The following is a 142520-nucleotide window of genomic DNA, read 5'->3' on the forward strand; positions in this document are numbered from 1 at the left end:
TACAAGAAGAGTTTTTGTTCTGTCGGCCCCTTGCTACCCGAATAACAGGACAGGAAATCTTCAATTTAATTGACGTTTTTATGAGGACCAATGGCATCGACTGGGAGCGCTGTGGGGGAATTTGCACAGACGGGGCAAAATCAATGACGGGGAAACACACGGGGCTTATAGCTCATATTAGGAGAGTCTGCCCATCCATCAGCTGCAGTATTCACAGAGAGGCCCTCGCAGCCAAAAACATGCCAGCTGATCTACTTGCAGCGCTGAACGACGCAGTCAAACTGGTGAACTTCCTTAAAGCTCATCCGCTAAATTCATGAATACATCTGTTATGTAACGAGATGGGCAGCGACCACAAATCACTGCTGCTGCAAACAGAGGTGCGTTGGCTGTCAGGCAGCAAAGTGCTGACAAGGCTTTTTGAACTCCGGCACGAATTGCAGCAGTTTTTTGAGGAGAAGTCGTTTCATTTGGCCTCCAGTATGCATGATGAAGATTTTCTGAAAAGGCTCGCCTATCTAGCGGACATCTTCTCAGCTCTGAATGAACTCAATCTAAGTCTGCAGGGAGTCAGTGTAATTGTGTTCAACACACAAGACAGGGTTGAGGCCATGATAAAGAAGCTACGGTTCTCGGCAAGTTGTGTGAGTGGGAACACACACCTGTTTCCCTACGCTCAGTGCTGTAGTGGTAAAATTAGAGGTGGGTAAACTCTGAATTTTGTGATCATACAGACCTCGACGCGATGCGAAGCGACGCGATGCGAAGCGTCGCGACTCTGTAAGGCTGTCCTGGCTATATTGCATTATGTTAAATGTTAAATTTAAGAAAACAGTAAAGAAAAGTATGTCAACACAACACAACAACACAATTGCAGATTAAGAACTATCTACATACGGAGTCTCCTTTTCACAGTAGTGCCCAGAGGGCCTCCTTGTCCTCCACGTCAGGTCCTGCCTTGCACAGAGGAGCCATGAACCCCAGAACACGCGTTCATGGCTCCTCTGTGCTTCTCCTCTCTCTATTCGACCTGGTGTTTCTCCTCTCCCTGTGCTCTCTGCATCATTGCCTGTTCTATCACTGCCTGAAAAAATATGTTGAATTAAGAGTTAACCACTTAAGCAGCCTGTCAATTACACTGACAACATATGTTAAAGGAACACTCATGTACTACCTATGTCATCATAAATAGCCTATACAGCATGTTTTTTTTCACATTGAGAACTGACTTGTTTTCTAATCTACGCGTCACCAGGCGTTTTTCTTGTCCTTTTACCGTGCACGACCAGCGAACACAGAGCGCGCGACTACTACCCCACCCCCCCCCCACCCCGTCGGTCGATCCGCCCGCAACGACCACTACACCCCCCCCCCCCCCGTCGGACCTTCTCGACCGGTCCATATATTGTCTGACATGAAACCGGTCCGTGAGGTAAGAAAGATTGGGGACCACTAGGCTGATCCACAGCATGTATGTGTTTACACACCTCCTGGATCCTGATTGACGTCGCTGCTGCAGCCGCAAGGCACTGATTGGATGCTCACAGACCGTAATACAGCGCAGATGAAAATGATTCAGACTACGGCGGACTACGGCGTTTATATGTTCAACAATAGGAAACGTAGTCTTAGCTGTTTTAAAATTACACCAATTTTATTTCGGATTATTCCAACGGAAGAATACAAGGCGCAGGGAACTTTGAGGTGCGTAAACGCTATTTATAGGTGCGTAAACGCTATTTCCAAAATTCTAGAGGTGCGTAAACGGCGTTTACCCTCCACTACAGCCCTGCCTACGCTTCACGAGTTCTTGGGGGAAAATGAAGTGCACCTGGGTGAGCATGTAAAAACTCTCATAATTGAACACCTCAACCATCTCGCCGAACAGCTACGGAAACACTTTCCACCTATGGACACATCTGGCGCTTGGATTCGCAATCCATTTGAAGTTTCCCTGCCCGTCCCACAGCTGTCATTACACGAGCAGGAGCAGCTGATCGAGCTGTCATCTGATGGAGCACTGCAGTTACAGTTCAAACGAAAGCCACTTGTGGATTTTTGGGCCGAGTCACTGACATCATACGCAGTCTTGGCAAAGCAAGCCTTGAGAGTTTTGATGCCCTTCGCCACAACTTATCTCTGCAAGGCTGGTTTCTCTGCTATGGCAGCAGTTAAAACTAAACATCGGCAAAGACTGGATGCTGTTAAGAAGGAATTGAGGCTTAAACTGTCTTCCATTGCGCCAAACTTTGAAGAGCTTTGTGCCAAGATGCAAGCCCACCCGTCGCATTAATATGGGTAAGTATTTGATATTATTGCTACACATATAGGCCTGTTGGGAATACTAACACATTCTCTCTCTCTCTGCAGGCTGAGCGACTTTTGCGCTAGACTTGAAAAGTTCCAGATGGATCCTCTTTTATCGTCTTTTAATTTATTTTATGTTTGACCGCTCTTTGTTACTTAATTATGTTGTGGATCGTGTGTAGGCAAATTTTATTGTCGCACTTGAAAAGTTTCCGTTTTTATTTATTTTAATCTATTTTGGAGCCTATTCTTTTTAATGTTGTGGATCGTTTGTAATTCATTGCAGTTTAATTCAGCCTGTGTTGATGTTGTTATTGTCATGCGTGTTGTGGTTATTTGCGCATGTTTAAACATGAGTCTATATGACGATAAAACAAAGTTTTGTTGCGTTTTTTTTTAAGTGTGAATTGGGGTGCGCCAACCCGGTTGGGACATGGAAGGGGGTGCGCAGGAAAAAAAGTTTGGGAACCGCTGTACTAGACTACTGAAATGAGATACTTAAGAACTTTGGGGGAGGGGGGGTAGAGCTGTTATATTGGTTGGGGAAAGATTGTATTCATAATGTAATTGGTAACCGTATTATAAAAGCAATAAGGTACTTAAAGCAGTACTTTATCTCCAATAATGTAACAGCCAAACAACACCCTGAACTGTTACATTAATAGTACTCCTCAGTCAAATGTGTAATGTTATGCCTGTTGTAGTTGTGCTACAATCACTTTACAGAGGGAGTAACTGTAACATTTAACATCACCATACCAGGTGATTGACCACTATGTGCATTTAACATTTCTTGGGGGGGTTTACGGTATCTGACTAAACCACATTCAAGTATGTTTTTTTGACCGGGAGACAGAATCATGCCAACAAGCTAACGTTACCCATTAGTAAGGTAAACAAGCTAATGTTACCTGCTAGTGAGGTAAATAAGCTAACGTTACCTGCTAGTGAGGTAAACAGGCTAACGTTACCTGCTAGTGAGATAAATAAGCTAACGTTACCTGTTCGTGAGGTAAATAAGCTAACGTTACCTGCTAGTGAGGTAAACAAGCTAACGTTACCTGTTAGTGAGGTAAACAGGCTAACGTTAGCTTGTTTACCTCACTAGCGTTAGCTAATGTTAGCCGAACTCTTCATACATATAATACAGGGCTCTCAATGCGTGACAGTAACTTATTTCGGTCTTTAGTCACGCGCTCCCGCCACACACAATTCCTCACGATAAAAAAAGAATCGGACTTCGGTCCGAGCGGTTCCACTTCAACCTCCCCGTCGACAGTATCGTCGCCCCGCGCTGTCGGACGTATGCTCCCCCAACAAAATCTCCCCCTCCAAGGTTTTTTAAAAGTTGAGAGCTCTGTATAGACAAGTTTCCCGGGCACTTACGGGTTACTTCCTGTTTCTGCCAAGAACTTGCGCAGGCTGAGTAGTGGTGTAAAAATGGCTTTGGAATGGCAACATTCGACCGAAAATCTTGTTAAAAATTGTGTTTTGACCATTCTGCATCCAAGTAAGGTAACATCATGGGCGGACAACATGTCAATATGGCCCAGCATCACAACATCAAATATCTTTTCTTAGTTTATTGATTCCATGGCGGTGGATGGGAATGCAATTAATAACCTGAAAAGCTCAGAGGCGTTTCAGTACCTCCATTCCGACAAAGTGGGCTGTGTACTTTTTCACGATATGGGCATATAAAGGCCGATGTTCAACCAAGCCAGTCCGTTAACTATTCATCCCAATTTGTTTACATATTTGTCTAAAATGAAATATTTTTTGACTGGGCTACATAAATTAAGGACATAAACACAAAACATAACATTACATTAGCTTGTTTCAGAAAATAAGGGTAAATGTTTTCTTACCTGATATCTTCAATATCTTTGCAAGGACATACATTCACTTTACTGAAGTGACCAGATCCCGTGAGTTGATATTCCAGTCTTTTGTTCTTCGTTGGCGTTCCACAACTCAAATTCGCCTCCATGTGTAACTTTAAAATACTCAGGTCATAATGCAGGTTACAGCAGGGACTAGCAGACCTGTGCTGCAGAGCCAAGGAGCAGCTTTCCGGCAGCAGCCTCCCGCTCAAATGTGAGCGCGCATGCTTCTCATTGGCCAGTTTTCTGAATGTCAGGCAGATTATCCGATCTTGTCCAAAGCAACGTGGTGAGACAGCCAATAGCAATTGTTTTAGCGTGGTAATTTAGCACAAATAAGAAAAGATGATTAGTTTTAAAATAAATGTGTGGATTTAGTTTTATTTGTAGGCTGTTAAATTTAATTGATTGGTTGAATGATGTTTTCATTGCAGTTTATGAATAAAAATGTAATGATATATGGTAAAGTTTTATTAATCCCTATAGGCTCACACAAACACATTGCCATTAGGTATCGGGATGAAATCTTTGAACCTACCCAGTGACCTACAAGACGTAATTTCAACATTGAAATATGGTTGAAATCGGGTTGAAATGAGGTCTGAACGTTTAAGACCTCATTTCAACGTCTTTTCAACCGGCTAAAAATGGGATAAAACATCAACGTGCCAGAAAACGTCAATTTGTTGACAAATGTGTCATGACGTAACGTTAGGTTGAAAGATAGATGATATTAACGTTAAGATTTTCATAATAATTAATGAACTGGTCGGCGAAATTTGGTCTACGCGAAGACGTAATTTCAACGTATTTAATATTTCACTTAAAACGTCATAAATATGAAACTACGGACTGCGTGCTGTTAATAAGATGCGTTTAAGACATAATAATGCGGGCAGGTTCAAGCATTACTTGTATACATGTAACTCCGCTGACATCTGTAACGCGCATGCGCGAGTTCTTAGAGCTGCAGAGCTCCGAGCGGACGCAGCACGAGGCAAAGTTACGGCAGCAGAGCAACATGAACGGGCTGATAGAACCACGACTACCGGCTCCACTACTCTGTAAGTACGGGAGTGTTTGAATGAAGCACACCTGGAACTATAACCGGGTGTTTTACTTCTGCTGCCCACCCGATACGGGAAAGACGGCCCTTTTTGTTAAGCTAGTTAGCGTTAGCGCAGGTAGTTTGCTAGTTATCATGCTAGCGTGCAGCATGATGACCTGGACCAAAAGTAAACATCCCAGAATATTTTTCGTGTGTTTGGTGTTACTAATGCGTAAGGTTGTTGCTGTATCCATAAATGTTATTGCATTCACATTGAAAATACGTTTTTAAAGCAATGGGGGCTAAATACAGATTGCTATGGAGGACTAAAAGTGCCACAATTAAATAAATAAATACACCATTAAATAATTACTTAAATGTGTCATTCATTAATTAAAATTGGAATTAAATAGATAAATGTGTCATTAAATGTGTCATTAATTAATTAAAATACCGATTCATTGTATGTAAAATGCATATATAACTATTTCACTATTTACATTTACATTTCATGATCCTGCGTTGCAGCGCTTCATGAATTACTTAAAACTGTCAAACTGACCCATCAAAGTCAGTGGGCGGGGCTAACGCGAATCTAGTCTGATCCATTGCTTTGGTCTGAAGTACCTGGATAGAAACATGGAGGATCTCCGTGAACTTTCCAGGGAGTTGGTGAGAGACATTTTAAACTTAGCAGGGGATGTAGAAGCAGGACCTGCTGAGTCCGAGCATGTAGCTAGTAAAGCAGAGGAACTTATTGAAGTTGTTGGAGTCATTTCCGCACTTTCTGACGAAGATATCGACCACAGAGTAATTACAAATCTAGAAGAAGTTGTCCACCGCTTCTCTGGTACCAGGGCGCATCAGGCCCAACACACACAGGGACCGGGGCGTTTGCCGTTTGACATACCGATTGCAGTTCTGGAGCATCAAGTTCTTTGTGGAGTTCCCGCAGTTCAAATCGCAGCGATGTTCGGAGTGTCAAAGAGGACCATCAGGAGGCGCATGCAACAACACAGTTTAAGGTATTTACACTAAATTCATGAGGTTTCTGTTTATGAATTGCTGCTCTCATACACTCTGAAAGAATATGGCGTTTAAGGTAACATTACTTGATGTTGTGTTTTTTTTGTTTCTACAGAAAAACAGATCTCTATTCAGCTGTGAATGATGAGGAGTTGGACCATATTGTAAGTGAAATTCACAGAAGTCATCCAAACACCGGCTACAAGCTAATGCGTGGTCACCTGAATGCAAGAGGTGTGCGTGTTCCAAGTGAGTATATTAATATGGGCATTATTTAAATGTATTTTTAATTCGGAGCTCTGCCCTTTTGAAAGGTGAAGGAAGCCCGCTTTTGGAAAGACATCGCCTCTGAGATGTAGAATGTGTATAATAGAAGAGAAACACACATTTCAGGACAGCTGACTTCTATCATCAGGATAGACATGTCCTGTGATTTTTAGCCTCCTGTTTAATAGAGGTGGAACAATATCTGACAGTAATATTCTCAGCTGTCCGGATGTTCCTCCCCTCAGTCTCAAGACTGCAAGAGTCTTTACGCAGAGTAGATGCAGAGGGAGTCTACATGAGACGTCTGAGGCTGCGTGTATTAAGGCGACGGCAGTATTTTGTGCCTGGCCCAAACTCTTTGTGGCATATAGATGGCCACCATAAGCTCATCAGGTCAGTGATATTAGCAGATAAACAATTCATCGTTCTAGATGTTTCATTACAATTGTTTTACAATAAAGTTGTATCTTTTCATGTGTTTGCAACAGGTGGAGATTTGTTGTCCACGGTGGGGTGGATGGATTCAGTCGTTTAGTGGTCTACCTGACTGTGGCTGGCAATAACAGAGCTCATACGGTCTTACAGAGCTTTATCGCCGCTGTTGAGCACTATGGGCTGCCATCAAGGGTACGGTCTGATAAAGGGGGGGAGAATGCAGATGTAGCAGAATTCATGATCAGAAGCAGAGGTACCGACAGGAATTCACACATCACAGGCAGAAGTGTCCACAATCAGCGGTAAAGAAATATGTTTGGCAACTAGGCTCACACAACTAAAATACCAGTTGAATGTACTTTAGCATATGTCACATAAATTAACAATTTGACAATTTTATCCTAAACACAGAATAGAGAGGATGTGGCGAGATGTTTATGAACATGCCCTGGACCTCTTCTATCAGATCTTTACTTCATTGGAAGATCAGGGAAAACTGAATCCAGACAATGAAGTCCATCTTTTCGCTCTGCACCGGATTTTCCTTCCACTGGTTCAGCAAAGCCTAGACTCTTTTCGAGATGCTTGGAACTTTCACGGTCTGAGAACTGAAAGGAATCAGTCACCACAGCAACTCAGGAGACGTTACAGAGAGCAAGGCCCTGAGGAGGATCCTACTGAGGTTAACAATCAACTTCAAACACGTTTCTAAAGTGTTTGCCCAAAAGGAATTATGGGAGGAAAAAAATTGTGCTAAATGTGGTACTTTAAATGGAACATTTACTATATTGTCTTTAAAATCTCCCAAGCTTTTAAAGATCAACCTGTGAGCTGTAGTTTCTACAGTGCATACTACAGCTGTATTATTTCACAAAACTTTAATAACTAACAATTTCTCACTGACTTGGTGACCAAAAATAACAATCTTGTGTTAGGACATGTCAAACTATTTTTAAGTACAAGTTTGATTATGCTTGTCATCTTTTCAGATTCCTGAAGAGTATGGGATCGACTGGAACGGACCTCACAGCCTTCATGGAGGCACTGTGTCAGTCCCCGAGGTTCAGCTGGCCCGTGAGCTCTCAGATGAAGAGGTTGCAATTTTGCCAGCTCCAGGAGTTTCTGTTACTGATGCGCTTAGACTATATGTAGAGACTGTGGAAGTGTTATCAAGAATCTTAGACTGATGTCCGACACGTTTTTATTTTTTGTGTTAGAACAAGCAGTCAAAAACTGAAAGTTTGCTTTCCTTTAAAAAAAAAAAAATATATATATATACATATATATATATATGCCGAATAAAAATAAAATAAAAAGTCAACTGCTGCAGTGTGTTAATCAGTTTTCAAAGACACTGAACTTGTGTCTGAAAATACTTAAACAAGCCCAAATCCAGTACTTTTTATAGCAGCGACAAGTGCTTTCTCAAAGTCCATGTAGATCTTGAAATGAGCTGGCAGCTTTAGTGTTTCAAAGCATGTGGAGGACGTAGGAAGGGTTCCCTCAGAAATCACCACTGTCAGTTCAGGAGGAAGCATCTCCCAGCCAACCCAGAATGTCAGCAGCTGGGCCAGGGTACCTGATGAAGCTAAAAGTCATACAATGGATTGAAGACATTTAGTTCAACTTTATTTGATCATATCTATCCATGAGACATAGAAGCATTTGTAAAGAGAAATTAGGTTTATACCCGTTTCAATGAACATCCTTAGAAAGCCAGTGATGCGGCAGGTGGTGTCCAAGTCAAAGTCTTCATCATCACTGTCCTCAACTGGCCATGTGATTTTTTCTAGGAGCATCTTAAAGAAAACAAATTGTAATTTTAAAAAGGGAGATGCAGATCACATCATTGGAAAATGGAAAAATAGCCAGCTCAGTCATGGAAAAAAGACGTAAAATTCATTAAGTTAAGTCACAAATATAACTAAATTACTGACTTACCTGGGGTGTGAACTGCATTTCAGCCATTTTGGGGAAAAGAAGTGGGACAACATCTGGCCTAGATGTCAGCAGGGGCCATACCATCACATCTTTCAGTCCCTTTCTCAACTGTTTAATTTGGCGCATGGTCCTCCCAACGACCTAAGAGACAGACAGACCCATATTACAGCAGAAATCCTTAACCCAAATTTGACAAAAGTTGGCACAGTAGAACAAAATGTTAATAAAAGCACAATAAAGTGTCTTATAAAAACCCATTAAAACTCGAGTACTTAAACTCTTGTGTTAACATCAACAAGCCAGGGTTCAGAATACATTCTATAATTTCAACAAGTACAGCAATGAGTTCTGTTACTTAACCAGCAGGAACTCACTGCATGGAGTAGAAGTTTATTATGTAGCCATCTCCGATTTGTTTTGGTGACTGCCGGAAGATCCCAAGACATGGAAAGATCTGAAACTGTGGCTTTCTGTTCCGGTGTAAGTTCTTCATGTTCAAGCTAGAATAAGGACCATACCATTTATTATATCTGCCCAAGCAATATTTTTTTACATGGCAAATTATCTTTTAGGTTACATACCAGTTCTATGATGCTCCTGATGTGCAGATCAGGACAGTCTTCAATAACAACAGTAGCCATTTCAGGGTCCCCATTGAACAGTACATGAATTACAGCAGGACTTAATCCTGTGACATGGGGACCGTCATGCAGAAAAGTGTGGGCCAACATCCTTCCTGCAACCCGGAAGAGGTTGCTTTCAATAAGTGCCTCTGATGCTGCTGGAACAAGATGGTCAGGTTCACCCTCAAATAGCAGTGTTCGGCCCATTCCTCCTGTAAAGTACCAAGAGAGCAGGGAATAAAGTCACAACAACTAACCTCTTAAATACATAAAATTACATCATACTAGTGCAGTGCCCGTTGAAAATGTGCCTGTTTGGAACAGGCGATTACTTGGCCTGTGGTATTGCCGCTTGTAGAATTCACTTAAACAAAATTGTAGCCTACTCCAAAATGACTTACAGACCCCAAACCACTTCAAATGCAACCCCCCTGTATATCCTACTACTGACTTACTGATTTACCTGACACAAAACATTGCCCACCGGCCCTCTGCTAAACAGCACATATCTGCGTTCATCAACCACCAGAACGTGTGCGAGTACTTACCAAGATCTAGACTGAATCCAAACTGGAGTTTGGATATGATTGTTGTCATAAAGTACCGCATCACTCCCTCTCCGATAGCAAGATCACCTGAAATAAAATACTGATAATAACACAGTGGAAAAAAGTGGCAGACAAATACGGGTAACTTGATTAGCTAACATTTAACAAGCAAGGGAGAAAAATAGTCAAAATTATATTGGCTGTAATTTAGAACAGCATCCTTAATATTGATTATTCCAGATAAGAGTATATTGTGCACAATATTCACATACATAACATTTTTTATCAATTATATAATTTTGTGCATTCCATTCTCCCATTTTCCAATGGGACAATTCCATATATGCTACTTGAGTGGTATAAACTGTACTGATGTATTTATATTATAAACTTTATATTACTTACCAACCAGAGTACAATGAAGTGGACATGCCCATTCTTGCTGCTGTTTATAGAATAAGAGAAGCTCCCGTTCCCGGTCCTCTTCAGACTCCCTTACATCCATCTTCATTCTAAGCGGTTTCCCAGTTGCATGTTCCCTTAGCAGATTTTCTTTGAAAACTTTGGCAGCTTGAGTGGGTTCCTCAATAATCTTCCATTCTAAACAAACAACAACAAAGTTATCTATTCCAGAGACATATTGTGAGTTGGCATGTTACCTGCATATACAGATACCCTCTCACTCTACACAACAGGAGGAAAATTATGTTATTTCACTGATAAAACGCGAGACCCAATAGCTTAAAAATCTGTCACAACGCCGAGTTGACATAAAAACGGCATTCAACAAAAACTAAATATTAGAAAAATAAAAAAAACAGGTGCATGTTATTAATTGCCTGTAACTATTATCTTATCCAATTCTATATTAAAAGTGTTCGCTTTCTATTGACTTTTCAGTTACACACAATCTTATAGCAACACTATTGTGATGACACATACCACTGTCTGTTTCTTTGCGATCCAACTCCTCGTTGACAATCACTGCTGGAACTACTGCACTCTCAGCTGATGTTTCAGACCTCACTGGAACACTGTCACTGACTAGGGCTGTCTCACTATCATTTTCTTCCCTTTGGCCTCCCTCTTGTTCTCTTTCCTCCATGGGTGTCCTTGAAGTGAACAGAATCGAAATGGTCATACTGGCTTATTTGTGTGCACAACACTCCAAGAGGACATATTCCTAAAGAAAATGAATATGCTACCCTCGCATTGCTTTAGGAAGTACATACCCATTGCAGCTCAATCTGTGCAGCTTCATCTCTGAAAAGGGAACTTCCATCTGACAAGTGATGCAGGGGATGACTGGACCAGAGGCAGGACGTGAGCTCTCCTAACAACAAATGGCTTTTAATTAATGATTAAAAGTCACCAGTAATCTTTGTTTTGATTATGTATTAAACTAGGTCTCTGTAAATTTATGTACACAATCTAAGGGTAGATCCTGTTGAAGTGGACGTATGTAGATTGTAGCCTGTCCATCATCGTCGATGGATCTTTCAGATAGGCAAGGGTGTATCCAGTGCTGGGACACTGAAGCAATGCAAGATTTCGACTGCGAGTAGATCCTACAAGTTTTAGAAGTTCAAAGCCTCCCCCTTGTTGGAGCTTCGGAAACACTTCAATCAGTTTATTTGTTATAACCATGGGATCGTGGTCATTCCCTGGAGAAAAATAAAACAAAATCATAACTCACCTCACCTTAAATTAAGCAAATAAGCCTGTGATAACTATTATTCACAGTATTAAAATGAATTACGTTTGAGTCACTATACAATTAAATGCAAATAATTTCAATGAACACAATTTGTTTTGTTTTGGTAAATGCCTAGTTTCGCACTGACCTGAAAATGTTACTTTTTGCTCTCCAAGTCCTGAAGTAAGAAGTTCAGCTTTAACCAGTACGCTTGGAATTTTATCCGCATTGTGGTCAGCCAAACAACAGACAGTATGTGTGTAGCTTCTTCGGCTAACTTGGACTTGTGCTGGTCGTCTCGTCATATTCCTTCTGGCTCCAATGTTGTATGGCGCAAAGAGCCTTGCTACCTCCGCTGCAACACAGAAAAACGTCACCGCTCAATGGTCACCAGTCAGCTAAAACAGTCTCTACTTCTATCTTGGGATGCTCAAACCAGCTAACACCATTAGCTAACTAGCGGGTTTTATGCTCCACCAATTAACAACGAACGTGTCGCGCACGAAACATCATAATACCACATACAAATACATTTTCGAGTCGATCTAATTTAACCCACACGTGTGTCCCGAATCATTAATGAGTAGCACACCTGGCTAACATGAAATTACTTAGCTTACCTTGGACAGGTGTACGTGATTGAGCGGCCGGTATCTGCTGTGACTGAGCCGCCGGAGCCGTTGGACTTCTGCTCAGAGCTTCCTCAATCAAATTCGCTGCTTCTCTCAGCAGCTCCGGGCAACTTTTTGACATTTTGTCCTGCACCTCGCACGGCGTCTGCGTCCTTGGTCATTGGGGCTAGCAGGACCGCGTCATCTCCTTGATTTTTAGCCGTTGCAATGAAAGTTCTGTTTAACAGCGTATCCAAACCAACGTAGAGGTGAATAGCGCCACCCAGTGTATTGGAATGTGTTCAGTAGCTCTGCAGCGATCCATTATCTGGAATTGATTTGTCTTGACTTGATGCACAGGGTAACCAATCAGGCGTTATGTTCCGCCTACCAACTTTTGATGGGTCAGTTTGACAGTTGTAAGTAATTCATGAAGCGCTGCAACGCAGGATCATGAAATGTAAATGTAAATAGTGAAATAGTTATATATGCATTTTACATACAATGAATCGGTATTTTAATTCATTAATGACACATGTATTTATTTAATTCCAATTTTAATTAATGAATGACACATTTAAGTAATTATTTAATGGTGTATTTATTTATTTAATTGTGGTACTTTTAGTCCTCCATAGATTGCAAGGGTGAAGGGCTGAATTCAACAGGTTGTGCTCTGTAAACAAGAGGGCCAACACATTGTAAGTTACTGCGTGCTTAAAACATGATACTGTGTAATATACCTGGAAATGTTACTCCAGAAATACCATAAGTTGCAGATGAATTGTTATCTTGTTGATAATGTAATAAGTAAACAATCTATAAATGAGGGTTCTAACAAACCTGCTGCTGTTATTATTACTAGTTTATTACTGTCATCATAAACCCAAATGACCAACTTTGCCTTTGTGCTTTCCCACCTCACAGGTTTCTGCGGGTGGTGGTTGCATCTGATGGAGGTTACGTCTGATGATGGTTGTCCCTGCACTGGTCCTGCCTTACCCCTGGCTTAGTAATCCACAATATTAGAATCATTTCTGTCGTAGGAATTAGATGTACTGTACATCTTTAAATTGTTCATACTCTACACACCTACTGCCTTGCTGTTTTCCCCTCAGGCTTCTCCCGGTTGAGGTTTTTTACATTTTGGGGGTTTTGGGACAGGATGTTGCATGTTTACAGATCGCAAAGCTGAACAAAATAAAATGATTTGAATTGAATAAACACGTTGACCAGAGAAATCTGCAATTGAGGGGTGTTCTCTGGCACTCTGACTCCCTTTACACAAAGAATCCTCAAGTGAGGATGAGGGAGATGCAGCTGATTTCAGGTATACTATCCCAACTCAAGTGACTCAGATCCACATCTTGTTACAGAATCTAAAAATGAAGTTCAAATAATTCAGAAAAATGGTCTACAAACACAGAATTGTTGTTGTTGAACACAGAAATGTTGTTTCTGCACTTTTAAATCCATAGTTCATTTCCCTGAAATATATATTTTATTTTTGTATTGTTTTTAATTAGGAAAAGTGTTATATGTATAGTGTTATATTTATAATAAATGCAAATTAATAAAATAATGTGTTTGTCCTTGTTAAGGGCTGTTAACATGACAACTGTGACTAAGTATGTAACTTGTAAGTTTCCAGCGTGCAATTTATCCGTTGAAACAACGTTTAAAAGACGTCTATGGCCCGACGTTGAAAAGACGTTGCAAATTGGTTCAAAAGTGAAAGTTGTTTCAACGTCTATTCGTAGACGTTGAAAAGACGTTCGCTTATAGACCCGTTTTCAACGTGATTTATAATATCAGTGGTAAACTTACAAATGTGGACGTAGTTTCTTTTTAAACCTCTAAAATAATGATATAGCACACAAGAGAAGACGAAATATTACCGTATTAAAAAATCACGTTGAAATGTGGTCTAAACATAGACGTCTTTTCAACGTCTACGAATAGACGTTGAAACAACTTTCACTTTTAAACCATTTTGCAACGTCTTTTCAACGTCGGGCATAGACGTCTTTTAAACGTCTTTTCAACCAAAAAATGCTCACTGGGTACAAATGTGGACGTAGTTTCCTTTTAAACCTCTAGAATAATGATATAGCACACAAGAGAGGACGAAATATTATTGATTTTTTAATACGGTAATATTTCGTCTTCTCTTGTGTGCTATATCATTATTTTAGAGGTTTAAAAAGAAACTACGTCCACATTTGTAAGTTTACCACCGATATTATAAATCACGTTGAAAACGGGTCTATACGCGAAAGTTGTTTCAACGTCTACGAATAGACGTTGAAACAACTTTCACTTTTAAACCAATTTGCAACCTCTTTTCAACGTCGGGCCATAGACGTCTTTTAATTTAAAATTAAAGGTATTAATTAAAGGTTATATACATCAAGCAGCACGTCTCTCACATATACATACATTAAATATATAATAATTATAATTCTTTTTGATTTGACCTTTTTCTGCTTCTGACTTCCTTCTTCTGGCCACCTGCCTGCTATCACTTTCTCTTTCTGGATTGGCAGCAGATGCTTTGTCTTTCTTTTTGTTTTTCTCTTGTTTTGGGACGGTGCATTAAATGTCGTCATATCTATGATATCATCTCCACAAGAGAGCGACGTCGGGGAAGTGAAGCATAACAAAATTCTTTCCCCGGAGGTGAAGAAGGACTTGGTGGGACAAAGCGGTCTGCCGTTTGAGCTTCGTAGCGAATTGAAATAAAGCTCTGGCTCCTAAGAAGTAAAGACAGTTGATAGTCGGCATGAATATGACACAATGACCCCTGCAGTCAGTCTGTGGGTTCTGTGAATTCGCCTGCTTCCCTTCTGGCAGTGGCCGGCTCTAAAAGCCTCATGCAAAGGTTCCTTATTGGAACCAATTTAGTCGGTACAGATTTATTTGTTTAGGCCTATTGTATTTAGCCCTTTTTGTCCCGTTCTTACTGTGAAAAATCTTTTTACGGTGAGTAAAGTGTGTTGGTGGAGATAATAATAATTGTTCATCTAATTGTGTCGTTGTCCCCTGTAATTCTGTATCACCTCGTTTTCTTCCTTTTGTAATCTTTTCTCCTAAATGAAGTAATACCCTTTTCCTCCCGTTTTATCTGCTGACGTCCAACATATGTTTCCCCTTGAGGTGGGACGGCGTCCCGTGTCATTGTTGTTCTGACCCAGAACACGTACAGCGTTGGCTGCAAATCCACGTGGAGTCAGAGACCAGAGGAGCGGGAGGGGGGGGCTCATTACTCTCAATCAGGAGACATCAGGGGTCGTGCTGTCGAGGTGCAGAGACGGTGCATTAGGCTCACACCGCGTGTACCAGGTAGTCGCCACTATAGTGCGCCGTAATTAGGATCAATTTAGCCAGTTGCGCAATTGTAGGCTTTACATTATCCACATTTCCCCTTTTAACAAACTGTTGTGTGACAGAAAAAATAACTCTGTTGGTTATTAGCGGTGATGACTCTAATTTGTTGATTTCTTAATTCGAAAATTTCCCTACCCAGTAGTTCCTTTCTCTGCAGGGAAATCTAAGCTAGCAGTTGTATAATTTTTTCCTTTTTGTAATTGCTGTAATTTTGTCATTATCATTAATGTTTTTGACAATGCTGCTTGATTATGGTAATTATGTGTGATTACTTGTGGTCAACGTGTACTGTAGGTTCTTTTTTCTTTCTCCCTGTTTTGCATAGCAGGGTAATTTTGTCCTCTTTCTATAGCCAGCCGTGTGGCAGCGGGGAAAGAAAATACATTAAAAAAAACAAAGTAAGATCATAGACATTGGTTTTTCAAGTACACCAATATTGGAATAAAATGGGATCCAACACAAAGGGTTTTCTAAAATGCAATTGATAAAAGTCATGGCTGGTTGAAGGGGACTAACCTTTTGCTTTGCTCTTAGCTTAACTACAAAGCTGCAATCTACTTTGCCGTGTTTTTTGACATGTGAAAAGAGTTGAACCTTCATAGACCACAAAGCAGACTTCCGATTGGAAAAAAAGCAACAGATAACCATTTGAAGATGAAAGGTCCACTCGACTTGGTATTGACAATAACAGTCCCCACTTCTTCTTGTGGTCTAGTGAGTCGGTGAAACCGAAACAAGAGGGTGAGGAAATAAAAGGAATAAAAAGGAAAAGAGTAAACGAAAAGCTCACAGATGACCCTTCACACTCCACTGCTTCACATTCGTGAGTCAGAACTTTGAGCTTGTGATTTCCCAGAAATGTAAGCCCATTTAACATTATTAGATAGATAGATAGATAGATAGATAGATAGATAGATAGATAGATAGATAGATAGATACTTTATTGATCCCTCAAGAGGGAAATTTTGGATACATTTTTTATAAGATAACATTTGTGTATGAATATTGACATTTGGTAATTGTACTCACTTTTAATTTTTTTCCTGTGTTGTTAGCTGTAACTATTCTGTCTGTGTTCTTGGAACCGGCCGGTCAAAGAAGGAAAGTGCAGAAAAAGAAGAAAAGGAGGTTGGGAAAAGGAGAATAAGGAGGACAAAACGTGCTATGACGGCGGCAAGACTGCTGGAGATCCAAAAGCAGGAGGAGGAGCAGCAGAGTTGCTGGAGATGGTTTGGAAATGCTGCTCTAGTATTTTGATTTATATTTTCCTGCAGACACTGACCTGGACGCGTGCACTAACTACACAGGGAAGGTGGGAGGAGAAGAAGTATGAAGATGGGGTGAAATGGAAGTTTCTGGAACACAACGGACCCTATTTCCCTCCCGACTACAGCCTCTGCTAGACAACGTTGACTTCTTTTATGATGGTCAGTTTAGCGGGGAAGTTGAACGTCAGTCTTTACTCATGACTATCATTTTAAATTCTTTCGGTACCTTTCAAACCAAAGTAAATTAATACATTTCAAGCTCTACATACTTTTTCTTGTCTGGTTTGCCTCATATCAAGTTAATGCTCCATGGATTACAAATAAAAGCTGAAAGTTGTACCACTAAAAATCCATATGGAAAACCGTCAAAATGACAGTAAAGATCACTAAATAAATTGGGGAGGCAGTAGTAGTCACACAAATAAATATATGTTGGCAAATAATCAAAGCGACAACTGCTCAATGCACCCAATATACAGACTTTAAGTTGAAAGACCGTTGAGACCTTTTAGAGTTAAATAATGGCAGACTATCGCCTTAATCCGTAATCAAATGTCTAAATCTGTAATATCCCAATTTATTTAATTTTCATTATACGCAAATACCCTCCAAATGTCATGTAATAATGTATTGTGCGCACCATGCATTAACATGAATGACTAGTTCTTCCCATTCACTGTTTGTGTGTAGAGACGCGCTCTTCAAGGCTGGGCCTTTATTTTATTAGTTTGCATAGGCTACGGTGTATTCAGGGTGTTTTTTTGGCCGATTTATTTAATAGGATTATAGCACAATTCAAATCCTTAAAGTTAGACTTCCTTTTCTTTTCTCATTACACACTAATAGCAAATTACAGAAAAATTAATTGCCGCAACGCAGACTGCTGTAAGCGGGGGAACAAATATTAGTTTTTATCTGCTATGTATCTAGGCAAGAATTGACTGACCGATAACGGTGTTCATTGGGTCCAACGCTGATTGACAACCAGTACAGCGTTTAACTGTCCTGCAGGGAGTCCGTTAGATCCATTAGTTCCATGTACTCGTTTGTGTCTCACTCTTCGTAGCGGGGCTGAATGTAGATCTTAGTCCTCGGCTGTCGATCCGTGCTTTACTCTGACGGGACGCCAGAGGAGCTCAGGTGGCTGTTCTGCCGCAGCGTGTGGCATTTAGATCTGGGATGTGTGTGTCTTTGTGTTTTTGTAGCATGTAAATTAGGACAGAGAGGTCTGCGTTGTATTGTGGTGTTGAACTTGAGCTTGTATTGTCTGGGTGCAGGTATGTGAAGCTGAGCCCGGCCGCTGAAGAGGTGGCGGTTTTCTTTGGCCGGATGTTGGACCATGAGTACACCTTCGAGGAGGTGTTCCAGGCTAACTTCTTTAACGATTGGAGGAAGGTAAAGCCAGAGTCTTGGATATTTTGTCAGTTTTGCGAGGAGGCTGATAAGGTTGTGTGGTATTGAAATGCCCCTACTGACAATATTGCTGTAAGAAAGAAAATAACTTTTCATTAAAAAGGCAACGCAAATTTAAGTGTTTACATAAAACTAATTAAAGCATCAAAACACAAGACAAAAGAAAAGGACATTTAAGAACTATTTAGAAAATAGATTGAAATGTTGAAAACGACATTAAAGCAATAAACAAGCTGATAATTTCCTAAACTGAAGTTCTAATCCATTTAGGGTATTCAATCCTCTAGTTCCCTGAACTAAACGTTTTGACTTTTTTAGGTTCCCAGAACGGACCATAACCTTTTTTAGACATATATCGATATATTGCATATCTATGGAAAGATATATATGTTGCAAAACCCATAAGTGGTACACAACCGCCCACGGACCGGTATTTGGGGCATTTGGTTCCCGGGCCGCACCACGGATAGAATTAATATTTGATTTTTTTTGGTCATTTGACTACTGAAAAATGTTTTTTATTTTGAAAATTGACTAATTACATGTGCCTGTCCCGCGTGACATATTTCCCAAGCAGATTTCTAGGATGTTTTTTGTTTGATCTGATGAAACACAGAGGAAGCAAAAGAAAACAATAAAAGAAAACAATAGTTTTTATTATAATCTAAAGCAAAAAATATCGTATTGAACAAAAATCTCACATCACTAAACACCTTTATCCCATAAGTTGACATTTGATTGAAAACAAGGCCTTTACAGTTAAATGCTTTGCAATGGTTTTGACAGATTCCTGAATGTCGACTCAGCTGTCGTTCTACTGATGCTATCACACCGATGACTCAACTCTAGTCTAGTTTTGTGCTGGTCATGGCTTAAACTACAGATGGCATCCAAGTGCTCTATGATTTGTTTAAATTCCAGCTTTGTGTTCTAAAGTGTAGACTGGTATCTGTGCCCTGCGTTCCGTCAGGATACTTACGTACAAAGAAATCCGTGTGTCATATGCAGAATTAATTTAGCGCTGCTTAGTGCTCAATGCACTTGAAAATTTTTGTGAAGGCATTGATATGCTAATCTCGACAAGTAGCTCCGTTGCTTACGAACAAATCCAATTAAAGTGTTATTATACCCGGAAAAACTCTTCCTCGCTCTACTGCCCCTCGGTGTCTGCCCACAGTGGTGTGTCAGTCATCCTCGGACACGGATACTGACTGCATGTCTGTTCTGTCATATTTGCATGGAGAGAGGTGTGTGTGTGTGTGCGCTTTGTGCGTTTGTCAGAACAAAGCCTCCACGGGATCGCTGTGTTAGTGATCTCTCCTTTTGGGAGAATGTTGCGCCCTTCAGCGTACCATAGTGTCTTTCCCTCTTCGGAGGGAAATGATCTACGCTGCGGCCTTTTATAACAAGACCGTTTCTCTTCTGTCTGTTCTTCCTCCACAAAGATGAGTAATTAAGCTCAGGGTTCCTAATCTGCTTCGATCGTGGTCGTCTCCTTTGAATTTGTTCTATTGTTCTACTTATTATATTTTCTTATTGTATCTATTTAATCCATTAAACCACCCGAAGAAATTTATTGTTAATAAAAATTGCTTGTGATTGATTTTCAGATTTTCTTTCATCTTTTAAAGCTACCCGTGCTTTAATGCAGATATAACTTAAGTAACTCTAGAAGGGAATAAACGTGAGCATCTGTTTTGTGTTTGCTCAGGAAATGGCCGATGAGGAGAGATTGCTGATTACAGATCTGGACAAATGTGACTTCCGGGAGATCCATGCCATGCACAAAGCCACGGTGGAGGCCAAGAAAAACTCCACCATAGCGGAGAAACTGGTAGTGTTTTTTTGCTTTTCTTTTTTCTGTGCCACAGCTTTCGTGTCATACGATTCTTCCCGTTAGTGCCTGTAGATGTTCAAGATGGATCATTTCTGCATTAGGCCTTGAAAGAGGCCAACCAGAAGATCTTGGAGGAATATGACTACTGTCTGCTGGACCACCACATAGAGCGCATTGGCAACTTCAAGATTGAGCCTCAGGGCTGTTCCGCGGTCGAGGCGGGCATCCCAAGAAGGGAATGCTGAAGAAGAAGATCCAACCAGAGGACGTCACCATCAACTGCAGCAGGTGAGAGGGAGGCAAGACGACCACAGTATCCACGGAAGGGTGTGTGACGGCGTAGCGATGCACGAAAAAGCTGGATTTGCTAATACTGCCATGAGCCATAGCTGCGAAAAACCTAGTGTTAAACCATGTGTTGCGAACTCCCAGTGTTTTTAAAAGCCTTCAATCCCGAGATCTTTGCAAAACGTCACCGTGTTTCTTGATATGAAGCAATGTGTCTCCATGTTGACAGCTGCACAGGCAATGGGAGCTCCTACGGTGCAATGTTTGGATTTTGAATGTGTGATTATTTGCTTTAGGGATCTTCAAAAATATGGAATGTTAAAGCAACACACAAAAAAAAAACCACGCACACACAGATTCCGTGTTGAGTTCTCCCCGTAATCGACAGCGAATCCCGAGTTCCCGCGCCGCCTGCTGGTCACAGCTGGAAGCAGGTTCGCCATGACAACACTGTAACATGGCTGGCGAGCTGGACCGAGAACATCCAGGGCGTCACTAAATACATCATGCTGAGTGCCAACTCCAAACTCAAGGTAACAAGATCAATCTTAACAAGATTAAAGCTTGTTTTTTTTGACAAATCGCTAAGCTTTATTTGCCCAGGCCCTATTCCTGTTCCACTATCAAACCACCATGGGTTAACAACACCAATAACCAGAGAAAAACAGGAAATGAAAATAGTTTTTGGGGGGTGATCATAGGAAATGCACTATTATATTCTAAATCCATGTTTTGTTGTTCAATGATAGAATACAGTTCTACTTACCAATGGATTAAGTAAAAACTTTGGATTAAAAATGTTTTTTATGCATGTCTGCTTACGACAAAACAACATTTTGTTTTATCATTTATGACAAATTAAATCCAGTTACCCCAAAATGTCTCAATTTATTCCCATATATTCCAATTAGTTTCCATGGAAAGTTTCCGACTTCTAATACTCCCGGAATTTTGCAAACCTACCTGTTTGGTTATTGGATAAACTGTCTGTCAATCAAACCAGCCGGGAGTTGAGATAGTGATTCTATTGCAGCGCTATCGTTTTTAACCACTAGTTGTCTTTTTTTCATTTTGTGAGACAGTATATATATATTAGTGTCTGACAAAAGTTTGTCAATCAACCAATAATCCTGCCAAAACCTTTAACCGCAAAGAAAGGCCATTTTGAACCCTTTTGGTTTTGAATCAGGGTCTTGCATTCCTATTCAGACCAGAACCATGAATCTGACATTAGATCTGTATCCTGCATCTTTGTCATGTCCATAAAGACCAAACTGTTGTGTATTAGATTAAGTCCAAATATTTCTTTTGTTTCTAAAATATTAAAATGCCATCACGGCTTTGTTTGGAGCGTAAATGGGAAATTTTACTCGTATGATGTGTGCGACATCTTGCCATTATTTTGCCCTCTCATTTTCACCCTCTTCCATGATTTCTCTTTTCCTTGTCTTTCATGTGTGAAGGTTAAGTTATTCCGCCGTTAGTCTCCATGACAATATGTGCGCCTATTCGGCAATGGTGGATTTAATTATGTCTTTAGTCCCATCTCCCGATGTACACGGCAGCCAGTGACACAGGCATGGACGATTTTGTCAATACAGTTGTGTCGATGTGTGATATGGCAGCATGCATTCATGTCACGATGCCATTTAAATGACTGATCAGAAGCTTTTTAAACCACTCGTCTTCCACCTTGTTTCCTTTCTTTCCGTCCTGCACAGGGAGAGAAGGACTGGGAGAAATACGAGATGGCCCGGAAGCTGAAGTTGTGTGTTGACGACATCCGTAACCAGTACCTCCAGGATCTCAAATCCGAAGATATGGTCACACGTCAAAGAGCAGTGGCCCTCTACTTCATAGACAAGGTCAGCTTCCGAGACTACCAGCGTGCCAGGTTTCTCACATGTTAAAACACCAGCGCTACAGAAAAACTGCTCTTGGGCTCACAAACTTGCCCCTTAGTGCGGAGGTCTGATGCCACGTGATGTTAAAGGCGATGTGTCTTGGTGGCCTTTTCGCCACCCCGCGCGCTAATGACATCGTCCTGCATTTAGTGAAGCAATAGATCAGTTTGTGACCGCTTCGGACTCGTGCCAAGACTTTTTTCCAACTCTGCCTCGGTGTGTTGACTTTGGGTTTCCATCTTGTGTCTTTTGTCTAACGAGTAAATGCTTGGCGCTCATTTGCTCTTGAGTGATGTACATTTATGCATTTTATCCCTGTGTTTTCGTCACCCCCCCCCCAAATAAAAAGCTGGCACTGAGAGCTGGAAATGAGAAGGAGGAGGGAGAGACGGCAGACACAGTCGGTTGCTGCTCGCTTCACAAGAAGTTGGAAGGCAACAAGTATGTGGTGGAGTTAGACTTCCTGGGTAAAGATAGCATCCGCTACTACAATAAGGTCTCCGTCATCAAGAAGGTACCAACACACTCATCCCTGCTCTCCTGCCTTGAAATCCAAACTGTTTATAACAAGCTGAGGTGACATAAGGAATATTTTCCCAAACCAAAGTATTTCATAATGATGATCTAGGTTTTATGCCCATTTGGTTTTGGCAGATGTCCATGCGGAGAAGGTCACTTCCACGCATACGTGACGTGCACCGAGCCTGCAGCAGAGAGGCACCGAGAGACGTGTCCTCTAGGCACAGCTGTGGGGTTCCTGCAGTGCTTTAATTTGCCCGTCCGTCCCTCTGCTGCAGGCTGCTTCTCTGGGGTTACATGTTGGTGAATTGTACATCATAGTGTGGTTTTAATAGGGTGGTGAAACTTAATAGTTGTACTACATGGGCGGTGCTTTGTAGCCTTTCGGAAGCATCAGTCTTCTGCTTTGTGTGAGACGGTCTCTCATTGCGCCACAATCCAAGATGGCGCCGTTGATGGCCGCCTCGGTGCTTCGGTGCGCTTCGTTTTTTGTTGTTTTTGTTGTTAATTACGTTTGCTGCTGCGATTCCCGGAGCTCTTTCACCAGAGATGAGCTCTTGAACATCCGTAGAACAACTCCAGCGGAGTTACTTCCAACTTTCCTGCTTTCTTCCGTGGAATTACTGGACATTCTAGTCAAAGGTGCGTTCACCTTTCGTCACGCGGTGAGACGCCGTAGGAGAGGAAAACGGGCCGGCTCGCTGGTGAGACTCCGCAGGCGTGGTTCTCGCACTCCGCTGCCAGGCATCTTTCTCTCCAACGTGCGTTCACTGTGCAACAAACTGGGCGAAATTCAGCTGCTGATGAGGAGAGACAGAGACTTCTCTACATCCTCCGTCTTGTGCTTCACGGAGACGTGGCTCTGCGGATCGATACCGGACTCCGCGCTCCAGCTGGCGGGCTTCCAGCTGCTCCGAGCGGACCGCGACACGGAGCTCTCCGGCAAGACAAAGGGTGGAGGAATCTGCTTCTACTTCAACAACAGCTGGTGCAACGACGTAACGGTGATCCTACAAGACTGTTCTCCTGATCTGGAAACTTTTTTCGTCAACTGCAAACCCTTTTATTCCCCCCGTGAGTTCGCTTCATTCATCCTGGTCGGTGTTTACATGCCGCCGGCGGGCAACGTGCACGAGGCTCAGCGGACACTCGCCGACCAGATACGGCGTGTGGAGCGGACCAACCCGGACTCTTTAGTTATTGTCCTCGGGGACTTTAACAAAGGAAATCTCACCCATGAACTCCCTAAATACAGACAGTTTATTAAATGCCCCACCAGAGAGGAGAACACTCTGGATCACTGCTACACCACAGTCAGCAGGGCTTATCACGCCGTCCCTCGTGCTGCACTGGGACACTCTGACCACGTCATGGTCCATCTGATTCCTGCATACAGGCAGAAACTAAAGCTCTGCAAACCTGTGGTGAGGGAATTCAAGAAGTGGACCAGTGAGGCGCTGGAGGATCTTCGGGCGTGCTTTGACTGCACTGCTTCTGACTGGGATGTTTTCAGGACTGCTACTGACAGTCTGGATGAGTTCACAGAGGCTGTAACTTCCTACATCGGCTTCTGTGAGGACAGCTGTGTACCATCATGCACCAGGGTGAGTTACAACAACGACAAACCCTGGTTCACAACGGAACTCAGAACACTACGCCTGCAGAAGGATCAGGCATTTAGGAGCGGGGACAAAGACTTGTACACAGAGGCAAAATACAAGTTTAGCAAGGCGGTGAGAGACGCTAAACGACTGTACTCTGAGAAACTCCAACAACAGTTCTCAGCAAGTGACTCTGCTTCGGTTTGGAGAGGCCTCAAACACCTCACCAACTACAAGCCAAAAACCCCCCACTCCATGAATGACCTCCGCCTGGCAGACGAGCTCAATGAGTTCTACTGCAGATTTGAAAGACAATGTCCTGATCCCATCCCCCACAGCTCCACCAACCTGCTGCAGTCCCCCTCCCCTCCCTCCCCCAGCCCATCAGGTGCTCACGCCTCTTCATCATTTATCACCTTCCCCTCCCCCACCAGCAACGACCCTGTCTATTCTGGAGAGAGATGTTAACCGGCTCTTTAGAAGACTAAATCCCCGTAAGGCAGCCGGTCCGGACTCCGTTTCCCCTCACTCCCTGAAGCATTGTGCTGACCAGCTGTCTCCGGTGTTCACTGACATCTTCAACACCTCCCTGGAGACATGCCACGTACCAGCCTGCTTCAAGGCCTCCACCATCATCCCTGTCCCCAAGAAGCCCAGGATCACAGGACTCAATGACTACAGGCCCGTCGCCCTGACCTCTGTAGTCATGAAGTCTTTTGAACGGCTAGTCCTGTCCCACCTGAAGTCCCTCACCGACCCCCTCCTGGACCCTCTGCAGTTCGCAGGTCTGTGGACGATGCTGTCAACATGGCCCTCCACTACATCCTCCAGCATCTGGACTCGCCAGGAACCTACGCCAGGATCCTGTTTGTGGACTTCAGCTCTGCTTTCAACACCATCATCCCGTCTCTGCTGCAGGACAAACTCTCCCAGCTGCACGTGCCCGACTCCACCTGCAAGTGGATCACAGACTTCCTGTCTGACAGGAAGCAGCACGTGAAGCTGGGGAAACATGTCTCAGCCTCTCGGACCATCAGCACCGGTTCCCCCCAAGGCTGCGTTCTTTCCCCTCTGCTCTTCTCCCTGTACACCAACAGCTGCAACTCCAGTCATCAGTCCGTCAAGCTCCTGAAGTTTGCGGATGACACCACCCTCATTGGACTAATCTCTGGTGGGGACGAGTCCGCCTACAGGTGGGAGTCTGACCATCTGGTGTCGTGGTGCAGCCAGAACAACCTGGAGCTCAACGCTCTAAAGACAGTGGAGATGGTTGTGGATTTCAGGTGGAACAGAGCCCCACCCTCCCCCATCACCCTGTGTGACTCCCCCGTCACTATTGTGGATTCCTTCCGTTTCCTGGGCTCCATCATCACCCAGGACCTCAAGTGGGAGCTGAACATCAGCTCCATCACCAAGAAGGCTCAGCAGAGGTTGTTCTTCCTGAGGCAGCTGAAGAAACTCAACCTGCCAAAGACGATGATGGTCCACTTCTACACGGCCATCATCGAGTCCATACTCTGCTCCTCCATCACCGTCTGGTACGCTGCAGCCACAGCCAAGGACAAGGGCAGGCTTCAGCGTGTCATCCGCTCTGCAGAGAGGGTGATCGGTTGCAATCTGCCGTCCCTGGAGGACTTGTTCGCTTCCAGGTCTCTGAAGCGAGCTAAAAAGATCGCGGCCGACCCCTCCCACCCCGGACATAAACTGTTTGTGCCCCTTCCATCTGGCAGGAGGCTGAGGTCCATCAGGACTACGACCTCCCGCCACACGAACAGTTTCTTCCCGTCGGCAGTCGGGCTCATCAACAGAGCCCGGTCCCCCACCGCCTGACTATAACACTCCACCGGTCACTCCCCCTCATACTGCACATGTCACTTTAACTGCAATTCATCACTTTGTCACTTTGTCTCTTGTCTGTTACTTGTTTGTTAGTGCACTTTATGCTTAATATTTTTCAACTTTTTAATATTTAAAATTTGTTTAACTTTATTCCCCTGTTTTATACTAACCCATAGCCTTAGCCTTATTCTTACTAACCCATTGCATTAGCATTTCATTCCACTTTATTTTATTACCTGTGCACTGTTGTCTTGTCTGTCTACTGTCGCGCACTAACCGCCAAGACAAATTCCTTGTATGTTTGACATATTCTGGCTAATAAATGTTTCCTGACAATGGCTGGGAACAGTTTGTTGAATCCGCTTTGATCCTTTTTCTTTCCTCATTAGCCCTGCTTGTTGTCTACGTTGTTACATAGCTTTTAGGTTTGGGCTCACATAACTTGTGATTGTCTTCATTCGTGATCCAAAGAATATAATGTTAACTAATTAACAGAGAAATTGATAATAATAGTGATTTTATTGCCGTCCTAGCGTCCCGGCACTGATGCCATCCAGTGTTTTCCCTAAAATTAAATTGGTTCCCTGCCCCCCGAAACCCTCTTCTGTTCTCAAGTAATTTATTTTCTTAATCTTTTTTTTTCTATCAGAAGCCATTTAAGGTTGCCGGTCGTATAGAACAGGTCTATCCCTTGTTCTTTTCTTAAACCACGGCTGTTTTTTCAATTTGAACTTTACAGTCTCGGTCAGCAAAACATGTCAACTTCAGTTCAGCTAATTGCCGTCGGCTTGTGTGTGTCACGTCCCCCTCCAGTAGTCTCAGTCTGGAGGATTGTTTGAGGGGGCAGAGCATCGTAGAAAAACACTTTGTCCCCTGCAGGGCTTCCGTGGGGGGAGACAGTGTGTGGACAAGGAACATTTTTTATCCATTTTTGTGTCTAGTTTTTGTATGTGTGACAAAGTGGGTGACAACTCACCTTTGTCCCCATGATGGTACGTGGGCTGAATGCTTGCCATGCTCTGCAGGTGTGCTGGAGGCTAGAGAGGGCAGGCAGTGAGGCCTAGTATTTGTGCAGGGGATGATGTCAGCAGTGACATCATCTGGTGGATTGTCATAATGGGTGTCACCTGTGCACATTGATTGACGGCGCTATAAAGGTGAAGGACATTGACTGTTGGGGAGAGATGGTGGAACATGTGTAGCTGAGGGCTGATGTCAGATGAGGTGATGATTAGGTTTCTTCAGTTTGGTTTGGTTTGTTTATCTGTTTTAATCAGACCTGTAAAGGAAACTTCCTTATTTTTTACAAATAAAGAAAACATATTTTTTACCTGGACCAAGTCTCGCTTGCCTGCCTCCTAATTCCAGGATTCCCTCGGTTGTGACATCCTCACAGTATGTAGTTGTAACTTTAACTGATATTCGGAGTTGTAAAGAACAGCCTAAACTCCTGGCCTTCCAAAACCTGGCCTGGCTTCATGCTGTCAGGTGTCTTCACTGCTTACACTAATGCCCCGGTGGAAATACTGCCACCAGGGTTCATTTTAAACCAGAACGTAATTAAATACTGTTTCCACGCTTGCCAGTTGTGGGTGATACAGTACACGTCGACGCGTACCGTAGTGAGCAGGTCAGCCAGGAAAACCAAATGTGTCTGGAAACTTTATTTTGTTATTTAATTTTATCGTGCTCAGTCGTTGCAATCTGTCCAACAGCTGTCACATTTGTGTGAGTGTATGTATGCATATGTAGATTTCCAGCCCCTCCTCTGGTCCCAGCCCATGCTATCTTCTGTTCCAGAGATGGGAAAAAGAAATGTTAGCACCTGACAGCCAGAGTGTTTTCTTTCTTGGCAGAATGTATAATTATTCAAATGAGTGCATTCAAAAGCAACACATTAGCTAGAAATAATTACTCCCTTGCATATTTTGGCATCGACTATTCCCAAGGAAATCAGTGAGATTGCCGCTAAATGTCACTTGGAATTTAATAATGGAACAAACGTGGAAGGAAGTGGATTTCCATTTCCAGCCATCATTAAATCTAATAATTTGTCTAATACATTTGCCTCACATGTACAGTTAGTACAATTTGTGGCTTCTGCAAACATTTTGCATGCAGAGAACGTAGGGTGCTACGGGGGACCCGGCCATACAGATGAGCAAAGCTTTTGCATAATCCGGAACGCCGAAGCCGAATGCTCCGTATGTAATTAAGTGGAAAGTCAAGTCATTGATTCTCAGCAGGAATAGGAAGTAGCCAAAAGGGTTACTAAGCCATTTCTAATGCACCTTTCACAATTACGCCACACAGTGACTAATTAGCACCCCGTGTGTGTCTCTATTGTTTGAAACAAATGCCTACTTATTTCTCAATTTGTAAACCAGCTGCACCGAATTACTTTATTAACTAGCCCCAGTGTGTGTACACCTGCAGATGCATACATGCATTGTGTGTAAATCACATCAATTATACAAGCTTTACTTTGGTTCCTCTCCTGCTCTGGGACTTATAGGCCGACACCGATTCCCATTTTCCATCCCAAAAGCGCTCCTTTTATATTCTTTTCAGATTGTATGCCGTGGGGAACGCCGTTCCGCCCCACAAATCGGTCTGTGTGTTTCTGTAAAGCAACACATCTGCTGTTAATTGGGGCCTTGCATATTTTACAAGGTTACAAGGGGACCGGTGCAGCTGCAGAAGCTGGAAATGTCACATGTAATGGATACAGTTTCCCAAGATGGACGAAAAAAGTCTGACTCAAGGCCCTTTTGTCTTTAACATTGCTAATTGAGATGCGTTTGTGTAAGAGTGTAGTTGTTGGTGTTTTTAGTTCTGACCAGTAAGCTCACCTTTTAAAGTCACCATCACTTTTTACAATGAATGTACTCAGACATTGGATGCAATTTTTAGCTCATACAAACAGGGTTTGAGATGGATGCACAAATTGCCTTAGTTGTAACACACTGTAATGTGGGTGATTTGATTTGTGGTAACTGACAGTTTTCTACGATACAAATTATGCAATTTGTATGTGCGTCTTTTCAGGTTTTTAAGAATCTTAATATGTTCCTGGAGGACAAAAATCCTGGGGATGAACTCTTTGACAGGCTGAACGTGAGTACCTCCAACTACTAACATTTATTTTTAATTCAATTTTAATACATTTTTTTATAACAGTGAGGCACTCTCCTAAGGTGTGTAATATTTGCTCTGCTCTTCTCCCTGTACACCAACAGCTGCACCTCCAGCCACCAGTCCGTCAAGCTCCTGAAGTTTGCGGATGACACCACCCTCATTGGACTAATCTCTGGTGGGGACGAGTCCGCCTACAGGTGGGAGTCTGACCATCTGGTGTCGTGGTGCAGCCAGAACAACCTGGACCCTGTGTGACTCCCCCGTCACTATTGTGGATTCCTTCCGTTTCCTGGGCTCCATCATCACCCAGGACCTCAAGTGGGAGCTGAACATCAGCTCCATCACAAAGAAGGCTCAGCAGAGGTTGTTCTGAGGCAGCTGAAGAAATTCAACCTGCCAAAGACGATCATGGTCCACTTCTACACGGCCATCATCGAGTCCATCCTCTGCTCCTCCATCACCGTCTGGTACGCTGCAGCCACAGCCAAGGACAAGGGCAGGCTTCAGCGGGTCATCCGCTCTGCAGAGAGGGTGATCGGCTGCAATCTGCCGTCCCTGCAGGACTTGTTCGCTTCCAGGTCTCTGAAGCGAGCTAAAAAGATCGCGGCTGCTTCGTTAGTGCACTTTATGCTTAATATTTTTCTTTTTAACTTTTTAATATTTAAATTTTTTTAACTTTATTCCCTTGTTTTATACTAACCCATAGCCTTAGCCTTATTCTACTAACCCATTGCATTAGCATTTCATTCCACTTTATTTTATTACTTGTGCACTGTTGTCTTGTCTGTCTACTGTCACGCACTAACCGCCTAGACAAATTCCTTGTATGTTTGACATATTTTGGCTAATAAATGTTTCCTGATTCCTGATTTCTGATTCCTGATTTGAGGAGAGAAGGTCTAAAAACACGGTGAAACATTATTTTCTTTCTTTTATGTGTCCTGGCTACAGCAGGCTGCTGTAAAGGACAGGCAGGGACTGAATTGTGAGGCGTAGGGGGATGAGATTGAATGAGCCTTTCATCAGTGTGAGAAGATGAAAGAGGTTAATTGAAGAAAAGGGGAAGAGTCTTTGAAACAGGAACAGAGTTTCTAAAGAGAAGGAATGGACCTCGGCAGATACAAATTAAATTAAAGTGGAAATTGAGAATGAACATGCCTGGCAGATGAATTTCAGCACTAGAAAATCTGCGGCAGCAGAACACATGGTTATTAGCTTATGGCAGGCGGCGCTCCGGCCCTTTTATACAAACAGCAGCATAAGCTGTCGACTTGAGACCGCGCCTCAGGCTAACCATCATCCCGCCTGGGGATCCCCTGATAAACGGGTTTCCTCAGAGTGGAAACCGGACGACGGCTTCAGCGCGTGGGCGGTCACTCTGCAGCAGAAACTGGGCAAGAAAGAGATGCAGATAAGAGCGGGTTAGTCTGGGAGACAGCCTTGTGTCTATATTTTAAGACTGACAGGTGGGGGGCGGGCAAGGAAGACGCCAGATGGGACAGAATTGAGAGGGGGAGATGAGGAGATGCAGCAACTGAGGGAAGGTGTGCGACGCCGCCGCTCTCTGCCCTCCAGTGTGTCAAGAAATGTCAGGGCCTGTTGGAGGTGAAATGTTAATGGCCACTGTGGGCAGGCCTGATTGGCACCCGCAAAGGCCAGGCCACTGAGAGAGTGAGGTGAGGTGTGTGTGTGGGGTGTGTATGTCTGGGATGTGTGTGTCTGGGTGTGTGGGTGTGTGAGTGTGTGTGAGTGTGTTAGGGAGTAGACGGAGCCATAGGAGTGTGACAGCTGCTTCAGGTGAGGAGAGAGAAGGTTGGAGAGAGAGGGAGGGAAGGAGAAAGCAAGTGATGGACTTGACAACCAGGCAGCAGCTGTAAAGGCCTTGAGGAGGAAGAGGAAGAGGAGGAAGAGAGTGGCCGTAGAGGAGGAGAAGGAGAAGGAGGAGGAGAGGGGCCATCTGGAAATGGAGAGTGACGCAGGATGAGAGGCGGAGCTGCAGAGTGGTTTAAGGGAAGTGAGTTGCAGAGTTCAACGACTTCGCAGCCTCTGGTGGTCGGAGCAAAACCAGCTTGAGGTGGTGTTTTGTACTGAGAGCTACTGAGGGGGGTTAATGCAAATTGAACAAACTAGAACGGTGTAACTCTAAAATGCAAAATAGATATATGTATCCTCACCTTTATTTTCACAGTGGAAAAGATATCTCTTTATTTTCAACAAAGTGGCGTATTTAGAGAGTGACACCGAATGTAGTGTGAGAAGAAACTGACAGACCTTGAAAAAAAATGTATTTCTGAGCGCATTTCTACAAATTGGCCCCCAGACGTCCACTGGGTCGGACTGGTTTAGAATTTGGTGGTCAAAGGTCACAGTGACCTCACCAAATGTTTTTAACTTATTCATGTCGTAATTATGACAATTACATCGAAATATTTCAACAGACAACACAATGGTCACCGCAAGGTGAACCTTTGACCTTTCAGTGACACCTTTCAGTGTCAAATCGGCTCTTTGTGTCCGCCCAACTGAAACGCTGAACACCGTTCAGTTTCTATTGTTCATTGGTGTACACAATGCACTAAAGTTTCAGTTTATGGTGCGTTTCCACCGAGCGGTACGGGTCGGTACCCTTTTATTTGTGTCTCCACTGCCAAAAGTTGAGAATAGTACCAAAAATCCGACCCGTACCGTACCACTTTTTGGGTACCCTTCCGTTGGGGTACCTGGCACAGTTGTTTGGTACTAAAGTATGGAATGCCATTTTAGTCAAAATTAAATAAATGATTAAATACGTAAATACATGAAATATGCATTTGAAATACATCATGAAATGAATAAATGAGGCAATAAATACATAAATATTAAATACATTTAATTATTTCATGGTACTTTTATTTCATAATGCAATAAATATTAAATACATTTAATTATTTCATGGTACTTTATTATTTCACAATGCCACTTTTCATTTCATGGTACTTTTATTTCATAATGCCACTTTTCATTTCCAGAGTCTTTTATTTCATAATGCCACTTTTCATTTCCAGAGTCTTTTATTTCATAATGTCACTTTTCATTTCCAGAGTCTTTTATTTCATAATGCCATTTTTCAGTTTTTCAGGTGCTGGATGCCCGCCTTTGGATATTCCTGGATATTGGATTTCTCGAATTGATAGACCGGACAACACAAAGTTAGCCAGCTTGTCGCCAGGAATACCCAGAGGCAGGCGTCCAGCACCTGTGCTTGTAGTACCAGCGCTAATGTTGACTTCTTCAACTTGGACCTCTTCCACACGCATGCGGTGCTCAATCAGTCTTAAACAATTTAAAACTTCGTTGTATATGTATACATCTTGAAGAGCACTTATCCGCCCTAGTATTTCCAAAAACCCCTCTATGTGTCAAAATCGTATCTGCAGAAAACCCATGTTGATCGATTTGATCTGCTAATGCTAGCATGCTACCTCGGAGCCCACCGATGTCTTCCATTATATCAACACTCACGTCCCTCACGAGGTCATTTTCACCAGATTGTCCATTTGATATAGCTACCCAAAATGAATTATACCTCATATTTCAACACCATCTACCTAAGATGCAGCGGCAAAAATATTTCACAAAATATGAAGAGGCAGGGTAAAAGTAAAAAGCATTTATTCATTTTCAATAAAATCAAAACTAAACATTTATACAGGTGTACAACAGATTTAACTATTCAAATAACGCATTAGACCCTCGCGTACATCCCTGCCCTCCTCCTCTGCGCCCTGTGCCTGTGGAACCACAGGCTCCGCCGCAATAGGTGTATCCAATTCGTGCTGGTAATCCTCTCCATGCCCTTCACAATGATTGTGCAGAGCACAACAAGTCAACACCATGGACTTCACCAATTTGATGTCGCTGTCATTCCTCTTCATAAGGCACCGCCACCTTCCTTTGAGTCTCCCAAAAGCATTTTCCACCACCACCCGAGCCCTGCACACTTTTTTGTTGTAGGTCAGTTGTTCTGCTGTCAGCCGGCCATTGTCAGGGAATGGTTTTAGGAGCCAATTCTGCAAATGGTAGGCAGAGTCTCCTAGCACATAAAAGCCAGCATTTACCCCACTGATGTTTCTTGTGTAAGCCGGGTAGAGGCTTCCACACTCGACTAACTCACACAATGTAGAGAGTCTCAGAACCCGTGCATCATGCAAACTTCCAGCCATTCCAGCAAATGCACTCCAAAATAGTCCTTTTCCGTCAACTACTTCTTGCAGGATGATGGAATGGAATGGAAGTGGTATTCCTTTGGGGCTATTATGGGTATGTGTGACCAACACACTGCGGAAGCCCCTACCGGTCCTCAAAGTAGGCTGCCATCTCTTTAAACTGCTGCTGGTCAGGAAAACGTATCTGTTCTGGAACTAACAAATTGCTAGCGGCCTTGCAGAATTCCTGGACGCACCGACACAAAAAGATGGGAAATATTTCTGTAGTCGCCGTTGGTTGCAAGCTTCCATAGTGCAATGGCAACTCTTTTCTTTACGGGAACACATATTCTGTAGTTTGTGTCCTGCTTTTCCATTGCTGGAAGCACCATGGCACAAAGGAATATAAATGTTTCTTCAGACATCCTGAAGTTGTGCACCCACTGTATGTGTGTGAATCCTGGAACGATCACATCCCACCAGTCATTTGAGCGGCTGAAAGTCCAAATGGTTGGTCTGCCGCGCTGATTTTGCAACAGATTTATTATCTAGAAAATACAAAGCAATGTTAAGGTTAAAACAATGTCACAGTGACGGTGGGTGTGTTCAAGTCATTTAATTATTAGGGCAACTATCATACGCCAGATGAAAAAATACATAAAGTATTATATAAAGTATTACAAACATTGTGTTGTGTTACCCTTGGACACGAAAGAATATATACATTTGTTAAAATATCTAATATACTGCACCAGAGAGGGAACTTTGGTGTCATTAAAGCACAAAGAAAAACTAGCTTAAAGATATAACTATTTTCTCAAAATAATCAATCATTAACCACAACTAGTATTGCACTTGAAATAATATCAGGAATCAACACATTCATGTGAGAGTTTAATAATCTTAATAAGTAACCTTCATAGTGCGTAAATAATGGACAGACTGTAGTTTACAGTTAGCACAGTTAAAATCTGGTTTCACAGGCAGGGCTTATTGTACTTTTCAGTTTAGGATTATTTAATTCATAAGAATATAGTTAGCACATAAGACGAAATACATTAATACATGACATAGCTCAAGCTTACCCTCTTGCGCCGTCGTGTTTGTCTTGCCTTGTCTTGACTCACGCGGTTGTCTATCTCATCCCAGCTCCTTAAAACTTCCCGAATTCGCCTGTATTTTTCCCCTGTGTTTTTCCTTGCAGCATGTAGCCTTTGCTCAAACAAAGATTATCGTCTCCTCGTGACAAACAGCCACATATCGAGAAGCAAGAACAGGATCGGCTGTATGTCCTCCATTGTTGTTTGCGGTTAGCTTTCAGTTTTCGCGCGATCGAATGACGTCAATCTACTTTCCGTCATATACCACGCCTATCAAGTGACGTTATCACTACTTTCTGGAATACACCACACCTATCAAGTGACATTATCACTACTTTCTGGAATACACCACGCCTATCAAGTAAGGGTACTGTTGGCGGTGGAAACGCTCGCCAAATCATGGTTAACAGACCCGACCCCTACCGACCCGACTCGTACCGTACCGCTCGGTGGAAACGCGCCATTAATGTGACCTGTATATGATACCTGCAAGCATTCATTGTTCACCGTAAGGCCCGATTTGTAGTGAATAACATCTTTGTGCACCTTTTTGTGTGCACACAAAACAGCAGGCAGAGGGAGGGGTTAGGGTGTAAGGTGCTCACCATTTCTCTAACAGGATCCTGCAGGGAAACACAAGTCTTCACACAAGTCTGTGTGCCCCCCCCACTCCCTCTCCCTCTCCCTTCCGTCCCCCAACAGCCGGTTCCTGACCCTGCTCTGATTAAACCAACCTCATCATTATTGTAATCCTCCCCAGAATCATCCGAATGATGATGATGATTCGGCTGCCACAGCTGAGCGCTCATCTGGATGTTCAATTCTCTGCGTCTGTGCTCTTTCGACTGTGTTTAGAAATGCACGCGCTCGCTTTCGAGTCTGTGTGTTTATGTGTGTGTGAGCTCTCTCACTGTTTACTCTGTATAATCTCTTCCCCATTCTGTTGAAGCTGCAACCATTTAACGGGAACTAATGGCTATCCGACCGTTGACTATGCAAGCTCTGTTTCTAATACCTACAGAAATGTCAGAGGAGAAATGGTACTTTGAGTTCTTTTAACTCTCCGCTCTAATGGCGGTCAGTGACGCTTGAAACACTGCAGAGGTGCAGTGCCACCCGGTGGCAGCGGCTCGGTTTGGTGGGGTTCGCTGCGCACTGATGTGAATAATGTGAATGTGTTGTCTCGGCCTTCCCTCGCTCCCCTCCCCATTAATCCGTTGCAGACTATCATGCTGAACAAGCACCTGAGCTCTCTAATGACCAGTCTGACCGCCAGGGTCTTCAGGACGTACAACGCTTCCATCACATTACAGGAGCAGCTCAAAGAGCAGTGAGTATCACACGCGAATAGCGGTTTAACATGACGCCACAAACGACACCGTCTCGTATTCCAAAGCAGCAGGAAAGTTTTTAATGTTTTGATGCTACAGCCTTCTGTCGTACGACCAGACCACTGTTCCGGGAGCACCTTATTACTGCGCGCTGTGACTCTCTGCCTCACTCTTATCGGGCTTCCTCTGACGGTTTCTCACACGCTCTCCTCATCTATGGATTGCCACTGTGTTGTGTGGACCCCAGGAACATTAGCTGACGCTTATAGTGATCTGAATAAATGAAATGAAATGTAAAAGTGACACAGAATTATTAAATATCTTTGTGTTGTTGTGAGATTTACCTCTTAAAAATATAAATAACTCTCCCCTCACAGAGTCTGACAATGAGCAGGAGAAGCTGCTGTGCTACAACAAGGCAAACAGAGCAGTTGCCATTCTGTGTAACCACAAGCGGGCGCTGCCAAAGACCTTCGAGCAGTCTATGGCTAACCTCCAGGCCAAGGTAAGAAGACGTCTACGTAATTTATCGGTCGTTCATCACATTCACGTTTCATCACAGTATGTCACCATAACAGTTTTCATAACATTTCCAGCGCAATCTGAAAGTGTTCCACATTTTAACCATATCCACGTGTGCTTCATCCAGATTGATGATCAGAAGAAATATCTGGCACTCTTAAAGACGGAGCTCAAACATGCCAAGAAGGAGGCGAAGACCAAAGGCAGCTCGGACCCCAAGCTGCAGACGTACGTGTCATCGTAGTGCTGTGGACAAAACCATTACAATAACGAGTACCAATGGAAAGTTAACGGGCAGGTTTAGGTGCCTCCAAACGGGGGAAACTGCTCCACGGTGAATAATGAGCCTCACTCAAGCTGTCAGGGAGTTGTGTTGGCGTCTCCGCTGCCGTCCTTTTTACTCTTTGTGTGTCCTTGTTCTTTTTGTTAGCGGTACGTTGCAGTGTGTGGCACAGGGTGGGAACGCTAGTTTCTGTGGCAGGCATGTCGAGGTCCTTCAGGGACAACTCTAAGCCATTTGTTACAACACAGGGTTGTTGTAACTGTCACTGTTCTGCCGTTTGTACATGCGTGGCCTTTTTTTGTTTTCGCCAGCACACAACACGTTCTGAACTGGCCTGCACACGGATGACAATGTGGAAAGAACTCCCATTAACAGAAGAAAAAAAACAAACGTGTGATTTCCATCAGTCAGGTCGTGGACAAGAAGGCAGCGGTGCGGTGCTGCAAGGAGAAGCTGCTGAAGTTGGATGTCCAGGCGATAAACAAAGAGGAAAACAAACAGATTGCACTTGGTACCTCAAAGGTCAGCTACCTGGACCCACGCATCAGCGTGGCCTGGTGAGTGACCATTACCACGCGGGCTCCTCAAGGCCTCGTCGAGAACACGGGCTTAACTGGGGTTTTGTGATGCAGTTTCTCTTTCACTTGGTGTTAAGCCTCGCAGTCACCCGCGTGCATCAGATCAAAATGTAAATACGTGACTCACATGACTTACCAGTCTGTCTGGAAAAACTACAGCACGTTCTGATGGAGAGCAGGATGCTTCTGCATGTTCCACAACACATATCTGCATTAGCAGAACTTCGTTTCCGGCTTAATATAAAATATTTCACTCTTGGGCATAAATACAGTTGTTTGAATCTATTAATTATTCATAACTGCTTGTTTATCCAACACACCAATGTCCATAGAAATAGATTATTTAAGTTGTCAACATATAGGGCTTTTATTATGATTAATTTTCTGGTTAGTTTGTATCGATTTTATCAGTATCCCCTTTTTTTTATTTTTTTTATTGCGAATATTTGGGACCGGTAACAAGATTAGCTCGTGGTTTTAACTTTGTTTTTCCATTTGTTCAGGTGCAAGAACATGGAGGTACGAATAGAAAATATATACAATAAGGGGTAAAGGGACCAATTTGCCTGGGCCATCAACATGACGGAGGACGACTTTGAGTTCTAACTTTGTAATTAATAATACATACAAAACTTTAATATTGCATTCATAAAATGTCCACTACCGATTTTCTACTTCCTTACATTGTATAACATGCTTTGCTTACTGCTAAATTATGTTTAAGGCTTTTGGCACTTAATTCTGTTGGTCATTTGCTCTGTAAATTTTGTTTGAAGTCATGTGACTCTTTTTTGAAGCCATTCTACCTAATTCAGTTCACATTAAATGGTTAACATATTATTCACAACAGCAAATTTCCCAGCCTAGTAACAAACTTCATTTCAATACATCTAAAACAATCTAGACTACCAACATGCAACACTGAAACATTTCAGATAGTTTGCAAGATCAAATTCAACTTTGGCTTAGGAAAACGATTAGCACCTAGGAGTTGTGTCTATCCTTAAACCCACCTGGCCAAATACTTGTGTGATACAAGACGGAAAGCATTGTATTAAATAGCTTTAATAGAAGAGAATCTGTGGAACTTGGGACGCATCCCACAGCTTGGTAGCAACAGTGCTGAAACAAACTTCAGATGATCACTGCGCCAAGTTGGTTGGGCTGGAGGTTCCTCTGGCCTGGTGTGCAACGCCAAGTGCAGGTTGAACCTCGGCACAGGTGCTTAACTGTCCCCATCAGCCCCCCGCTAATTAAGTGTATGAGGGCAGAGAGATGAGCTCTGGGTCGCTGCTGTAAGAATACGTGTTCAAGATTTGGAGCCTGGTCGGGGTTATCAAAAATTCAGCCGAATAACTTCTCTCGTTCTGGAAAATTTATTTGTCAGATCACAGGTCAAGTATCAGCGCTGCGTTTGCAAAGGCAGGAGCAGTTCAGGCAGCACACAGGCCGGAAGAACAACTAACTAACATCAGCAAGAACATCATGTTTTATAACCCTTGAAAGACAGAGAAGGAAAGATTTCTATTGGCCCTAAACTGGCGTAGAGGAGGACCTTCCACCTCCCGCATCTAAGATCCGGTCACATCCAATGTCCAGACTCCTGACTTAACGTAAACATCGTAAACAGAGTGTGTATGTTGAATAGTGTTGGTGTGTCCCTAACCCCCCTTTGGCTGGTAAATCTTCTAGTTGACCCGCAGACCTTACATTCCTCAGCCAGGACATAAACTGACTCCCCATCCTGTCAGACTCGTGTCTGCCTGCTTGGCAGATCCTGCTTACCCCCCTTTACCTAATTCTTAAATCAAGACTAGACAGCAAACCCCCAACTAAGCCCATGAAAATAACTTTTGATTATCACTGCATTCCACACTATTCTAACATACAATTGACGATCGACTTGTCAAGTCATTACACGACTAATCGTGTTATCACAATATCCAATATATAAAAAAAGCATTTCACACAACACTAAATCAAAAGTCGTTTGCTGCTCCTGAATGTGGGATCAACGTCACTCCGAGATGCTTGGGAACCTGCGAGAGACAAAACAACGGTCTGCGTTGGAGACGACAACCATGGAGCCCGAAGCAAAGCGTAAAGTGCGACCAAAGCGGATTATTATGGTGTGGGGCTACAGCTTACCTTCACTATGAGCCTGGACCCTCTTTAGCCTTTTCCGGTGCAGCCTCTATCTCTTCGACACCAGCCTGGGTCATCAGGTCGGTGATGTTCTTCTCCAAGTCATCGATGCGCGTGCTCATCTCATCGAGTGGGGAGTGGTCAAGGCACATAAAGAACAGGAGAACTAACGAAATGACTCTAAAATGGGGACAACTGTCCACTCTTGAGACATCGTTAAATATGATTAAACTTCACTACCCATGCATTTTAAATCAATGAACACTTGATTGGTTGCATTTGAAATGGTTAGGATATTCCTCCCGATGATCTGGTCTGACATGGTCTGGAACTTGTCCTGCATCTGTTGCAGCAGTGTCTGGACCTGTGAAACGCACCACAAACACAGGAAGCATGACTATGAAAGCCCCGATCAAATGCATGGACTGATGTTAGCAGGTGCACCAGCTTGGTTTGACACAAAAAAGATTTTACGAACGCTGCAGTCAGTGGACTGTAACATTAACGAATACCTCTGGTGTGGGAAAAATAGCACCCACACTAATGCAGCACGCGTGTGATCTATGAATGATTTCTTTTAAAGCAGCAGTACAATGATAACAGAAGTATCTAGTTTCCTTGACAACAATGTAAAAGCTCAGTTTCCATGGTAGACGTTTTCTTAATTCGCTGTGATAAGCATGTGTGCAGTGAACGCACAACAAACTCAGGGTATTCTGTATTGTGTGTTGCTGCCCATCAGTTTCCTAAAGTGGTGTCGGTGCTCAATGAGACCGTCAACAGTTTATAGATGCCAACCAATCACAAAAGGCTCTACAATACAATGTAGATTCATGAAAAACACAAATATGAACATGAAGTTCTCTTTGCAGACGCTTTACTCAGCAATGGCTGAAAATACAACAATGTATAGACAAAAACAAAAACCTATGGGGGGGGGGGGGGGGGGGGACAGAAAGTAATAATACCACAATGGAGTGTTGAAGGTCTACGAAGATAACAGATACAGATGTATTTAATGCTCATTTCCATGACAATACACCTAAACAGTAACCCAGCTATGAGTTCTGTGAGGGAAATGACACACTTCAACACATTAATGATAACGTAATGTTAACTAGAAAATGCATTTCCTGCTGAAAATGCGTTGCTGAAATGAACTTCAGAAAATTGCTGAAAATACAGAAAGTTGAAGGGAATTTTAATACATTTGCTAAAATTACAGATATTAGAAAAGCTGAAATTAATTTGAAATTGCTGAAAATACAGAAATGGGAGAAGCGGAAAAGAATTGCTGAAAATTCAGAAATGACAAAAGCTGAGTTGAGTCTTAAAACATTTATTTTTTGTAGTAATATTGGTAGTAGTTGTAATTTTGGCCGTAATAATATTAGCATTAGAATAAGTAGTAGTTTTAGTATCAATAGCAGTAGAAAAACTAGAAATAACAGTGTTAGTAGTACTACTAGTTTTATCATCTGTAGTACTAAACTGTTAGTCATTGTAGTATTTGTAGTAAAATGAGTAGTAGTTGTGGTATTAATAGCAGTATAAATACTGGTAGTATGTTTTCTAATAGTAGTAAGAGTAGTAATATCAGTTGCTGGGTCACTGCTACTGGTAGTATTTTTAGTACAACTACTATTAGTAGTAGTAGTAGTAAGAGTCATTTAGTATTAATACCAGTTGAAATACTAGTATTAGTATTAGTAATGGTAGTAGCAGTATTTGTCGAATAGCACTACTAGTTGTACTAGTGATATTAGTAGTTGGGGGGGGGGGGGGCAGAAGGTTTGTCCTTCAAACTATTAATCGATAGACCTCATCACAAACACTACAGTAAAATTCCCTCCATGGGGGTTATATTTTAAAATGTTGGCATTGGGGAAGGTAGAAGGAGAGAGCACACTAGAGAGAGCAAAGGTGAAAGTGAGGGAGGGAGGAAGAGAGAGAAAGTGAGGAAGGGAGAGGGGGAGGAATGGAAAGAGAAGAGGAGGAAGGGTGGAATGGTGAGAAAAGGAGAGGGGGGGATGGCAGGAGAGAAGAAAGAAAGAGGAGGGGGAAGAAAGAGTGTAAAAATGGAAAGAGGAGAACAAAAGAGAGGAGGGGGGGAGAAAGAAAGAGGCTGAGGAAGGGAGGGGGAAGAGAGGGGGGGGATGGGAGAGGGGGGAAGGGAGAGGGGGGAAGTAGAGGGAGGGAGGAAGGGAGAGGGGGGGAGAAAGAAAGAGGGGAGGAATAGAAAAAGAGGAGGAGGAAGGGAGAAGGAGGAGGAGTACTTTTATTTTATTTTGTAACTAGAGAGAGCAAAGGTGGAAGAGGGGGAGGAAGGAAGAGAAAGACAGTAAGCGTAGGAGGAAGAAAGAAGAATAAAAAAGAGAACGAAAGAGAGGAGGAGGAAGGTAGAGAGAGGGGGAGAAAGAAAGCGGAGGAGGAAGAAAAAGGGGAGGAATAGAAAAGAGGAGGAGAACGAAAGAGAGGAGGAGGAAGGGAGAAAGAAAGATAGGGGAAGGGAGGGGGAGGAATGGAAAGAGAGGGTGAGGAAGGGTGGATTGGTGAGAAAAGGAGAGGGGGAACAATGGAAGGAGAAGAGAAGAAAGAAAGATGAGGAAGAAAGAGGGGAGGAGGAAGGAAGAGAAAGTGGGTGAGAAAGAAAGACGCTGAGGAAGGGAGAAAAGGGAGAAAGAAAGGGGAAAGGAGGAGGAGGAGGAAGGATGGAATAGTGCGGAGGGAAGAGGGGGAAGAATGGAAAGAGTGGAGGAGAAAGAAAGAGAAGGAGGAAGAAAGAGGAGAGAAACAGAAAAGAGAGGAGGAGGAAGGGAGAGAGGGGGAGAATGAGGGGGGAAAGCATATCTGCGTCATGTGACTCCACTAATCAACTATTATGGATCAGCTGTGTGACACTAACTGACCAACTGACAAACTACAGCGTGTGTGCTGGTATCCACGGTAACGGAGCACCTGCTCAAAGGGCAGAGACAGGACAGCGAGTTACACAGAATCCACACCTTAAACAAGTGTCCTCTAGCGCAAAACTATCTGTCTAAAAAACTATCTAAAAAATAACGGTGGTGAGGAAGAGATAGAGAGGGAGAGAGGAGGATAATTAGACAGACTGACTGAGTGATTAACAGTGAGTAGAGGTCAGGGTGGAGGGGGCGAGTGTCTTTATCATATTGGTCTGTTGACAGAAAGCATAGCTGCGTCATGTGACTCCACTAATGAGGTCATAGGAGCAGCTGTGGGTCACAGACAGATACTGCAGCATGTGTGCGAATAACCACGGCACTTAATTCTGTTGGTCATTTGCTCTGGGTTCATTAATGAGCTGCTGCAAAGGGCAGACACAGGACAGTGAGTTACACAGAATCCACACTTCAAACAAGTGTCCACCAGCGCAAAACTATAACAGCTATATAAAAAATAGTAGTAGAAGTATCAGTTGTAGTATTACTAGAAGTACTAGTAACATGCTTAGAGGTTGTAGTAGTATTTGAAATAGCAATACGTATTTCAACGAAACCCCTTCATTCTGAGCTTCATGGTTAAGGTAGAGATAATCATTGAGGCTTTTATTTTGTAATGATGGAATTGGGTAAGGGGGGGTTGGGAGACAGAATGTTTTTAATTAATAGGCCTCATCACAAACATTACAGTAAAAATTCCCTCCATGGGGCTTTTATTTTGTAATTATTGGACTGGGTGGGGTGGGGGGGTGTAGATAGAGGGAGGGAGGGTGAGGAAGGGAGGGGTGGTGAGGAAGAGATAGAGGAAGAGAGAGAGGAGGAGAAATAGACAGACAGACTGACTGAGTGATTAACAGTGAGAATAGGTCAGGGTGGGGGGGGGGGCGAGTGTCTTCATCATGGTCTGTTGACAGAAAGCATAGCTGTGTCATGTGACTCCACTAATCAGGTAATAGGAGCATACTGCAGCGTGTGTGCGAGTATCCACGGCAACGGCGCACCTATTGGATTGGGTGGGGGGGTGTAGATAAAGGGAGGGAGGGTGTGGAGGGTGAGGAAGGGAGGGGTGGTGAGGAAGAGATAGAGAGGGAGAGGGGAGGAGAAATAGACAGACAGACTGACTGAGTGAGTGATTAAATGTGAGAAGAGGTAATGGTGGAGGGGGGAGGAGTGTCTTCATCATATTGGTCTGTTGACAGAAAGCATAGCTGCGTCATGTGACTCCACTAATCAGGTCATAGGAGCAGCTGTGAGTCACAGACAGAGATACTGCAGCGTGCGAGTAACCACGGCAACGGCGCACCTGGGCTCGTTAAGGAGCTGCTGCAAAGGGCAGACACAGGACAGCGAGTTACACAGAATCCACACCTCAAACAAGTGTTCACCAGCGCAAAACTATAACAGCTATCTAAAAAATACGGGACCCAAGACTCTACCGAACGCATGGATGCGTTTTTATGTCTGTCCGGTAATAAATGCGGCTCCTGTCGCAGTTTACAAAACGTGTACCTTCTGGATTTTTTGAGAAATATGTCGGCAGATTTGTATTGGAGCCTACGGGGCTTTTGGCAGAGGTTGTGTCACTCTAACACTCCTTAAACCAAAACTAAAGAACTCTGGGATTCTATGAACACATTAATCCAATCAGCACAACCATGCCCTCATTAATCTGAAGAAATTAAGCCTCAAAAGTGTATACTTTGGCTGCAAGGACAGAAGTTCCATATTTTTTTAACCAGATTCTGACGCTGCCCCACGCTCTAGCCCTCGAGGTCCCCCACTGGCAGACGCAATACACACTCATGTAAAAGTCAGAAACGGAGCGAAGAACTAGTGAAACATTAGCATGATTATGAAAAAAGTACAATAGATATAAATAAATAGATATTTATAAAATAGTTGAGACTTGTGTCAACATTTGAAAGTTTAGAGGATTTGAAATTGATCTCCTTTGGAAAACCATGTTAAAATATTGATGATTATTGATTTATATAAATTCAAGCATAAGAGGTAGAAAGCTGAAAAGTCATAGCAGGAAAGCCGGAAAGGAGTTGAATATTATAATATTTGAACAGTTTTAATAGCTGAAAGTGTGAAGGAGTTGAAAGGTGCCGCGGAAGAAATAGAAGAAGAAAAAGAAGAAGAAGCTGAAGAAATAAAGATTCGAAGAACAATACTTAGAATGCTTTATGCATTCCAACAACAAGCAGAGCTTACACGCCTGTTCTAATTGTAAAAACAAAACGTATAACTGCCACCGATGTGCTGTAGCCTTCGCTAGTAGCTTAGCGCCGTTAGCATTCGCGTTGCCGTGAGCGGAGTGGCCGTCGACACTAGCTAGGCTACCGCGGCTAATGCTAGTTCGCTATCTCTGCTTTCTCGCGACTTACCACGTTGGTGAGGTCCTGCACCGACTTGGGGTCCGTCTCGGCCATGTCGCGGCGTCGACTCTTATCAGCGGCTAAACAGCGCGGAAACGGTGAGCGCGGTCTGCCGATTATTTTGGCATTATCTGGCGTGGAACTGTTCGATACAGATAGTAGTCCCTCCCTGGCACCACCCACCGCAGTCAGTTGCTCCGTGACGCGGGCAGTCTCGCGATATTTATATCAGGCGTGCCGAGCATTGTGGGATATGGAGTTTTTAGCTCATCATAGTGATGTTTGATACCACAGATGTCCTTTCCGATCCGATACTGAGTAAAATTCAGGCTGTTATCGGTGATACCGATCCAATACCGATACTTTGTGCATGGTAGATCTAAAAAAAAGTAGTGTATTTTAAATACATAGCTTAAGAATACAAGACATCATAGTTACTTATTTAGTTATTTATTTTAAACTTTAAACTTTAAACGAGCGGACGTGACACGTTTAACGTTGGAATATGGTTTACATTTGAGTCTGAGAGACAAAGCAACGGCGCGCGTGTGCGTGCGTGCGTGTGCCTCAGTGCGAGCATTGAGAAAGTAGGGATTGAAAAGTTGGAGCTCGTGCCCGCGTGAGAGTGGGAGCTGTTTTGACAACGTGAAGCGTCTGGTGAGTGAAGCGGTGTGCGTGTGTGTGTGTGTGTGTGTGTGTGTGTGTGTGTGTGTGTGTGTGTGCGTGTGTGTGTGTGGGCGGGGGTCTCCGTTCACGGTTTACCCACAAAACTCTGAATGTTAAATAACGCCGAATAGACAAACACACACAAATCCACCATTGGTGCATTGACTGTGTTATGGGCGCCTGCGTCCTCATAGACTTTCTCAGAGCTCGTCTGTTTTGTGTCGCACGCACGCGCGCACACGCACAGAGCAGCTAACATGATTTGACAGGCCGGCCTGTGCGCTCTTTGTTAACTGATGCCCGTGTGATCAAACATGCCATTGACCCAACCCCGTGCAGCCCTTCTAGAGCCCTTCTATTTTGTAATACCATGATACCATTTACTTCCTTTTGCATTTCGGAAAGTGCTATTGAAGTCTTATTCATGTGTCTTTCCAGTACTGTTGAGAGTGCCATTATTTCCTCCTGGCTCCCGTAGGTGCCATACGATGGTATTAGTATGCTTAAAATCCTTGAACCTATTGAAATGGCATGTTTATGACGTACGTGGAACGGAGCAAGTTCTTTGGAGTCAGCCTGTAAGCCTATAAGGTATGCTGAATAGCATTTCCCAGTAACTGACTTTTTATGAAGGTTCCCTATGACTGGAACACAGCTATAAGCGATGTTGCCACGAACTAAATAAACCTGTTCTGGTAAGCGTGATCTTTAGATTCAGTGGTGAAGCTGATAATATCATTACTACAGTCACTCGTAACTAGATGAAATCATCCAGAGCATAGAAGTTAACACAGCGGCTGACGTTGGTTAAGGGATGGACCGGAATGGGAGGTGCTGGTTTGGTACAATCTCTACTCTGAGGTCTGGTTGGGATTAAAGGTTTACTACAATTATGTCTACTCCAAGTCGAATGTGTGACTTTAAAATCATTTTCCCAGGGAATGCCCTGTATGCCCATCTCCAATCGAATAGATGCTGTATTTGGTAAGAGAGCACATGCATCTTTTAACACTCCACTGTCAGCTGTGCAATTAGTCTCACCGAGAGTCATTTGCACTTGATATCTTAACCCCTGTTGGACATATCATTTGTAATAGGTTAATCTAAACAACATCACTTGATTAATACCTATAGGTCTATTTTCACCATTGAACCGCTTAACTGCAAAACGTACAACTTCCCCCTTTTCACCCTCATAGGCAACTGTGCTTTGCGCTGTTGTTGCCGTGTGCGGTGGAGGAGTGTAACAGTCTTCATCATTACTCACAAATCGATGAGATAGCTCAGGCCACCCCATGACAGCTCGGCTTCCGTGAATGGAACAGGAACCAGCATAGGTGCTCTAGATGAAATGGGCATATGCTGACATATCCAACAATTAGAGACATTCCTTTCGTTAGCAAAATCATTCATAATAGTCAACGCAATATTGTCATGCTCGTACGGTGGTGTACGGGTTGGAAGTTCTCTTAACTGTAGGCTTACTTTGCACGCATACTGCCAATCTAGCCGAGTGAAGTGGGCTGGCTCCGTCGTACAGTCCGCACCAGAACGGGTATTCCCAACTTGTGTCATATTTAGGACTTAGAGTCACTGTGCAAGTGTTGTTTGTCCTAAAGTCCTCTGAGTTCAGGACTGACCAGTGACCTAAGTGCGGCGTGCTCATCCGTAACAGGTAAGCTTTACAAGCCTCCTTCGCACACCCCCCTCTTGGACACTTGAAGGAGATCAAACCTCGCCGCCAAGTTGCTTTGGTGGGGAGCTGTTCTGGCCAGAGGCAGGTCAGGGCCTGTGGTTTAATGGCCTCGTAAATTATTTCAGGTGGTACTGTTTTAGGCTGGGTCTCACTGACAAGCTGATAGGTTCTTTTGCATTTTTCCCTCCAGTTGCTGGAGCCAGTGTAGGCTGGTATCTCCTGACACGATCGTGGTTTACTGCACCAGAATGGTGGATCTGCTAAATCAAATGTTCCGTACACCCACACAGTACATACTCTATCTCTTCTTACCCCGGGAACACACACAACTTCAATTACGTGACTTCCTATTTTAACCCATGCATCATGTTCGATAGTGTAGAGCAAACACTCAGTCTCGTTGCACTGTTTAGATGGACAGTGGAAACTTATTTTTCCTTCCTGAAATTCCTTATTGGAGAGATGGAGAAGGCTGGAATCTGTGATGTTCACATAAGGAGGTTGTAGTTCATTGATCGTGAGGGGACTTTGGCGCTGGAGATCTGTCTTTTATCGCTGTTCTCCGGGTGGCTGCCGTCCTTGCTTGCTCTGCCGTCTGTGCCATCTCTACCGGGCTCGTTGGTGTCTTGGAACACTGCAGTGGGGGAGGGCTCTCCACCCTGCAACCCCTTAACCGGAACCAGATGTAGGTGCTCCTTCGTCTCCTGGATCCGGGATGTGTTTGCAGTGGCTGGCTTGGACCCGCGTCACTTTCCCTTCCACCTTAACTGCTGTCTCCTTGGTCAGGAGTACTTGGAACGGCCCTGTGTAGCGTCTCTGCTTCCAGTGCTTTCTCCGGTGATCCTTAATGAGGACCCAGTCTCCTGGTTTCAGGTGGTGCTGGACTGCAGTAGCCGGGGATGGAAGCACCGCTTTTACCTGCCCGTGCAGTGCTGAGAGTGAGGGGGAGAGGTTAGCACAATATATCAGCATGCTCATTTATAGCAGTGCACATCCCCCCTTTGCCCACGTGATCTCTTCCGTGAGACAACTTAGCATAAATGTGGAAGAGAGCATGTGGCAAGCAAGGCCCACTGTCTGGTCCAGATTCCGCCCTCAAGAATGGCACCAGATCGTTTCCACAGGGAATGCTCCTCTGCACCGGAAAGAGACTGAAGTGTGGGAAGATCGGCATAAGGACTAGGATCGGTCGGTGTGGAAAGCATTTGAGTGAAGGGGAAAAGGCAGCCCTGTGAGGCTGCCTTCTTAGCCGCTCCCTCGTTTCCTGGCCGCTGCCTATTTCGGGTGAGCGAGAAGCGGAGCCGTCCTCAAACAGCTCAAGATCTGCATTGGGAAGAGCTGTGTCCAACAGATCAGGCCTTGGTATGCATGTCTGCTGCAAGACTTCGACACAATCATGAGGCTCTCCATCATCTGCAGTTAGAAGAAGTGTAGCTGGGTTAAGAACATCGCATCGTTTGACAATTACGTTAGGCAGTTCTAACAATGTCGTATGATACCTCAACCATCTCTGAGCAGAAATGTCTCTCTCGGCTGCCGCCACTGCTGGCAAACAGAGAGGAAGACCCGAAGCAACGGGGTCAAGTTTTGAGGAGAAGTAGGCAACAGGCCTAAGTTTTCCTCCATGAAGATGACACAAACTGATGTCATGTAGCAGTCCTTCTGGTCTACGAACTGAGTCTATGGTAAGTCAGGTCTCGGTAGGCCCAAAGTCGGAGCCTGTGATAAGGAAGTCTTTAAGTCCTGAAAAGCCTTTTCAGCTTCAGTAGTCCAAGTCAGTTTGTCATGCGCGCTGAGGCCTTTACCGTGGACCATGAACGAGAGAGGTGCCTCTCTTTCTATATACTTTGGGACCCACTACAGTATGAAATCATCCCTAAATAACTCATCATTCGGGGTTTTTTGTAATCGGTTTTGGTACCAATTGAATTGCCCCAATACATTTGGGAGAGAGGGATTTTGCCCTCAGCTGTGATCACATGTCCCAGATAAGTCACTTGTTCTAGAGCAAATGTAAGTTTTTTTTATTTTTTTATTTTTTTTTAGGCAAGCCTTATGTCTGTTCTCTGCCAAATGTTTAAGTAGCCAAATTGTGTCAATTTTACAAGCCTCCTTTGATGGGTTGCAAATCATCATATCAGCCACATAATTTAGATGGGCTGACCCTGCAGGGAGTTATACATTTTGAAGGTGTTTCTAAGTGGTTCTGTGGAATACACCTGACTTCCGTGGTAACCCACTGGACATCCTATCCGTTTATAGCCGCGCCCTATAAAGAAAAAAAACCCTCACAAACCACCTTATGTCTTCTTGTTTGGGTGGCTATACAAGTCTGCGTGTTGTGTGTATTCCTCAACGAGCTCTACTGTTCTGTGTACACTACTCGAATGATCTACGTTACCACGTTTTTCCCTTTTGGAAGGAGAGAGAGAAACAGACACCGCAGCAGCCTCCTCTGACCAATACACATGCTTCAACCATAATCTCTCTTTCTCCAACTTTTGGTCATGCCATACTTCCACATACCTTCTATCTCGCCCTGTGCTTACATGGGATGTGCAATGTAATGTTCATGCATGTAATCTTCTACTGTGTGTGTATGTGCAATTTGTACATGGTCATGAGTAATTAATGCATCAAGGTATGCTAGTAGTTTTCATCCATATACATACAGGAGGGTTTTTGGACTGTAGTTAAACATCTAAAATAATTGCAATTTAGTCTTTTTTCTTTTTTTTGTAAATGCCATCTGATGTTGAGCTCAAACACATGTTGCTGTCCACAATTGTAACACACGTTTGGATCATAATTCCCGTAAATCCGATCTGATCTGCCTCTGCCACAAGCTCTTCTATAACCTCTTCCTCTTCCACGTTGGCCTTGGGCAAATTGTTGGCACTGCAAGGACGTAAACATCGCATACTGAGCCTTTTCAAAACATTTTAGTTTGTCCTCTTTCTTGTGTAACTCATCTTCAGCGTGTTCAGCGTGCTGAAGGATGTCTGCAAGTGCACACGTTTTCCAGGTTACACATGATCTTTTCACCATCCGTTTAAGTTCAGGTCTCATTCTGCTTATAAAATGTTCTTTCAGATGGACTTCATATGGCATTAGGAGCTGTGCCCCCATCGGATCAGGTCGCTTAAGGCCACTGTGGATGTCAAAGGCTGTCGTCAGGCGTGCCAGAAATGAGCTGCATGTTTCTTGTGGCCCTTGTGTCATAGAGGTGATGGTGGGGAGGTTCAGTCTAAGAGGAAATTGTTCTTTTACCAACATAATGAGAGCATCTACAGCACTTCTAATGTCCACATCTGTGCCATGCTCACAATCAGGATCTTTAAGGCGAGCAGCCATTCTTGTGGTGATGAACACACTCTGAACTTTGTGATACTCATGTGTCAGAAGTATGCACATCAGACGCCGCAGCTCTGACATGCTAGTATGGTATTCTCTGACAAATTGCTGAAGATCAGTCTCCCACTTAGCAAGATTGTCCTTGGGACTGCAGACGTGGCTCATTGCCTTAGTCACATCAGTATCTGACCAGGGTCTGAGAACCAGCATCGGCCCTTGCGCCCCCTCGACTGGGAAAGAAGCTGCATGATCAAACAACGCCAAGCAACAAGCTTACGAGCGGGTCACAGTAGGTGAAAAGGTTGTCTGGCTGGTGTTGGAGGTTGAATCTGGCTTCCCTCCTGGTGGGCTGTTGTCAAGCCGAGGAAAGGTTGCTTGTGCTGCTTCCTGCCGAGGAGACTGCGACCTCACGAAGGCTGGAGGAGCAGTGAGGGGAGGGGGGGAGTCCAGATCCGTGTCCACCAATCTCCTCAGGAACTCATAAAAACAAGGATAAAGTGTTTTTGGGTTAGAAGGGGTACACATTTCAAAAACTTTTTGTAGGATCTTCGGTCTTTAATGAATTAAATGCTACCAACCTCTCCCTTCTCTCCAACTCATACTTCCACATCTTGAAAACTTCCCAATCTGCCTTACATACCACATTCTTTTTCTGCTTTCTTCCCGACAGGCCTGCATGCTGAGCTGCATAGTTCTTCTCCTTTTCCCTCAGTTGCAATTCCAACTGTTTCCAATCAACCAATTGATTCTCACTCAAACTCCCCTTTGAAGGAAACCACAATTCAACCCCTTTATATATTTGGTTCAAACTGCCAGGATAACGCTCTGACATAAATTTACACAATAGTGGCAGGATATTAGTCTCATGGTTATCACCCGTCTCCCCTTTACTCTGAACACTACCCATTTAGTTATCTGTATCTGTATACCCGGAGTGTGCGCGTCTATAAAGGTGCATACCAACAAAGAAATACCACATGCATAACTAAAGGCAAGTCAGTGACCGTTGCTTTCTCTGGTCACACAGTCTACTGCACTGATCCAAAGTTGGCCTGTGAATTTTCAGGAGACACAGGATATGCAACTCGAGAAAATACCACAGGTGACCCAGACACGTCTGTCTACAACACACTCGTTGTGAGATAGGCCTAAAATCCTTTTGTCATGACTCTGTCTGCCTTGAAAATTATTTTGATCTTACACCGCGTGTTCTTCGTTTCTTTTTCTTAAACTGGAATGGATCGGTAATCCGGGTCTCGTCGGGACAGCAGCTTCTCACCCTCAGGGAGGAATCACCTATACTATATGGCCTCCTGTCCATCCGTCAGAGTCCAGATCACGCGTCCATCCCATCCTCGTCGCCAAGTTTGTGGTGGAAATTTGTGGATTTAGCCCATGGAAGAAATCAAAAGTATCTTGAGCTTGCTTTGTGATTAAGTATTTATTACTAACTAGGATATAGAAAAATGATAAAGAATACAGAAATCATCAGCACAAGCCGTAAGCACAGACAGAAGTCAAATGACTACAATTCAGCTGAAAAGGGACAGAAAGTTCCTTCCCCCAAAGGGAACAGGAAGATCTGACAAAGTTCCTGGGGGGAACCAGGAGCTTTTATACATCTCTGAAGGTTCGAGGAATGGTAACCAGATGTTGCTTCGGGAACCTCTGCGACCCTCTCTTAGTGGGACCAAGTCAATCATTTTGACAGACAGGAAAACAGAGGAGAAAGGTAAATAGAAGAACATGATATGGTCTGTCCAAGCCACATATGGATTTCATCGTAGACTAGGTCAGGTCACGAGTTTCACAAGAAAGGTCATATACGAAATAGACCAAGATGGCGCCGTTGATGGCCGCCTCGGTGCTTCGGTGCGCTTCATTTTTTGTTGTTTTTGTTGTTAATTACGTTTACTGCTGCGATTCCCGGAGCTCTTTCACCAGAGATGAGCTCTAAATACAAGTTTAGCAAGGCGGTGAGAGACGATAAACGACTGTACTCTGAGAAACTCCAACAACAGTTCTCAGCAAGTGACTCTGCTTCGGTTTGGAGAGGCCTCAAACACCTCACAAACTACAAGCCAAAAACCCCCCACTACATGAATGACCTCCGCCTGACAGACGAGCTCAATGAGTTCTACTGCAGATTTGAAAGACAATGTCCTGATCCCATCCCCCACAGCTCCACCAACCTGCTGCAGTCCCCCTCTCCTCCCTCCCCCAGCCCATCAGGTGCTCACGCCTCTTCAACTATATCACATTCCCCTCCCCCACCAGCAACGACCCTCTCTATTCTGGAGAGAGACGTTAACCGGCTCTTTAGAAGACTAAATCCCTGTAAGGCAGCCGGTCCGGACTCCGTTTCCCCTCACTCCCTGAAGCATTGTGCTGACCAGCTGTCTCCGGTGTTCACTGACATCTTCAACACCTCCCTGGAGACATGCCACGTACCAGCCTGCTTCAAGGCCTCCACCATCATCCCTGTCCCCAAGAAGCCCAGGATCACAGGACTCAATGACTACAGGCCCGTCGCCCTGACCTCTGTAGTCATGAAGTCTTTTGAACGGCTAGTCCTGACCCACCTGAAGTCCCTCACCGACCCCCTCCTGGACCCCCTTCAGTTCGCCTAAAGAGCCAACAGGTCTGTGGACGATGCTGTCAACATGGCCCTCCACTACATCCTCCAGCATCTGGACTCCCCAGGAACCTACGCCAGGATCCTGTTTGTGGACTTCAGCTCTGCTTTCAACACCATCATCCCGTCTCTGCTGCAGGACAAACTCTCCCAGCTGCACGTGCCCGACTCCACCTGCAAGTGGATCACAGACTTCCTGTCTGACAGGAAGCAGCACGTGAAGCTGGGGAAACATGTCTCAGCCTCTCGGACCATCAGCACCGGTTCCCCCCAAGGCTGCGTTCTCTCCCCTCTGCTCTTCTCCCTGTACACCAACAGCTGCACCTCCAGCCACCAGTCCGTCAAGCTCCTGAAGTTTGCGGATGACACCACCCTCATTGGACTAATCTCTGGTGGGGACGAGTCCGCCTACAGGTGGGAGTCTGACCATCTGGTGTCGTGGTGCAGCCAGAACAACCTGGAGCTCAACGCTCTAAAGACAGTGGAGATGGTTGTGGATTTCCGGCGGAACAGAGCCCCACCCTCCCCCATCACCCTGTGTGACTCCCCCGTCACTATTGTGGATTCCTTCCGTTTCCTGGGCTCCATCATCACCCAGGACCTCAAGTGGGAGCTGAACATCAGCTCCATCACCAAGAAGGCTCAGCAGAGGTTGTTCTTCCTGAGGCAGCTGAAGAAACTCAACCTGCCAAAGACGATGATGGTCCACTTCTACACGGCCATCATCGAGTCCATCCTCTGCTCCTCCATCACCGTCTGGTACGCTGCAGCCACAGCCAAGGACAAGGGCAGGCTTCAGCGGGTCATCCGCTCTGCAGAGAGGGTGATCGGCTGCAATCTGCCGTCCCTGCAGGACTTGTTCGCTTCCAGGTCTCTGAAGCGAGCTAAAAAGATCGCGGCCGACCCCTCCCACCCCGGACAAAAACTGTTTGTGCCCCTTCCATCTGGCAGGAGGCTGAGGTCCATCAGGACTACGACCTCCCGCCACACGAACAGCTTCTTCCCGTCGGCAGTCGGGCTCATCAACAGAGCCCGGTCCCCCACTGCCTGACTATAACACTCCACCGGTCACTCCCCCTCATACTGCACATGCCACTTTAACTGCAATTCATCACTTTGTCACTTGTCACTTTGTCTCTTGTCTGTTACTTGTTTGTTAGTGCACTTTATGCTTAATATTTTTCTTTTTAACTTTTTAATATTTAACATTTTTTAACTTTATTCCCTTGTTTTATACTAACCCATAGCCTTAGCCTTATTCTACTAACCCATTGCATTAGCATTTCATTCCACTTTATTTTATTACTTGTGCACTGTTGTCTTGTCTGTCTACTGTCGCGCACTACATTACATTACATTACATGTCATTTAGCTGACGCTTTTATCCAAAGCGACGTACAATAAGTGCATTCAACCATAGGGTACAATGATTTTGCACTAACCGCCAAGACAAATTCCTTGTATGTTTGACATATTTTGGCTAATAAATGTTTCCTGATTCCTGATACGAGTTCTCGAGACTCTCACAATATGCACCTCAACAAATTTCCCCCCGACACTTTCAAATACGATGATGCAGGTAACAAGCCAGCCTTCCCGGTCCTATCTAAATAGGTCTAATAAAATGAGTAATTATCCTCACGCATATTGCTGCAGATTAGGCTAATTCATTGAAAAATTGTCAACAGATTATGTGCAAGCCAGTTAGACATAGCTAAGAGAAATGCTAAGTGAAATGGTTTAGTTTAGCTATAGAATCTTCAAATTTTGCGGTCAAAGTCAAATATATTAGTTTTTTACTCTCATGATGACAGGGGAGGCATCATGTCCTGCTCTCGCATAGAAAACGTGAGCGGGGAGCAAAGCTGTTGCTTCACTGAATAGGCCTATATGCTTAATCAATTATTTGAAGTCATGAGGTGTAGAGTAGCCTGTAAGCGAAATGCACTGTAAACATAGATTATTTGAAAACAAGTCAGTTCTCAATGTGAAAAACCCCCTGCTGTATAGGCTATTTATGATGACATAGGTAGTACATGAGTGTTCCTTTAACTTATGTTGTCTGTGTAATTGACAGGCTGCTTAACTGGTGTTCTCAGCCCCACAACTCTTAAATTCAACATATTTTTTCAGGCAGTGATAGGACAGGCAATGATGCAGAGAGCACAGGGAGAGGAGAAACACCAGGTCAAATAGAGAGAGGAGAACGGCTGATGAGAGAACAAAATCATGACAGTGGAGAACCAAAGAGTGGAGAAGAGGAAAGGGAAGGAAATGAAAGAAGACCAACAGAGAATGAAGAAACAGAGAAATGGTAGACAGAGTAAGATGAAATAGAGGGGGGAGATGAAGACACAGGTAGTAAGAGAGGAGTAAGAGAAGAAACAGGGGCAGGAGAGATGGAGAGTGGAGAATCTGAATTAGAATCTGAAGTAGAGGGAGATACAGAGGAAGAAGAATCTGAGACTGAAGACACAGTGAGAGGAGAAATAGAGAGCAGATGCCACCCACATATCTGGACAGAAAACATAATGCAATATAGCCAGGACAGCCTCACAGAGTCGCTTTGCATCGCGTTGCATCGCGTCGAGGTCTGTATGATCACAAAATTCAGGCAGGCTGCTCTGTGGATTTTAGTTCACTTTGCATTCTTAATAACCTTTTAAAATACAGATAAATAACAGGGATAAACTCAAAAGGTCCGTAGAGGACCTGAGAATTGGCTTTTGCTCCACCTGTCCAGCACGGTCCTCCTAAGCATGGGAGGTGCCGGCTGGAATATTAATTTGGTCCCTTCACAAGGGCTCGCTTAAAGCTGAGTTATGTGAAATCCCAGATGGGTAATCAGACCCTGTTCATCTTCTGGATGTCACAAGAGACGATGGCGCTATAACGTGGGTGGTTACGAGGGGGGGTGTTGTTGTTGTACACAAATGGCTGCTTCGTAAACAAGCTTTATTGTGATTCTGGGAGCAGTCTGTTCAAAATCTCGGCGTCGGGGCTCCTCGTCTCACTTGTCATCCCTCGCCGCCGGATCGCCGGAAGACGAACAATTGCAAACAGCTGAGGCCAATTACACCTCCACCTGCTGGCACCGTCCCCCGAGGCCCCCCACACACAAACTCTGTCCCCTCTGCAGCCGAGCCAAACCACGCCCCGCACAGCCCAAATATTCATGTGGTGAAAGAATTCAGTCTTTTTATAATGAGATAACTACTCCTGCTTACTCTGTTCGTTAAGTCAGAGTTTGTGTTTGTACATCGTAGCACAGAACATATACGTGATCTCTGGTTACTTAATTGTGTAATAAATGATACTTTGTGTACTTTATTCACAGCATGTCCTACATACCCGTATACCCTAACTTACAAACAAATAACATAGCAGACTGTCGACAATTTAAAGCCTTACCTTATAAATGTTTTTACCAAATCAATAACACAATTTTTATCTTATTATTTTTTTAAAGCCATTCAGCCATCATTCATGTTATCATTTTAACCATGTGGGCCTTTTCTGTCCTCACATTTTATCCTCAGGTATGATTTATTTGAACTAAGGGATTCAAACGCAGTCATCTTCATACATCTTTGTCTACCTCATCATCTATCGGCCGTAACTCCGCTTAGCTCTCATTCCTTTCCTGTTGCTGCTTCCCAGGTCCAACCTTAAGACCTTAAGACCCCTCCCCCTCCCCCCCGGACACCCCTGAGCTCACCCGGGTGCGATGGATGCGCCCGTGGTCGCGCAGGAGGAGGCCGCGGCCAACTCGTGGCAGCTGCTGTCCTGGATAGCATCCTGCCTCATGGTGTTTGGTGGCGCGCTGTCCTACGTGCCACAGTACCAGGACATCCGGAGGAGCGGCCATGCCGACGGCTTCTCCATCCGGGTCTGCCTGGTGCTGCTGGTGGCCAAAATCCTGTGCATCTTCTTCTGGTGAGGACGATTAGGAAAGCCTTTTTTGGAAGCCGCAGGGCGTCTTAAGGAGCAATCCATAGATCAGCACTGGTGTCACAACGTAATGGGAGTGGAATATAGTCACGGAATAAAGATAAGATCCATCATGTCACGTGAGCCATACGCTGTTCCCTTTAAGGCGTCTTCCCAAATGGTTTTACACATCTGAGAGCTCGGCTCGATGTTCTGACTAGAGGCACCGAAGAAGGTATTTCATTAATTCTTTATAGAATCAGGTGGGAACATTGTATTATTTATGAGTTCTCTCCGTATGAAATGTCCTAAAATAAAACCCTAGTAATTGAATGCTATAGTTCCGTGTGTTAACTGGGATCTACTCATACCTCGTGTACGTTATGTTTTTACCGTAAAGGCCACACACACATAGTGGACTGTGCTTTATCACCTCGGTGAAGTCTGCGACGTGGTCGGGTTTTTGTTTGCGTCCCTGCAGGATCGGGAAGCAGTTTGAGCTGACCCTGTTGCTGCAGAGCGTGGTGATGATTGTCACCATGTTCGTCATTCTCCACCTCTGCTGCGAGGTCCAGAACACCAACCTAGTGAGCACCAGGCAACACCGACTGTCAGGTGAGGATCTAGAATCCATCATGGAACGGCTGAATGATACGTTGCGATTTAAATATTATAGGAACTTTGGGACGGAATTATCTGCTTTCCTTTTCGTAAAGGAAGGTCCAGTAGTTCCTGCGCCGAAGGAGCTTAGTATGGAAGCATTGAAGCTCCTTTATAGCATTTAGAGAATCCAAACAGCTCTCATCGAGGCCGCCGCTTACGCTGTGTCCGGGTTCACTTCACTCAGTCAGGAACCTTCCTGAGCAGATTTGACAATTACAGTCGAAGTGGGATGTGCGTCGACCTTAACTTCCCGCCAAGAGAGGGGGCCATTGGAGAAGCTTAGCTGGCCGGGCTCCTGTTTTTCAAAGAGCCTCACCTGACTCATTCACCACGTATCCGATATCCACGTACCTTATTCTTCATTGAAAAGTTATGTTAGACGCCTCCTGTCTGGAGGTTAAACGAATTGCGTCTGAAACGCTGGTTATGTTACCGCCCGCAATGGTAATGAAACTATGGAATAGATATTATACATGGGCCACGTGTCTACATGTCCTATGGATGTATTAGCTGCTGCAATGTCACATGTGAGATTAGTCTATTCTGGGCACACGTGTGTGTATGTGTGTGTGTGCAAATGTGCTGACAGAAACTCGATCTAAGTACAATTTTTACAAGATAAGGGCCTTTGGAGGGAAATTGAACGATGGCACCTCGCAGTTCCCCGATCATGCAGAGCAGAGAGTGTTATCGAAAACATCAGTCATGAGCAGTGTTGGATTCCATTGTGATTTATTTGCACGGAAGGGGCGGTATGTTAATAACTTGAAGGACGTCCGATGGCGGGGACTAGAGACTGCGTGAGCACCATCTTCAGCTCGGGCATCTGCGCTTCATTACTCCCCGTCGGCCCACGCTTCAGCTCGCCTCGCGGGTCAACGCGGCCGACGGTGGATGACTGCCGCGGACTTTGTATCCTGTACACATGACGCCGATACATCTCTTATCTTCCTCTTCTCCTGCCTCCCTTTCTTTCTCTCCCCTCCACTGCTCCGGTCTCTCTGTCCTCTCTCTGTCCTTTCTGTCCTTCTGTTGCTGTGACTCTCCCTCCTCCTCCTCCTCCTCGCCACTCACTTCTCGTTTTCAGCATGGACATAAGTGTCCCATAGCGGGGTCATCTCTGGTCCTCCAACACCTGTTCCCCACTTAAATGGTAAATGGTAAATGGCCTGTACTTGTATAGCGCTTTTCTAGTCTTCTGACCACTCAAAGCGCTTTACTACATGACATCATTCACCCATTCATACACTGATGACAGGAGAACCATACACAGTGACACCTGCCATCAGTAACTACCATTCACACACTGTAGTCGCAGCTACAGGAGCAATGTTGGGTTAAGTGTCTTGCCCAAGGACACATCGACATGCGGGTTAGCCGGGCCTGGGATCGAACCCACAACCCTCTGATTGGAGGACAACCGTGCTCCCCACTCACCCACAGTCGCCCCCACTTACTGACCTCCTTTTCCACCCACTAAAGACACACATCTAATGATCAATGGGAATTTAAGAATGGCTTGTGCCTTATCTTTGCAATGTGGTACTGATTCATTTACTTGTTACAATATGTTGTTGCTGATTGTGCTGATTTTCCTCGGCGTCCACCTACTCGGGTTACTTTTTTTCCAGTCTCGCCATGTGTTTATTCCATTGGGTGTTTTTTCCATGTTTTAGTTTGCAGGATTTTGCTCAGTGTACAGCCAACCACATCTGGCATTCTGCCTTTATTCATGTGGGCTTCAACCAAGACTTTTCTTTTTCCAAAATTCAGCTGCCTTTGTGTGATCCTAAAATGCATCGACACAAGCTGAATACCCTCAGTTAAGAGAATCCCATTCAGCCTGTTTTTTGCCTGCTGCTCTGCTTGTGTTCCTGTTTCCATCAATGGACAGTTTACATGATGCTTTCCCTTGTAACATGTGGGTGTTTGCCAGTGTAGGATATTAGAAACAAATATACCACCCGGTTCATAAAATTAATATAATGCATATAGTGTACACCAGAATACAGCCATGATTCTGAAACTGTGTAATCAATAAAGTAATGACAATATTGTAAAACCACTGTAATTCTGCAACTGTAATAGAATAATACCAATGCAGTTATGATTGTATATGATGTAATGTAATCAACTGGAATGCATGCATGTAATACTTGCACAACAACTGATATTCAGTTGGGTCATTCGAAATCCGAGTTACATTGAACTCACCAAAGACCACTCCCAGAAGTGTGGACACTAACTTTCACACCTTTAAGCATTGGTATAAATACCTGTAGGTAGCATTGTTCTCGAGTTCGCTGGTGGAGACGACAGACGGGCACTAGGGATGGGAAAAAGGACTGACCTGGGGCCTGTTGGTTGCTGAGACCAGCAGCTCCTCAGCTGAGATGTTCTTTTTACCACAACACCATCTCTTTTATTAAATACATTTGATTTAACCTTTTGATCAGCGATGACCTCTGTCCGTCCGGCGTTTATTCATTTTCGAACACAACACCAGCGTTGCCAGGAAACAATACTGGATCCCTTTCGGATGTGTGTGTGTGCACGGAAACAGCAAACAATGTGCCGTGTTGTCATGACTGAAAGGACAACAGTCCACAAGGAAGCACACGTCCCGGGAAAGGACTTTTGTGTCGCATCAAGTTGGTGTTCTAATGTGATTTGACTCGTGTATAAGTGAGGTATTTTATATCCGGAGGTTTCTTCAGTAGGAGCTAGCGGAAATCGTGGCACTGGCAACCCGCCGAGGCACTTCCTGTTGCAGGTTGCGGTGCCGCGGCGAAGTCGAGGCACTTGCCACAATTTCACGAGCCAGTTGCCACGACTTCGAGGCAGTTGCCACGATTTCACGAGGCAGTTGCCACGAAGTCGAGACACTTGCCATGACTTCGAGGCAATTGCCACGGCTTCACGACAGCTACCTCGACTTTGCCGCAGTGGTGCCTCGACGGTTGCCGTTTTTACGACAGCTGCCTCGACTTTGCGCCAGACAGTTGCCGTTTTATTTCCCAAATATGTGATATGTTTGTTTTATCATTTGCCAATATGTGACTACAATACTGCCTTTAAAATTACCAGTGTTGGTAGTTATTATTTTTTAACTATTAACTATTATTATTATTCCTGCCTAGTGCAATAACACTTTACAATAAATCATCCCTGGCTAAATAATGACAATAATAACCCTGTACTGCTGCTGCTCTTTCCTCTTCCTCTTCTCCTTTTACAAATTATTATTATTGTCTCTTTTGGAACGTTATTCTTTTGTTTCAGTTTATTTTATTTTATTTAATAATTTAATATTTCTATCTTATTATATTGTATATAATGTGTATCTTTTTATTCTATTTTCTTCCCTGTACATGCTGCTGCATGTTGAGTGTTCTTCTGATCAAGGTTCAAAAACAGACAACTTAAAAGCATGGCCTTAATGTGGTTCTATAGTGTGATAATGTTTTAAAAGTAATAGCATCCAATTATCAAAAAATGACTAAGATATTACACTCCATTTAGAATTAATGAAAAAAAAAATTAACCGCAACTGGTCAAATATTTCTTTTATCATCTTGGAAAATAATCTAGATGGTGTATTACCCCTGCAGAATCTGTATTGTATTCTAGCATTGTTGTAATAAAGAGGCAGCACTACTGGGTCTCTTGTTATTTTGCAAATATCTGTTGCAATGAATACAAATGCAAAGAGTAACAGTTTTTTTTGCGTGTGTGTGAGAAAATTTGATGAACCCTTTGCAATTTGGAAATAGTAATTAGTATGGTATAATTTAATAGCTAATTTTACTAAATGAATATCAAATGTGTAGGCTGTAACATATAAATCACATTCAAAGACTTCGAACAATGAAGAGTCAAACAAACAAACTGTTAGATTTGGTTGGAGCTTTATGACAAAAAAGGTAAATTAGACTAATACAATTAAAAATATACAGATATATGATAAAAGGTTATATTCACTACATTTTGGCAACAGAAGCAGGCAGTGCTGTAGTGTTGCAACAGCAACTACACCAGTACTAGAATTGTGTAAAAAAACAGCTGCGCAAACAAATAACATTTCACTATAGTTTTATAAAGTTAGAAAAAAAATACGGTTTAAAAAAACGTTATATAACGGGGGTGATATTAAAAAGTGCTCAAAAGCCTAGTGAATGTGAGCTACATTTGTTTACTCCTGGTAAACAGGTGATGCTCACCTAAAGGTATACTCCCTCTCGTGGCTAAATGGGTCCCTCTTGTGGCTAAATGGGTCAATAACTTGTCTTTCAAAAGTGTGTGTGTGTGATATATATATTAAATATAATAAAATAAAATAACAAATAAATAAACAAAAAACATTTTAAAAACCCACAAACACATATGACTTAAAAGTAGCCATACTATTACAAATATAAACAGCAAAACCAACTATGCTGGTCTTTTGCAGTCATCGTGCTTTAGGAAACTCAAGTCGGGAACGGAGAAGTGTTACAGCGGTCGTTACTATAATTTATAATTCATAATACTCGTAGTTTGCCCACCCCTGGTATAGCTGCATGTCGAGATAACTGCTTTGCAAGCCGTGGCAGCTGCTGCAGCATGTCATGTTGACTGCCGCGGCAAGTCGTGGCAGTTGCGCTCGCCAGAGGACCTGCAAGACAGGAACTGTGGCAAACTGATTGATCACGTGATGTTTACAATAGCTGGAATGATGCTGTTTGGGCCTCATACATACATATTATATATATCCAAATAGCTTTCAGCACTTCTCAATAGTTTCAACGTTACAATGCATCAATATTTACAATTTGCATTCATTTGGGGCGCTGCCGGAAAGTGGTTATCGTAACCAGGGCTACGAGTGGTCTTAGCCCATATTAGGTTAGCTGAACTTAAACGGGAAGCTATTGCATCACTTATCGGCGTTTTATGACTAAACCAATTACAACCAACAACACAACATACTCTTAAGCACAGAGTACAGGATAGTACAGGATAGTGCAGGAAAATATTGTCACATTTTGTCAAAATATGAAAAGAAAACTGCAACAGTCGAGGCATCATTGCCGCAAAGTCGAGGCAGCTGTCGTGAAGTTGTGGCCGCTGCCACGACTCGCCACGGCAACTCAACCCGCAGATAACAGTCGTACTTAAACTGTATTATACTGTCACATGTTGCATACATATGAATACTAAAATTAATGGAAACAGCCGTGGCACCTCTCCCTTAAACTCCCGGTACCTCTATCAGCCGATGCACCGCTCCCTTTGGTCGTTGCATGCCTCCGGTCTTGGCAAGACTCCTTTAACTCGAGGTACCGCTAGAGGTACCTCTCTCGACCGATGAACCGGCCCCTGAATTCGTGGTACCGCTCGAGGTACCTCACTCAGCCGAGGCAACAGGCGAGGCAGTTGCCGTAAACTCGAGGCAGCTGCCACGATTCGCCGCGGCACCGCAACCTGCAACAGGAAGTGCCTCAGCGAGTTGCCGGTGACACAATTTGCGCTAGCCCTCTCTCCGAATAGATGCTGTATTTGGTAAGAGAGCACATGCAGTTTTTAACACTTCACTCTCCGCCGTGCAATTACTCTCACCGAGAGTCATTTGCACTTGATATCTTAACCCTTGTTGGACGTATCTTTTGTAATAGGTTAATCTAAACAACATCACTTGATTAATACCTATAGGTCTATTTTTACGATTAAACTGCTTAACTGCAAAACGTACAACTTCCCCCTCTTCACCCTCATAGGCAGTTGTGCTTTGCACTGTTGTCGCCGTGTGCGGTGGAGGAGTGTAACAGTCTTCATCATTACTCACAAATCGATGAGATAGCTCAGGCCACCCCATGACATCCCAGTCGGCTTCCGTGAATGGAACCGGAACCAGCATAGGTGCTCTAGATGAAATGGGCATATGTTGACATATCCAACAATTAGAGACATTCCTTTCGTTAGCAAAATCATTCATAATAGTCAACGCAATATTGTCATGCTCGTACGGTGGTGTTCGGTTTGGAAGTTCTTAACTGTAGGCTTACTTGCACGTGTTGTGTTCAAAAATGAAGAAATGCCGGACGGACAGAGGTCATCGCTGATCAAAAGGTTAAAATCAAATGTATTTAATAAAGGAGATGGTGTTGTGGTAAAAAGAACATCTCAGCTGAGGAGCCGCTGGTCTCAGCGACCAACAGGCCCCAGGTCAGTCCTTCTGACGATCCCTAGTGCCCGTCTGTCGCCTCCACCAGTGAACTCGAGAACAATGGTTCCTACAGGTCTTTATAACAATGCTTAAACGTGTGAAAGTCAGTGTCCACACCTCTGGGAGTGGTCTTCTGGTGAGTTCAATGTAACTCGGATTTCGAATGATCCTTAGTCAATATCAGTTGTTGTTCAAGTATTACATGCATGCATTCCAGTTGATTACATTACATCAAATACAATCATAACTGCATTGGTATTATTCTAGTACAGTTGCAGATTTACAGTAGTTTTACAATATTGTCATTACTTTATTGATTACAGTTTCAGCATCACGGCTGTATTCTGGTGTACACTATATGCATTTTATTAATTTTATGAACCGGGTGGTATATTTGTTTCTAATATCCTACACTGGCAAACACCCACATGTTACAAGGGAAAGCATCGTGTAAACTGTCCATTGATGGAAACAGGAACACAAGCAGAGCAGCAGGCAAAAAACAGGCTGAATGGGATTCTCTTAACTGAGGGTATTCAGCTTGTGTCGATGCATTTTAGGATCACACAAAGGCAGCTGAATTTTGGAAAAAGAAAAGTCTTGGTTGAAGCCCACATGAATAAAGGCAGAATGCCAGATGTGGTTGGCTGTACACTGAGCAAAATCCTGAAAACTAAAACATGGAAAAAACACATATTTTGGGCTTAGAGTCACCGTGCAAGTGTCGTTTGTCTGAGTCCTAAAGTCCTCCGAGTCCAGGACTGACCAGCGACCTAAGTGTGGCGTGCTCAGCCGTAACATGTAAACTTTACAACCCTCCTTCTCAGTCCCCCCTCTCGGACAATTGAGAGAGATCAACCCTCGCCTCCAAGTTGCTTTGGTGGGGGCTGTTCTGGCCTGCGGGAAGTCAGGGCCTGTGGTTTAACGGCCTCGTAAATGATTTCTGGTGGTACTGTTTTAGGCTGTGTCTCGCTGACAGGCTGGTAAGTTCTTTTGCATGCCTCCCTCCAGTTGCTGGAGCCAGTGTGGGCTGGTATCTCCTGACACGATCGTGGTTTACTGCACCAGAATGGTGGATCTTCTAAACCAAATCTTCCGTGCACCCACACAGTACATATTCTTCTCCCAACCCGGCAACACACACAATTTCATTTACGTGACTTTCTATTCTAACCCATGAATCATGCTCTATTGTGTAGTGCAAACAATCGGTCTTGTCGCATTGTTTAGTTGGGCAGTGTAAACTTATTTTCCCTTCCTGAAATTTCTTATTGGAGAGATGGAGAAGGCTGGAATCTGTGATGTTCACATAAGGAGGTTGTAGCTCATTGATCGTGAGGGGAATCAGCACTAACGTGGCCAGTGATAGTGATAAACACATGTTCATACTCAGGCTCCAACCATGCTTTTTTGGAGTGTTCTTGTGGATGGAAGCGCCGCTTTCACCTCTCCGTGCAGTGCTGAGAGTGAGGGGGAGAGGTTAACACAATATCTCAGCATGCTCATTTATAGCAGTGCACATCCCCCCTTTGCCCACGTGGTCTTTTCCGTGAGACAACTTAGCATAAATGTGGAAGAGAGCACGTGGCAAACAGGGCCTACTGTCCGGCCCTGTCCAGATTCCGCCCTCAAGAATGGCACCAGATCGTTTCCACAGGGAACGCTCCTGTGCACCGGCAAGAGGCTGAAGTGTGGGAAGATCGGCATAAGGACTAGGATCGGTCGGTGTGGACAGCAGATGTTAACTGTTTTACCTTCAGCTGCCTTACATGCCTCGGCAAGTGCAATCAACTCTACCGTCTGTGCTGAGAAGTGTGAAGGAAGCCTGCCACTAACAAGTGTGCTGTGTGATGTAACCACTGAAAACCCAACCTGACCGCTGCCCGTGTCTGGTGAGCGAGAAGCGGAGCCGTCTACAAACAGCTCAAGCTCTGCATTGGGAAGCGGTGTGTCCAACAGATCAAGCCTTGGAACGCATGTCTGCTGCAAGACTTCGACACAATCATGAGGTTCTCCATCATCTGCAGTTAGAAGAAGTGTATCTGGGTTAAGGACATTGCATCGTTTGACAATTACGTTAGGCAGTTCTAACAATGTCGTATGATACCTGCAGAGGCGTCAAGTAACGAAGTACAAATACTTCGTTACTGTACTTAAGTAGAAATTTTGGGTATCTATACTTTACTGGAGTATTTATTTTTCAGACGACTTTTTACTTCTACTCCTTACATTTTCACGCAAATATCTGTACTTTCTACTCCTTACATTTTAAAAACAGCCTTGTTACTTCCGGCTTGTCGTCGTTCACAAACACACACACCCAAAAACCCATCCAGATAAATGGAGCTATGCGGACAGTGAATTTGATTGTGGTTGGATGAGAAGTATAAACATTTAGCATCCAGACACCCGATTGGTTTTCTCCGCGATGCGCCGGCAGATCGGAGCGACACCGGGTGGGAAAAGTGGTCGGTGGAAAGTTGGTATTTAGCGACATGGAGCCTCCTCCTCTTCCTCCTCCTCCTCTTCTTCCTCACGCAGATTCCATGTAACGTTAAATGAGTGTCTTCATGACCGTGGGTTTGTCCTAAATGTTTTATTGAGAGTCTGGCACAACACAGCGACTTGCAAGTAGTGCAGCGTATTAAATAAACTGATGTGTGTCTTAATGCGGCTTTGGAAAGGAACACAAAGGGATTCTGTATTTGCTCATGAAGCCTGAACCTACTGGTTATTTGACCAATGTTTTGATAACCGACCGCTGCCAGTTCAGTGTTTCCCATCATTATAAACAGGGGTGCGACCCCCCCATGACGTAGTGAACCTGGGGGAGACACTGCAGTCTACCTCATCAATGCGAACAACGCGTGTGTGACTTGTGTCACTGGAAAATGGGTTGTGGTTTTATCTGTTTAAGTCAGATACATTTGTTGTTGTTGTTGTTGTTTCCATCATCCCAACGGCAGGTCACGTGATCCGCAGGCACCTTCTGATCACATTGTAACGGACTGACGTGTTGTGTGAGCGAGGTTACACATTAAGAGTTTGTCCTTAATGGAATTTCTTACATTACTTTTACTTTTATACTTTAAGTAGTTTTGAAACCAGTCATTTTATACTTTTACTTAAGTAAAAAGCTTGAGTCGATACTTCAACTTCTATAGGAGTCTTTTTAAACCCTAGTATCTGTACTTATACTTTAGTAATGAATGTGAATACTTTTGACACCTCTGGATACCTGAGCCATCTCTGAGCAGAGAGGTGAGAAATCTTCTGGGCATGTAAGTTATGGGAGACAGCATGTGGGACCATAAGTGTGACATCACAGAAGCCCACAATGTCACATGATGCTAAAATGTCTCTCTCGGCTGCTGCCACTGCTCGCAAACAGAGAGGAAGACCCGAAGCAACAGGCTCAAGTTTTGAGGAGAAGTAGGCAACAGGCCTAAGTTTCCCTCCATGAAGATGACACAAAACTGATGTCATTTAACAGTCCTTCTGGTCTATGAACTGAGTCTACGGTAAGTCAGGTCTCGGTAGGCCCAGAGTCGGGGCCTGTGATACGGAAGTTTTTAAGTCCTGAAAAGCCTTTTCAGCTTCAGTAGTCCAAGTCAGTTTGTCATGCGTGCTGAGGCCTTTACCGTGGACCATGAATGAGAGAGGTGCCTCTCTTTCTGAATAATTAGGGATCCACTGTCTACAGCACATGTGTCAAACTCAAGGCCCGCGGGCCAGATGTGGCCCCCCATGTAATTTTATGTGGCCCGCGAGAGCTTAAAAGTTTTGAGTGTCTAAAAATAAATACCAAAAAATAAATGAAGAGCGTGCTTTGACCAAAAACTACATTTCCCACATTGCCTTTCGACGCGCGCTACCCGCGGCAGTGTCCATGCCAACAAGTAGAATTGAGATATAAATAATGATCCCAAAATGTCCAGAAAGAGAAAAGTTGATGCAGACAGAAGACTGTTTCAACAAAGATGGGAAGGCGAATACTTGTTTGTGCTTCAAGGCGAAAGACCAGTATGTCTTTTGTGTTACGAGGCAGTGTCGGTTGTCAAAGACTACAATCTGCGTCAACATTTTGACACCAAACACGGAGCCAAGTACGCTAAAGCTAGTCTTCAAGAAAAGCAACAAATTGCCCAAGAATTAAAAGGCAAACTGCAGTCGCAGCAGAGTTTATTCGTGAAATCCACAGCCAAAAACGAGGCTGCGGTGAAAGCTAGCTTCATTGTGGCTGAAGAAATCGCCCACGCTTCCAAGTCTTTTTCAGAGGGAGCGTTTTTGAAGCAGTGCATGCTGAAGGTCAGTGAGCAGGTGTGTCCCAACCAGTTACAGACTTTTAAAAATGTCAGTTTATCAAGAAACACCATCGCCGGCCGAGTGAAGGAACTAGCAGAAAATCTTACAACACAGCTGGCCGAGGAGACACGCAGCTACACAGCTTTTTCATTGGCTGTTGATGAAAGCACAGATAACACGGACACAGCGCACCTATCAATTTTTATTAGAGGCGTAAAGTCGGACCTCTCTATCACTGAGGAGCTGTTGGATGTGGCTGCAATGCATGGGACCACGACGGGACAGGACATTTTTGATGCGTTGGAGAAGTCCGTAAGTAAAAATGCATTGCAGTGGGAAAACTTGGTAGGATTAACTACAGACGGTGCACCGGCAATGTGTGGAGGAAAAGTGGGCTTGGTTGGACTAATGAAGGGGAAAATGCAAAAAATGAACTGTAATTTACGTTAGAATAAATAATGAGTTATTTAACATTAAGGAGTAGTTACATTTATTTTACATTACATTCAATCACATTTAGTTACATTTATAAGTTACATCTGGCCCTTTGAGGACAGCCATTATGCTGATGTGGCCCTCGGTGAAAATGAGTTTGACACCCCTGCTCTACAGTATGAAGTCATCCCCAAAAAACTCATCATTCGTTTTTTTAATGTTTTGTTTTTGGTACCAATTGAATTGCCCCAATACGTTTGGGAGAGAGGGATCTGCCCTCAGCTGTGATCACATGTCCCAGATAAGTCACTTGTTCTAGAGCAGGGATTCCCAATGTGTGGTGCGCGAGCTGCGACCAGGGGGTGCGCGAGAAGAAAAATATAATGGCGGTCAGTTTTTTTAAGTGGGATTTTTCCATTGACATTGTGAGATGCATGTAGTGGTAAAAACATTCTGTAAACAAGTCTTGTACTAAAAGCCAGGTCGCAGTGGTTGACCCTGAGATGGAGGGAGATAGAACCCAGTGAGCACAAGACGTAATTTCAACGTTGAAATATGGTTGAAATCGGGTTGAAATGAGGTCTGAACGTCTAAGACCTCATTTCAACGTCTTTTCAACCGTCTAGAATGGGATGAAACATCAACGTGCCAGAAAACGATAATTTGTTGATAAATGTGTCATGTTGTAACGTAAGGTTGAAAGAGAGACGATATTAACGTTAAGATTTTCAGAATAATTAATGAACTGGTCGGCGAAATTTGGTCTACGCGAAGACGTAATTTCAACGTATTTACTATTTCGCTTAAAACGTCATAAATATGAAACTACGGACTGCGTGCTGTCAATAAGATGCGTTTAAGACATAATAATGCGGGCAGGTTCAAACATTACTTGTAAACACGTAACTCCGCTCACATCTGTAACGCGCATGCGCGAGTTCTTAGACGCCTGCAGTTACGGCAGCAGAGCGACATGAACGGGCTGATGGAACCACGACTACCGGCTCCACTGCTCTGTAAGTACGGGAGTGTTTGAATGAAGCACACATGGAACTATAACCGGGTGTTTTACTTGTGCTGCCCACCCGATACGGGAAAGACGGCCCTTTTTGTTAAGCTAGTTAGCGTTAGCGCAGGTAGTTTGCTAGTTAGCATGCTAGCTTGGAGCATGCTAGCGTGCAGCATGATGACCTGGACCAAAAGTAAACATTCCAGACATTTTTGTGCGTGTTTGGTGTTGCTAATGCGTTAGATTGTTGCTGTACCCATAAATATTATTGCATTTCACATTGAAAAAAATACGTTTTTAAAGCAATGGTGGCTAAGTTGCATTGCAAGGGTGAAGGGCTGAATTCAACAAGTTGTGCTCTGTAAACAAGAGGCCGAAACATTGTAAGTTACTGCTGCTTAAAGCATGATACTGTGTAATATACCTGAAAATGTTACTCCAGAAATACCATAAGTTGCAGATAAATTGTTATCTTGTTTATAATGTAATAAGTAAACCATCTATAAATGACTGTTCTAACACACCTGCTGCTGTTATTATTATTAGTTTATTACTGTCATCATAAACCCAAATGACCAACTTTGCCTTTGTGCTTTCCCTCCTCACAGGTTTCTGCGGGTGGTGGTTGCATCTGATGGAGGTTACGTCTGATGATGGTTGTCCCTGCAATGGTCCTGCCTTACCCCTGTCTTAATAATCCACAATATTAGAATCATTTATGTTGTAGGAATCGGATGTACTGTAGATCTTTTAAGTTGTTCACACCTTCTTCCCTACTGTTTTCCCCTCAGGTTTCTCCAGGTTGAAGGTTTTTTACATTTTGGGGTTTAGGGGATAGGGTGCTGCATGTTTACAGATTGCAAAGCTGAACAAAATAAAATGATTTGAATTGAATAAACACGTTGACCAGAGGAATCTGCTCCGTGCACTCTGACTCCCTTTACACAAAGAATCCTCAAGTGAGGATGAGGGAGATGCAGCTGATTTCAGGTATACTATCCCAACTCAAGTGAGGCACATCTTTTTTACAGAATCTATAATGAAGTTCCAATGATTCAGAAAAATGGTTTACAAACACAGAATTGTTGAACACAGAAATGTTGTTTCTGCACTTTTAATTCCATAATTTATTTTCCTGAAAAATATATTTTATTTCTGTATTGTTTTTAATTAGCAAAAGTGCTGTTATATGTATAGTGTTATATTTATAATAAATACAAATCAATAAAATAATGTGTTTGTCCTTGTTAAGGGATGTTAACATGACAACTGTGACTAAGTATGTAACTTGTACGTTTCCAGCGAGCAATTTATCCGTTGAAACAACGTTTAAAAGACGTCTATGGCCCGACGTTGAAAAGAGGTTGCAAATTGGTTCAAAAGTGAAAGTTGTTTCAACGTCTATTCATAGACGTTGAAAAGACGTTTACGTTTAGACCACATTTCAACCAGCGAGCATTTCAACGTTGAAAAGACGTTTAAAAGACGTCTATGGCCCGACGTTGAAAAGACGTTGCAAAATGGTTTAAAAGTGAAAGTTGTTTCAACGTCTATTCGTAGACGTTGAAAAGACGTCTATGTTTAGACCACATTTCAACGTGATTTTAGAATACGGTAATATTTCGTCCTCTCTTGCGTGCTATATCATTATTTTAGAGGTTTAAAAAGAAACTACGTTCACATTTGTAAGTTTACCACCGATATTATAAATCACGTTGAAAACGGGTCTATACGTGAACGTCTTTTTAACGTCTACGAATAGACGTTGAAACAACTTCAGGCCTACCAACTCTCACGGTTTCGCCGTGTGACACACGCTTTTGCATGTTTTCACACGCACTCACGCCACACAACCAATTTCTCACGGCAAAAAAAAAAATCTGATTTTGGGCCGAAGCGCGTTCGTTCCTTTTCAAACTCCCCGACAATAGATGGCGCTAAGGAGCGCATCTGTAAACCCATTCGCTGCATAGACATCCTATTTACCCCAAAGAGTCCCGAAGTTAGCAACAGAAGAAGATTTTCAAACAGACATAACCGCGGGAGAAACTCAGGAGGAGCAAAGACTAAGGTATGTTAATGACATGTGGTTCAATTAAGTACTCACTCTCTTAAACTTTAAATCTTGAAAGAAATTATTTGTTGTGTTTGTGCGTGTGATTTTGAGTGGTGAATGTAAACTCAGCTGTCATAACAAGCAGCAGGAGAGCACCTTGTTAACCTCTTGGTATACTGCATGCTCAAAACACAAATTACTAACCAGCTTCTGATCTCCTTCTTAATACCTCATTTTTTGTTATTTTATTTATGTGTATTTATATTATGTGTATCCATTGTTTTGCTTTGAAAGGCTACTGTTTAAGCACTTTAAGCACTTTATTTGTTGCACTTTTTTGTTTGATAATGAAAAATATTTTTCCCTAACTAAACTTGTGTCATTTTTTGCTGAACATAAATCATTAAGTGCTCTTAAGAATACAATTATTAACAATATAGGTTAGGTTTCAGTTAAGAATTAGTTGAATACCATTGTAATCAAAATGTCAATCAACCTAAATTGGTCTAATCTTAAACACAGGTCTATTAATTAGGCTATATTGTGGTACATAGACAGTCATTGAGGCACAGCAATAGTTTTCTGGTTGAATGTTCAGCTCAAGTCTAGAAGGCCCAACAAGTCATGAGCAGATGAACATAAATCAGAATAAGTTCAGGCATACCACCCAAAAATCCACGAGAATGCATGAAATAACATCTACTTAAACCAAAATGTCCTGGGGGTGGACCATCAGCTATGTCTTTGCTTCACAGAATGTAACCAATGTTGTCCATCTCCAGTAGGCCGCCCCTATCAACGACTTTGGGCCCCACAAACCACCAGAATGCAGGGTACAACATGGGTACTACGCCAAATGAATTCCAATTTCCTGATATTTGAGCCACCAACGTGTGTGGCTGCGTGCGCGGCAAAATTTTGGTCACCCCCGACAAAATCTCACTCCAAGGTTTTTTGAAAAGTTGGCAGCTCTGCAACTTTCACTTTTGAACCAATTTGCAACCTCTTTTCAACGTCGGGCCATAGACGTCTTTTAAACGTTGTTTCAACGGATAAATTGCTCGCTGGAAACTTACAAGTTACATACTTAGTCACAGTTGTCATGTTAACATCCCTTAACAAGGGCAAACACATTATTTTATTGATTTGTATTTATTATAAATATAACACTATACATATAACAACACTTTTGCTAATTAAAAACAATACAGAAATAAAATATATTTTTCAGGAAAATAAATTATGGAATTAAAAGTGCAGAAACAACATTTCTGTGTTCAACAATTCTGTGTTTGTAGACCATTTTTCTGAATCATTGGAACTTCATAATAGATTCTGTAACAAGATGTGCCTCACTTGAGTTGGGATAGTATACCTGAAATCAGCTGCATCTCCCTCATCCTCACTTGAGGATTCTTTGTGTAAAGGGAGTCAGAGTGCACGGAGCAGATTCCTCTGGTCAACGTTGTTTATTCAATTCATTTTATTTTGTTCAGCTTTGCAATCTGTAAACATGCAACACCCTATCCCCTAAACCCCAAAATGTAAAAAACCTTCAACCTGGAGAAACCTGAGGGGAAAACAGTAGGGAAGAAGGTGTGAACAACTTAAAAGATGTACAGTACATCCGATTCCTACAACAGAAATGATTCAAATATTGTGGATTATTAAGCCAGGGGTAAGGCAGGACCAGTGCAGGGACAACCATCATCAGACGTAACCTCCATCAGATGCAACCACAACCCGCAGAAACCTGTGAGGAGGGAAAGCACAAAGGCAAAGTTGGTCATTTGGGTTTATGATGACAGTAATAAACTAATAATAATAACAGCAGCAGGTGTGTTAGAACACTCATTTATAGATGGTTTACTTATCACATTATGAACAAGATAACAATTCATCTACAATTTATGGCATTTCTGGAGTAACATGTCCAGGTATATTACACAGTATCATGCTTTAAGCACGCAGTAACTTACAATGTTTTGGCCTCTTGTTTACAGAGCACAACTTGTTGAATTCAGCCCTGCACCCTTGCAATGCAACTTAGCCACCATTGCTTTAAAAACGTATTTTTTTCAATGTGAAATGCAATAATATTTATGGGTACAGCAACAATCTAACGCATTAGCAAGACCAAACACACACAAAAATGTCTGGAATGTTTACTTTTGGTCCAGGTCATCATGCTGCACGCTAGCATGCTAACTAGCAAACTACCTGCGCTAACGCTAACTAGCTTAACAAAAAGGACCGTCTTTCCTGTATCGAGTCGGCAGCACAAGTAAAACACCCGGTTATAGTTCCAGGTGTGCTTCATCCAAACACTCCCGTACTTACAGAGCATTGGAGCCGGTAGTCGTGGTTCTATCAGCCCGTTGATGTCGCTCTGCTGCCGTAACTTCGCCTCGTGCTGCGTCCGCTCGGAGCTCTGCAGGCGTCTAAGAACTCGCGCATGCGCGTTACAGATGTGAGCGGAGTTACGTGTTTACAAGTAATGCTTGAACCTGCCCGCATTATTATGTCTTAAACGCATCTTATTAACAGCACGCATTCCGTAGTTTCATATTTATGAAGTTTTAAGTGAAATATTAAATACGTTGAAATTACGTCTTCGCGTAGACCAAATTTCGCCGACCAGTTCATTAATTATTCTGAAAATCTTAACGTTAATATCGTCTCTCTTTCAACCTTACGTTACAACATGACACATTTATCAACAAATTAACGTTTTCTGGCACGTTGATGTTTCATCCCATTCTAGACGGTTGAAAAGACGTTGAAATGAGGTCTTAGACGTTCAGACCTCATTTCAACCCGATTTCAACCATATTTCAACGTTGAAATTACGTCTTGTGCTCACTGGGAAACGTAGAAGAAGACAGCAGCTGTCGCAGAAAAGCCAAAAGAAAATGCAGTTTCATTCATGCGTCTACGAAAGACGCACTACGGGCTTCATATTCAACCGCCAAGACAAATTCCTTGCATGTTTGGCATATTTTGGTAAATAAATGTTTCCTGATTCCTGATATCTGCTGAGTTACAGAGTAGGGAGAAAGGGGCTGCCGCACACAATGGCCGAAGACGTGTGTTTGCCAGCGGCCAAAGAAATGGTGGCGTGTATGATTGGAGAGAAAGAGGCAAGGAAGTTGGACATGATTCCTGTGTCCAATAACACTGTGTCGCGCCGCATTGATGCCATGTCTGAAGACATCCTGGCTGTACTACTCAGCCGTGTGAAGAAAAGTGAGTTTTACTCTCTGCAAGTAGACGAGTCTACAGATGTTGCAAATCTGGCCAATCTTCTTCTCTATGTCCGTTACCTTTTTGAAGGATCGGTACAAGAAGAGTTTTTGTTCTGTCGGCCCCTTGCTACCCGAATAACAGGACAGGAAATCTTCAATTTAATTGACGTTTTTATGAGGACCAATGGCATCGACTGGGAGCGCTGTGTGGGAATTTGCACAGACGGGGCAAAATCAATGACGGGGAAACACACGGGGCTTATAGCTCATATTAGGAGAGTCTGCCCATCCAATCAGCTGCAGTATTCACAGAGAGGCCCTCGCAGCCAAAAACATGCTGATCTACTTGCAGCGCTGAACGGCGCAGTCAAACTGGTGAACTTCATTAAAGCTTGTCCGCTAAATTCACTAATATTCACACTGTTATGTAACGAGATGGGCAGCGAACACAAATCACTGCTGCTGCACACAGAGGTGCGTTGGCTGTCCCGCGGCAAAGTGCTGACAAGGCTCTTTGAACTCCGGCACGAATTGCAGCAGTTTTTTGAGGAGAATCCGTTTCATTTGGCCTCCAGTATGCATGACGAAGATTTTCTGAAAAGGCTCGCCTATCTAGCGGACATCTTCTCAGCTCTGAATGAACTCAATCTAAGTCTGCAGGGAGTCAGTGTAACTGTGTTCAACACACAAGACAGGGTTGAGGCCATGATAAAGAAGCTAAGGTTCTGGGCAAGTTGTGTGAGTGGGAACACACACCTGTGTTTCCCTACGCTTCACGAGTTCTTGGGGGAAAATGACGTGCACCTTGGTGAGCATGTAAAAACTCTTATAATTGAACACCTCAACCAACTCGCCGAGCAGCTACGGAAACATTTTCCACCTATGGACACATCTGGCGCTTGGATTCGCAATCCATTTGAAGTTTCCCTGCCCGTCCCACAGCTGTCATTACACGAGCAGGAGCAGCTGATCGAGCTGTCATCTGATGGAGCACTGCAGTCACAGTTCAAACGAAAGCCACTTGTGGATTTTTAGACCGAGTCTCTCTTTCTCTCTCTCTCTCTGCAGGCTGAGCGACTTTTGCGCTAGACTTGAAAAGTTCCGGATGGATCCTCTTTTATCGTCTTTTAATTTATTTTATGTTTGACCGCTCTTTGTTACTTAATTATGTTGTGGATCGTGTGTAGGCAAATTTTATTGTCGCACTTGAAAAGTTTCCGTTTTTATTTATTTTATCTATTTCGGAGCCTATTCTTTTTAATGTTGTGGATTGTTTGTAATTCATTGCAGTTTAATTCAGCCTGTGTTGATGTTGTCATTGTCATGCGTGTTGTGGTTATTTGCGCATGTTTAAACATGAGTCTATATGACGATAAAACAAAGTTTTGTTGCGTTTTTTTCTAAGTGTGAATTGGGGGTGCGCCAACCCGGTTGGGACATGGAAGGGGGTGCGCAGGAAAAAAAGTTTGGGAACCGCTGTCATATAGGTGACGGTGGGGAGGTTCAGTCTCAGAGGAAATTGTTCTTTTACCAACACAATGAGAGCATCTACAGCACTTCTAATGTCCACATCTGTGCCATGCTCACAATCAGGATCTTTAAGGCGAGCAGCCATTCTTGTGGTGTTGAACACACTCTGAACCATGTGATAGTCATGTGTCAGAAGTCTGCACATCAGACGCCGCAGCTCTGACATGCTAGGATGGTATTTTCTGACAAATTTCTGAAGATCAGTCTCCCACTTAGCAAGATTGTTCTTGGGACTGCAGACGTGGCTCATTGCCTTGGTCACATCGGCATCGGACCAGGGTCTGAGAACCAGCATCGGCCCTTGCGCCCCCTCCACTGGAAAAGAAGCTGCAGGATCGAACAAAGTCTTTGAAGTAGAAAGAATCTGGCTTCCCTCCTGGTGGGCTGTTGTCAAGCCGAGGAAGGTTTGCTTGTGCTGCTTCCTGCTGAGGAGACTGCGAGCTCACAAAGGCTGGAGCTGGAGGAGCAGTGAGGGGAGGGGGGAGTCCAGATCCGTGTCCACCAATCTCCTCAGGAACTCATAAAAACAAGGATAAAGTGTTTTTGGGTTAGAAGGGTTACACGTTTCAAAACTTTTTGTAGGATCTTCGGTCTTTAATGAATTAAATGCTACCAACCTCTGTCTCTCCCTCCTCTCCGACTCATACTTCCACATCTTGAAAGCTTCCCAATCTGCCTTACATACCACATTCTTCTTCTGCTTTCTTCCCGAAAGGCCTGCATGCTGAGCTGCATCGTTCTCCTCCTTCCCCCTAAGTTGCAATTCCAACTGTTCCAATTGATTCTCACTCAAACTCCCCTTTGAAGGAAACCCCAATTCAACCCATTTCTGTTTTTGATTCAAACTGCCAGGATTACGCTCTGACATAAATTTACACAATAGTGGCAGGATATTAGTCTCATGGTTTTCACCCGTCTCCCCTTTACTCTGAACACTACTCATTTAGTTATCTGTATCTGTATACCCGGAGTGTACGCGCCTATAAAGGTGCGCACAAACGGAGAAATACCACATGCATAACTAAGTCAAGTCAGTTGACCGTTGCTTTCTCTGGTCACACAGTCTACGCGACTCACTAAGTCACGCCTGTGAACTTCAGACACAGGATGTTGCAACTTTGTGACGAATACTACAGGTGACCCAGACACGTCTGTCTACAACACACTCGTTGTGAGATAGGCCTAAAACCCTTTTTATCATGACTGTCTGCCTTAAAATAATTTTGATCTCTCACCGCGTGTTCGTCGTTTCTTTTTCTTGAACTGGATGGATCGGCAATCCAGGTCTCGTCGGGACGGCAGCTTCTCACCCTTAGGGAGGAATCACCTATACTATATGTCCTCCTGTCCGTCCGTCAGAGTCCAGATCACGCGTCCATCCCATCCTCGTCGCCAAGTTTGTGGTGGAAATTTGTGGATTTAGTCCATGTGAGAAATCAAAAGTATCTTGAGCTTGCTTTGTGATTAAGTATTTATTACTAACTAGAATCTAGGAAAAAGATAAAGAATACAGAAATCATCAGCACAAGTCGTAAGCACAGACAGAAGTCAAATGACTACAATTTAGCTGAAAAGGGACAGATGTTCCTTCTCCCAAAAGGAGCAGGAAGATCTGACCAAGTTGAAGAGGAGAACAGGAGCTTATGTACACTTCAGGGAGGTTTGTGCTGCCTCAGCACAGGAGAGCCCACCTCTCAAAGAGGAGTGTTGGAAAAGTACCAGATGATGTAGGGGTGACCCCGTGACCCTCCCTTAAGGGACCCAGACAATCAACAACATCTAAAAGGTCAGTCAGGGCACGTATGATTTGTGTCTTATCTCACACATTCCTGTCACACTGTCACATTCCTGAGAGCCTCACCCCACGCAGGCTCAACAATTTTCCCCCAACAAAGATTATTATTGCAATCCAAATGTAGTAACTAGAGGACATGAACATCAATAACTATCAATTGCATTATCCTGTAAATGATTCTGCCCAAATGCCTGCAATTTAATGCATTCTCACTTCAAGGCAGGATCTCAAAATCAGAATCAATTCTGATTTAACACAAACCAGTTAGTGAAGTGAACCGGGAACTTTAGGGGCCCCCGGAGCCGCTTTGTCTGTTTCGCAAGGCCAATGGAAAACTGAATAAACATTACTTTGATGACGATGTCAACATCTTGAGTTGTGAATCTTTCAGATTGTTCTGACATTATTATTAGAAGACTCCTGTGTTGGGACTGAAGCTACAGAGCCAATGATCACAGGACTTGTCACAAACTCTTTGTTCACTGCTGTGTTTTTCGGTGACTGTTCCGCACGCCGCCTGATCACAGAGTGCACTTTCTGTTTGTGACATGTTGTGTGTTTTGTGTACGGAAGTGGTCAGCCGGTTGTAAGGTCAGAGGGTAAAGGCTATCCTCCTCCTATCAAAATAAATGTATATATATATATATATATATATATATATATATATTTATTTTGATATATATATATATATATATCAAAATAAATGTATATATATATATATATATATATATATATATATATATATATATATATATATATATACATTTATTTTTTTTGTCAAATTGAATCGGCTCGGTTCACGTTTCAGCTTTGCGCTACGTGACATTTATTTGACGGGTTTCCTCCCCTTCGAAACGGCCCGACTCTTTAGCCTTTAGCTCCGGCAGCTTGTCACCGCTGTTCTGGCTGCTGCTGCTGCAGCTGCAAACGGAGCGTAAACTGAGCCGCGAAAACGGACAGCTGGCCGTGGATATACGGAGGTCCCGAGGGCGCAGCACGCTGCCGTATAGCCACCGCTGCTGGGGAGCGTAGTCGGGTTGTTTCGGAGTTGAAAGGTTTCGGTATGTTGCGGAAGGCAGTGCGCTTAGGAACTCGGGCTAGCTACGCTAACGCGGATTGAATAGGAGCACTTAGCCTGCTAACGTTAGCTAGCTGCACTAGCCCTGGCTAACTAGCAGGTTAGCATTGCTGCTGTTCATTTTCACAACTGTCAAATTGGGTTACTATTCACTGTTTAACACGAATAACTAATACCAGTGGTAGTTCAAAGCGGGCAAAGTCGACTGTTGTTGATGCTGTCACTTGATTTAAGTGAATCGTGCTATGTTATAGTATACATTGTTTTGGGGGTTTTTAAATAAAAGTTCAACACGCTCTTCCGATACGCGTGTACATCATTTTGATATTAGACACATACTTTTAAAACTGTGTAGCGAAGCCCCACGAAGACAAATATATCATTGCGATTTGAAACTGAACTAGAATAAACAATGCATACCGAGTTTTCCATTTTAGTGCATTCATAGAAAGGTGGATTCAGGAGTTGCAACGACCAAAAGCCTGAATAAATGTTGTCAATCATATTGTAAAGAGGCGTTTTACAGCAGTGGGAAGACTCAAGGTAAAAACTTTGCCAGATAAAAGGGTTCAACGTACTGAAGAAATGTGAAATTTACCCTCAAAACTGTGTACTTCCTCCCAGACTACTTTCCCTTGCACGTCTTTTAACAGCAGCTCTTCTCTCTTCCTCAGGTGACGAAAGGCATGTTTGGTGCTAGAAAGAAATTTGTAGAGTTTGTCGAGGTAGTCGATAATGACTTCGCTGACGAAAGCATGTACTACAGCCAGTCGTCGATGTTCCCACATCGGTCGGACAAAGATGTAAGTTTTGTCAACGTATCCGCACGCTCCTGCCGTGTCCCGATTCGACAGCCGGAGGAGGAACTTTCTGGTCGTCTTACTCTTTCTAGTCTTCAAATGTTTTCCTTCAGATGCTGTCGTCTCCCTCGCCGTCGTCGTCGTCGGGTCAGCTGTCGCAGCTCGGTGCAAGTTTGTACGGTCCGCAAAGTAAGTGTTTCCTTTCTTTCTACAGTCAGCCCCCACAGCTGATGAGGAGCTTAGCTCTTAAAGTTTTTATCCTGGTTTTCCTTCCGTGCCTTTCCGCAGGTGCACTTGGCTTCTCGGTGAGGGGCATAGGGAACAGCACGCCGCAGTTAAATCGAAATCTAACACAAGGCACGCAGCTACCAAGTCATATCACCCCCACGACCGGGGTCCCCACCATGTCCCTCCACACCCCTCCGTCACCAAGCAGGTGGGAATGAAGGCAGACCCAGTTAAGACGCGTACTTGTGTGAATAGAAACAACATTTGAGGTGCCACGTGTAAAGACTTAAATGCACTTTAATCAGACCGGTCCATGTTTCAACAGGGGGACGTTGCCGATGAACACGAGGAACATGTTGAACCACTCTCAGGTCGGTCAAGGCATTGGGATGAGTGGCAGGACCAATAGCATGGGCAGCTCGGGGCTCGGGAGTCCCAACCGCAGCTCGCCCAGTATCATCTGCATGCCCAAACAGCAGCCGGCACGCCAGCCGTTCACCATAAACAGGTAGACGGATCCGGCCAGAGCTCCGCGCTTCTTTGTGTCCTGATGGAGATGTTTTTTAAGGAATATCTTTTTTATTTTTTGGCCTCATCTTTTGTTTTCCTTTTCTTTTTTCTGTGCAGCATGTCAGGCTTTGGTATGAATCGCAATCAGGGGTTTGGGATGAACAACTCGTTATCAAGCAACATCTTCAATGGCACAGGTTAGTGTGTTTACTCGTGATGTATCAGGGGATCATTAGTTTAAAGTTGCATTTAAATAAACACTCCGGTGTTTGTTTTGAATATGACAAATCCATCCTACGTTAAACTACGTGAGGATTATATTTCATCAATATACCTTGCTGCACAATTGTTGAAACTGAGCTGCTGACATGACGAGACGACCTTGATCACTGTAACATGCAGTGAAGTGTGTCTTCTTAAAGATAGCATCGCTTCTTCTAGACGCATGCGGTCAGAGTGATCAGCAGTTTAAACTGATGTCTCTTTTGTCTTTAAGAAAAGAAATAAAAAAATTTAAAAAAGGAGAAAAAGAAATCTGGAAAAACTGAAAGCATTGTATCAATTTATCTTTGACTGCTGAAAGAGACGGTGAGTGAATATTATTGTAACTAGCTGTTGTGTTCGGTCAGCAGTGTCTGCTTAGAGGAGGGCCATTTATTCCTAGAATGACAGGGTAACACAATTAGACCGACAAGTTAATAATCGACACATTACTACACAGATGCAGTGAGTTGCAGGAGACATTACATATTACAAGCTCCTAACCTTCCTATTACTGCAGATGGGAGTGAAAATGTAACGGGACTGGATCTGTCAGACTTCCCTGCGTTAGCAGACAGGAGTCGGAGAGAAGGGACTGGAAACCCAACACCGGTGCTCAACCCACTGGCTGGACGGGCTCCTTATGGTAGGCCATTAGGCCATAGAAAGTGTCTCACATTTACCCACATTAAGCTTTAGGAAGAAGGTTACCCCGAATAGAGAGAAAATTAAAAATAGCTTCTGGATTTGAGTTTATAGCATTAGCCAAGGTTTTCTTTTTAAACAAGAATAGCTTATGATTCCTTTTTTTCATTGTGTTTTATTGGGGAATTATAATCTGTACTTCACTATGTTCATCGTCATCATCATCATCAAGTTGGCATGGTGACAAAGCCGTCGACGGAACTAACACAGGATTTCTCCATCCATAACGAGGACTTCCCTGCGCTGCCCGGGCCGAACTACAAGGACCCCACGTTGAACAACGACGACAGCAAAACCGTAAGTGTGAGCCACCGAGGACTCTGCAGCTCAGTCTGACCGGTTGTCAAGGTTACTCGTTAAATCTAACTATTGTTGTTTTGGTTTTCTGTGCTTTTTTTTTTAGAACTTGAACTCCACAAGCAAGAGCACATCCAATGCAGATGGGCCCAAGTTCCCCGGAGACAAGACGACCACAGCACAGAACAACAACCAGAAGAAAGGGATCCAGGTGTTGCCCGATGGTGAGACCTCTCAGCCAATCGTATCGCTCCAATTCCACTGAGACATCCCTTCTTAATGCAACTAGTGAGGGGTGAGGCAGCTAGGCTCTCTACCCTGCATTTGGGGTTGGATAATTATTGGATAGGCTGCAGTGAGGAAACCGCAATAACATTCAGTGTGAAACAGACCATCATCATCTTTACATTTGTCTGTTTGTGACCATCACCGTCATCAAGAATTGGCTTGGTTTTCTCTCCAATGAGTGTGTGGGTCTAAAACGTGGAGGTAATGTATTGACGGTAAGTACTTCCAGCGGTTTGTTGAACCATGAATTATCCTGCGGTTGCAGGTCGGGTGACGAACATCCCCTCAGGAATGGTGACGGACCAATTCGGCATGATTGGCCTGCTGACGTTTATCCGGGCAGCAGAGACCGATCCGGGGATGGTACATCTGGCGCTCGGAAGTGACCTCACAACGCTGGGACTCAACTTAAACTCACCGGAGTAAGACCTCTGTTCTACGCTTGATTCTGCAGCTTTTAAATTGTCTTAAAGATCTAATCTCAAAGAGTTTAAATATGACTGTAAAAGGTGTCGGCGGTACGGTTGTTCATTTATGTAAATCTTCAGTTTAATTACGCCCCAGCCTCCTTCTGTTTCCCCAGCGTTTGCTGCGTTTTCAACATCTCTGTATTGATCTCAATAGTTTTTTTTGTTGTTATTTTGAAGTGCTTCCAATTGTCTTTCGTACCAGGAACTTACTCCAACTTTCTTTCTTTACAGAAACCTGTACCCCAAGTTTGCCTCTCCTTGGGCCTCATCGCCATGTCGGCCTCAAGACATCGGTAAGACGTACACCTCAATTATGTGGAAGAGGATGACATTTTAATCTATTAGAATAAACCTAATTTAGTGATCCAGATGTTTCAAGATTTGACCGAGCTGGCGCCAAACCATTTTTACAACAAATTACAATGCACACTGTTGCCAACAGTTTGTGAAGGTGAATGATTGCAAATTTGAAGGGAGGACACATTCGATAAGCAGTGACAGCTGATATTTCAAAGCAATCGCATGTGGCAGTTCCGGCATTGCGTCATAATTTTTTTTCCCCACCACAAAGCGCTCCGGTCTTCACATCTCTCTGTTGGCATGACAGCAAATGGAGAAAAGGTCTATGACCAATTTAAGATGACATGTTCTAGTCACTCCTACTTCTTGCCTTTGCAGACTTCCACGTTCCGTCTGAATACTTAACCAATATCCACATAAGGGACAAGGTAATTACGAGCCTCAGCCTCAGTGCCGATGGCAGCGGTTGCAGTCTTCATGGTGTACATGTCAGCACTCAGCTAATGCTCTTTATTCTTTGCCGTCCTTCCTCCAGTTGGCAGCAATTAAACTGGCACGATACGGTGAAGACCTGTTGTTCTACCTGTACTACATGAATGGGGGAGACCTGCTACAGCTTCTGGCGGCAGTAGAGCTGTGAGTACTTGTACTGTAAATGTATTTCTCTGTCCGAACATCGCCGGCGGCTTTCGAAGGCGTTCAGGGGAATATTTTGGGGCGACCGCGGCACACGGACACCGCAGGGCTGGTGGTTCGAACCCCGGCTGCCCCCCCACGTGTCCCTGCGCAAGATGCTGAATCCCTAACGAGCAGCTTTACGGCAGCGCGCTGTGCACTTTCTTCTTCTTTGATTCCTGTGGCTTTTCGAATCTGTCTTGGGTGAAAATTCAAGCCTTTCACTCGTCTCCTCATTTGTCTTGTTCCTTGTCCATAACTTCACCCTCCAGTTTCAACCGGGACTGGAGGTATCATAAAGAAGAGCGGGTTTGGATAACGAGGGCGCCCGGCATGGAGCCCACGCTGAAGACCAACACCTACGAGCGGGGAACCTACTACTTTTTTGATTGTCTCAACTGGAGGAAAGTAGCCAAGGTAGGAACTGGGCCTCTCTAAAACTGGCACAAAGTTTGACTGACCTGCCGTGCTAATGTTGCGTTTGCATCTCGAAAGGAATTCCACCTGGAGTACGATAAGCTTGAAGAGAGGCCTCACGTGCCAACGACATTCAACTACAACCCAGCGCAGCAGGCCTTCTAAGGCCCGACCAGTCCAGAGGGCCGCAACGGTTCCTGCACACAACCCTGTTGTCCAGGAGGGGCGCTGTGGTTGACGCGGCTCGGTTTTTATTCCTCGTGGATTTGGCTATCTGACTGTGGGGGGGGGCGGGGGAAGGGGTCGTCGGTGCCACCACCACCACCACCATCAAAACTGCCGCCTATCCCAAATTTCATGCTGGCCAGAAACAACAACAAACACCTGTTCTGTTTTTATTCTTTTTGTTTGTCCTGGGTTTTTTTTTGACTTGTTTTGAGCAGGGTCTGTGTTATGTTTACGTCTCTGAATCTGAAGCTCGTTTTCTTTTAGAAAGGAGGACTGACCCTGTGACAGACGACAGTGACAGAACGAGGTTTACGAACAGGAAAAAAAAAAAGGCAAGGAGAGTTAACATCCTCAGACGCAAGTGAAAGGGTGAAATAAATGCAATGTTTATTGTTGCACTATATTTAGTAATAAAAGAACACAAAATTTGTTTGTGATTTTTTTTTTTTTTATATGAACACTCCCTGAATATTTTTTTCCCCTTTTCCTTTGTTACGGGTCGGGCGGGTTCATGCAACTACTCCAAATGCATCCCTCTTCATCTCATCCTTTTTATTTTATCTTCCACTTACAGTGACTTCCACCTTTTTTGTATTTGCAACAACAAACTGTTTCCTGTCTCATCCTCTGCTTCTCCTTCTGTGCCAGTTGAACATGGACACTAATCTGGGAGATTACTTTGGTTTCCACAAATGTGGACAAATCCTCCACGTTGCTCGTGAGCAAAAGATAACAATTTCCAGTCTTCGTTACAATTTTGTAAGAAATGTGTACATTTTTGTTGTTTCTTTGCATCACATGAATTAGTATATATGTGTATATATATGACTGCTATATATATATGTATATATATATATATATGTATGGGTATATATATATATATATGACATCTATTTTGGAAGAAATTTTGCCCTGCCTTTTACCTCGTTTTTCATGAGGTGAGCATGGATGCAATATGTGGACGCAACAGGACATTTCTTGATCTGCTGGCCAGGGTGTCGACTGGCACTGTGGGCACTTACATCAAAGGAAAACAAAATTTAAATGTAATTTAAGGAAAGGCCTGATTCTCAGCTGAAATCCCCCCCAACAAAATATAAACACGGAGATCACCTCACAAATTTGGAGTCAACATAAAATAGATGTATTTCGGCTCAAGCTGTTCGGACAGCAGCATTTCATAGGAAACTGAAAATTGTTAAATTGAGGGGAAAAAAAACCCCAGACCAATCTTGTATTTCCAGAAGTTCAAAGCTTCTTTTCTTTGTAATAAAGCAGAAAAGGCTTTCCTCAACCACCGTGTGTTTATTACTGTTAAAGTGACAGAACCTCTGAGTCATTTCTATTAGAATGAACTAAACCACATGTGTAGTTCAGCTTTGTTCACAGTTACACTGACAAACAAGCAGAATATTATTAGAACATGTCATCGGGCCTTTATACATTCAATTCAGAGTGCAAGTTTCATTAGTCATGGAATGTACCACAGCTAGTAGTTGTTTTATGAAGGCACATTCACAACTTGTACAACGTATAAAATGGATAAAACAATAGCTGTACACAAATATGGCACATAATTGCTCTCCGGGCAAAAATGTGAAAAAGCCATGGGTTTAAAGTGTAATGTAAGTCGCTTTGGATAAAAGCGTCTGCTAAATGACCTGTAATGTAATGTAATTTACACAGGCATTTGAGACAGCGGCCATTAAAGGCCGCGAATGAAAGGATGTGGCAAATAAACGCACAAATAAAGAAGCAAACCGGTCGCTGATCACTAGAGGTCACGCAGAGCCGTGACGTCCGCTGCAGAAAGCCAACACGCCACAACTGAAAGTGCGAGTGTTAGAAGGCAGTGTGGCAGAGGAACGTGTCGACGTCCACATTACACCTGCTAAGCCACCCAGCCACCTGAAATTGCAGTCGTTTGCGTAAATGCTTCAAATTACTTTTTTTTTTTAGATGTTACAAACACATTAAAAGTTGTGGAGATGTCCTGTAGACGCTTCCTGCTGTTGTACTTCAAGTACGGGACGTAATACAATATCCGTTGGCTGTCTGTTGTTCGTCAGTAAACGCTCTTCAAACTCCCTCTTCCTGCAGGGCTCATGTCGCAGCACTCACGCTTTGAACACTGAGCCGCTGTTCTGACGGGGAGAGTCACTTTGCGATGGGATCGGTGAGCACTTCTCACCCACAATAAACCAGGAAACAAAAAAGTAACGTGTAATGTATTTTAAATGAATGGCAGGAGAGTTATTTCAGTGATCTAAAAAAGGAGCTTAAAGACACCGACCTCCTCCTTCATTAATCCTCTACAAAAAGCCTTCATAACAGGTTGGGTGTGCCGGTGGTTTTGCATAATTAAAAGACTCCATTAATCAGAACACAGCCAAACCTTTCTCTTTCTTCTCCTGTATCTCCTCGGCTGCGGTTTTATCTGCTCTGAAGAAGATCCGCGCGCTGCTCAAGGAGAAGTGGAGCAGCTCAAACTCCTGAAGGGAAGAAGAAACAACGATCTCACATCAGAGGGTTATCGGGTTGTCCGACGCCGCGAGGCGAAGAATCTGCTTGAGATGCTCGATTGATTCATATGATCAGCAGCTGGAGCGGTTTCTGTGACAAACCGCTTAAGGGGCCATTAAAGAAGTAAAAAAAACAAAAACTCCCATTAGCTCAGAATTGCTGCAATAACCGTCCAAGATTGTATTATCTGTAGGAGGAGTTTCTGAAGACTAAAATGTCAGAAAACTTTTCATCATTATCTAAGTGAGTGGGAGTAGTTTGTACATCCGTGGCTACATTACAAAAAGAAACGTCAAAAGATGATTTAATGCGGCCAATCAGTCAAGAAATACCTCACAGAGTCCATGACAACGTTATATTTCCTGTTAACATCCCCCCGCTAGAGGGACTGTACCTGGAGATAGAAATCCAGCCTTTTCTGAGTGAGGTTCATCGTTTGCAGGAGCTTTTCATCCTGGCCGGCAGTCTGGACGCTCTGCTCCTTCACCACGGCGTTCATCTCCTTCTTGTACTTATCTCTGACGGCCTGGAACCAGTGCAGGGAGTCAAACTCCAGGTACTGGTCCAGCAGCTTCAGAATGTACGCCACACCTGCGACGCCGAGAGCGAGGGCGGGAACGGCGTGAGAATCGCCACAGCGAAGCGTCGCCGGCACGCACATTGAGACGATACTCACCCATAGCGAAGCCATCGTCTGTGAACGCGGCTCCGGTTTTGTTCTTCTTGTTCAGTTTCTCTTTGCAGCTGATGGAGTGCTCCACGAAATTCACTCTATGGGGGAGATTAGCTGTGCATCAATTACCGCGAGCCCCCCGCATGGACTATCTTGACCGAGTCTATAACTGAAAAACAGAACATTCCAAAACTGATTTATGAAGCTAAAGCTCAACTTAAAATTAACCAAAATCCTCTTCTGTGAAGGCAGCTTAAAATGACCCTACCTAGCAGCTTTCTGGGTCTCCTCTGACAGCCCCTCCTCTTTCACCAGCTCCTCAAAGTTGACTATATCCTCCAGGTCAGGGACAAACCTGACACAAAAACACACCAGTGAGATATGACAGCAACTCAAGGATTTATCCTAATATTTCAATAAATCATTTTAGAGGCTTTCACAGGCACATTTTGCCCAATATGTAAAAATAATATACAACATAATTAATATATAAAATAATAAAAAATACAATAGCACAAATGTACAAAAGCAGGATTTGGACTGAAGCACTGCTGCAACAGTGGAGTCCTCCAGAGCGGATCATACGCACATAGCCCATGGCGTTACCTGCAAAACAAAAGTTTATATATATATATATATATATATATATGTGTAGTTATAAATGTAAATGTATAATATATATATATATATATTAGGGTTAGGGTTATATATTTCTCACCAATTTGGCTGATGAGCTGTCTGAACTGGTCCAGGTAGCTCTGTCCATCTGGAGTGATGCCCAGCTTCCTGATACCGCGGTTAAACTTCTCTGCTCGCTCGAATGGATACTGCAACAAAAACATGGAACATGAGTGACGTGAAAACACATTTTTTAATTCCAAGAATAGAGAATCCAGAAAGACCATTTAAAAAAAACTAAACAAGCACAACATTTTGTGAAACAGTCCAATGTGCTACATTTGTGCGACCGCGTGCGGCCTATGGACAGACACCAAGCGTTTCCTACCTTCTGATCAGACTGGTCCTTTGTTTCCCTGAAGAAGCAAATGTCCTTGATGAGTCTGGACTTGATGTGTTCGTCGTACATGAATTGACTGAAGATGTAGAACTTCTTGCGCAGGAACTGGTAGGTGAAATTCACCTGATTGAAAGAAGAGTGCAGCTGTGCAACAGGTTCTGTGAAACCCTTTGCGCCCACATCCGAAAGAAAAGGACACAGACGGACACCTGAGCTGTGAACTCACCGTTGTGTTCATGATGCCCGTGCCGTGGGTCCGGATGGAGTTGGCGATGTGACGGATGTTGATGGTGTTCAAGTGCTTGTTGTTACTGGCCTTCTCTACGAAGATCTGTCGGAGAGCAAAAACCCGTTCAAACCAGGTTCAGCGTCCAGAAGGTGGACATCGGATGCGACATGTCTTACCTGGTTGTTGAGGTTATAAAGGTAGCGGGAGACAAAAACGTGAATGTTCCTCATGATCTCCAGGACGTCCAGACCCTGACAAGGACACACAGTTATAACCGACCACATATGCGTCGCCTGAATCAGAACTCCACCTCTGTCCTGATGTGCACACTGACCTGCTCCAGGGTCTGGCTGGGCAAGTGGGCCTCGGTCATCATGAGTCCGTAGCGCTGCGTGGCCAGGTTCCTCATCTCACTGTAGGTGGCCCAGTCGTGGAGAGCGACAGTGGTTAGGTTGTAGAAGGTTTTATCCAGGTAGTGGGTCACATAGGCTGCATGGAAAAAAAATAGTCTTGTAGTCTTGCACTCAGTCCAGCACTCAGAGAACGCACACTTCAGCCAACATTGAATTTGATTACATTTGAAATAAATGTACATGAAGAAAAAAAAAACGTAACGCAACGTTTTTCACCTTTGATAAAGATGAAGCAGTTGAAGAATCGGATGGGTTTGAGGGAGAAGAAGTGGGCCAGGTCCTTCATGCCGACTTTGAACGGGTTCCTGTCGTCCAGCTTCAGATGGGTGTGGACAGACAGACGCAGGTCCTTCTCAATCTCCTTGCACAGCTTGTCCAGTAGGTGCTACAGTGAGAACGAGATGTGTAAATGCACATGAAGGTTAAGGATGGGACCGCAAAGCTCCTTGATTTGTACAAAGTAACCAAATTCCTTAACTTTAAGCCTCAACTCTTGGACATTACATTACATTACATGTCATTTAGCGGACGCTTTTACCCAAAGCGACGTACAATAAGTGCATTCAACCATAGGGTACAAACTCAGAAGAACAAGAAACAAGAAAGTGCAATTTCCTCAAATAAGCCAATTTACAATTTGCTATAGATGAGTGACGTTACAAGTACAATTTAAGTGCTACAATTTGTTAGTCTTTAGTCGAGGTAGAGTCTGAAGAGGTGTGTCTTTAGTTTGCGGCGGAAGATGTGAAGGCTCTCTGCGGTCCTGGTGTCTTCAGAGAGCTCGTTCAACCATTTCTGAGCAGGACAGCAAAGAGTCGTGATCTAGTCGAGTGTTTTGCTCTCAGTGAGGGAGGGACGAGTAGTTTTGCAGATGCAGAGCGGAGAGTGCGGGTTGGGATGTAGGGTTTAACCATGTCCTGGATGTAAGCTGGACCCGATCCATTCACAGCATGGTACGTGAGCACCAATGTTTTGAACTGGATGCAGGCAGCCACCGGTAGCCAGTGAAGAGAGCGGAGGAGTGGAGTAATGTGGGAGAATTTCGGAAGGTTGAAGACCAGTCGAACTGCTGCATTCTGAATGAGCTGCAGAGGTCGAATGGCGGTAGCAGGGAGACCAGCCAGGAGGGAGTTGCAGTAGTCCAGGCGGGAGATGACAAGAGCCTGAATCAGTACCTGCGCTGCCTTCTGAGTGAGAAGGGGACGTATTCTCCTGATGTTGTAGAGCGTGTATCTACAGGATCGCGTTGTCGCAGTGCTGTTGGGAGTCAGGGAGAGTTGGCTGTCGAGTGTGACGCCGAGGTTCTTAGCGGACAAAGTGGGCGTTAGCACGGAGTTTCCAAAGTTGACTGTCAGGTCCTGGGTAAGCGAATCTTTTCCGGGAAAGAGAAGTAGTTCAGTCTTGTCGGGGTTGATTTTCAGATGGTGGGCGGACATCCACTGAGAGATGTCAGTTAGACAGGCAGAGATCCGAGCCGCCACCTGGGTTTCCGAGTGAGGGAAGGAGAGAATTAGTTGGGTGTCATCGGCATAGCTGTGGTAAGAGAAGCCATGCGAGCGAATGACAGCGCCAAGAGAGTTGGTGTAGAGCGAGAACAGGAGGGGACCCAGCACGGAACCCTGAGGAACTCCAGTAGTAAGAGGACAAGGTTCCGACACAGATCCTCGCCAGGTTACCCGGTAGGTGCGGCCGTTGAGGTAGGACGAGAGAAGGGAGAGAGCAGAGCCTGTGACACCAAGTTCCTGAAGGGAGGAAATAAGGATCTGGTGGTTGACCGTGTCAAAGGCAGCAGAGAGGTCCAGAAGGATGAGGACAGAGGAGAGAGAGGCGGCTCTAGCAGTGTGGAGTTGCTCTGAGACAGCAAGGAGAGCAGTCTCTGTGGAGTGGCCCGCCTTGAAACCTGACTGGTGGGGGTCAAGGAGGTTGTTACAGTGGAGATAAGAGGAAAGTTGATTAAAGATAGCACGTTCAAGGGTTTTGGACAAAAAGGGAAGAAGAGAGACTGGTCTGTAGTTGTTTTCTTCAGAAGGGTTGAGGGTAGGTTTCTTCAGGAGGGGGTTGACTCTTGCCTCCTTTAGAGAATTGGGAAAACAGCCAGATAACAGAGCGTTGTTGATGAGACAGGTGAGGAAAGGAAGACGGTCAGGTGCGATAGATGTAGAAGATGTGATGGAATGGGGTCAAGAGGGCAGGTGGTCGGACGGGCAGAGGTTACTAGGGTGAGAATTTGGTTAGGAGAGAGGGCGGTGAAAGAGGGAAGTGAGGGCGAAAGAGGTGAGGTCGGTGGGACGCGAGAAGTAGGAAGTGGGTTTGAGAAGGAGGAGCGTATGTCAGCTATTTTCTTGGTGAAGTAGTTGACAAAGTTTACCGGAAGAAGGGGGGAGGAGGGGTAGGGGGTTCGAGGAGATTGGAGAAGATCGAGAAGAGTTTTTTGGGGTTAGAAAATGAAGATTCAATTCTGGGTTGGTAGAAAGAGCTTTTGGCAGCAGAGATAGAAGCAGAAAACGAGGAGAGGAGAGATTGAAATTTAAGCAGGTCGTCAGGTCGTTTATATTTACGCCATCTCCTTTCCGACGCTCGCATGGTGGCTCTCATGGCACGCACCGGTTGAGACAGCCACGGAGCCGGAGGGGATTTGCCAGTCCGTCGTGTCGTAAGAGGGCAGAGAGAGTCTAGAGAGGAGGAAAGAGTTGAGAGGAGAGTCTCTGCAGCAGCGTTTGGATGCAAGAGTGAGAAGGAATCAGTTTAAGGGAGAGCTGATAGAACAGAGGATGCCAGCGAGGAGGGAGAGAGGGAGCGAATATTGCGACGAGCCGGTACAGAGTTAGTCAGTGAGGGAGGTTTGTTAGTTATAGAGAGTGGAAGGGATTAAGAGATGAAGAAGTGATCAGACACATGAAGTGGAGTTACAAAGAGGTTAGTGGTAGAGCAGTTTCTAGTAAAGATGTAGTCAAGGTGATTGCCGGCTTTGTGAGTAGGAGGAGAGGGACTGAGTGACAGAGCGAAGGAAGAAAGTAGGTGTAAGAGGTCAGATGACTTCTCTGTCTGGATGTTGAAGTCACCCAGGAGGATGAGCGGAGGTCCATTTTCGGGGAAATTAGACAGGAGAATGTCCAGTTCTTCCAAGAAATGACCTAAGGAGCCTGGCGGACGGTAAAGGACAACCATGGTTAATTGTACCGGGTGAGTGATTGTTACAGCATGGAATTCAAAGGACAATGGGGTGGATGGTGGTAGAGGGTAGAGAGAAAAGCTCCATTTGGGTGAAATTAGTAGACCTGTGCCACCACCCCTACCAGTGGGCCTGGGAGTGTGGCTGAAGGAGAAGGCGGAGGAGAGAGCGGCTGGGGTGGATGTGTTCTCAGGTGTGATCCAGGTCTCGTGAGAGCGAGGAAGTCGAGTGACTGCTGGATAGCAAAGCCGGAGATGAAGTCAGCCTTGCGAGTCGCTGACTGGCAGTTCCAGAGACCTCCTGTGACGAGGTGCTGGACATGTGTGGAGCGGGTGGGATAGGAGAGAGAGGAGAGGTTACGATAGAGAGCAGATCTAGCCCGAGGCCTGTAGTATCTGCGGGAAGAGATTCGGACAGGTACGGGTAAAGGGGTCAAACACATTATTAAAAATAGCAGAAGAAGGCGCCGCATTCAGCCGCCCCGAAGGCTGCCACGAAAGACTCCTTTGGCTTCGTTCTGCTCGTCTTCGTGCTGCGTGATAAGCAAACGCTAAAGCTAACGCTTCCCACGATTTCTAGTTAAATACTCCCTCGTTAGTGGAAGTCGGCTGCGGCTGCGCTGGCCGCTCCCCCATCGTTTAGGAGACAAAAGGTCGATTGGCCTCGACAGAAACTCCTCAAAATGCAAAACACCAATAGCTTGACACCCTAATCAGTGAACAATCACCATGTGGTGTTTTGAGAGTTTAAGGATTCAAGTCTTATTTGCTTCAGAAAACAAGGCAAAACAGACTTAGATCAGGTCAAAACCTAGCAGAGTTAGGAGGGCACAATGGCAGTTAACTTAATAGTAGAATCTAGAACACAAACTGGCACTAAAAGACTGAAAGAGCTTGAGCAAACTAGCAACCAAGATAACTTCAAACAAAGAGAACTGGCAGTGAGACGACGAAAGCTAAAGCAAATCAGCAATCAAATTAACTTAAGACACTAGAATCAACAATCAATCAACATGCGTTCTTACCTCGTTGAACACGTCCCTGATCTCCTTGTCGTAGCTCTCCAGTAGCTGGTCGCATGATTCCATGTGTTTGGCGTACAACATGGAGGGCACGCTGTCCCTCAGCGCACTGAACATGTACTGTTCCAGCAAATCACAGACGACATCCGGGAAGGCGGCCGATCAGACCCAAGCAGAAGGGAAACCGGTAAAGTTTAAAATCAAACTCGCAACAGACAGAAGCTTATATGAATTAACATATTCAAGCTTCCAGGGATCCGGTAAAGCAGCAATTCAGTAATTCATTCAGCTTCCCTTTAAATTTCAGATTTTGATCCTCTCAAACAGGGTTCCAGAGAGAGTGCGTGCGATCGCTCCCCACTGCTACGTGTATGCGCGCGGCGTCCACGGCGTTGTCGTACACATTACATTACATTACATCACATCACAGGTCATTTAGCAGACGCTTTTATCCAAAGCGACTTACATTACACTTTAAACCCATGGCCTTTTTTTCACATTTTTGCCTGGGGAGCAATTAGGGGTTAGGTGTCTTGCTCAGGGACACTTCGACATGGAACATGGGGCAGCCTGGAATCGAACCAACAACCTTGTGCTTCCCAGCACAGCTTCTTTAACCCCTGCGCCACGACGACCAATTCATCGTCTAGGTAAATGGGAAACACGGCTCGGTGCCAGTAAAGGAAACTACAGTCACACTGCAGCTTGACCCTAAAGGAATAACAGAGAACACGTCGTAAGCCGGGATCCAACTGATCCAACATCAGCCTCCGAGTGTCAGATGAAATTTCAAAAGGTTTGTTTCAGCAGCTAATCGAGCACAGTGAAGTGCCGAGGTGATGCATGTGCAGTTCTGCAATGTTTCTATGAAAATCACTTTTCCGGTTCTTGGCAGATGGCGTGAAGGCCGATTATGTCACCGACTGGCAAATAAAGCCCTTCAAACGTGATCAAAAGGAGAATAATCCCACCTCTCGCTCAGCTCACTGATCAGATCCAGCTTCTTCAAAACCAGCTGCAGGGGAAGCAGCTCCTCATCTTTGAAGGTTTTCTACAGGACGGCGAGAGACTTCAATGTCAGGCAGTGGAGACCAAGTGTTTCACATGGACGAGGAACTTGGAAGCCTACCAGCTGAGTGCCGACACACAGGGCCAGAGACACCACGAGGCGCCGCTCCTTGGTGCTGGGACTGCTCAGAGCATTTTCTGCCAGAACCAGAGACGACAGCACGTCCAGCCTCTGCTCGCTGTACTTCTTGTCGGAGATCACCCTTTTCTACGGGGAAAGTTGATTAGAAAAGCAGAAAATATTTCCGTCACAACTCTGCAAACCCGCTGTGAAGATCAGGATTTTTTTTGTGGGTGTGCATTTACTTTGGCGACGCCGATGGCAGCTGCTGAGTGATGTGAGAAACTGAGTCCGCCACAAACATGGAGCGCCTGTGAAACATGTGCTTCACGGCCTGAAGAGGGGGGGGGGGGGGAAGAGACATGTTAAATGACCCCGTTAGTTTCTTTCTCAAACTATGCACTGGTGAAAAGTACAAAAGGCACTAGATGGCACGCACACATACGCACCTTGAGCAATTCAACGAGTCGACACAGAGCTTTGACGGAGGTCTTGGTCATGGGCCGCTGCATCGACATGTACATGTTCATGGTGAATAATGGTGCCGATGCTGTACGCACGGATGCCCTGTGAGGAACAGGAACCTTTATTAAAGGGAAGCTAGATCTTCAACAAGCTACACCATCTTTCAGATAATCTTACACAAGTAGTTTATGTCCCGCAAGGCCTCGCTGAGCGATGACATCGCCGGCCCTTACCTGCACAAACACGTTGCACCTGCTGTTCAGGTCTTCTGACAACTTGCCACTCTTATGCTCCGTGGACAAGATGGACTCCATCTTCATCATCCAGGAAGTTACAAACACGTAGTAGGACTGCACATCCCTGAGGGGAAGACACAACGGATGCAGTCACATTCTACTCATCTAAAAATAAACAATGAAGTGAACGTGACGGATCTCTGGCACCACTGACTTTGTCAGCGTCTGTGCTCTTTGCTGCAGATGGACGTCTCTTTGCGCTCTGATCGCCAGCAGACTCTTCTTGTCCATCAGTTTAGCTGCCGCCGGGACCTTAGCAACGAGGAAGGCGTCGGGAAACCAAATGATGTTGGCAGTCAGAGTGACAGCCGGAACCTGGAGGTGAAGGCCGACACAAAACGCAGGTGATAGAGACGTTCCTATTGTGTTATTTCTTTGCAATACATGCAAGGTAGACTGCAACAGCTACACGGGGCCAGACAGTGGCAAGTGTCTCATAGAAACACATTCACCGAAGAACACAGACTTGAACGTAGTCGCAATACACGTCTTATTCAACGCCTTTCCTGACACCTCTGCCGGGTCCTTTGTCTCAGCGTAGGACTGAAAACACATTCACACTTTCTCCTTCCTCCACTCAGCTGCGTCATGCATCGACAATCAGAACAAAGAAGTGCTACGACGCTGCTGCTGCTGAGGCCGTTCCCACACACACCTGGTGCAGTCAGCTTTAGACATTTAATCTAATAAAACAATAGATTTTTGCCATTACAGTAGTTAAGGGAGTGCTGTGAACGATAGAAAACGGAGATCTACCTTTTTACAGATGTCGAGCAGCGCCTTGTAGAACTTTTTGTCAACACTCCTGAAGATGTGAAAGTGCAGCACAAAGAGACCACAGACGGAGGCGTACTTGTCCCTCTGGTCGATCTCCGAAGGTTCGCCTGAAAACAACACCGACACACACACACACACACACACACACACACACACACACACACAGCCATAAATCACCCCCAAATGTGCAGCAAAGGGCCAACTAGTCAAGCCACAAAGGTGAAACTGACCAATTTTGGACTCAACATTGGTGAATATGGTGCGGATGTTGAAGGCAAACTCCTCGGCAAAGGCACTGTTTTTGGCGACAGCTCCTCCTTCTCCTTCATTGAACCTCTGCTCCACACAGGTCTGTCACACCGGGTGAGGTGAAAGGTCACACGCAGAATACATTCAACCCGAAACAAAGGAAATGTATCCTTCGACACAGCAAAGCAGCTGAGGGAAGTGAAGTCACCTGGAATATCATCCCATCCAGCATCTGCCCCTCGAGCCTCAGCAGGAGCTTCTCAAAGGGTTTCAGCTTCTCCTCGGGAATGGAACATTTCCCCGGGTTATGGTGCACAGATTTCAATAACCTACAAGAAGGTGATTACATATTAAGCACTTATAGATCATAAAATGATGTCTGGTTTAAACAGATGAAATGTATTATTATTATTTTTGTTTGAATGGTTTCAATTCGAGGTGTCCTTCGTGATCATCCAGATAATTTAAAACTAACAGATGAATTGTATCTACAGCAGCGAAAAAAGAAAAAAAATCATCTTCATCTTCTCTGTTATCGCACTGGTTGCATATTTACCTTTTATACATCTTCCAGTGATCTTTTAGTATCCCGTGATTTTCCATTATCTCATCGAGTGTGAGCAGAACCACTAACAACTCCCCGAGGTGTTCGTACACAATCTGCAAAAAGGGAACACAAAAACGGACATAGTAAGAAATATTTACATAGATGACACAGAGCAACTGCTAAAATTGACAAAACGTTAAGACCCACCTGGAAATGGACACCAGATGACTCAATGATTTTTGTCGAACCCCTGAGATTTGAGAGGAGAAATACTTGAGTACATTTTGTCACGCGTCGTAGGAGACACAAACAATCAGTGAGCACTTAAACTAGAAATGCTGTCTTGTCAGTTCTCGCTCCGTCTGCACGAAGAGCACAAAGGCTCCTTTTGACAACAGGGGTATCCGAGGCAATCAGACCAGAACAGTGCATCCGCTGTGCAACATTACTTGTTGCTGTTGTAGAGGGCAGCCAGCTGATGAACAATGTTGACCACCACTTCATAACATCGGGATACAAAACAGGACAGTTCCTGCCAAACAGCGAAAACAGAAGACGTTTAATGGGGATTTCAACAAAATGCTGTGGGTTTCAGCAGAGAGGTCTTCATTGCCCACCTGAAGGAATGAGATGAAGCTGCCCATTTGAATCTGGAACTCTCCTTCAACAACGCTGGTGTTAGACACTTTAACAAAAATGCACATATCGGTTTTATTTATCAGTTGATCAGGAAAGCAAACCAAGAATGAGAGCAAAATGTAATATCTGACGGATTACCTCCCTCTCCGTAGTACAATAAACCATTGTAGCACTTGGGTTCTGCCTGTAAAGGAAACACAAAATCAGGACACAGTCAGAATTTGCCGCTTACATCACAACACAAAAAAGGGATATCGACATTTCTTTACACTGCAGCGTCACACTATTTCTCTGATCAACGAGTACTGGGAAATGCAGCGATGTTCAAGGCATTCATCACATTTGTTAGACCTCCAGAAAGAACACGACAACATCATTCAAACCCCACAAAGCACCTTCAGGCCAGATATGACGAAATACACAAACCAAACCCACTTGCGATGGCGCAGCGTGTGTGATTATGCTCACCTCGTATTTGAGCTTCTTCACCTCACTACAAAGCGCGGCATAAACTGTAATGACTTTGTTCAGAACCTGCGTGAAACACAACATTAAATTAAAATAAATGAGAAAACTGCAAATTACAATCTGGGTTTGTCTTTAACTGGCCGACCTTGTTGTCCGTTTTAATCAACTCCATCAAGGATGACTGCTCGTATGGGAGAAGCTGAGAGAGAGAAGAGGGAGGAAGGAAGTTGCACAGGTGTTGTTGTCGTGTCAAAACAATGCCGGTATTTCCATGTTGGTGTCGCGGTGTTTCACCTTCAAGGCGATGGGGTCCAGCGTGAAGTCCCACACGTCCCCGATGGAGTCATCCAGGGCCTCCTCAATACCCCTCAGCTGGGAGGTGTACTCCTCCAGAAACTTGCTGTAGTTCTTCAGCTGAACCTCTGTGTGTATTTCTGCACAATGGAGGGATTGATCGAAGACACTTCAGCAGTGCACAGCCTTTTATGTGTTGTTGCTAACATTTCACAAAAAGGAAAGACTCTCTTTATCGATTATGAAAAATAGACACAAAATCAATACCCCCCCCCCCCCCCCGTTTCGTCTCTGCTGGAGACCGGACACTGCTTCCCCCACTGTGAGCTCCTGTCAAAATTAGCCGAGTGTGGCCGAATGTCAAACCGATCAGCTGTATCGATGTGATCGATGGCGGTGATTAACGTTAGCAGACGTTTGGCGTCGCTTCGCTTTACTTGCGCATCCTTTTACATGACAACTTGCCGCGCAGATATAACGTTACATTTAACGTTCTTACTCGACGAGCTTTAGCTTAGCATTAAACAGTCAGACGTGTTTGCCTGCCAGCAAATAGACGGCGCCCGGTGACAGGTCAGCCCAGCTAGCAGCTTAGCACCGGATGCTAATGTCGTTAAGCGCGTCGCTACGCGACACGGCGGGACGGGACTGTACTCACTTTGAGAACCATCGTCAAAACGGTCAAACTCCCAGTCAGGTGCGATGGTTTCTGCCGCCATGGTGCCAGCAGATTAGACCCCAAAACACTGCTGTTGAAGAGCGGGGTTACACGGGTCCCATGACAGGTCTCATGATTTTGTGAGTGGTCGCTAGCGCTCATGGGAAGTTTTCTTTTAGAGAGACGGACGATTGATAAATGGTTGGCTTGCTGACTCCCTGAACTGATGATTTGGAAAATGTCCTTATAAAAACAACTAATGTTACACTATAATGCTGTTAGATTACAGGACACAGGGTTTGTATCCTGCAATCTGTTTTATAACACGCTATATTTCAATATGCACAGGGCCGGCGCTAGCCATTTGGTTGCCCTAAGCACAAATGCTTGGTGGTGCCCCCCCCCAACCAACGAACCAACCACCACCACCAAAGGAGTAACAACCATTCAGAATTTCTTAGTTAGGTTCTCTTTATTCCCCAAATAACTTATAAACATAAATAATTTACATAAACAAACATGAAAAAAAATACATTATATAAAAGATAAAATTATAAATACCAAATACCACCACAATTACTAAAAACACAGATTTGGAACTGAATATTGTAAACGCAGAAATTATTCAAGTATATAACCGTGCAAGTAATAATGTGCACATTTCTTCAGTAAATAATATACATAAGTACAAATAATAATAATAAAGTGCACATTTTAAAGTGCAAATAACCATACATAAGTACAAACTGCACAGTAGAATTTACTTTACCATCTCTATAAAAGAGACCATTCTGCTATCCGATACAACCATATTACAAACATTTTCACTACCATCAGTTGTCAAAGGCCCTAGAGCAGGGGTGTCAAACTCATTTTCACCGAGGGCCACATCAGCATAATGGCTGTCCTCAAAGGGCCAGATGTAACTTATAAATGTAACTAAATGTGATCGAATGTAATGTAAAATAAATGTAACTACTCCTTAGTGTTAAATAACTCATTGTTTATTCTAACGTAAATGACAGTTAATTTTTTGCATTTTCCCCTTCATTAGTCCAACCAAGCCCACTTTTCCTCCACACATTGCCGGTGCACCGTCTGTAGTTAATCCTACCAAGTTTTCCCACTGCAATGCATTTTTACTTACGGACTTCTCCACCGCATCAAAAATGTCCTGTCCCGTCATGGTCCCATGCATTGCAGCCACATCCAACAGCTCCTCAGTGATAGAGAGGTCCGACTTTACGCCTCTAATAAAAATTGATAGGTGCGCTGTGTCCGTGTTATCTGGGTGTGTTATAATATTTTTAAAAGTCTGTAACTGGTCAGGACATACCTGCTCACAGACCTTCAGCATGCACTGCTTCAAAAACGCTCCCTCTGAAAAAGACTTGGAAGCGTGGGCGATTTCTTCAGCCACAATGAAGCTAGCTTTCACCGCAGCCTCGTTTTTGGCTGTGGATTTCACGAATAAACTCTGCTGCGACTGCAGTTTGCCTTTTAATTCTTGGGCAATTTGTTGCTTTTCTTGAAGACTAGCTTTAGTGTACTTGGCTCCGTGTTTGGTGTCAAAATGTCGACGCAGATTGTAGTCTTTGACAACCGACACTGCCTCGTAACACAAAAGACATACTGGTCTTTCGCCTTGAAGCACAAACAAGTATTCGCCTTCCCATCTTTCTTGAAACAGTCTTCTGTCTGCATCAACTTTTCTCTTTCTGGACATTTTGGGATCATTATTTATATCTCAATTCCACTTGTTGGCATGGACACTGCCGCGGCTAGCGCGCGTCGAAAGGCAATGTGGGAAATGTAGTTTTTGGTCAAAGCACGCTCTTCATTTCTTTTTTGGTATTTATTTTTAGACACTCAAAACTTTTAAGCTCTCGCGGGCCACATAAAATGACATGGCGGGCCACATCTGGCCCGCGGGCCTTGAGTTTGACACATGTGCTGTAAGGGAACATTTCTGTATCATTAATAGTTCTCCTGTATAATTCTGTTATATATTTGGACTTTGTTTTTGAATATTTCTCTCTACCACCGTAGCTCCAGGCCACCGTGCTCGGCCTGTTGGCCTCTTTGATGGCGGCTTTGCTGGGCTGGATGGCAGAAGGAAATGTTCCCTTAAACCACGTGATGCTCCTATGTTCAACCAGTGTTTCGACTGCCTTCATGGCTTCACTGCTGCAAGGTAACAACACAACCTGCCATAACCTCGAACCGCTGCATTACAACCACACCTGTCAATCCTGCTCTGCTTCACCCTTGACCTCAGGAATAAATTTAGCCTAAACGACAAAGGTGTAGCTTTTATATGGGATCTATTAGCAGACATTGTTCATTGTTCACAACCTCGGTGCAATAGAGTCAAAAGTGTAGCGAGGTGCTAGTAATGGCTGCATACACGAGCCTTCGTCTTCAAGCCTCCACTTTCCGTTCCTTTTTTTGGCCCAAACCTTTATTTTCCCTGAAAAATAATTATACCAACCTCAAGACAGCCACTCTTCCATTCACGTTGAAGTTAAACTTTAGCTCTTTCCATTGAATTGCCTTTGAGATTGATCTCTGGACACCTCTTAAGAACATTCTCTTGTCTTTAAACCTTTCTAGGTATTATTATGGTAGCAGTGATCATTGGCTCAAAGCGAATGGGAATCAACCCCGACAACGTGGCCACACCTATGGCTGCAAGCTTTGGGGATCTCATCACTCTTGCCTCGCTGGTCTGCTTCAGCCAGTGGTTCTACTCCTTCATAGGCAGAGGTGTCAAAAGTATTCACATTCATTACTAAAGTATAAGTACAGATACTAGGGTTTAAAAAGACTCCTATAGAATTTGAAGTATCGACTCAAGCTTTTTACTTAAGTAAAAGTATAAAATGAGTGGTTTCAAAACTACTTAAAGTATAAAAGTAAAAGTAATGTAAGAAATTCCATTAAGGACAAACTCTTAATGTGTAACCTCGCTCACACAACACGTCAGTCCGTTACAATGTGATCAGAAGGTGCCTGCGGATCACGTGACCTGCCGTTGGGATGATGGAAACAACAACAACAACAACAAATGTATCTGACTTAAACAGATAAAACCACAACTCATTTTCCAGTGACACGAGTCACACACGCGTTGTTCGCATTGATGAGGTAGACTGCAGTGTCTCCCCCAGGTTCACTACGTCATGGGGGGGTCGCACCCCTGTTTATAATGATGGGAAACACTGAACTGGCAGCGGTCGGTTATCAAAACATCGGTCAAATAACCAGTATGTTCAGGCTTCATGAGCGAATCCCCGTGTGTTCATTTCTAAAGCCGCATTAAGACGCACATCACTTTATTTAATACGCTGCACTACTTGCAAGTCGCTGTGTTGTGCCAGACTCTCAATAAAACATTTAGGACAAACCCACGGTCATGAAGATACTCATTTAACGTTACATGGAATCTGCGTGAGGAAGAAGAGGAGGAGGAGGAAGAGGAGGAGGCTCCATGTCGCTAAATACCAACTTTCCACCGACCACTTTTCCCACCCGGTGTCGCTCCGATCTGCCGGCGCATCGCGGAGAAAACCAATCGGGTGTCTGGATGCTAAATGTTTATATTCTCATCCAAACACAACCACGTTCACTCTGTCGGGATAGCTCCATTTATCTGGATGGGTTTTTGTGTGTGTGTGTTTATGAACTACGACAAGCCGGAAGTAACGAGGCTATTTTTAAAATGTAAGGAGTAGAAAGTACAAATATTTGTGTGAAAATGTAAGGAGTAGAAGTAAAAAGTCGTCTGAAAAATAAATACTCTAATAAAGTATAGATACCCAAAATGTCTACTTAAGTACAGTAACGAAGTATTTGTACTTCCGGCTTGTCGTAACGAAGTATTTGTACTTCGTTACTTGACGCCTCTGAATTCCCGGTACGTCTATCAGCCGATGCACCGCTCCCTTTGGTCGTGGCAAGACTCCTTTAACTCGAGGTACCGCTAGAGGTACCTCTCTCGACCGATGAACCGGCCCCTGAATTCGTGGTACCGCTCGCGGTACCTCACTCAGCCGAGGCAACAGGCGAGGCAGTTGCCGTAAACTCGAGGCAGCTGCCACCATTCGCCGCGGCACCGGAACCTGCAACAGGAAGTGCCTCAGCAAGTTGCCGGTGCCACGATTTGCGCTAGCCCTCTCTCTCAAAATGTGTGGTTGAAAACCGGAGTGAGTCGGTTCATTGACGTTTGGCACCCGATTCTCCCGCTTCAGGTACACGAATCGGGTTATTTAACCGGCTCTTCGGTCAGTTCGTCAACACTAGTTCGCTGGTGGAGACAACAGACGGGCACTATGGGAGGTCAAAGGACTGACCTGGGGCCTGTTGGTTGCTGAGACCAGCGGCTCCTCAGCTGAGATGTTCTTTTTACCACAACGCCATGTCTCTCCTTTATTAAATACATTTTATTTCACCTTTTGATCTGCGATGACCTCTGTCCGTCCGGCGTTTCTTCATTTTTGAATACGGGCAATGTTTTGATAACCGACAGCCAGCGGAGAGAGAGCACCACCGGACTGACAACAGCCCCCCCGCCCCGCACCCCCCTCCGCACCCCGGCCAAACCGTTCACTCGACCACTAGAAATGGGTTATTTAGCATGCGCGGTCGATACATATGTCCCTTTATTGTTTCGAAGAACAATACTTGGAATGCCTAATGCATTCCCACAAATATTGTCCTCAGATGTTGTTTTTGTGCTGTTCTTTCTACAGACGGGGAAAAACTACTCAATCGATCACTGATTTGCAATCGGTGCTCTGCTATTTCTCCTGACATCTCCTTATCCAGTTCGGATCGCAGTACAGGCAGTACGCTTTTCTAAAGCAGAGATGGTATGTGTTAAATTATATTTCAATTAAGTTCATGCATTTCACATAAGACATACAAAACTGAAATAGTACAAGTAGACTTCTAGTATTTATCAGAAAACCTAGAAAACGAGGTTAATTTACTCACAACAAGCTAACATTAGCTAATAGCTAACTTTTGACTGCACTGTGAGTAAGCAAAACACCGTCAATGGCTACAGTTAGCCGCATCGACACCGGCTGTATTACGTTTCTCCCCCAAAATCGGTTCGTGGCTAATATGACTCGGATCATATCGTATTAAACAACGTCTGATCATAGCCCGATGCATTTACGTTTGTCGCTGCAGTACCATAACTGCGTTGCTGATTAGTTTGCCAGGTAGATTGTTAGCACGCTAAAGCACAGGAGCTAGCAGATGTTAGCCACCTCGGGCTGAGTTAGCTAGCATCAAACTCATGTGTCATGTCTTTTACTTTACCTCCGGTCACCGCTTTTTTGAGTTGCAAACTAATAACATTTTACGTGAGTCCAACACCTTAAACCCCAGTTATTGTTCACTATGTGACTATAACCTTACCTAACATTCGTAGAGTCTGCATTTAATCCAGCTAGCTAATGTCAGCTAGCATTCCCGCAGGACTATAACGTTAACTTAGTTAACGTTAACCACCGCCGTTAGCAACGCATATTGTGTTCATCTACTTGGTTTAAGAACAGCCCAAATTAGTACGCCTTAAATAAATAGTTACATGTGTTCTAGATTAAGCTAAAAGCATGTATAAATCTGTAACATATCCAATGTGTCTAAACAAACGGGGACATAACGCTAGATGCCAGCCTTTAAATATAACTTCATGTTAGTTAGTTAAATGCTGACATATGAAACGTCAGCTAACCTTAAGTTTTAATCATCCGTTGTTGGCCATTAACAGCATGATGCTGCACGCCTCTATTCGGCTAGTGGCTGCACACAAAGCTGTACTTATACATGATTCATTTGTGGTAGAAATATAATACTCGAGTCCAACAAACACAGGCTCCTGTGGTGGTTACTTGGATGTCAAATAGTGCAGCAGGGGGGGCCGGGGATGATGCAAGACAACTATGTAAGCTCAGATCTTGTGTTTTTCTGTGATTATTTTCCTTTGTTACTGTCAAATAATGGGTGGTTTTCTATCTTTAGTTTCGCAATCAGTACGACAACGACGTGACGGTATGGAGCCCGCAGGTGAGTCGTTTGCTTCAACCTGTCTTTAAGAAAAGTAAACGTCTGAGCATCACTGTCGCACTACGGCATGAAATGTAAACACAAATTGTTCACCTCGGTGTAGGGCCGCATTCATCAGATCGAGTATGCTATGGAGGCCGTGAAGCAAGGCTCTGCAACAGTGGGACTCAAGTCCAAATCCCATGCAGTCCTGGTTGCTCTGAAGGTACTGTCCTTTAATGCCTGCCAATGCAACATTACCTGCTTTTTTTAACTTGAAAAGCCACAGGTTGATTTATAATGGACCCGTTAGATGTATCATAACATTACATTACATTACATTACATTACATAACGTATTAAAAACTGAGAAAGCGTGAAGCAGAGTGTAAGCGACAGGCGGAGAAGAACTGTTGGTTCATGCCGTCGTGTCCCCCACAGAGAGCCCAGTCTGAATTGGCTGCCCACCAGAAGAAGATCCTCCATGTTGACAACCACATTGGCATCTCCATTGCCGGACTCACTGCTGACGCCAGACTGCTTTGGTGAGTCCCGGCTGCTTGTTGATCTGAATAGTTTGTTTGTTTGTTTTTTACCCTAAGTTCTACTGTCATCTTCCACAGTAACTTCATGCGTCAGGAGTGCTTGGACTCAAGATTTGTCTTCGATAGACCCCTCCCTGCGTCACGTCTCGTGTCTCTTATTGGCAGCAGTATCCTCACTAATCTACGGTGGCCCTGAAGTGCAAAACACAACGTCAAATAGGAACGCACAACGGCAAATAGGAAAACACAACAAACTTAACTTCTTACGGAAAGGCTAGGGCCTTGTAGCAGATAACAGAGGACGGACCCTTCTCATTTTGAACAGACGGACTGTCGGTCCTTTAACCTTCTTAATTCGAAGCCTTTCGCCGGCGACAGAAAGTGACATGGAGGATTCAAATGACCGTGACTCCTTAACTATTTGCACAATCGGATTCTGAAAGCTGAGAAACGCTGCTTCCTAGATATTATGTCAATCAATAAATCAGTGGCGGGACTGAGAGCCTGTGATGAGGGGGGGAAGTGACGCAGCAGAAAGTCACGGAGAGATGACGATGTTTTACAAGTGTCTTAAAAGTGTCCTACTAGTGTTTTACCATTGTTTTAGCGCTGTTTTTCAATTATATTTAGGTGTTGTACTTAAAAGTAAATAAAAGCGGGGGGGGGGTGGGGGGGGAGGGGTTCGGAGTCCGATTCCTTGGCGTGAGAAATTGTATGTGTGGCAATATCATTTCCTGTTAAAAGACAGACAGACAGTCCGTTTGTCCAATGAGAAGGGTCCATCCTCTGCTATAAGGCCCTACCCTTTCCGTAAGGAGTTAATTTCGTTGTATTTTCCTATTTGCCGCTGTGTTTTCCTATTTGGGTTGTGTTTTGCACTTCAGGGCGACCGTACTAATCTCTTGAATCTCTGTAATTACAAAAACATGTTTTATATATATATATATATATATATATATATATATATATATATATATATATATATATATCAACCTCAGTGGTTACTTGTATGAAATAATTCTGAAGGGCAGCAGTGATCCTTACCTGATTCTTCAGAAACCCAAATCCCCACACAGAGGTATGGAAGGAGGCCTTATGGTGTTGGACTCCTCATTGCTGGGTTTGATGTGAGTTTTTGCTACTTTTCTTAGACGTGTCGATAGTATATATTTTTCTTGTCAAAGAGTAATGTTTGTATATATTTGTATTTTTTAATTTGTCGCCCAGGACATGGGACCTCACATCTTCCAGACCTGCCCCTCAGCCAACTACTTTGACTGCAAAGCGATGTCCATCGGAGCGCGCTCCCAGTCCGCACGCACCTACCTGGAGCGATGCATGGAGAAGTTCTCCGACTGTAAGCGCCAGCTCCTTTCACTCGTCTACTTCCATCATACAGATTAGTTTTTCAAAAACAAGTGAAATCAATCTTGAAATATTAACACATCAGGCAAAGAAGTACATGATTTAAGAAAGTGGAAGTACACAAATGAATAAAGTCTCGTTCTGCTCTCAGCTAATCTGAACGACCTGGTCCAGCACGGCCTCCGCGCTCTTAGAGAAACGCTCCCCGCCGAGCAGGACCTCACCACTAAGGTACGCCTCCCCTCCCCCCTCCACTTGTCCCCCCTCTGATCAGGCCTGTTGGTCTGACAGGTATGAGGGGAAAATGTCAAGAGCGTGAAGCTGAGTTTCTAAGATAAATATGATTTCAAGTGCTTTTGGATTTTGTACTTTCAATGTCGTTGCTAACTTCAATCAATTCAGTGACGTGTAGTCAAAGCTCAGCCCTAGTCGGATGTTCTTGTGAATGTAATGGCATGCTTCTCATCCTTCAGAATGTTTCCATCGGCATTGTGGGTAAGGACATGGAGTTCGTCATTTATGACGATGATGATGTCGCCCCGTTCTTGGAGGGGCTGGAAGAGAGGCCACAGAGAAAGGTACTTCAAGAGCTCTGTTTATATGTTGCTTTTCTTCTGTAAGTGACTGGTGCTTTTTATTTATTTGACATATTTTGGGTTAGAGACAAACGCGGATGTTTGTGCACTAAACAGAACTTTGGTTTGTGCATCAGGTCGCCCAGCCCGCCAACGAACCTGCCGTTGCTGGAGAGGTACCCGATGAGCCGATGGAGCACTGAGGCGTCCGCTTCCTGTCAACTGCAACTCACCAGAGTAAACCTTTGTGGGGGAGAAGTTGTTATGTTATGTGCCATCCGTCAATCCAAAATATCCTGCGAACATCTACCAACGTGATGTTGCTTTTCTATGAGAGAAATGTATCATTATACAAGTAATAAAACTCTTTTTTTGAATTGTGCAGCAGCTCTTCATTACAACAGTTTCCTCCTGAAGACGCTCAGTATCTAAATGAGCACATTGAATGTGACGGACAGCTGAGTTCATAATATGTAGAGTAAGAATAAAGTTTTAATCACTGACCTACGTGCATATGTGCTTTTTCTAAACAATAAATACATAGATTCAGTTTATAAAAGTAAAAATTATAATTTAGAACACAAAGCTTAAAACATTGATGGATACATCGGATCTCCAACAAAATCATCTTTTTGTGTTGCTTTTAAATTTGTACAGTGCATTAAATGCATTCACCAACTTCAATGAACTAGAATGTTAAACCAATTCACAGGAAAAGTGGTTAATAATCGTGCAAAAAGACAAATTAGAAATGCTAAATAATAAATACTGTTTGTGTTCACACTCTGACCGGATCCTTTACATGGAGTCTTCACGTGGGAGCTTAAATAACACTTCATAGTTTCTATGAATGAGGCCCTTATTATTTCATTTAAATGTGATAATGTATTAAGACAATAAACCTTTTCCTCCACTAGCTGAAGTTAATATTAGTGCAATAAAAGTCTCGTCTTCACTTTAAGAAGAGATAAATGAGGAAAACGGACAAGCCCCCTCGGTCCGTGCACGTTTTTATAGTCCCTTTTACCGTAAAAACCAGAAAACGAAAACACTCGTTTTCTCGTTTTTCGTTTTGAATCCAAAACGGCAAAACGGAAGTGGACAGTCGTTTTCTCGTTTTTCGTTTAGAACCTAAAAACGAGACAAACCCACAACTTTTTACTCCGTTAATCCCTTTTAGGGTTTTGGCGATAAAACTGAAATACGAAGCGGAGCCGCTAAAGCGGAAGTACGTAGATTTTCACAGTAAGAGTCAACGCAATGGAACCCGCGTATGCTAGAAATCCAATTTCAACAATTAAATTGTCACAATCTACAGCACACAGAAATACAAATGCATACATTCTGCTACTACAAAACAGGTTTATTGTTTAACTGTGTATTGTGTAACTTTTTAATAATTTATGTTATATTGAGGCTTGAAGTTATGTATAATCAGACTGTACCAGCTCGCAAACTGCGAGGGATTTACGCGCATTTACTCCGTAAATCCCGATAACCAACCGATAGAGCGGTTGTTGAACAATAGCACATAAAGTCCTATCATTATTCATGTTTCAGAGGACATTTAGAAAAATATAATTTAATCAAGCCAACGTTCATGTAACCTTTAATTAATGATGGACGTTGTGGCTAAAATGTCTGCAGTTGTTTCGGGCGGACGCGCGCTCTCTGTCCGCTGGTGCGCGCGCACACGGACAATGGCCGTGTTTTGCCTCATCTGTACAATCTCTCTCTTAGGGGATCTCCTCCCGCTCCATGCGCCCTATCGGGGGGACGCCTTTTACGGCTACTTGTGTTGCACCATCCCCGCCACTAGTCGTTGTGTCGGTAGGTAGCAGGGCCGTTTGAAGGAATTTGTGGGCCCCAAGCAAAATGGACACGGAGGCCCCCCCAAGCTCCCGCCGCGCAAAACCTACAGGAACCACAGCACAGCCATAAACTTTAAGTTCACCCACACTTCATATAAATAAAAAAGGGTTTACAGTGCATAAACATAATGTGCATGAAATTTGAACATTTAACAATTTAACATTTGCACACTACCATAAAATCAAATATACATTAAAAAAGTGCACAATAACTAAATCCAACATACTTAAAAACACACACACACACACATATACACTCACATTAACATTTTTCAGTTCTCACAAACATGTGCAAATTATCTAAAACTGCTGTTTGCCAGCCTTGTTTTGTGCAAAGGCAATCACAATGTCCTCCATGTTCAAAGACTGCCGAACATCGCGCTCAATTGAAGTGCCAGTCCTGTGAGTCTTTCTTGGCCCATGGTGGACCTCATGTAATTTTTTATCAGCTTCATAGCTGAAAAGCTCCTCTCACCAGAGGCCACAGACACAGGGAGAGTCAGGAGTAGACGCAAAGGAATGCTTAAATTACTGTACAAATCCAGTAGCTTCTCACTGTATATGTAATTAAGCATGTCAAATGGGGAAGTGGCTACGTGGTCTGGAAAAGTGTAGAGAGATGAATTGATCTCAAGTGCCAAGTCATCAGCATCAATGTCATGGAGAATTTGTTCTAATTTTTTGCATCGTTCATGAAGCTTTCCATTCTTTATTGTCTGCTTCATGTTGTCCTTTCAGAATAGAAAGTCATAAAGGTCATAAACACCCTTCTATCTTGTTTTTTATCCTCCTCTTCCTTTTTATTCTTTATTTTTTTGCTTCCAGAAGCGTAACTCCGCTTCATGATGCCGGGCTAGGGTTGCCAACTGTCCCGTATTACGCGGGACATCCCGAATTATGGGCATTTTTGATTTGTCCCGACCGTGACAGCTCCAGTTCCGATTTCCAATCACAGCCTCCTAAATCAATGACGCGCGAAAAACTCCCGGTTCTTGTGACGCATCCGACCAGTGTGCGCGGGTAGCATCCCCCCCCCCCCCCCCCGCCTCCCTGTCAGCCCGGCAGTGAGGGGCCCCTTGAGGGGGGATCCCGATAACGGTGTCATTGCACTTTACTGCATTGACTATCAAAGGGGCGCTCACACAGTTTGTCGTTGCATTTGACTCTTAACCAGTCGTTGTCTTGGGGCCCTTGGCCAGCTCGGGGCCCCAAGCAATTGCTTGGTTTGCCTGTCCTGTCGCGACGGGCCTGGGTATAAGCTCCAAACATTCCAGATGAAACTGGCGCTTTTTGAAAACCCGTCTGTCCTTTTCCGCTCTCTGTGTGCAGGTGGCTGAGAACAAGACTAACCGTGACTTTGGAGCGACCCGGATGTACCTGCGGGGAAGACCGGCTGCGGTAAAAGTGTAACCCTCAAAGAGATCACTTGACGGTTGGCGATTGAGGCCAGTTGCACACCTGCTGCAGGGCGCCTGGCTGGAAGCGGGTCCACCGAGGTCATTGACCTCCGCACCGCTGTCAAGGATAATGTAAGATTAGCCGTCTTATCCGTGTTTCTCCACCATCAAATGCGTGGTCCCTGCTGAAAACACGTTCTCTTATCTAGGCAAGCGGACAGCAACATTCATGTGCGTTGATGTGAGAACGGCGGACTGTTTCTACTCTCTGGTCCGATCTGAAGCAGTTACGAGGCCAGCTGGACGCAGTCGTTGATGACCTGGTCCCAAGGGTGCCAGACGTCTACAAAGCTGCAGACACTAAAGACATTTTGAACTGCCTCAAGAAAGATGTATGAGGTTGCTCATTATTGAAGACCATTTTACATTTACATGTAAGGTTTTTCTGTCTGAACATTTTGTGAATATTCTGTTTAACTCCACTAAATATTTTTGTTTAAATACAGTATAAAAGTTGTTAGATATCTGCATGTTAATAATATAAAAACTATTTATTTTAATCTGAGAAATAAATTATTTTTGCAACAACTCATGGTGTTTCTCATGCCTATAAATTGCCATTTAAAACAATGCATACTTTTAAGTTAAATTAACTAGGAAAGTAATTTTAACTAAAAATTAGACGTAGTTAACACAAAGCATGATAATAAGTTCGTTTATACTTGTGTTGCTAAGTTGAAAGTACTACTTTGGACAAGTGAACACAATGCATGTTAAGTTTATTTGAAATATACGTTGCTAAGTTGAATAAACATGTACTATACAGTCATGTGAACTTAGAAAGCAGTCCAGAGTTGAGTTAAACACATTATGAACTGTACCAAATTGTAAATCCAATTTGATTCTCATTTAGGAAAAGCAGAGAAAGAGAGAGAGTGGTGCTGGCAGTCGGCCATGAAGCAAGGGCTTAGAAGCTAAAGGTTAAAGGCTAGCGCATTAATGACTTTGGATGAATGTAATAAGATGATATTGCATAACAATGAAGGCATACTTTTGCAAAGTGAATGCGAATGGGAACCGGCTTTTAGAAATTCCAAATCATCGTATTTGGTGCGTTCAGGTACACACTATGAGCGTTAGAAAGTTGTTAAAACTGGTCTGCGAGATTGTAGCGACAACAGAGGATTCAATTCCTGATCGATTATCATTGCTTGTGGCTTAGACTTATGCTTTCTTAATTCGGCTTTTACACCGTAATTGTATAAGTTTAATCTTATCTTAACCAGTTTCCGACTCTTAAAATTGAAGTTGGATTTTCATTTTTACTCAAGCCATAACTAGTTTGATTTTTGCTGTTTAATTTTATCTGTATTGTAGTTATTTCTTTGACTTGGTGTTTTTGTTGACTGTTTCCCTTTCAGATCCAGGAGCTTACCTTGCATGGCTGATTTCAGATGGCAATTTGTGGTAACATTATAGTAGGTTTCATTTGTCAGACTTAACATTATTTACTGTCTCCTCACAGTGAATGACAGAGTAGCACAAGGAGAAAAGGGACAGCTTAGAGGGTGTTTAAAATACACCAGGTTGCATGATGTTTACGCCTACAACTCAGAAACTGCTGGGCAGGGATAGAGAGCGGGTGGAGGATTAGATGGAGGCCAGAGAAGATGAAGCAGGTAGCTGTGAACATGGCCGGGAAAAAAAAGTGAATACCAGGGGGGCGCAGAATAGCTGTATCTAGGACCCTGAAGCGAGCTAAAATGATTGTAGCCGACCCCCCTGACCCCGGACAAAAACTGTTTGTGCCCATCAGGACGAAGACCTCCTGCTACACGAACAGTTCTTCCCGTCGGCAGTGGGGCTCATCAAGAGAGCCCGGTCCCCCACTGACGGACTCTGTCATTGCACCGGTCACTTTCTTTCTCACTGCACACGTCACTTTCACTTTCTGTTCCCTGGTGCACTTTATATTTAAATTTTTAAATATTTGTGACTTTATCTTGTATTCCTTTTTTTTTAAACTAACCCATAGCCTTATACTACTAACATAGCATTGTATTTTATTTTATTTCTCGTGCACTGTTGTCTTGTTGTCCATTGTCGTACTGTCTGCTGTTACGCGCCAACTGCCAAGTCAAATTCCTTGTATGTCTGACATATAAATGTTTCCTGATTTTATGATATCACATCAGGACTGTATTAAACTACACGTGCAGAGAACCCATCCAAACAATGGCAAAGAAGGAGATGGTGCTATTGGAGGACGTCATCCTGATAGACATTCTATCCTGGTGAAGAAGGCTCCAAACCACCATGCAGACTATATTCCCGTTAACACCACGTGCCTCGGAGATCTCAGCTTTTGTCACACCAGACAGTTTTCTTCAGTATACAGTAATACCCTTTGGACTCTGCAATGTGCCTACTACCTTTCACAGACTGGTAAACAAGGTTTTGCGAGATGCTCCACACTGTAAGGCATATTTGGATGACATCGTTTTATACTCTGATGATTGGAATTCTCACATGGCTACCTTGAGGGATGTTTTCAAATGTCTAGTTGGTGCATCACTAACTCTCAACCTCTCTAAATGTGAATTTGGAAGAGGTTCTCTTTTGTATCTTGGTCAGTAGGTTGGTTGAGGCCAGGTGTGTCCTGAGGATGCAAAGATCACAGCAACTGCTGCATTTCCTGTGCCAACCACCAGGCGGGAGTTGCAACGGTTTCTTGGGATGGCTGGGTACTACCACAGAAGTTGATGCCAGTGCTGTGGGAGCTGGGGCTGTGGCTGTACTCCTTCAAAAGTAAAAGTATTTCCAAGGCATTGTTGACTATAAAAATATAAACATGCACGCTTACGCTTGAATGAAATTACACTTGAACTATAAATGCATAGTAATAATGGGTGAAGGCCGCTTAAAGGCCGGATTGCACGAACAACATTATTTATTTATAGTATTTCAAGTCACAACAGAAGCACACGAACAGGTTGCTAAAGATGCATGCACTAGCTGGGTCAAATACAGTTTGGGAAACGGGAACCACCTGTTCCCCATTTAAAGAATAACATATCCATACCTAGAACTGCGCCAAGGACTCATATGCAAATCATCTTGCAGAGCATCTTGCAAACATCTTGATATGTAGAACTCATGAACAACGGGAGGTATGATGATCCAAGAGCCTCGAGGGACGGACTTCCCTGTGCTCCGATGGGGCTCCTTCGAGGGTTCCAGGAGCCGCCTCCATCTTAATAACCAATCAAAAATGCTCTTAGAGACTATATAACTCAAGCACGTTGTGTATTAAGCGCAATCAAAGAAATATGACAGTTTATTTGCAACAAGAGTATTCTGTCCGTCAGTTTAATGTGTACCGACCTATTTCAGGCAGTTTAACAATAACATGAAAAAGGCATTAGGGGGTGGAGGTGAGGTGGACCCTCTGGTTCTGCCGGGGCTGGGTTGGACGGGAAGACCGTGGAGGAGCTGCACTAAACTGCATGTTTGCTGGACATATTCTAGACCAATGACCCTTCTGTCCGCATAAGTAGCATTCATCTCCTCTTCCCTTATTGTTTCCACGTCCTCTTCCTCTGCGCTGAGGTGGAGGTCGCTGGTCACTGTTGAGTATTAAAATATAAACATGCACGCTTACGCTAGAATGTAATTACACTTGAACTATAAGCAGATGAGCTCCAAAGAACAGCTCATATAAGCATCCAGCCTCCCCAGTTTACGACTCACATTCCAGGTAGAAGAAGGGAGACTAGAGATTATAGACTGCTGTGAGTGTTGTTAACTATAAGGAAAGATTCCAATGAGAAGAGTTTCTTGTTTGCATGAAATCAATTTATTGCCTATTAACTTTCAATTCTAATAAGGGCGGGGAAAAGGCCTCTCAGGAACAAAGGCCTTATGGAGTCTATTTGTTCGCTGCCGCGCGACGCGTCACTGGTTCCTTTATCCTGGGTAATCCTGAGAGGCCACGGCCACTTCAACTGGGTATGTCCATACATAGATACATGCATGTATCTATGCATGCGGTCAACTCCCTACTACCGTGGAAACGTCTCCATTTGTAGAGCCAAACAATCTGCAATGACAATAATTAGGGACATACAATATAGCCACAACAAGTGTCAGCTGAAACTAGATTTAAAACAGTACAACATTTAAAAAAAAGAGCGGAAACAGTCATTGAAAATTAAGAGACATGGTTGTGAAAGATTTAAATGAGGAGTGAAGGTGATAAGAAATAAGGAGAATTGTTGTATATAGTGTCAGTTTTTTGTATTAATGTAGTTTTGTTTAGTCTCCTCCTAAAGATAGGCTGTACATTGTTGAGTGCTGCTATTTATTGTTGTTTTATGACCCAAGTGTTTGGAGAACCTTTTATTTATATCACCGGAATTGAGATTCAAAGGTAAAAATTGAGGTAAAAGGAGAAGGAATTGACGGTAAGAGTGAGAATGTGAGGTAATATTTTTGTGTAATCCTGGTGTGAGCAGACCTATTACTTTAACATTAGAATGAACAAAGAGAACTTGGTTGGTCAATTAGTTAATGAAGACATGGAACCGTCATACAACACCGTGAGGATGAGACCTACAAGCAAAAATGAGAACATTGAACGGGGCACTAAGGCAATATGTGTTAATTGTTCCTGAGTTGACTATGGGGGGTCAATAATCAGTCACGTCGGAGATTTCAATTTTTATAAATAAATGGCTCCTCAAATTGGTTGAAAACAAGGCCGTTTGAGAAAATTTTTCAAAGCAATGGATAAATACTCTAGAGGCAGATAAATATATGCAGAGGCATTCTTTACGTCAATGCATTACATTTTTCATTCAGCTGAGGCTATAATCCAAAGCGACTTGCAGTAAGTGAATTTGAATAAGAGGGAACTGAACCAGAACAGCAAGAACAAAGAAGAGATTTTTCCTTTCAAGAAAGCAACATTTATGAGTGTCATCCAGGTGCTAATTACTTCAGGTATAGCAAGTAGGTATGTGTTAGCTCTATAGGCATTACTCCTTCCATCAATTAGGAGTCAGGACAAAGGATGACTTTGTTTAGCTCCCTGTAAAAGAAACAATAAGCTGATGCTGAGTTGGGAGTGAATTGGGGACGAGTCTGAGAGGCTAGATTTCAGGGGTTGAAAGGTGATGGCGACTCCTCGTCGAGGAGGGAGTGAGCAGGACTCCCTAAAACAACAACAACAACTGATAAGAGCAGGAATCTTGGGGAAGTGTTGGAGCCATAAAATCCATCCATAGGATGAATTTCATCTCAGAGTCACACAACCAGGTTTAAGAATCACACACAGTTTGAATGGAAGCAATTATTTCACTATGATGCACATTTTTTCTCAAATACATGTGCATGACAATTGTTAACTGTTTTTCTTTTCAATTGGGAACAGGTGACTTCAATGCGAGAAGGTCCAGATCGGCAACGACACCCAGTAGAAACGGGTTTGAGGGGGTTTTACGTCATTGTTGGATAAGGCAGGAGGTGGCCTGGGGTGATTAGCATCACCAAAGGCTATGTGAAGAGATGCTTTTACACCTACCTCAACATGAGGTACTGGGGGAGAACAGAATACAACTAGAGTATCTCCTCATTTGGGAATTATTGGATGGAGTGTAAAACACAATTATACGGTTCTAAACAACAGATGTGTAGATGTCATTGATTTAAAGTGTTAAGAAGAACATACAGTCTTTCTATCAACTTTCAAACAACTTCCTGTTGTGATTAGAATGTTTTAGCAAAACACCAGATGTTAGAGTTTAGAGTTTACAATAACTCCACATTAAAGGAAATAGCTAAAACTGGGGAATAATTGGGTAAAATGTTTGGTAAACCAGGAGGAAGAGCAACAGGAATTGCGAGAGCACACACACACACACACACACACACACACACACACACACACACACACACACACACACACACATCTAGACACAACTACACACACACGCACACACATAGCTGCACCACTTGTGCTTCTCTATTGAACCGCCGATTGGGGAATCTTGTCCTAATGGGACCTCTGGTTTGCAGAGCAGTCTGCTCACAGGAACTGAGGTGATCCGAGGTCCAAGAAGGGAGCGTGAAGCTTAATCACACGTCTAGGATGATAGCTGCGTGTCATCTGACCAAACCGCTGACAACAACAGATGTTCCAGCAGAGGAACATCAAGGAGGAGAAGTATAGACACACATATACAACGAAGAAATCCACAAACACTGAGCTAATGTCACACACCACTTCCAGATTAGAGAAGGAACGGGAACTGCTGGGATAGTTGATTAACACTTATGGTAAAGAATGTTCAGGATGCAAACAAACAAATGCCAAAGATATTACAGTAACAGAAATTGAGGATTTTGAATTCAGAGCGGCTATTCGGTCACAATGACCAATCATTACCAAGATAAAACTAAGCAGCATTAGACACATTCACGGGGAACATCTGGACAGAAGGAGGAGAGAGATGTCCACCATTTCATAGAATTATGCTTATTCAGATAACTCCAGCATTGTCTCGGTTGAAAGGCATATGTCATAGTAAGAATTGAAAATAAGAATTGTTTTTAGGAGGCTAGAAGTTCTTGTATGTCCTGTTTCTATATTACCGCAAACAGAGCTGAGATCATTATTCAATGCAAGTGAATCAACACAACAACAAGTGGAGAGATTGTGTCCATTTATGAGGGAGAGTAAACTATGAAGGGCTAGGGTCTCAACTGTTGACCCACTGGTTATGTTCTCCTCCTCAACATGTTTTCAACCTGAAGCATCACTGTGGCACTGCCACGTATAGAATGGTTATTCTGTTTGATGATGTCATCCCTCCAGCAACCATCAGGGATGGGGGCATTTTTAGAAAGTCACATCCAGAGCTGCCCCTGGTGGGGGCAAATTATATGCCCTATAGTGTTTTTCCTTTAGTTTCAGATACTTTGTCCCTATATAATGTGTTGATACGTGTTGAACTTTAAGCTACTGAGGCCAAATTCACTAAGAGATCCAGAGGAACATCTTCAGGAGTTTTTTCCAACAGCAGCTATGTGGGGAAAAGATCGAATAAACTAAGAATGTATTTGTATTAAGAACTACACTGATTTCTCAGGGGAAACTCACGGTTTACCTAAGAAACTGATGCGGTTAACAGTAGACACAGTTACTGGTAGTTAAGATCACATCACCAGGGATAACCACCACCAGAGAAAGCCTTAAGAAGAAAGACAGATCTACATTAGTCTGAAGGTCACATAAATAAGTGAAAAGGATGCTAAGAAGGTGCCAAGGAGGGTGCCAGATGATATTGAATTCCAGAATCAGATCACAGCTGAATTTGTGGACAATAATAAAATGTTGATTGGATGAAACTGCTTTTAATAACAGGTGCTACAAATGAAAACCTGCATGAGTCATTGGATGAAATGAGACTCATGGCCTAGAATAACAAAGTGGCTTTAGACATGATGTTAGCTGGAAACGGTAGCTTCTGCTACGGTAGCTTCGGTAGCTTCTGCTAATGTTTGGATCTGTTTGTTGTGCAATCATGTTTGTTGTGCAATCATCTCCAACAACACAGCTCCTGATGGCTTGGTGACCAGAGCACCAGCCACACTGACAGCTTGAACCAGCAGCTGGCAGACAACTAACGCGACGACAGTCCTCTCACCAACGGGTTTGTCAGTATTTTTGCACAACGGAAAAGTGCATTCTTGTCTACGTTAACCCTTGTTGTGTTACAGTCATGATCTAGTCCACTGCAGATGAAGCTGCATCTCCTGCATCCTTGGATTCCTGCAGGGATTGGTCGATACTGTGCTTAGTGAGATTAGTATACAGGGAAATCGGAGCGAGTAGATGATGAGAGACAATCACTGTTGACGGATGTGAGTGTATGATCATTTTTCAGTCCTTGAGAGATGCTCACAGTGAACTGTGAGCCAGGAGGGAATTGTTAGGGATTTGAGCAAGAAGTGCACCTCTAGTGGTGGAAATTATAATACGTGTAATAATGTTTAGTGTTAGAATTGTAGTTTGTGATGTTAGATATTAGTTATTACATTAACATGTTAGATGAAGTGAATGCAATTTGAATCAAACACAATGTATAGTCATGTAAATCATATAAACACTGTACACATTAACATTATGTCACAATGTGATGTTAAAACCTGGGGACGGATGCTAATTGCCGTCCTTCATGGATTTCTTCAAATTTTATCCCCAAAGAGGGTTTTTTGGGAGTTTTTTCTCCTGTCAGGTAGTAAATGAACAACTTAATGCAAGGCAGCCGACTGAGGCAAATGTCTTGAGAATTGGACCACATGAACTGTCTTAGATCTTATGATGAAGTGTGATAAATGGTGATCATTAATGATGTGTTGTAATAAAGGTGTACTAGTTATAAGATGAAAACTTAAACTATGTATGCTTTGTTATATTCACTCATTGAGGCATAAAGCCAAATGAATCTACATTGAATGTGTTGGAATGTGAGGGACAAATAGGACAGAGAGGTTTAGGTTACAGCTGCAGCTTCACACCTCGATGTGAAGGGGACAGTCCAGGAGGAGATACTTTGAAGGAGAAGCCAATGACATTCAAATGCACCCAAGAAGACACACCTCAAGAGTTTTCAAAGGACCAAAGCGGGGAAAGGACTGTTAGAATTTTCCTGCAGCCGCTTTGATAAGTCACTTTAGACTTGCTCAGAGAATTCTCTATTTCGTGAAATATTTTACTCTTTGCTTTGTATTTCACTTTGTAATTGTATTCCCTATAACGTTGTTTAGTTATTAAATACTTTTGATTTTTTAATTTAAGTAAGCTGACTCTTTTGTATCTTCGTTTCCGGCCGGGATGAGAACAAAGGAGTGAGGCCTCCCTCGAGGGCTTTCTGAACCCCAACATTGGATCGGGCAGGAGGTGGCCTGGAGGTGATTAGCATCACCAAAGGCTATGTGAATAGATGTTTTAACACACACCCCAACATGAGGGACTGGGGGAGAACAGAATACAACTAGAATATCTGCCGATTTGGGAATTATTGCATGCAGTGTAAAACACAATCATCAGATTTTGAATAACAGAATTAGAATGTCCATTCCAACAGAAATGTGTAGATTTCATTGAGTTAAAGTGTTAAGAAGGAAACATAGTCTCACTATCAAAGAAACAACTTCCAAATGGATTAGAATGTTAGCAAAACACCAGATGTTATAGTTTAGAAACTCATGTGGAATCTTTGAGATAACAGCAGACGATTACCAATGCAGGAAGAACCAACCTGACCTTTATGAATGTGTAATGAAATTGCTCTTCTAATTCAAGACACAAGGACTGATGAGACACACAGATGACACAATTACCCCACATTAAGGGAAATAATTGGGTAAAATGTTGAGTTCCAGTTATATTTAAATATACACAGATTAGATGGTAGAACTTGTTTGCTTGAAGAGAGAAAGACACACCCACACATCTAGACACACACACCTACACATAGCCGCACCATAGTGCTTCTCTATTCAACAGCCAACATTGGGGGATCTTGTCCTAATGGGACCTCCGGTTTGCAGAGTAGTCTGCTCACAGGAACTGAGGTGATCCGAGGACCAAGGAGGGAGAGTGAAGCTATATCACACGTCTAGGATGACAGCTGCGTGTCATCTGACCAAACCGCTGACAACAACAGATGTTCCAGCAGAGGAACATCAAGGAGGAGAAGTATAGACACACACATACAACAAAGAGATCCACAAACACTGAGCTAATGTCACACACCATTTCCCCATTATAAAAGGAACAGGAACTGCTGGGATACTTGATAAACTGTTAATAGGTAGGCTTACTCCTTTGGCCTACCGGCGCGACGGAACAATGATACCAGAGGATGAACGGACGTCCAGGCGTTTATCTCTTCAGCCATTGAACTCGTGGCATTGTTTAAGCAGGCACAACATGCTAGACTGCCCGCTCTCGGGAGAGACGGGTACAGAGAGAGAAAGGGGTGGGAACACTGCCTTTATATGGAAGTGGTGCTCTCGATATCACATGACTCAGGAATCAGGAAACAGTTACAGTTACATGCATCCATACACTCTTAACGCTCCTACTTATGAATGACATGTATACTGTGCAACACTTACATGACCAAATAAACAAAAACAGAACAAAAACATGGCATTGTCGAATGTCAACATTTTATACACCAAACATGATTCCCCAAAATTTCTTTAACTTAAGTTTGGAGACGGGCTTTGTCATAACGTCTGCGACCATGTTGTCGGTGGGACAGTAAACAAGGGACATCTTGTCTTCCCTTATGGTAGACCTGATGAAATGATATATTTTATGTCCACATGCTTAAACCGTTGTCTGCACACAGGGTTCCTAACAAGCGCAATTGTCCCCTGGTTTTCCCCTGGTTATCCTCGTAGACCGTTTTCGCATACGCATAGGAATCCATCCCTCCCAGTAGTTGCTCCAAGTGAATACACTCCTGTATTGTCGAAACGTTCCAGTATTTTTCAACAAACCTCCTTTGTGACACTTTTACCGAGCCGTCAGACTGGCTGAAGTCCATGCCCAGAAAATACTTAAACCTACCTAGGTCCTTCATCTTAAATCTGGTAGAAAGCATGTTCACCCTCTCCAAACTCTGGGTGTTGCTGGCTGCAATGATCAGATCATCCTCCCAAATAACCACTATTACCTTCCCTGTCTCTGTAGACTCTTTTGTGTAAACACTGTGGTCTGCCAGGTTCTGAATAAAGTTGTCATCTACTAGGCAGGTATGGAGCATCTCATTCCAATTTCGCCCCGACTGCTTCAGGCCGTAGATTGACTTCTCTAGTTTACACACCAGCTCATCTCCCTCCTTTTTGTAACCTTCAGGTTGTTCCATGTAGATGTCTCAATCAATGGGGGCATGTAGGTAAGCGGTTTTCACATCCATTTGATGCAGAATCAAATCGTCTTGGACTGCCTTCTGCATCACTACACGAATACTTGTCAGATTTGCTGTTGGTGAGAATGTCTCGCCATAATCTATCCTTGCTCTCTGGCTGTATCCTTTTGCTACAAACCTAGCTTTGTACTGGTCGTTTCCGTCAATGTCTCCCTTGATCGAATATACCCATTTTCCTCCCACTGTCTTCCTGCCCTCTGGTAGCTTAGTCAGGGTAAAGGTTTGGTTGTCCTCTAGGGACCTCATCTCCTCGTCCATTGCTTTCTTCCACTTTCCTGACTCAGTTGATGTCATGGCCTCTTTAAAGGTCAGAGGCACACCACAAACTGCTCGGTAGCAATAATCTACACTAGTGAGCGTACTGTCGTCATCAGCATCTTCTAGAGAATAATCTCTTAGATACCCCGGGGCTTTATGCTCTCTGGTAGGGTATCTCCCACTGTCATGTGGCGTCTCCCTAGGATGCTTCTCGCGGTCGTCCTCTGATGCGGATTGTGGACCGTCAGTCAATACGTCGGTGTTCGGTACGCTAGGCTGTGAAGTCTCTACTCTCTTATCGCAACCCCCTTTGGGATCCAGTCCTAGCTCCTGAGTCTGAGTCTCATTTTCACAGGTTGTCTTGGTGACAAACTTTACCAGCCTGTGCTTCTGTACTTTTCCTTTACCCGGGTAGTAAACTAGGTAGGCGGGACTGCCTTGTCGTGCCCTACAAAGAATCCTCTGTCACACCTAGAATCTAGTTTGCCTCTGTCTTGCTGGTAGGCATAACACTCTGACCCGAATTTATGGATATTGGCTAAATTGCACTTTTTACCTGTCAGTGCGGTGTATGGGGTAGTGCCTGTGTGCTTGTTAAAACACCGGTTCCTGGTATAGGCGGCTTCCTGGATGGCATAGTGCCAAAGACTCTTAGGTAAGCCACTGTCAATGAGCTTACATCTGGCCATCTCGAAAAGAGTTCGCCCTTCCCTTTCAGCTGTTCCGTTCTGGTGCGGGGAGTAAGGACAGGAAGTCTCGTGCCTGATTTTGTTCTTTCTCAGTAGTGTCTGAAACCCTCGGTTAGTAAATTCAGTCCAGTTATCTGATCTGATGCACTTCACAGTACCGTAAGGCGCCACATCTGCCAGGTACTTCTCTGTAGCCTGAACTGCATCGCTTTTTGCTTTCAGAAAGTAGACAAGCACTGCCCCCGTACACACATCTGTGAAAGACTGCATGTATTTAAAACCATCTATGGACTCATTGTTAATTGGACCGGTTAGGTCTGTGTTCACCAGCTCAAGCGGTGTCTTTACTCTGTCAGTCGGATCTCTGTTTCTTGTCTGCGTGAACTTCCCCTCTATGCATACTGCACATTCTTTATCAGGCCTGCGCTTTGGACCTTTAATGTGCATTCCCTCTGTCACGTCCTGCAGTTTCAAGATATGGTCATAATTACAATGACCCATTACCTCATGCCATGTCTGAATATCATAGCTGACGTGACACACATCATCTAGATCACACTCGGTTTGCAGGTAGTACATTCTCTTACATACATAGATTTCAAACCTTGCGCCATCCGGTGACTCTAGAACATCTTTTCCTTTGTCGAAAAACACTTTGGCACCGTGGGCGGTAGCAGACTTTACTGAGAAGAGTTCTTGAGGGTACGAGGGAATGTAGAGGGCGTTCTTTAATGTCACTGTACACCGGTGCCCCCCACTGCTTATGAGACATACCTGTGCGTCTCCCCTGCCTTTCACCACACCGACAGTACGCTTCCCATCTGCGAGCTCCATACTGTGTCTCTCCGGCCTGAAGGTGCTGTCAAAGCTTTTGAACTTGCTCCTATCGTTGATGATGTGGGACGACGCGCCCGTGTCCATGATCATTCCCCTTCTCTGGGTCTGCAGCATTTTCCCTGAGAGACTGGCATCTTCTGTTTGTGCCCTGAAGGTGCGGTCTTCTCCCGCGGCTCCCCGGTCGCCGTCTGTTTCACAACCGGGCCTACGGCCACCGCCGCCATCTTGTACACACGCACAACGGGCGCCCCGCTCACGCTCCTTCTTTGTGCACGCTTTGTCAGTGTTCCCCCTGCTTCTGCAAAAACTGCACCAAACTTTCTCTGTGCAGTCATCCCTTCTGTGGCCCTTTTCTCCGCACCGCCAACACACCATCTCCACTTGTCCAGTCTTTTTCCTCGGCGCCGCTTGCGCCCTCAGCACCCTTTCTCCTGCCTCTTCTAGGACTGGGTCTGCGTCTTCTGAAGCCTCAAAATGTCTTAACTTTGCCTTGAACTCTCCCAGTGTCATGTCGGCTGAACCATGCGTCACCATCAGTGTGAACGGCTTGTACTTCTCCGGTAATCCCCTCATGATCATCGCCATCATCAGTCCCTCGCTCGGTGCTTCGCCTGCACTCCTGAGTGCCGTAATGATCTGCTCAGCTCTAATGATGTATTTGGTTACGTCTCGTTGTCAGCTTTCTTCAGCGCTGTCATTGTTTGTCATTGTCATTGTTTATGTACAGGGAAACAATCTGGGGCCTACCTTTTCCGATTTAGTGTTCTTTTAACACTTTGAGACTCTCTCGGCCCTTGTCCTTTGTGTCTCTGAATATCAGCCCCAAGCTTGTGTTGTCAAGCAGCGGCGCCAATGCACAGTAGGCGTCCACATTCAGCTTATCATGTTTAGCCCTGTCTTCCTCCGACAGTGGTTCAGCGGGCTCCGTCAGGATCGTGCTTCAGCCCCATCCCGTGCATGCAGCACAGCATCCTCTCTTCCCAGAGCTCACACTGTTGTGTCGCAGACTCGACAAACACGACAAAAAGATCGGACAGGAGACTTGCTAGAAAAGTAATGCGTGTGCTTTTTATGGACGTTGCGTGACACAAAAAAATACCCCGCATCCAGTGCCGGTTCCCTCTTTTATATGGATGCCCCGTAGGGACAAACTTAAGATCAATACACAACACCCCCCCCTTTACTTTTAACTCCCCCAACCATACAGACGTAAACAATCTTTTCTTTGTATTATAACAGCCCCTCTGCTTTTAACAATCGTACCAAATTACCTACCCCAAAAATAACCTTCCCTTGAACTAGGGAAAGAGGGTAGACTACCTCCATTCCCAGACTTGACCCTGGGGTGTATTCTGCCCCAATGTTGGAGGTTAGTCTCTGCGCTACATGTTCAATCTGTCCGGGGGTCGTCGTTCTCTTGTGGGGTACTGACAACGTACGGGTAAGTCTACTATTCCACTGTCACTGGGTCTGAGTGGTGATGGTGTAAGTCCCTGCTGCGGTGCGTCAGCACCTTGAGTCGGCACACCTCCTGGTTCAGATGAGGAGGGAACACTTTCCCTGTCTTTGTGTTGCGGCAGTGGATGCTCAGATGATGGCTGAAACCCCTGGAAGGCTTCCAGTAGCTGTTCTGGGTTTGTCATTTGACCTGAATCATCACTGAGGTTGGTGCCTGGCAACAGTTGGTCCACATGTCTCCTCCAGATGATGTTCTCTGGTGTTTGGACTGTGTAGGACACTGGACCTGTTTGAGCGACCACAGTTGCTTGTACCCACTTTGGACCGTTACAGTAGTTCCGAACAAGAACTCTCTCTCCAGCTCTTAAGCTTCGGTCCTTTGCTTTGTTCCGCCTCTCCACCTGCGCTCTTTGTTGTGTCTGTACGGCCTGCTTAACCTTTCTCAGAAGGTCGAGTTGTGTGCGAAGCTGTCTTTTCATCATGGCTGACGCGGGGGCCACCTTGGTTGTAGCATGCGGGGTGTTTCGGTATGTTAACAGGAAGGTGTTTAGGCGCCTGTTAAGCGATTCGTTTCCCTGCGATGATATTAGAGCCTGCTTCATCGTCTGCACAAATCTTTCCACTAGGCAGTTTGTGGCACGATGGTACGGCGCTAACTTGATGTGTTGGATTCCGTTTGCTTCCATGAATGACTGGAACTCTTCAGACACCAGTTGCGGCCCGTTATCACTAACGAGTTGCGTGGGCAATCCAAAACGACTGAAGATTGACCGTAGCTCTTCGATGGTTCTCTCTGATGAAGTGCTCTTCATTATGGCAACCTCTGGCCATTTGCTGTGTGCTCCTTCATTCGCACCATGCCACAGTGCCCTGAATGGAGTTCCTCAAGCACCTGCTTTCTAAGTGGCGGCGGAATGATGACCTTATTAACCCATAACAAACATCCAGCCTGGACCGTGAGCTCGTTCCTCCTCCCCAGGTAAGGCTTTAGACTGACCGACATCTCTCCCCTTCTCCCACAAGTGACAATGTCCATGACCTCAGCCATCACCGGGTCAGTGCGGGTGAACTTCTTCACGTGGGCTGAGGTAACTGGGGCGTTGCTCACTTCCTTAAAGTAAAAGATTTTGGCCTGGGAGTGCTCCCTGTGTGTGACAGGTAAGGGAAGCCTTGAGAGGCCGTCTGCATTACAGTGCTGATCAGCTTTTCTGTATTTGATGTCGTACTGGTGGGCGGACAACAACAAGGCCCATCGCTGCATTCGGCTGGCAGCGAGCGATGGTATTCCAGTGTGAGGACCAAAAATGGAAGTGAGTGGTCTATGGTCTGTGAGTAACATGAATCGCTGTCCGAACAGAAACTAATGGAATTTCTTTACTCCGAATATTATCGCAAGTGCTTCACGCTCGATCTGTGCATAATTGCGCTCTGCTTTGCTTAAGGTCCGTGATGCAAAAGCAATAGCCTTTTCTTCACCTGATGGCATTATGTGTGAGATCACAGCCCCCATACCATAAGGCGATGCGTCACAGGCCAACTGTAATGGCCAGGCAGGATTGAAGTGGGTGAGGGCTTCTGCATGGACTAAAGCTCTTTTAGCTTCCCTAAAAGCTTCCTCACATCTGTCCGACCACTTCCACTGTGTGGTTTTGTTCAAAAGTCATGCAGTGGTTTTAGCAGGTTCGATAAATTCGGCACAAACTTTGCATAGTATGTTAGTAATTCCAAGAATGATCGCAGCTGACTCACATTTTGTGGCGACGGAGCTTCCTCGACAGCTTTCACCTTGGATGGCGCCTTGTGCAGCCCAGCACCGTCGATAATGTGGCCCAAGTACTCAACTGAAGACTGGAAAAACTCACATTTGTCCGTCCGGACTCGCAGTCCGTACTCCATCAGTCTCTGTAGTGCAGCGTCAAGGTTTCTCAGGTGCTCCTGTTCGTCTTTACCTGTGATGAGTAGATCATCGAGGTAACACTGGACCCCCGTGAGCCCACTCAGTATCTGGTCCATAGCTCTCTGGAATAAGGCCGGGGCTGAGGTGATCCCAAAAGGAAGCCTCCGGTACCTGAACAGTCCCTTGTGAGTCACTACGGTCAACAGTTCTTGTCACTCTTCATCAACCTGCATTTGTAGGTAGGCCTGACGTAAGTCTAGCTTACTGAATTTCTGTCCTCCAGCTAAACCAGCAAACAGATCGTCGCTGAGGAGTAACGGATAGTGTTCAGCGGTTAAGACAGGGTTAACAGTGACTTTGAAATTGCCACAAAGTCTGATGGATCCGTCCTTCTTCATGACTGGAACAACTGGTGTAGCCCATTCACTAACGCGTACTGAGTCCAATAGCCCACTCTTGACTAGTTTGTCTAGTTCCACTTCCACTTTTGGCTTTATGGCATAAAGACAGACCTGGCTTTGAAGCATTTGGGCTTGCTGTTTGGTTTCACTGTCAATTTAACTGTTATGTCCTTCATCCTTCCAAGTTCGTCCTTGAAAACTGCAGCATGTTTTCTCAATATTCCTTGCAGGTTTATGTCCCCAACCTTTGCAACCATATTAATTTCCTGCCAGTTTAGTTTGATCTTTTCCAGCCATGTGCCCCTCTTTGTTTTTACATACACGCTCAATGTGACCCTTTTTGCCACAACTTCTACAGTCTAAGTCTTTGCACCAACACTCCTCTGCGTGGTGACCTGTTCTCCCACAGCGATAGCATGGCTTGCCACCAACAGTTTTGCTTCTGAAATCGGTAGACACCTTATGCACTTGGGTTGTACTTAGCTGCTGTGCATCTTTGTTTGCCATTTCCATTGACAGACTCACTTCTGAGGCTTTCTGCAATGTTAAGTTAGCCTCCGTCAAAAGGCGTTTCTGTATTGTCCCACTGCGCATGCCACACACCAGCCTATCACGTATAGTGTCATTTAGAGAATGTCCAAACTCACAGTGCTCAGATAACTGTTTCAGCATAGCCACAAACTGGGAGATTGACTCCCCCTTCTCTTGATTCCTCTTGTGGAATCTGAATCTCTCAGCAATGATCAGAGGTTTGGGAGAATAATGTGCTTTCAAAGTTCCCACTATTTCCTCATAGCTTCTGTCACCGGGCTTCTCAGGTGTTACTAGGCTGCGCAGTAGATTAAACGTTTTCCCTCCCATGACAGTCAAAAACGTTGGCACCATCACCTCCGACTTGATGCTATTAGCTAACACAAAGTACTCAAAACGTTCCGTGTACGAACTCCATTGTTCCACAGATTCATCAAATGGTCTCATGTTTCCAATCGGAGCCGCCATTGCATCACTTTACTCACTTCCCTTTGTCGTTCAACACTCGGAGATTCCGCTTTTTTTCCCCGCTCGGCGAACTCTTCCTGTCCCGCCGACGTGCCGTTGGAAGCTAACGCCGGTTTGCTTAACTCACCGCCTCCTAGTCTTCTCCGCGTCGTCGTGCCATGCAGAAAAAAAAAATTAAACTGAAAGACTTTTCACCGAGAATAATACGTGTGAGAACATCCCATTCTCGTCGCCAGTTTTGTTGTGTCGCGGACTCGACAAACACGATCACCTTCCCCTCCCCCACCAGCAAAGACCCTCTCTATTCTGGAGAGAGACGTTAACCGGCTCTTTAAAAGACAAAATCCCCGTAAGGCAGCCGGTCCGGACTCCGTTTCCCCTCACACCCTGAAGCATTGTGCTGACCAGCTCTCCGGTGTTCACTGACATCTTCAACACCTCCCTGGAGACATGCCACGTACCAGCCTGCTTCAAGGCCTCCACCATCATCCCTGTTCCCAAGAAGCCCAGGATCACAGGACTCAATCAGTGTGTTTACATGATGGTATAATTCAAATCTTTGCTTAGTCGGACTAAGCTATCTTTCGGGGCAAGTGCTATTATCCTAATATACATGGCAGTGAATAAATCGAATCATTGGCCGAAAGCATGTCATATCCGATACGATAGGTGGCGCTGTTTTCATTACAACTAGTTGTGATACAGCCATTTCCGCTTTACCGCTTCACCACTACCAACAACAACAACAACAACATTACAAGAAAGATGGCAAACGGAGAGCAAGGTGAAGCTACATCCCTCTACTATGTTTGCATGATGTTAATAGGAGTGCAGCGGATGCGAATGGTGCTATTGGCTGATTTGATAACGGAGAGAAGACGCCGTCAGGATCTCAAGCATGCGCAAAGACGCAAAGTCCAGTTCCTTATCCGATTCACCGTTACATGCCGCAATAGTCGAACTATCAACTGGATCAGATCGAGTCATCCAGGGGTGTTAATCGGATCGTAGTCAGACCACACATAGTCGGACAAAGGTGTTTACATGAAACGGATAATTCGATTTCAGTCCGACTAAGCCAGTTATTCGAATCCATGTAACCACGCTGACTGACTACGAAAGATTTTCGTTAACGAACCTTTTTTCCATGACTAAGACGAGACTAAGACGTGACGAAAACGATCTTAAAAAATAAAAACTATGACTAAATCTATTCTAACTTTCGTTAACGAGACGAGACGAACGTGTTGGTGGTTGACAAAGCCACAATACTTTTCCCCCTAAATTCACACGCATCTAACAGACAACAGACAACTATAGTTTCTGCATTAGATACCTGTGGTACACATGACTCATCACCTTGACCTCTTAGGTTTACCTGCTTCACATTAGAAGGTCCTGCTACACATGGATCATCACTGTGCTGTCCTCTCTTTACAATATCTGCATAAGATAGCGGTGATGCACATGAAGCATCAGGCTGACCTTCCTGTTCCACACGTTTACACTCTGCAGATATCTTTATCTCTCCACTGCTCTCAGAACCAACACATTCTGCTCCTTCAGTCGTTGTTTCACAGGGATTCTCATTGTGCCGCTGCCAGTGCAGGCTCTGAGCTTGTGACCTCTTACTCTTCCTTGGCATTGTTGATATTTCAAAACCACAAATGTTGTCGTACAAAACCAAAATATTAAATACAATATGAATACTATGTTATACTAGTTCATATTCAAAACCAGGAACAGTGGTTGTGGGAGTGTGATGGCAGATGAATGCTCCAAAAGAACGTTGGGTCTACAGAAAGGAAACTTCAAATAAATCCAATTCCGACAGATGCTTGTGTTTTATTTCAGTAGGAAAAGTTTAACAACAAAACACTTGGACACTTAAACAATGTATGTGTATATGAAAAATATTTTAAATAAAGTAAACAATAATTGTGATAATATATCACTAGTGGTATTCAATTAAAGAAACAGTGCAATGTGTATAAATATCCTATTAACCTTTTTTCCAATTTTACGTTCAAACTAATTTTGACTAAAACAGACTCAGTTTATTCCAAAAGCTTTTCCCAATTTGTAAATAGTAATTGTATTCTAATAATGTTTGTGTGTAGATAGGAGATTAAAAGAGGATAATCTGATAGTAGATCTGGTAGAACAGGTACTTGTAACCTGAGGTTGTTGAAACTAAGGGTAACCAACGTTATGTGGTTCAGCAAAGTTTGTTCATCAAAAGATAGATCAGGTATTAGTAACCTGAATTGTATATTGTAGACAGAGCGGTAGATTTGATAGGATAGATAGAGGTTCCAATAATGAGACAGAGTGGATATGTAACGGGTGTTTGACTCCACTTGCCATCGCTAAGAGTCATGACAGGGTGTCACGTGGGTGCCCTCTAGTGGGTCCCTGCAGACGTGGGTGCGACACCCTGTAGCTAAGAAGTTAGTCTGCTGCAGGGTGTGTAACCGGTAAGTTGGCTGTAGAAAGTCCCCTTGAAAAGGCTAACAGCGGTTCTCTTGTCAGGTCAGATGAGCGTTGTCCTCGACTTAGCACAGCTTGCAGTGAGGGGTCATTGGGGGCGAGGACTAGGTGTGGGAGGGCTGTTAGACCCGTTTTGAGGCTTATCCAGCAAATGCACCAGAAAGCTTTGTCATGGTTATAATGTTGTTTTGACTACTTGTGAATGTGACATGTTCCATGGTTTTTTTTTGACTGTTGGGATGAGTTTTATGTATTTTTTTTCTGTACGGTAGAGCCCTGTATAAGACCACCAGTAGTGTGTGACTCTGGGTGGGATGTATTGTATTGTACTGTACTGTGTGTATTCTTTGATATATTGTGTATTAACATGTATACGGGCATGTTTTCCTGTGGGTGTTGAAAGGACTTGCTACGCTTTCTCATTCTAATTCTTAAGGGATAGCCATTGGCTGGACTACGAGGTATCAATGATTGAAATGGTACTGTACATTTACATTTGCGAGATATCTTCATTTCTTTTTTATTATACTGATTATTCTAATTTTTTTTTTCTGTTTTCATATTGTGAATGACTTACCTGGTATGATCCTGGTTGGGGGTGTTTTCGTGGCATTCAAGGGTTTGGTTGAATTTTGTTTCTTTGGGGGGGTTTTGATGAGCAAGTGGAGATCAGCAGGAGGGAATGTAACGGGTGTTTGACTCCACTTGCCATCGCTAAGAGTCATGACAGGGTGTCACGTGGGTGCCCTCTAGTGGGTCCCTGCGGACGTGGTTGCGACACCCTGTAGCTAAGAAGTTAGTCTGCTGCAGGGTGTGTAACCGGTAAGTTGGCTGTAGAAAGTCCCCTTAAAAAGGCTAATGCTAAATTCAACTAGCTCATGTGTTTCATTCTGTTTGGCAGTTATGATGCCACGAGGTTCCTTCTGAGGACGTTAACTTCTGTGTGTTTGCCAGGTATGTCATGTTCGTAGCTAAGAAGTTAGTCTGCTGCAGGGTGTGTAACCGTTATGATGCCACGAGGTTCCTTCTGAGGACGTTAACTTCTGTGTGTTTGCCAGGTGTCTTAACGTCACAAAATAAACGGCCGATCGCAGCCGAATGTGGTGCGTGAATGTGGTGGTGAACAACACAACGCAAGAAAGAGTACAACCGCTACAGATAGAAGGGGGTTACAAAGATAGAGTTGTGGATATCAAAGACAGAGCGGTAGATTTGATAGGATAGATAGAGGTTCCAATATTGAGACACAGAGTGGATAGAAGGTATAGGATAGACAGAGAGCGTTTATGATAGAGGAGAGGAGAGATGCTGGGCAGCAGGACACCTGTAAGACACAATAAAACATGCACTAGACAGCAGGTCGAACAACTAACTGAGTAACCTCTACTGCAAGCTTAAAGATCATTGAAGGTTTCTACTTAAATGACCAGATCATAAACCCATGTAATATTATTTAAAAGTTGTTCTTAAATGCATGTATTAATTAGGCTGGATTAGACGCCTCAAGGCCGGACCACACTGCCTGTGTTTCTCACACAAGGAGTTTTCACACGGTGTTGTTGCTGCTGCCAGCACTTCTTTCTAATTGTTCTCTTATAATTACTATAATTAAACAGTATAATATATTATACATTCGTATTAACATTAAACTAACGGGTTAAGAAAATCCTTAATAAATAGAAAAAATAACTTTTTTCAAAGTTTCAAAGCATTTTCCTACACTATACTGCAAATATTTCAGAATAAAATATGTGTTTTAACAAAAAAATGTTATCAGGCTTTTATTATTATGTTAAGAGTTGAGTTAAATACTTGTTTCCTGCCTCTGAAATATCTCCAGATATAGACATTAAAACAGTAAGAGGCTAGTATTACATCAATACACTGTCACAGGATTGTTTTGACAGTCCATGTCACTTCCACAGTCACGGTCGGTCTTGGGCATCAATGTTTCGCTTCAACTTTACTATGTGTTTTGACTCATGTGGAAACTTACTGTCAGATCACCAAAGTGTCACCAGGACGTCCAAAGTGGAGTAGACAGGGAACAGTAGGCCACTTCTGAGTGGGAAGAGAGAAATAAATTATGTTTAATTTCTTCTCCGAAACCCATGAGTCACATTTAATTTGACTGTAGAACACATTGTTGTTGTAATTGGGTCATTTATTGTTGAGGATGCAAGACAAAGATGTAATTCTTGTAGAGACAAAATATAGTGGTGGAAGGTGGTCTAAACTGTAAACCAATTCAACGTCACTTGAGCTATAGCAAAATCATAATGAATAAGTAATGAATCAACTCACAGCTCAGAGTCAGCAATAATTCACCAGCAGTGAGGTTCTGCAGTTAAACACAAAAAGGAGGAGTCCAGGAAAAGTCCAAGGAGGGTGAGGGATGGAGAGAAGAAGAAAAAAAGACATTCTCAGTTACATTTTAAAAGGCAACCTCATTGCTTATTTGAATTAAAAGTTATTTCAGGTGGACTCTGTATGTCCTTATTTATAATCGCTGTCTCATTCAAAAGTCATTATTTTATTCATTATAAATGTCTCAAGTTATTACTTCATGTATTAACCATCTCATTCCAAAGTGATGTTTTTCTAGGAAGATAATTGTATATTGCAGTGTGAAACTGAGCTGTGTGGTAATACTAACTGTGTTTCTAACAAGACTAAACTGTTTCCCTGATCGCTGTCATTGCTTCTGAAGGATTTAAGATGTGCAAATCTATAGCACTATGGTACACAGCATTCAAGATGTTGCTATTAATTGATGAAGTTAAATTCTCTGATTCCGGCTGCAATATGCAATATTTTCTGCTTTGCTTCTCTATGAGAAGCTTTGCTTCTCTATGAGAGTAAACCAAATCTCTCTGATTTGTGGGCAAAACACAAGGACATAATCCTGGGAGACTTTTGCATGACGTTTTCACAATTATCTAATATGTTAAAGGCCAAACAACTGTTCAACAAATAAGATAAACAACGAAATAAATCTACAATTGAAAAAAGCATCCAGATGCTAAACAGTTTCTAACCACAGAGAAGATGATCAATGTTCTGTTGTCTAGGAGAGGAAGCAATGAGACAAACATGTAGTAAGTTTAACGCCTTCCAAAAAAAGTAATTAGAGAAGTAATTACTGCAGTTAAATATTGCTGATATAACATGAGAACCCAGATTAAAGTCAATCTCAGTCATACATAAAATAAATATGTATACAATAAATAAAAATAAATGAATAAAAACATAAAAAACACAGACATGCCTTAGACAAGCACCCACAGTATTTATGACATAAATGAGCTTGTTCTTACTCAAGTCAATGGTTTGCCTCAGCTAGCGCCTAGCAGGCTACTAGAGCTAATTATGCTGATGTTGGTTTATTTATTTGCATTTTAACATTTCTCAGCTTGATTTAAGTTAGTTGAGTTAATGAAAACAATGATTTGGTTTTAGAGGTTTCATAAATGCATTGAAATTGGTTGGTTGCTCATTTATAATTTCGACATGAATGGAAGTGCGGAATATTCTGGACGAAATATACGACTAGTTACGGATGGCTAACTAGTAACTTAGCTATCTAAGTAGTGAGGTAAAACACAAAGTAATTTGGCCGTCATAATTAATTTGTTAATTGGAATTACTAAACCCAGCATTAACAGCGTTTCAAAAATGCATTGAAATTGGCTAACGTTGGCTAACCGTACAGAAATCTAACAGGGATTGAGTTCCTCATAATAATCACACTAAGACTAAGACATAACTGACAAATGTGTTAGCTAGCTAGCGACCTAATTAGCTGATTCATCCCTTTATAACCGTTACAACACACTTTTATAGAGAAAAGGGGAAGTCCGTATTAGCTGCTATGCTAGTGTTAGTCACGGGTTCGTGCTTATGCCATACAGGGGGGATTTTCAACTTTTCTCTTCAGAAACATTATAATGCCGTTTCTAAATGCTAAAACCTAATCTAAACCATTCAAATAATGAGCCATGAGCAGAGGTGCTCAATGCTACTTACCAGAGAAGACTTCAGGACAAATTAGCGAGCTGCGATGTTGCGTTCAGGGGCACTCAGAAATGATGCTTTCAAAGATATAAACATGAACCCCGTTCTACGCGTACATAAAACTTAAAGAGCATTCTTATCATCATCTAGATTAGCGATTCCCAAAGTGTGGGCAGCGAAGGTACTGCAGGTGGGCCGCGAGAGGTCATTTACAATAAATAAATAAAAAGTTTTTAATTTTCAATTTTGAAAAGTTTAAAATTAATATAAAAATATGTATGATGCGGCACATTAGTTATGTGAAACATTAATTGATGAAGCATAAACAATTTAAACGAACAGATTGGTTAATCGGTTGATCTATACTGGTTGTACACGGCGCTCAAGGCGCTCTGCCAAACATGCCAAAGCTCGGTTTACGACGGCGAGATGCTGAGCGGCGCTCAAGCGCGTGAGATATGGAGCTTGTTTCAGGGCGCGTCGGAGAAACAAAGCTTTCGTTCTTGCCGAGCACTTAATGAGATTAAAGAGCGAGATACGGTGCCCTTTTCTTTACAGTAGCTGAACCATCTTGACGGGGAAATAAGTTATTCTAAAAGCAGCCGAAGATTTAAGGCGTCGATGGCGAGGGAGGCGGCGGGAGCGGACGCACCTCGCAGTATCGATTGGACCCTGAAAGCACCGTCTCTAAGAACAGCATTAGGTTGGGTAATCAACGGCCCATTGGGAGGTAGCAGCAAAGTTGTGGAAATGGCCACCGTGACTGCAAACAGGATCTCCTTGGCCGACCTGCAAGAACTTCTGGTGAGTCAATACAACACAGACTTCAATGAGAAGGCCTATGAAGAAAAAAGGGAAATGTCAGTGAATGACAAGAAATTTCTGAACACCCAGTGAGCTCAAGACGTAATTTCAACGTTGAAATATGGTTGAAATTGGGTTGAAATGAGGTCTGAACGTCTAAGACCTCATTTCAAAGTCTTTTCAACCGTCTAAAAATGGGATGAAACATCAACGTGCCAGAAAACCTCAATTTGTTGATACATCCCAGTGAGCATTTTTTGGTTGAAAAGACGTTTAAAAGACGTCTATGCCCGACGTTGCAAAATGGTTTAAAAGTGAAAGTTGTTTCAACGTCTATTCGTAGACGTTGAAAAGACGTCTATGTTTAGACCACATTTCAACGTGATTTTTTAATACGGTAATATTCCGTCTTCTCTTGTGTGCTATATTATTATTTTAGAGGTTTAAAAAGAAACTACGTCCACATTTGTAAGTTTACCACCGATATTATAAATCACGTTGAAAACGCGACGCGAACGTCTTTTCAACGTCTATTCGTAGACGTTGAAACAACTTTCACTTTTAAACCATTTTGCAACGTCTTTTCAACGTCGGGCCATAGACGTCTTTTAAACGTCTTTTCAACGTTGAAATGCTCGCTGGTTGAAATGTGGTCTAAACGTAAACGTCTTTTCAACGTCTATGAATAGACGTTGAAACAACTTTTCAACGTCGGGCCATAGACGTCTTTTAAACGTTGTTTCAACGGATAAATTGCTCGCTGGAAACTTACAAGTTACATACTTAGTCACAGTTGTCATGTTAACATCCCTTAACAAGGGCAAACACATTATTTTATTGATTTGTATTTATTATAAATATAACACTATACATATAACAACACTTTTGCTAATTAAAAACAATACAGAAATAAAATATATTTTTCAGGAAAATAAATTATGGAATTAAAAGTGCAGAAACAACATTTCTGTGTTCAACAATTCTGTGTTTGTAGACCATTTTTCTGAATCATTGGAACTTCATAATAGATTCTGTAACAAGATGTGCCTCACTTGAGTTGGGATAGTATACCTGAAATCAGCTGCATCTCCCTCATCCTCACTTGAGGATTCTTTGTGTAAAGGGAGTCAGAGTGCACGGAGCAGATTCCTCTGGTCAACGTGTTTATTCAATTCAAATCATTTTATTTTGTTCAGCTGTGCAATCTGTAAACATGCAACACCCTATCCCCTAAACCCCAAAATGTAAAAAACCTTCAACCTGGAGAAACCTGAGGAGAAAACAGCAGGGAAGAAGGTGTGAACAACTTAAAAGATGTACAGTACATCCGATTCCTAGAAAATATTCAAATATTGTGGATTATTAAACCAGGACCAGTGCAGGGACAACCATCATCAGACGTAACCTCCATCAGATACAACCACCACCCGCAGAAACCTGTGAGGTGGGAAAGCACAAAGACTTCAAGGAAAAGGCAAAGTTGGTCATTTGGGTTTATGATGACAGTAATAAACTAGTAATAATAACAGCAGCAGGTGTGTTAGAACCCTAATTTATAGATTGTTTACTTATTACATTATCAACAAGATAACAATTCATCTGCAACTTATGGTATTTCTGGAGTAACATTTCCAGGTATATTACACAGTATCATGCTTTAAGCAGCAGTAACTTACAATGTGTTGGCCCTCTTGTTTACAGAGCACAACTTGTTGAATTCAGCCCTTCACCCTTGCAATCTGTATTTAGCCCCCATTGCTTTAAAAACGTATTTTCAATGTGAAATGCAATAATATTTATGGGTACAGCAACAATCTAACGCATTAGTAACACCTAACACACGAAAAATATTCTGGGATGTTTACTTTTGGTCCAGGTCATCATGCTCCAAGCTAGCATGCTAACTAGCAAACTACCTGCGCTAACGCTAACTAGCTTAACAAAAAGGGCCGTCTTTCCCGTATCGGGTGGGCAGCAGAAGTAAAACACCCGGTTATAGTTCCAGGTGTGCTTCATTCAAACACTCCCGTACTTACAGAGCAGTGGAGCCGGTAGTCGTGGTTCTATCAGCACGTTCATGTCGCTCTGCTGCCGTAACTTCGCCTCGTGCTGCGTTCGCTCGGAGCTCTGCAGGCGTCTAAGAACTCGCGCATGCGCGTTACAGATGTGAGCGGAGTTACGTGTTTACAAGTAATGTTTGAACCTGCCTGTTTTGTCACAAACGTTAAATCAATGCTATGTTTTATTTTGAAAACAGGAAATGTGATGTAATTTGTCAGGTGACAGGAACCAGGAAGTCAATGAAGAATATGGCTCAGAACTGCTGTTTGTATTGGTAGCTTTTCAATCCAGTTGAGTCTGCATGCATCCTATACCTTTTTGATAGCATCGTTGGTACGTATTGATTTGTTTTATTGTTCATTATCATCTCAGGTGATTATTTTTGTGACAATGTTTAGTTTGGATATTTTTGTGCACATGGCCTATTGAGTCATTCGGGTTGGTAACTGCACTGCTATGGTTGTCATTAAAGTCCATATGACTTAATAAACAACAAAGTAAATAAGCATAAATATATAAAGTAGCGGTCGAAGAAAATGCACTTCATTTGTATTTATTATGTCTTTTGTGTGTTTTAGTTTTACTCTTTCTCATGTCAATAAACCTGTGGACAACGGACCATTGTCTTCAGAGTCGTGATGTCAGAAAAGAGTTCGTCTAACTGCCAAGGTGTATCGGAGCGCATATACCGAGGGCGGCATAGTAAAACAACGCTTTCTACCGGGCAAGACAACGCAGCCAACTGACAGATGCTACTAACAACGTCATCACACGCAACCAGTGGATGACCATCACAGCGGTGTCTAAACAGAGGTACGTCAACAGACAACGCCATGTCCGAGAAAGCAACTTCATTAAAGACGCGGTCCCGCGCTACATGTTCTGCTACATACTCAAGTGTATCATCGACGGGGTCTGCTGCTGCAAAAGCGAGAGCGAGAGCAGAGGCAGCAAAGGCACGCGTAGGACATCGCTAAAGAGGAAATGAGCCTGAAGATAGAAAAAGCTAAGCTGGAAGCCTCAATAGAAATGCTCAAATACAAGAAAGAGACAGCTGCAGCTGTAGCTGAGGCCGAAGTCCTTGAAGCTGCGGTAGAGGCAAATAGTGAAAGACAAAGTTTGATGTCAAACTTGGAATCTGCACAACGCACAGAACAATATGTGATTGACCAAGCTGAATCACTAAACACAGACGCTCAGCTGCTTGATGATGGTGTTGTCGCAAAAAGAGAGCCAAGCCAAAACTACGAAACTCCAACTTCATCTATCAAACCTGAAGCAGACTCATTCCATCCGGCTCAAGCCAATATATTTTCCCATCATACACAAAGCCACAATGCAGCTTCTCAACCAACTCGCCTCACCTCACAGCAGCCTTACATCTACGAAGATGAGAAGGTCCACATGACACACAATGTTCGGTTTGACAACCGCAATGCTACTCCTGAGCAAGGTCTTAGACGTCAAAACGACAAAAGTCATCCCGCTCTTAAATCCTACCCCACATCTTCAAACAACAATAATGAAAACTCCAACATTAGCGACTTTGTAAGATACTTTGCTCGTCGTGAGCTTGTGGCAACAGGCCTGCTTCAATTCAACGACAGACCTCAGAACTACAGAGCCTGGAAACGTTCTTTCCAGAACGCAACCAGAGGGTTGGACCTGACACCAAGTGAGGAAATGGATCTCCTGTTTAAATGGCTCGGCAAAGAGTCATCAGAACATGTCGAGCACATAAGAGCAATACACATCAACCATCCAGCGGCAGGCTTGGCCATGATATGGGACAGACTAGAACAATCTTATGGTTCTGCGGAAGTAATAGAAGATGCTCTGTTCAAACGTATTGACGCCTTCCCAAAATTAACAAATCGAGATTATTCCAAACTAACAAAGTTGAGTGATCTTTTAAAGGAACTAGAGTCAGCCAAAGATGAAGGAGACCTGCCCGGTCTCTCTTTCCTCGATACAGCAAGAGGCGTTAACCCTATTGTACAGAAGCTCCCCTTTGGTCTGCAGGAAAAGTGGGCGTCAGTTGGGGCATCCTACAAGCAGCAATATCACGTGTCATATCCTCCCTTTGCCTGCTTTGTAAAATTTGTTAGCCATGAAGCTAGTGTCAAAAATGACCCAAGTTTCAACTTTTTCTCTTACTCAGACATGTCTCTTAGGACAGAAAAAACAACTTGGAAGCCAAACAGACAACGTGAAGTCTCTGTTCACAAAACAGAGATATTTCCAAAAGATACCTCTGGTCCTAGGGAACCCCCAACACAATTCGCTGACTGTGAACAACTGTGTCCAATCCACAAAAAACCTCACCCCATACGCAAATGCCGTGCATTCAGAGAAAAGCCCATTGCAGACCGGAAGACATTCTTAAAAGAGAATAATATCTGTTTCAAATGCTGCGCTTCATCATCACATATTGCAAGGAACTGCACATTTAATGTTCGATGTTATGAATGTAAAAGTGAAAAACACCACACAGCGCTTCACCCTGGACCTGCACCTTGGGTTGAAGACACAAACTCGGTTCCAGAGCATGGCGGGGAGGAGGATAGCTTTCCACAACCCCATGTCGCCACCAAATGTACAGATGTCTGTGGCGGAGACATGCCGGGCCGATCCTGTTCTAAAGTATCCCTCGTGAAAGTGTATCCAACCGGCCACGCTGACAAAGCAGTGAAAATGTACGTGATCCTGGACGAACAGAGCAACAGATCACTAGTTCGTTCACAGTTCTTCGAAATCTTCAATGACCAAAGTCCAAGTGCTCCTTACTCATTGAAAACATGTGCTGGAGTAAAGAAAGCGACAGGAAGAAGGGCCAGTGGCTACATTGTGGAATCTTTGGATAAGACCGTCAGCATTCCACTACCCAGCCTCATAGAATGTGATGACATTCCAAATAACAGAGATGAGATTCCAACTCCAAATGCAGCCTTTCATCACACACACTTAAAGTCAGTTGCACACCTCATCCCAGAGATCGACCCACAGGCCCAAATTATGCTTCTCTTAGGTCGGGATATTCTCAGGGTTCATAAGGTCCGCAAACAGGTCAATGGCTCACACAACCTGCCCTATGCTCAAAAGTTGGATCTGGGATGGGTCATCGTGGGCAGTGTGTGTTTAGGTCGCGTTCATAAGCCACTAACAGTCAGCGCCTTCTACACTAACACCACAGAACGGGGACGCCCCACTCTCTTTGACCCATGTCCTAACGTGTTCCGGGTAAAGGAAAGTTACAGTGACACCCAGACCACAAACCACCTCCAACCACATTTTGTGGAGATACCAAACTGTGATGTTGACAGCCTAGGACATAACATATTCAAGCAGGCCAAAGACGACAACAACATTGCTCCATCTATCCAGGACATCTCCTTTATGGAAATAATGAAAGATGGACTAACAAAAGATGCAAACAACAGTTGGGTAGCTCCATTACCCTTTAAATGCCCACGTCAAAGGCTCCCCAACAACAGGCCACAGGCAGTGAACCGTCTCAAGTTGCTAAGGCGCCAGTTTGAAAAGAGGCCTGAAATGAGAGACCACTTTCTCATTTTCATGGACAAGATGTTCAAGAATGGTCACGCTGAGCTGGCCCCTCCTCCCGGTGTGGGTGGAGAACAGTGGTACCTGCCAATATTTGGGGTGTACCATCCAAGAAAACCAAACCAAATCCGAGTAGTCTTCGATTCCAGCGCCCAGTACAACGGTGTGTCACTCAACGACGTGCTGTTGACTGGGCCTGATCTGAACAACACACTGCTCGGTGTACTGTTGCGCTTTAGAAAGGAAGCAATCGCTTTTACAACGGACATAGAGCAGATGTTCTATTGTTTTTCAGTGAGGGAAGACGATAGGAACTTCCTACGTTTTCTATGGTTCCAAGATAACGACCCCTCCAAAGACATTGTGGAGTATCGAATGACGGTCCACGTCTTTGGAAATAGTCCTTCACCCGCAGTAGCGATTCATGGATTGCACCAGTCTGTTCAGGTCAGTGAACTCCACATTGACGCTGACGTCCAACGTTTTGTGATGCGCGACTTCTATGTAGACGATGGGTTAAAGTCCCTACCCACAGTCGAAGCTGCAGTCAACTTGCTGAAAAAAACACAGGATATTCTCTCCAAATCCAACCTAAGACTACACAAGATTGCAGCAAACAACAAGGAGGTCATGGAGGCCTTTCCGGCTGAAGATCGTGCAAAAGACCTTAAAGACCTTGACCTCAGTGCAGATGCGCTGCCGATGCAGCGTAGTCTAGGTATCAATTGGGACCTCGAGACCGACTGCTTCCAATTCAGCGTCTCCGATGAGAAGAGACCATACACTCGACGGGGTGTCTTGTCAACAATCAACAG

At 43.8% G+C, this 142520-nt stretch overlaps 6 protein-coding genes, 5 long non-coding RNA genes and 1 pseudogene across 19 annotated transcripts in view; 8 read left to right on the forward strand and 4 right to left on the reverse strand.

Annotated features, from left to right (window-relative positions):
* Positions 1-5729: 5729 nt before the first annotated feature.
* LOC144391043 (uncharacterized) lies at positions 5730-8284 on the forward strand. Of its 2 annotated transcripts, none has more exons than XM_078097576.1 (6): positions 5730-6263; positions 6380-6513; positions 6753-6924; positions 7020-7268; positions 7378-7648; positions 7956-8284. In XM_078097576.1, exons 1-6 carry the CDS (start codon positions 5878-5880, stop codon positions 8151-8153), a joined length of 1410 nt encoding a protein of 469 aa, XP_077953702.1. In that variant the 5' UTR covers positions 5730-5877; the 3' UTR covers positions 8154-8284. The 2 variants fall into 2 exon arrangements, with proteins under 2 accessions (XP_077953702.1, XP_077953703.1); XM_078097577.1 differs by having other exon boundaries at positions 5731-6263; positions 6777-6924.
* On the reverse strand, positions 8165-12625 carry LOC120812493 (G2/M phase-specific E3 ubiquitin-protein ligase). The gene is made up of 12 exons (XM_040168559.2): positions 12395-12625; positions 11923-12129; positions 11505-11742; positions 11311-11411; positions 11021-11190; positions 10484-10678; positions 10079-10165; positions 9489-9742; positions 9282-9407; positions 8908-9048; positions 8657-8765; positions 8165-8554 (listed from the first exon to the last, which is right to left on the reverse strand). Exons 4-12 carry the CDS (start codon positions 11358-11360, stop codon positions 8343-8345), a joined length of 1344 nt encoding a protein of 447 aa, XP_040024493.2. The 5' UTR covers positions 11361-11411; positions 11505-11742; positions 11923-12129; positions 12395-12625; the 3' UTR covers positions 8165-8342.
* A 4209-nt stretch (positions 12626-16834) lies between these two features.
* On the forward strand, positions 16835-38431 carry LOC120812545 (DNA topoisomerase 1-like; annotated as a pseudogene). Its single transcript, XR_013454906.1, has 14 exons — positions 16835-17203; positions 18318-18435; positions 20165-20287; positions 20392-20578; positions 20967-21111; positions 22300-22443; positions 22832-22996; positions 29490-29558; positions 36087-36193; positions 36260-36269; positions 36574-36699; positions 36844-36948; positions 37411-37556; positions 38081-38431. The product of XR_013454906.1 is annotated as a DNA topoisomerase 1-like (transcript).
* A 506-nt stretch (positions 38432-38937) lies between these two features.
* Positions 38938-45270, reverse strand: LOC120812537 (uncharacterized). Its single transcript, XR_013454907.1, has 4 exons — positions 45076-45270; positions 40020-40086; positions 39726-39852; positions 38938-39616 (listed from the first exon to the last, which is right to left on the reverse strand). It is a non-coding gene; the product is annotated as an uncharacterized LOC120812537 (long non-coding RNA).
* An 11874-nt stretch (positions 45271-57144) lies between these two features.
* LOC144391365 (solute carrier family 66 member 2-like) lies at positions 57145-58132 on the forward strand. The gene is made up of 2 exons (XM_078097985.1): positions 57145-57353; positions 57829-58132. The coding sequence occupies exons 1-2, from the start codon at positions 57145-57147 to the stop codon at positions 58130-58132; spliced, it is 513 nt and encodes a 170-aa protein (XP_077954111.1).
* Positions 58133-69887: 11755 nt separating this feature from the next.
* LOC144391045 (uncharacterized) lies at positions 69888-71194 on the forward strand. The gene is made up of 2 exons (XR_013454909.1): positions 69888-69971; positions 70573-71194. It is a non-coding gene; the product is annotated as an uncharacterized LOC144391045 (long non-coding RNA).
* Positions 71195-79401: 8207 nt separating this feature from the next.
* LOC120812503 (CCR4-NOT transcription complex subunit 2) lies at positions 79402-86141 on the forward strand. 6 transcript variants are annotated; one of them, XM_078097579.1, is made up of 15 exons: positions 79402-79651; positions 80343-80471; positions 80582-80657; positions 80757-80904; positions 81022-81204; positions 81324-81403; positions 81988-82113; positions 82345-82469; positions 82576-82693; positions 83023-83179; positions 83459-83520; positions 83906-83955; positions 84063-84163; positions 84475-84619; positions 84698-86141. In XM_078097579.1, the coding sequence occupies exons 2-15, from the start codon at positions 80355-80357 to the stop codon at positions 84782-84784; spliced, it is 1575 nt and encodes a 524-aa protein (XP_077953705.1). In that variant the 5' UTR covers positions 79402-79651; positions 80343-80354; the 3' UTR covers positions 84785-86141. The 6 variants fall into 6 exon arrangements, with proteins under 6 accessions (XP_077953705.1, XP_077953704.1, XP_040024514.2 ...); XM_078097578.1 differs by having other exon boundaries at positions 79426-79768; XM_040168580.2 differs by having other exon boundaries at positions 79448-79651; positions 80561-80657.
* Positions 86133-99578, reverse strand: LOC120812540 (WASH complex subunit 4-like). The gene is given in 35 exon segments (XM_078097582.1): positions 86133-87030; positions 87243-87339; positions 87765-87961; positions 88047-88141; positions 88312-88404; positions 88589-88649; positions 88762-88870; positions 89050-89184; positions 89288-89392; positions 89467-89541; positions 89625-89779; positions 89920-90088; positions 93900-94016; positions 94264-94301; positions 94540-94607; positions 94868-94947; positions 95026-95172; positions 95271-95287; positions 95290-95359; positions 95475-95559; positions 95561-95592; positions 95724-95850; positions 95941-96101; positions 96543-96670; positions 96794-96914; positions 97021-97141; positions 97369-97472; positions 97567-97609; positions 97809-97891; positions 97977-98044; positions 98137-98182; positions 98467-98532; positions 98612-98665; positions 98761-98900; positions 99419-99578. Coding segments are annotated over 35 exon segments (3294 nt in total). The 5' UTR covers positions 99480-99578; the 3' UTR covers positions 86133-87004.
* A 3782-nt stretch (positions 99579-103360) lies between these two features.
* On the forward strand, positions 103361-108336 carry LOC120812524 (proteasome subunit alpha type-1). Of its 2 annotated transcripts, XM_040168625.2 has the most exons (11): positions 103361-103668; positions 104170-104289; positions 105452-105496; positions 105600-105701; positions 105916-106019; positions 106098-106186; positions 107076-107146; positions 107247-107376; positions 107536-107615; positions 107858-107962; positions 108097-108336. In XM_040168625.2, exons 2-11 carry the CDS (start codon positions 104287-104289, stop codon positions 108160-108162), a joined length of 795 nt encoding a protein of 264 aa, XP_040024559.2. In that variant the 5' UTR covers positions 103361-103668; positions 104170-104286; the 3' UTR covers positions 108163-108336. The 2 variants fall into 2 exon arrangements, with proteins under 2 accessions (XP_040024559.2, XP_040024560.2); XM_040168626.2 differs by having other exon boundaries at positions 103612-104289.
* A 2687-nt stretch (positions 108337-111023) lies between these two features.
* Positions 111024-112042, forward strand: LOC120812551 (uncharacterized). Its single transcript, XR_005710652.2, has 2 exons — positions 111024-111359; positions 111437-112042. It is a non-coding gene; the product is annotated as an uncharacterized LOC120812551 (long non-coding RNA).
* A 24870-nt stretch (positions 112043-136912) lies between these two features.
* LOC144391047 (uncharacterized) lies at positions 136913-138284 on the reverse strand. Its single transcript, XR_013454911.1, has 2 exons — positions 138117-138284; positions 136913-137517 (listed from the first exon to the last, which is right to left on the reverse strand). It is a non-coding gene; the product is annotated as an uncharacterized LOC144391047 (long non-coding RNA).
* Positions 138285-138293: 9 nt separating this feature from the next.
* Positions 138294-142520, forward strand: part of LOC120826895 (uncharacterized) — a 7061-nt gene continuing 2834 nt past the window's right edge. Inside the window, exons 1-2 of the long non-coding RNA XR_013454910.1 lie at positions 138294-138474; positions 138720-142520. The exon at positions 138720-142520 is cut by the window's right edge and continues 2834 nt beyond it. This is a non-coding gene — a long non-coding RNA (uncharacterized LOC120826895). The remainder of the gene's footprint in view (positions 138475-138719) is intronic.

This window comes from Gasterosteus aculeatus, chromosome Y (genome assembly GCF_964276395.1).
Source record: "Gasterosteus aculeatus chromosome Y, fGasAcu3.hap1.1, whole genome shotgun sequence".
NCBI classification, from domain to species: Eukaryota; Metazoa; Chordata; class Actinopteri; order Perciformes; family Gasterosteidae; genus Gasterosteus; species Gasterosteus aculeatus.

What these genes read in the sequence shown, in the direction of transcription:
- LOC144391043 (XM_078097576.1), top strand. Translation starts at nt 5,878, where the DNA reads ATGGAGGATCTCCGTGAACTTTCCAGGGAGTTGGTGAGAGACATTTTA. An exon ending in GGCCACCATAAGCTCATCAG is followed by an intron (nt 6,925 to 7,019) that starts GTCAGTGATATT and finishes TGTTTGCAACAG; the next exon opens with GTGGAGATTTGTTGTCCACG. An exon ending in CTGAGGAGGATCCTACTGAG is followed by an intron (nt 7,649 to 7,955) that starts GTTAACAATCAA and finishes TCATCTTTTCAG; the next exon opens with ATTCCTGAAGAGTATGGGAT.
- LOC120812503 (XM_040168580.2), top strand. Translation starts at nt 80,355, where the DNA reads ATGTTTGGTGCTAGAAAGAAATTTGTAGAGTTTGTCGAGGTAGTCGAT. An exon ending in CAACATCTTCAATGGCACAG is followed by an intron (nt 81,404 to 81,987) that starts GTTAGTGTGTTT and finishes CTATTACTGCAG; the next exon opens with ATGGGAGTGAAAATGTAACG. An exon ending in ATATCCACATAAGGGACAAG is followed by an intron (nt 83,956 to 84,062) that starts GTAATTACGAGC and finishes TCCTTCCTCCAG; the next exon opens with TTGGCAGCAATTAAACTGGC.
- LOC120812524 (XM_040168625.2), top strand. An exon ending in CATGGAGAAGTTCTCCGACT is followed by an intron (nt 107,377 to 107,535) that starts GTAAGCGCCAGC and finishes TTCTGCTCTCAG; the next exon opens with CTAATCTGAACGACCTGGTC. An exon ending in AGCAGGACCTCACCACTAAG is followed by an intron (nt 107,616 to 107,857) that starts GTACGCCTCCCC and finishes CTCATCCTTCAG; the next exon opens with AATGTTTCCATCGGCATTGT.
- LOC144391365 (XM_078097985.1), top strand. Translation starts at nt 57,145, where the DNA reads ATGGATGCGCCCGTGGTCGCGCAGGAGGAGGCCGCGGCCAACTCGTGG. An exon ending in ATCCTGTGCATCTTCTTCTG is followed by an intron (nt 57,354 to 57,828) that starts GTGAGGACGATT and finishes GCGTCCCTGCAG; the next exon opens with GATCGGGAAGCAGTTTGAGC.
- LOC120812493 (XM_040168559.2), bottom strand. Translation starts at nt 11,360, where the DNA reads ATGGAAGTTCCCTTTTCAGAGATGAAGCTGCACAGATTGAGCTGCAAT. An exon ending in TGGATTCAGTCTAGATCTTG is followed by an intron (nt 9,743 to 10,078) that starts GTAAGTACTCGC and finishes GGTACTTTACAG; the next exon opens with GAGGAATGGGCCGAACACTG. An exon ending in AAATGCAGTTCACACCCCAG is followed by an intron (nt 8,766 to 8,907) that starts GTAAGTCAGTAA and finishes GTTTTCTTTAAG; the next exon opens with ATGCTCCTAGAAAAAATCAC.